The sequence below is a fragment of the Podarcis filfolensis genome (genome assembly GCF_964270895.1).
Source record: "Podarcis filfolensis genome assembly, chromosome: 8".
NCBI lineage: Eukaryota > Metazoa > Chordata > Lepidosauria > Squamata > Lacertidae > Podarcis > Podarcis filfolensis.
The window spans coordinates 83,432,291-83,553,135 of NC_139611.1; the positions used below are offsets into that span (position 1 = coordinate 83,432,291).

General features: G+C 48.0%; 4 protein-coding genes across 10 annotated transcripts in view; 1 reads left to right on the top strand and 3 right to left on the bottom strand.

Annotated features, from left to right (window-relative positions):
- The window catches only part of CCDC61 (coiled-coil domain containing 61), a gene marked incomplete at its 5' end in the record, with an annotated part of 118,010 nt that extends 110,152 nt beyond the window's left edge, over nucleotides 1–7,858 (top strand). For both annotated transcript variants that reach the window (XM_083627366.1, XM_083627365.1), the window contains 4 exons: nucleotides 964–1,042; nucleotides 2,079–2,145; nucleotides 3,224–3,296; nucleotides 6,561–7,858. In XM_083627366.1, the coding sequence (XP_083483492.1) occupies nucleotides 964–1,042; nucleotides 2,079–2,145; nucleotides 3,224–3,296; nucleotides 6,561–6,658 (317 nt within the window). In that variant the 3' untranslated portion in view covers nucleotides 6,659–7,858. The remainder of the gene's footprint in view (nucleotides 1–963; nucleotides 1,043–2,078; nucleotides 2,146–3,223; nucleotides 3,297–6,560) is intronic.
- An 8,363-nt stretch (nucleotides 7,859–16,221) lies between these two features.
- Nucleotides 16,222–34,029, bottom strand: QPCTL (glutaminyl-peptide cyclotransferase like). Its single transcript, XM_083627645.1, has 7 exons — nucleotides 33,750–34,029; nucleotides 29,406–29,552; nucleotides 28,320–28,607; nucleotides 26,892–27,044; nucleotides 24,109–24,208; nucleotides 21,465–21,581; nucleotides 16,222–17,792 (listed from the first exon to the last, which is right to left on the bottom strand). Exons 1-7 carry the CDS (start codon nucleotides 33,993–33,995, stop codon nucleotides 17,647–17,649), a joined length of 1,197 nt encoding a protein of 398 aa, XP_083483771.1. The 5' UTR covers nucleotides 33,996–34,029; the 3' UTR covers nucleotides 16,222–17,646.
- Nucleotides 34,030–43,305: 9,276 nt separating this feature from the next.
- Nucleotides 43,306–69,805, bottom strand: FBXO46 (F-box protein 46). Of its 6 annotated transcripts, none has more exons than XM_083627249.1 (3): nucleotides 69,689–69,804; nucleotides 61,194–61,269; nucleotides 43,306–48,976 (listed from the first exon to the last, which is right to left on the bottom strand). In XM_083627249.1, the coding sequence occupies exon 3, from the start codon at nucleotides 48,885–48,887 to the stop codon at nucleotides 46,875–46,877; it is 2,013 nt and encodes a 670-aa protein (XP_083483375.1). In that variant the 5' UTR covers nucleotides 48,888–48,976; nucleotides 61,194–61,269; nucleotides 69,689–69,804; the 3' UTR covers nucleotides 43,306–46,874. The 6 variants fall into 6 exon arrangements, 5 of the variants coding, with proteins under 5 accessions (XP_083483375.1, XP_083483372.1, XP_083483373.1 ...); XM_083627246.1 differs by having other exon boundaries at nucleotides 61,187–61,269; XM_083627247.1 differs by lacking the exon at nucleotides 61,194–61,269 and having other exon boundaries at nucleotides 69,689–69,805.
- Nucleotides 69,806–74,988: 5,183 nt separating this feature from the next.
- LOC310768740 (glucagon receptor-like) lies at nucleotides 74,989–108,908 on the bottom strand. The gene is made up of 14 exons (XM_083627473.1): nucleotides 108,650–108,908; nucleotides 101,985–102,165; nucleotides 99,273–99,372; nucleotides 97,490–97,597; nucleotides 95,308–95,429; nucleotides 91,708–91,811; nucleotides 88,477–88,633; nucleotides 85,241–85,400; nucleotides 84,964–85,024; nucleotides 80,756–80,825; nucleotides 79,541–79,629; nucleotides 78,227–78,365; nucleotides 77,660–77,701; nucleotides 74,989–76,274 (listed from the first exon to the last, which is right to left on the bottom strand). The coding sequence occupies exons 2-14, from the start codon at nucleotides 102,039–102,041 to the stop codon at nucleotides 75,945–75,947; spliced, it is 1,539 nt and encodes a 512-aa protein (XP_083483599.1). The 5' UTR covers nucleotides 102,042–102,165; nucleotides 108,650–108,908; the 3' UTR covers nucleotides 74,989–75,944.
- Nucleotides 108,909–120,845: the final 11,937 nt, after the last annotated feature.

Below are 120,845 nucleotides of genomic sequence, written 5' to 3' on the forward strand. Positions count from 1 at the left end.
GCATACAGGAAGCCCGTGGAGCGTACAGGAAGCAGGGTGATCATAGGATTAGAGCAACAGGAGGTTGATTTTGGCGACGGAGTGCCCGCTAGATTGGAGGCGATTAAAGGTGAGACAAGGGAAGGCCAGAGAAGAGGGGATTGCAGGAGTGTAGCGGAGAAAGGCCCAGGGCCCAGGCCATAGTCTTTGAGCCTTCCAAGTCCTTTCTGCGGCTGCTTCCCGAATTGAGCAAGCTGGCTTGTGAGCTCTCCTCTTCGATGCCTGGCTGGTGCTAAATGAATACAGCTCAAGCAAAAGTGACAGTGTGTGGAGATGCTTGTTTGTTTGGGGAAATTAGCTTTTTACTCGGTTCTGAACATTCCCCGCACCTCTGTACATGCAAACTTGCTTTATTTCCGCCAACGGCATCCATACCTGCCCTGCCCTCTTTCTGCACGTGCTCACAACAGTTTGAAATCGCAATAAATATTTTGAAATATAAAATAGCAGTTGAAAAAAGAATACATGAGTTGGAGCTGACGTGCAGAGATGTTTCCGTCCATTCTCCTCTTGCTTTCCTAACGGGAAATTCACTTTCCTTGCCATCGCTCCCCCGTCTCTCCTGCCTCCTCTCTGCTCCTTCCTTGTCCGCAGTGCACAGTCCGTCCTGCATCAGGTTCTCTTTGCCTCCCATCTTGCCCTTACAAGAGCTGTGCTCTTTTGCTGTCTGCTTTGCCCTGAACCTTTGAAATGTCTGTGAACATCCCGTGACATTATAGCAGACTTCACAGTAGATCAGCAAGGAGAGATTCTCGCAGGTGCTTTAGTTAACGGTATTTATAGTTTGCTTTCTTTTTCCCCATTATGCCTGGTTTGCATGTTCTGAGAGCCACTTCACACAGACGCGTCGCAGCGTTTGGGTGACTTGCCTGTGCGAAAGGGTCTTCGCCTCACCTGATCTCACCCTACGCTCTTTTCCTGCAGTGGAAAGCTTCCGCAGCCGGCGCTCATCCGCAAGCTCAGGGAGCGAACTGGACGATTACTCTGAGCCTGCGGCCCCAAGGTAAGGAAAATGGGGCAGGGGGAAGCACAGCCTGATGCAAAGCAGGCTACCTTGTATGCTGTGCTGGAATGCCGAGCCGTTTCCTGCCAAAACCCCTTACACTTAGCTTTAAAAAGCAAGCTTTCTATGGGAGCAGAAGTGAATCTGATAAAACTGTGGCAAAAATTCCCATTGCCAAGCAGGTCACACACCCCTCTTCTCACGAGGAAGGTCAGGACTAGGAATCAAGGGCAGCTGTCTACCAGCTCCATCTGGTACGCAGCCTGAGACCCTACCTACTCGCAGACTGTCTTGCCAGAGTGGTGCATGCTCTGGTTATCTCCTGCTTGGACTACTGCAATGCGCTCTATGTGGGGCTACCTTTGAAGGTGACCCGGAAACTACAATTAATCCAGAATGCGGCAGCTAGGCTGGGGACTGGGAGTGGCCGCTGAGACCATATAACACCGGTCCTGAAAGACCTACACTGGCTCCCAGTATGTTTCCAAGCACAATTCAAAGTGTAGGTGCTGACCTTTAAAGCCCTGAACGGCCTTGGCCCAGTATACCTGAAGGAGCGTCTCCACCCCCATCGTTCAGCCAAGACACTGAGGTCCAGCTCCGAGGGCCTTCTGGCGGTTGCCTCCCTGCGAGAAGCCAAGTTACAGGGAACCAAGCTGAGGGGCCTTCTCGGTGGTGGCGCCCGCTCTGTGGAACGCCCTCCCACCAGTTGTCAAGGAAATAAACAACTACAGTATCTGATGTTTAGAAGACATCTGAAGGCAGCCCTGTTTAGGGAAGTTTTTAACGTTTGATGTTTTATTGTGCTTTTAAAATTCTGTTGGGAGCCGCCCAGAGTGGTTGGGGAAACTTAGCCAAATGAGTGGGGTATAAATAATAAATTTATTATTATTATTATTATTATTATTATTATTATTATTATTATTATTATTTATTGGCTTTGCCTGGCTCGGACACAGAGTTTGGGGTTGGGACATGATTGCAATTCGCCCATTGGCCTGATCCAGCCTGATGGGTTGTGTGTGTTGTCCCTTAGGGGGAGGAAGCGAGCGGTGAGGGTCAGGAAGCCTCTGAGCTCCTCATCCTGGAATGGCAGTACCGCGGTAAGTAGCCAGCCGCGTCGAGATTCCTCTTTGGCAGAAAAGTGCTGGGCAAACTGAGCTCGCCGTCTGCTGAGACTCCTGGGCACTGGGGGCGGGTCTTCAGTTTCCTTTAGCTATCAGAGTTGGACTGACCATCTATCTATCTATCTATAGATTTATTGCAGCCATTGGCCCATATCGAAAACAATACATCAAAATTTATCCATAAACAATACAATTTAAACAGTTCCAAGTTAAAACACCCATATAAAACCAATTTTACTTCATTTAAGTAAACACTATACACAATAAGCTCCCTCTATGTAAACCGCAATTCAAATCCATCAGATTTTGGGGGGTATGCGTCTTAGTTCTGGCACTTATTGATGGTTCTTAAGTTTAGCTAAGCTGTCAGAGTCATACAGTGATCCATTTCTCCTCTTTTGAAATAAAACATTAATCAGGTATCTAGCGACTGCAAGGGATCTACTTGTATCTTCGTCGTTTAATAAGTATATTATTTGGGCTTCCTGAGGTCTGTCAGCAATTCTCGATAAATATGGGGCCAGAAACTTGGACCGTGAAGCCGAATATAATGGACAACAGAAGATTATATGATATAACGATTCTATAGATCCACTTTTACAGTCACAGAGGAGTGAGATCTGTCCGTTGGAGAGTCTGTTACCCAACACGTTTGATGGGAAAACATTGAATCTAGCCTTTATAAAGGCATACCTGTGCGTCACCACTGATAAGGTAGTTAAATAAGATGGAAGTTTCGTTGGTGGTGTTAAGCCAAGGTTTATCGGCGAACAGGTGCCACCACCTGTCGCAATATTAAATTGTAAATCCATCTCCTCTAATTTGTGAGTTATAATTCTCTTGGCAGAAATTAAATCCAATTTTAATAGTTCAGATGGAGATAGTCCTAGGGACACAAGTTTCCCATGTATTATTTTTGCCCAGGGGCTAGGGAAGTCATCTCTCCAGAGACACTGTATCAAGTGGAGATTTGGAAGTTTATGCCATAATGCCAACCAGTAACAGAGGATGCATTTCCGGGTGGACTGACCAGTGCCACTCGTTCTCCCTGCAGATTCCCCACACGGATGGTGGCCACGGGAAGCACCTGGCCAGCACGCCCACCACAGGCCCGCGAGTGGACAAAGGTAAATCCCCCGGGGTCTCCAGTGGCCTCTTGAGCTGAGGCGGCACAGAGACTGGAGTGGGTTGACCTCTCCGGGTAACAGTGAAGTGTAATCTCCTCTTGAGAGCCAATGTGCCATAGCAGTTGAGAGTGTTGGGTGACCAGGATCTGACTCTTCTCTTGGCCATGAAGGGTGACCTTGGGCCAGTCCCTGGCTCTTGTCCTAACATCTCACAGGGTGGTTGTGAGAATCAAATAGGAGAACCATGTACAGTGTCACCTCGGGTTACATACGCTTCAGGTTACATACGCTTCAGGTGACAGACTCCACTAACCCAGAAAAAGTGCTTCAGGTTAAGAACTTTGCTTCAGGATGAGAACAGAAATCGTGCTCTGGCGGCGCGGCAGCAGCAGGAGGCCCCATTAGCTAAAGTGGTGCTTCAGGTTAAGAACAGTTTCAGGTTAAGAACGGACCTCCGGAACGAATTAAGTACTTAACCCGAGGTATCACTGTGGTACCTCTGGATGTGAACGGGATCCGTTCTGGAGCCCTGTTTGCATCCTGAAGCAAACGCAAACTGCGTCTGCACGGGTCGCAATTCGCTGCTTCCACGCATGCGCGTGACGTCATTTTGAGTGTGCGTGCATGAGCGGCAAAACCCAGAAGTAATGGGCTCTGTTACTTCCGGGCTGCCGCAGAGCGCAACCCGAAAATGCTCAGCCTGAAGCTACTTTAACCCGAGGTATGACTGTACGTTAGTGCTTGCCAACTGGGCCCCCAGGATATTCTAAGGGGGCCACAGGTGAAAAATGCATAAACGAGAGGCCACAGCATGAGGCTAGGGGGCCACAGAGGGAAGTGAGAAGTGAAGGGGGGAAATCTTTTTTTAAAAATACATCTTGATTGGCTATCTGCTTGGCCGATCACAAGCAGGTAAGGGGGCAGCCGACCAGGGCCCAGCCCTCCTTTTTGCCCTATGCGTTTTCTTGGAGCAGACCTGGGTGTTTTTTTTCCGGCGGGAGAGGGCGATCGCTGAGGCTCCCATTTTGACCAGTAGGGCCCGCGATCTAGAAACCCCAGGTCAGGCAAGTGCGGTGGTGGACTGGCAATGGGTAGGGTTGGGTGAGGTGGAGCTGCTTGTTGCTGCCACCAGTGCTGGGCCTGTTCTTGCTTGCTTGCTTGCTTATTTATTTACCGTATTTTTCGCTCTATAGGACGCACTTTTTCCCTCCTAAAAAGCAAGGGAAAATGTGTGTGCATCCTATGGAGCGAATGCAGGCGGGAGGCAGGCAGGAAAAGCCCCCAAGAGGCTCAACGCGGCTCTTTCGGGCTTTTCCCCAGGAGGGAGAAGGGACTGACTGGCCGCATCAGTCCCTTCTCCCACCTCATAGAACAGCCCACAGGAGCCACGCACCCTTTAAAGAGCGCGTGGCTTCTGCGGGCTTTTGCGGGAGGTGGGGGAATTCCCCCACCTCCTAGAAAAGCCAGCAGAAGCCGCACAGCCCCTTTAAAGAGCGCACCGCTCCTGGGGGCTTTCCCCGAGGAGGGACAAGAGACTGACTGGCCGCATCAGTCCCTTCTCCCTCGTAGAAAAGCCCGCAGGAGCCGTGCGCTCCTTAAAGGGTGCGTGGCTCCTGTGGGTTTTTGCCAGAGATGGGGGAATTCCCCCACCTCCCGCAAAAGCAGGGAGAAGGTCTGGGAGAAGCGCACGGGCTGCCTGCAGCCTGTCCGCTGCTCCCAGAGCTTGGGGGGGGGATAATATTTTTTTCCTTGACTTCCCCCTCTGAAAACTGGGTGTGCCCTATGGTCAGGTGCACCCTATGGAGCGAAAAATACGGTATTTAGGCCAAGCCAACCCATTGGCTCATCTGCATTGTCCACGCTGGCTGGCAGCGGTGACTGTCCAGGGTTTCAGATAAGGGACATTCCCAGTCTTCCCTGGAGATTTGACCTCGTTATTAATTGGGCTCTGACTCCAAGCCATAGGTAGCCCTTCCTCATTAGGCCTTGCCCAGAAAGTTGCGCCCCAATTGGAAGAAGGTTCAAGGAATATTTGAAAAAATATGTTAATATTTCAATTTTAGAATAGCTTTGGAAGTGGATATAAGCTGTAGGGTTAGAAGTAGAAGACAATTGTCAGGGACTCAGGAGCAGGAGCACTGGGGAGAGAGGAAATGGAGAGCGAAGGGGAAGAATCCAAGGGCAGCGTAGGGGAGTATGACAGTGGCCCGAGAGATTCCATGAGCTTCTCCAGCGAATCAGAAGATTCCCAGAAGGGGGCGCCTATGGTCAGGGCAAGGGGGGTCCCAGGGGGGACGCACCAGAAACAAGGAGCCAGAGGGGAACCCCAAAGCAGCAGTGGGGGATTGGGACCAGTTTCCCCACCAGAGCGTAGTGGGGGGGAAGAGTCACATGTGTCAGGGCCAGCGTCTCCTCCAGTGGGGAGAGAGAGTGAGTCAGGGCTGACCACGCCTCCAACGGAGGGGAGGTCAGTTGCAGCTAGCCCCCCCAGAGGGGGAAGCAGTGACAGCAGCAGCAGTGAAACGGTCAGGAGAAAAGTTACCGGCTGGGCGCACGCGCCAAGTTCAAATGTACAGGCGCGGGGAACAGCAGGAGACCCGGATGGGGAACCAGCTCCTAAAGCCCGCCGGAGGGAGGGGGAAGGCTCAGGGGACTCAGCGTCAGAAGAGTCTAGAAAGGGCGAGACCCCAACGGCCAGGCGGAACCAGAGGCGGAAGGAACTGAGGAAGAGGTGGAGTAAGGCTAGAATCTTAAATTGGTGTCAGGGGGGAGGAGACTCAGACGGATCATCAGCGGTCTGACAGTTGAGACGTAGAGCTGCGCGCTGCGGCTCTGGAAGTGAAACTGAACTTCAATAAAGACTTTGTACCTAACAACGAAGCAGCGTTGGTCCTTTGTGAGCAGGGACCTTGGGCAGCTCTGACAACAATGTATTTCAAAATACTATTATTTGTAAGTGATAAAATGTGACGTTGTTTATGGTTAAAGTAAGTGGGATAAAAAAATGGTTAGAAATCATGATACATGTAAACTGCTAAAGATGAAGTAAAATGAAAATCAGATAAGTGGGACTTGGGGAAGCCCTCTTAACAATGTTTAGAAAAATAAGGATAAGACAATAATTTGTTTGTATTGTTTTTTTCTCTGTTTGTGTTCTTTATTTGTGTTATAAAATAAATAAAAAAATTTTGGGGGGGGAATAAAGTTGCGCCCCAGTCTCCCAGTCCTCTCGCATGGCAGTAACCCGGTTGTCTTGTCCCACAGAGAACCTCTACGACGAGCCATCGGCTGACCTCTCAGAGATTGATGCTCGACTGCAGGCGCTGCAGGAATACATGAATAAACTTGAGACCAGAACGTAACCCCTGGAGTAGAACAAATTACGAGGGCCGCTGGGCCAGAATACAGGGAGCCTCCTTCCCCCACCCACCCCGGTTTGAAGTCCTCCTTCGGGCTTCTTTAGACAGAGTCCGGGGCCTGAAAGAGGTGTTGGCGGGAAGCATGGGTTTGTAAACATTCATGTAGAGCAAGCACACACCAAAGTGGGTGCCTTGAGGGACTAGAAGCTTCAGAGCTTTTTTCCCCCTTGCTGCTCTGATGCTGCTTAGGACCTGGTCGATGTGTAGCTTGCTCGAGATACAGGGCACTGAACCCTTTAGCCTTACTTAGCCCTTTTGTACCCAATCTTGCCTTTAAAAACGGGGAGATGGAGCCCCCTTCGGCCATCAGATCATTCTTCTTTAAGACTCCCCTCCTAATTCCACCTGCTCTCTCGCCCCTTTAGTTCCGAGCCTTTAAGAAGGTGTGCAGCCTGAGATCAAAATCAGGCCCTCCCTCGCTCCTTGCTCTCAGGCAGGCCTAGACAAAGATAATGCCTTCCCTTTTACGGAGTCACTCCCTCTCCCTCCAGTTGCTTCCAGGCCCATCTCTGGCCTGGAGGTGCTGGCTGCTTTGGGGGCACAAATTCAGATCTCTTCCTGGTGGTGGGGAGAATAGGAATTTCTTGGCTCAAAAGACTGGCCGAGTGAGAGATTGCAGGCTTAGCCGGAAAATCTTTGGGCTGCCTGTGAAAGATCCTAGTAGGGAATAGTTCCACTCACCAGTTTTACTTCTCAGCTAGGCACCAAAGGGAAGCTGAACTGTCACAGCACTGGTTTTAACATTTTCCTTTTAAAGAACTGCTTTTGCCCAGCCTGTTTAGACCAGGTATCTCTTCTGGGTTAGATGGTGGTGTGTTAAACAGCATCCTTGTTCCCTCGGCTGTGCAGCGGGGAGCCTGTTCCCAGTTGTGACATATCCTTTTGGCCTGTTTTGACTGCTTGCTTGAGCCAGGCTCCTTTGCAAGGGGCAAATACATCTGGGTTGCGTTGGTCTACCCTCTAGCAGGCTGGTTCGTAAACTCATGTGTGGTCTCTTCTAAACATTCCATGAAACTCTCTTGACAGCTTTTAATGGATGATGGTCGTCTGTTTTCCCTGTCTGCCTGTCTCCCAGTGTGTCTCTTGCTGTGTGGTGCTGTGTGCAGTGATCCTATTTTGTAAATAAACACTTCTTTTCTAACACACCGGTCTCTGTCCGATCCACTGGTATCTTGTCACAGCTGTGTTCCCGTGCTAGTTTAAGAAGAACCTAACAGATCGGACAAAACGTCTGTCCAGCCCAGCCCAGTCAAATCACTCTAGGAAATCCAAATCCAAGCTCTCCAGTCACAGGCATGTTTGGGAAGCACAGCTCACATCTCCCAGGCATGGGAGAGCAAGCTGGTGGAGGGTGAAATGCACTTTGCACATGTTCAGAGGGAAACACTCTGAAACTGCTTCCCCCAGGATCAAGCCCCAGCCTTCAAAATAGGTTTGTCCTCTTTCTGTTGCTGCATCAGCTGGCAAAGCGAGGGTTACAGAGCATCCGTTGTTCAAGAAGAGGAGGGGGGAATTGACAGAAAAGGCCAGTCTCCTGAAATTCAGGCTGCGTGTATATCTTGAGGGCTGGAAGGAAGCGAAGTGCAACACGGGAGCAACTTGAAGTGAAAAGCTCTAGACTAGGATGTCTTCAGCTTGAATCTGGCACCCCCAGTGCCTGCAGAAGTTCTCCTAGCCCAGGTAAGCTATATAATGATGACTGGATCCATTATTAAAAAACTTACTGCTGAACAACTAAATCTGCACATCAACTCTTCGGCAGTGCTCATGTACTGATCCACCATCGCATTGTGCCACTATTGATGCTTTCTCTGTGTTTCTGTGATGGTGAGAGCACTAAATGTCCTTTTCAAGATCACAGACGTTGTTGTTTTCCTTCTTATTTTTAACAACAGCTCTGCGGGGTCGGACCAAAGTGGGTCTGCCTCTAGTCAGCTCATACACCCCCAGGAAGTCCTCTCCCAGCTGGTGCCCCACCATCTGACCGGGTTCCCCAGCCACTCTGGGCAGCTTCCAATGTACATAATAATATAACAATACATTTTAAAACTTCCCTATACAGGGCTGCCTTCAGATGTCTTCTAAAGGTTGTAGTGTTACTTACTGTGGGAATGCTCAGGGATGCAGGAGAGGATATATTGTCTGATAATAGCCTTTCCAACTTGTGTTAACAAGTTCACAATTTTAACAGAGTAACATTCCCCTTTTTAAACTTGCAGCGGATGCGTTTGCTCAAGCTCGCTAATAACTTCTGGTATTTTCCGCTTATTCCCCCTCAAAAGATAAGACACGACACAGTCTTCTATAAAAGTAAAAAAGGTTTACTCACACATCATTCTGTTCACAATAGGATCCCAGAAGGCAGACTTAGCTTAGAAAAGTAACATATACCTGGAAACTATCTCATAAGAAGATGGTCCCTTTGTCCTCTCTTGGCTGGAGCCAAGAGAGCATCTTTGGCTAAGCAGATGTTGCTTCTTCGATGCATGTAGTCAAAAGGAGAGAGATAGCTGTCCTGCCTGCTTGTCGTTACCTGCACAGGTGAGGCCACGCCCACCTCTAGTCACATGCAGAGGAAGTCTGTCCCAGCCCAGAAGGAAACAGGAAGTTGACCTGAACAGGAAGTTGACCTGCTGGCTGGAGAAACATTCCTCCCCATGTGTAAACATGTTCACTCTAGGAATGTTGTACTTGACTGCTCTTGTGTTTCACATCCCACACTTATCTCCTTGACATCTGATGGGAGGACGTTCCACAGGGAGCGCACTGCTGCAGAGAAGGAAGATGCTCTCTTACTGAGCCACAGCTCTTGCTCCTCTGGCTGCTTTTTCATATCCTTGCCAACATTAAGGATCTCTCATTGCTCTGCCCTCTTTGGCCTCCTGCGTCCACCAATAGGCGGCCCCTGAAGGGTTCTCCAAGAGGCAACGTGGCCCTCGTCTGGAACAGTTTCCCCATCCCTGTGAAGTGAGGTGCCAAAGGCTACCTAGATGCAGATACCCTGTTTTTACAGCCGCCTCAAGCCCACGTGACAAACAGCCATGGATTTCCTCCCTGCTGCTTCAAGGAGATAAACGGCGCTGGCAATTGAGGGCCCTGCTTCTTGCCTGATATGAGAAAGGCAATTTCTGGCTTGGCTGACTTTGATTGCTGTCTTCCGCGGACCTCCTGAGGGCTGGCTCAAAAGAGGCCTGGCTGAGGAGTCCGTGGAGAAAAAAGAGATGCTGCGTGAGAGAGAAAAATACCAAAATGCCACAATTAAGCTTATTTGCAGAACTGCCGTTGATATGGCAACGGATGTGACAATCAATGGTGCCTATGGCGCGATTCATCCTCCACCACCACCAAGGGACACGGTTGGTGCTGTGGTCTAAACCACGGAGCCTCTTGGCCTTGCTGATCAGAAGGTCGGCGGTTCGAATCCCCGTGATGGGGTAAACTCCCATTGCTCTGTCCTAGCTCCTGCCAACCTAGCAGTTCGAAAGCACGCCAGTGCAAGTAGATAAATAGGTACCACTGCGGCGGGAAGGTAAATGGCATTTCTGTGCGCTCTGGTTTCCGTCACGGTATTCTGTTGCGCCAGAAGCAGTTTAGTCATGCTGGCCACATGACTCAGAAAGCTGACTTGGCCTGAAAGCGAGATGATGATGATGATGATGATTTATTTTATTTATACCCCGCCCATCTGGCTGGGTTTCTCCAGCCACTCTGGGCGGCTTCCAACAAAATATTAAAATACAGTAATCCATCAAACATTAAAAGCTTCCCTGAGATGTCTTCTAAAAGTCTGGTGGTAGTTGTTTTCTTTGACATCTGGTGGGAGGGCGTTCCACAGGCTGGGTGCCACCACCGAGAAGGCCCTCTGCCTGGTTCCCTGTAACTTGGCTTCCCGCAGTGAGGGAACCGCAACCCCATAGTAGCCTTTGACTGGACTTAACCGGCCAGGGGTGCTTTACCTTTACCTTCCTTTTATCCTCCACCCTACCACCCCTACCCTTACTTGCTGGCCTTTTTTGGTCGGGGATGGGCAACATCAAATCTGCCACATGCCCTCCAACTAGCAAGGGCAGCTCAAAGGCCCCAAACTGGTGAAGGCTGCATTAAGGAATGTGGCAGGCGAATCACCTCCTACTGCAACCACAGACTTCCAGTCTGGCATCCTGTTCTCACAGGGGAACCCGCAAGCAGGATTTGAATACAAGACCAACTCTTCCCCTCCTGAGGTTTCCAGCAACTGGGATTCAGAAGCATTGATGTATCTAGCTGTGGGGGCAAAGCGTAGCCATCGTGGCCCCAACCGTCGATGATAATCCAGCAATTACCGTGCTGTGGTTTATGGCTGGGACATCATCATCATTTTATTCAGTTCGTTTTTATACCGCTTTGAAATGTCAAAGTAGTTACCGTATTTTTTGCTCTATAAGACTCACCAGATCACAAGACGCACCTAGTTTTTGGAGGAGGAAAACAAGAAAAAAATTATTCTGAATCTCAGAAGCCAGAACAGCAAGAGGGATCGCTGCGCAGTGAAAGCAGCAATCCCTCTTGCTGTTCTGGCTTCTGGGATAGCTGCGCAGCCTGCATTCAATCCATAAGACACACACGCACATTTCCCCTTACTTTTTAGGAGGGAAAAAGTGAGTCTTATAGAGCAAAAAATACGGTACAGTGGTGCCTCGCAAGACAAAATTAATCCGTTCCACAAGTCTCTTCGTCTTGCGGTTTTTTCGTCTTGCGAAGCACGGCTATTAGCGGCTATTAGCGGCTTAGCGGCTATTAACGGCTTAGCGGCTATTAACAGCTTAGCGGCTATTAACAGCTTAGCGGCTTTAAGAAAACAAGGAAACAAAGGAACAAAGGAAACAAACTCGCAAGAACTCGCAAGACGTTTCGTCTTGCGAAGCAAGCCCATAGGGAAAATCGTCTAGCGAAGCGACGCAAAAACCAAAAAACCCTTTCGTCTTCCGCGTTTTTCGTTTTGCGAGGCATTCGTCTTGCGGGGCACCACTGCATTTAAAATAATAAATGCTGGGAAAGCAAGGTGGGAAGAGCTGTCCGAGGTGCTGAAAATGAGGGTTGCAACCACATTGCCCATCCAAGGGGCCACTTGCAAACCCTGAATTTCACCCTGCTCTCAGCAGAGGAGAGTCTGCCTTCTCATTTCGACCTTCTGTTCCTTCACCCTGTCCCCACCAACAGAGGCGGATGGGGCATTCAGACACAGAGGACATTGCATTAGCTTCCCCGATTATAATGCTGGCGGTTCTGTTGCATTTTCTAATGTACCTTTCTAATATGAGAGCAGCTTTTGCATCTCATTTGGCAACCAAGGACCCAGAGTCTGGAGGAAGAATGGGAAGGCACACAATGCCAGATGCTTAAAGTCCAGTGTGAAGTTTCCGCAGCCTGTGTTGATTTGGGGAGCCATGTCATCAGCTGGTGTTGGTCCACTGTGCTTCATTAAGTCCAGGGTCAACGCAGCCGTCCACCAGGAGATTTTGGAGCACTTCATGCTTCCTTTTAGTGTATTTTTGGTTTCTATGGAAGCCGCCCAGAGTGGCTGGGGAAACCCAGCCAGATGGGCGGGGTACAAATAATAAATTATTATTATTATATTATTATTCCACAGACGAGCTTTATGGGGATGCTGACTTCATTTTCCAGCAGGACTTTGGCACCTGCCCACACTGCCAAAAATACCAAAACCTGGTTCAATGCCCATGGGATTACTGTGCTTGATTGGCCAGCAAACTCACCTGACCTGAACCCCATAGAGAGACATGAGACTGAGCAATGCAGAAGAGCTGAAAGATGCTATTGAAGCTCCCTGGTCTTCCATAAGACCTCAGCAGTGTCACAGGCTGATAGCATCCATGCCATGCCGCACTGAGGCAGGAATTGATGCAAAAGGGGCCCAAACCAAGTACTGAGTACATATGCATGCTTCTATTTCTCAGAGGTCCAATATTGCTCTATTTGGAATCCTTGTTTTGCTGATTTCATTTAATATTCTAATTTTCTGAGATTGTTAATTTGGGTTTTCATCAGCTGTACACCATGATCATCACAATTATAACAAATAAAGGCTTGACGATTACGATTACGATATCTTTGTTGTCATTGTCCCTTGCGGAAGAATGAAATTGAAAAACTACACAAAACTACCACAAAACTACATAAAACTACCACAAAACTACATAAAACTACATAAAAACTACATAAAACATTCAAAACCCCCAAAAACTCTAAAACCCCATTTTAAAATTCATTATGCTACATATCTCGCTTTGCATGTCATGAGTCTATCTCATATATTAGTTTCACCTTTTAAGTTGAATTACTGATATTCTAATTTTCCGAGTTTCACCTGTATGTAGGGTTTGGTGTCAGCGTTGCTTGTGCAGGTTCTTTGCTGTTTGCTTGTGTTCCTTTGGTGGTGAGAGAGGTTGGGGTTGGCCCAGGGTGTGGTTTTTTTTTGTGGTTGGCTGTGGTGGTCTTTGTTTTCATGTGTGAGTAGGGTGGGTGGGTGTTTTGGATCAGGTTAGTCATATTGATTTGTATGCTGTTGGTGGATTTTTGTCGTCTTGTTGGGCTGTGTATGTGATAAAGGGGAGCCATACCAGGGTGAAGGTGTCTTCTTCTATTTGTCCCCGTGTCAGTTTCAGTTCATTGGTTAATTTTTCTAGTAGGGCTGTTTCCCATACTATTTGGTACCATTGGTCCATGCTTACTCCTGACAGGTCTCTCCAGTGTCTGGGTGCAGCTGGTCTTAAAGCAATGGCCAGGAATGGGGACAGACCCAGTTGACTTTGCAACGGAACGAAATTATCCGTATGCAAAAACAGCAGCAAACACCCAAATCCCTGGAGGAAACAGCCTCCAGGATTTTACTGCCTATGCTATGTGCACAAATTCATGGCTTGGGAGAAAGTTGCCAGGACCCATCTGTAGAAACCTGGCAGAGAACTACAGCAGAACATTTTCGCTTCTGGCCTTCCTGGGAAGAATTACTGGGCTGGTGCTGCACCCTTGTGGGAAAAGGACCTTCTGCACATTTTAGCATGCAGTGCAACTGAGATTCAAGCCCCAGCTCTCATTTTCCTCCACTTGATCGTCTTCCATAAAGTGAGTCTGTGACTGTGGAGGCCAATTCTGGATCCACACATCCTTCCACAGTGGGGACATAGGTTACCAGGTGGGAGTTGATCACAGTGTGGATTTGCCAAGTGTGCCTTCCTCTTAGCACGTTTCTCCCTTTTGTCCTGAGTTTGAGCGCCTTCAAAGCCCAGGACACCTTTGGTAAAGGAGTTCTCACAGACCAGTATTTCCCAGTTGTCAGTGCTTATACTACATTTTTAAAGATTTGCCTTGAGATTCTTTAAACATCGTTTGTTTTGGAAGACACAAGAGCTACCCACCCTGGAAGAGTGGCAGATGAAGATGATGGACTATATGGAATTGGCGGAAATGACTGGCAGAATCCGAGACTTGGGAGAAGAGGTGGTGGAGGAAGACTGGAAGAAATTTAAAGACTATCTTCAGAAATATTGTAAAATTAATGAATGTTAAAATTATGTTTGGATTGGCAATAAGTGGTATTTAGCAACAAAAGTTAACAAGAATATGCAAAAATGAATTGATAAATGGATGAAAATATAGTTAAGATAAATGAAAGAGGGTAAGGATTTGCTGAATTGATTATGTAAATGGGAACACAAAAAGGGGAGGTGTGAGGAGGTCAAGGAAACAAGCAAATGAGCTTAAAGATATCAAAAAATGGATCTGTTTTTTAATTTTTTCCTGTCTATTTGCTTTTTGCTTTTTGTATTTTGTATTTTCTTTTGTTTTCTATGAATTTTTGTATTTTTTGTATTTTTTTATTTTTTATTTTTCTCTGTTGTTTTTCTATTCTGTAAATTTGTTTTTTGTAAAACTCTAATAAATATCTTTAAAAAAATAAATAAATGTCGTTTGTTGGCTACCAACATTACGCTTTCCATTTTTAAGTTCGGAATAGAGTAGCTGCTTTGGAAGACAGTCATCAGGCATCTGAACAATATGACCAGTCCAATGAAGTTGAAGAATCATTGCTTCAACACGGGTGATCTTTGCTTCTTCCAGTACACTGGCATTTGTTCACCTGTCTTCCCAAGTGATGTGTAAAAATTTCCAGAAACACCATTGATGGAATCTTTTGAGGTGTTGGAGATGGCGTTTATAAGTGGTCTGTGTTTCAGAAGCATTCAGCAGGGTTGGTAGTACGACAGCTTTGTAAACAAGCATTTTGGTTTCCCTGTGAATGTCCTGGTCCTCAAACACTGCACTTCAATCGGGAGAAAGCCGCACTCCCAGAGCTCAGGCGATGCTGGATTTCGGCATCAGTGTTGGCCCTTGTGGAAAGATAACTGCCCATTGTGCCTCCCATCCCCTTCTCACTACTACTGTAAAACTTTAGGCTATAAGGTCCAAGGTGGAGAGAATTCACTGCTCTCTAGGTCTGATCACAGACACTAGAGGGGAGGAACCCGTTACCTTCGACTCAAACTCCCATTGGCCACAGGCTGCATGGCCAACAGTGACCCCTGACATACGTGTGTACAATTGCTCTTAAAGGAGGAATCTGGAAGGCGAGGTAAGCAAATCGAAGAGAACAGAGAGGGACGCTGAGGGATGGGCAAACTGAGAAGGCTGCTTCAGAGTTTGGAGTCATGAAAGGGCAGCAAACACTGAGGTCCAGCTCCGAGAAGGCCTTCTGGCGGTTCCCTCCCTGCGAGAAGTGAGGTTACAGGGAACCAGGCAGAGGGCCTTCTCGGTGGTGGCGCCTGCCCTGTGGAATGCCCTCCCAGCAGATGTCAAGGAAATAAGCAACTATCTGACTTTTAGAAGACATCTGAAGGCAGCCCTTTTAGGGAAGCTTTTAATGTCTGATGTTTTGTCGCTTTTATTATCATTAATTCTGTTGGGAGCCACCCAGAGTGGCTAGGGAACCTAGCCAGATGAGTGGAGTCTAAATAAAATATTATTACTATTATTATTACTTGTTTCACCCTTTTTTAATACTGTGAAAAGGGGGGGGGAATCTTATGCTGAAGGAACAAATAAAGAAACAAATACTTTTATTATTAATAATATTGGCATCAAAAATAGATTATTATTATTACTTTTACTGCCAGAGAGAGGGGGTTGTAGGATTGCTTTTTTTCCTTTTTTTGCCTCAAGTGCCAAATGTAACTTGGGTGCTGAGCTGCTTTTAAATCTTGCAATTTAAACTGTTGCAACCTGCCCCGGGACCTTAAGGTAAATTCAAATGACGACATTCCGCGCCTTCAATGGGGGCTCCGTTTTCTGCTTCACCTCAAAATGTCTCAGGGAGCCCTTTTGAGAAAACACCTTGAAACAGGTAGGAAAACCAGGTGCCAAAGATCAGGAAGTCCACTGAATTTTATCGCGGCGCTAAGTTTAAATTCTGGTTGTCCTAACAGGCAAAAAACACACACACAAATAGATGAAAGAGCAGAAAGCTGCAAGAAACTTTTATTGTAATACTTGTCAACGAACCATTTGAGGGAGGGGACGTAGTCTGAGATGGAATAATGGACTGTAACACTTCAGACTGTTCCCCAACTTTTACTTTTTTTAAAGTCCTTGCAAGTAGAAAGCTAGAACACCAGGAAGAGGGCTGAACTGGAATCTCTCATTGATTTGCTAGCTTTTTACTTGCAGGTATGCTTTAAAAAAGGTGAGGACGCATTCAGAAGTGGCACCCCACTCTCCTAACTCAGGATTTTGTTGTGTGTCCAAACCAGGCCTCGGAGTCACTTTGGAATAAGGAAGGTGCGTAACCCAGATTTAGCTTGAATGTGACATGAGAATTCCTCCCTCCCACCCAAGCTTTTTCCACATAGCCGAGCTGCCACACCCGAAGTCGCCTTAAGGCTCAACAATAAATATTGAATTACAAACAGAGCAAAAACCCGTTTTTGCTTTGTACAGGGTGGAATAGGTCGGCGGGGGGGCAGAGGTAGGCATCTCTGGGAATCTTGGACATTGTTCTGCACCCCCCAGCACGGACTAAACAGCTGCCTCAGGGGAAAAGAAAATTTCAGTTTAAGTATCTGGGATCAGAGTGCAAACGGTTGTCCCTGAATCGTGTCTCTATCACGTGTCAATAGCCACATTCCGTGGAACCGACAGGAGCCTGGGCACTTCGAAAAACCAGGCCTCGGTTTCCAAAATGGCTCAAGAGCAGAACTTGGATTCAAGACTGTTATTAATAACAAGAGTGCACATTGTAGGGTTGCTGATCAGGGACGGGTCGGGGGGTCCCACCCCCCCCACAAGAAACTACAGTCATACCTTGGGTTACAGACGCTTCGGGTTGTGCGATTTTGGGTTGCGCACCGTGATGAACCCAGAAGTACTGGAACGGTTACTTCCGGGTTTTGGCGCTTGCGCAGAAGCGCTAAATCGCGCTTTGCACATGCTCAGAAGCGCCAAATCACGACACACGCGGGTCGCGGACGTGCCTCCCGCATGGATGTTTGCAACCCGAGCGTCCACTGTACTACAATCCCCTGGGAAGAAAGGAAGCTTATTATTATTATTATTCTCTCTACCGCCACTCCAATTTGGTTTCCCTGATCTGTGCCATCTTGGAGATCAGTCTGGGGTCCTCTTGCCTGGCCAGCCACATTCCCTGAGGGGCCTGAAGGCTTAGTTCCCCAAGACACAAGGTCTGAGACCCTTCCGTTCCCCAGCCTGTCTCTCCCCACATCCCTTTGGGCCACGAGCGCAGCTTCTGCAAGGGCCGCAGACGGAGTCCCTGGCAAGCGATCGTGCTGTTTCTTAAACGTGGCGCATCCTCCAGCCGTTCCACTTCTCGGTTGACCAAAAACCAAAGGCCTCGGGGTCAGCAGGAGAGTCCTTTCCCCCTAAAGCCACAGATATTCCGCCAAGAAAGCTGCCAAGATCTTACAGAGGTTGAGCACCGTAGGCGGGTGCAGGTTCTCTTCTGTGTCCTCGAAGGTGTGCCAGACTGCGGGGAAAGGTGTGGTGATGAGGTGAAGGACTGGAACACCTTCGGCAAAGAAAGAGAGAGAGAAGGAATCAAAAGCTGTCAGCCCAGCGTCGTCTGAAAACCACGCCACGCAGTACATTTTCTACAGAGCACATTGTTCAAATGCAGGTGTTTTTTCTTTCTTTCTTTAAAAGAAGAAGAAGAGGAGGAGTTTGGATTTGATATCCCGCTTTATCACTACCCTAGGGAATCTCAAAGCGGCTAACATTCTCCTTTCCCTTCCTCCCCCACAACAAACACTCTGTGAGGTAAGTGGGGCTGAGAGACTTAAGAGAAGTGTGACTAGCCCAGGGTCACCCAGCAGCTGCATGTGGAGTGTTGAGAGAGTTCTGACTCTCTCAACACCCCCTCTCGCATCACATTCTGAGAGGACTTGTGAGCACACCTTTACAGACCTCTGTGTGTCCCACACCTTCCCACCTGCCTGTTGAGTCTCCTCACAAATCTCTGGTTCGCACTGTGCGAGACCAACCCACGCATTTGTGACTTGAAACCTCTCAGGTGGAATTCCCTTTGTTGCCCGTGAAGACCGCCTGGGCACAAACTGGGGTTCTTCTCCTGACCCACTGGGGCCAGCAAGTGCGTCTTCTTCATCAGAGTCCCCCTCTGACTTGATCCGTCTGTGAGCTTTCTCCATCACTCTAACAGGAGATGAGGGCTCACTCTTGGACACTCCTTTCACAACCTGTGGAAACGCCTCCCCCTGGTCCTGATCCTGATCATCGACCAGATCACCATTATCTGGCTCTCCCTCCTGCTCAGATTCAGATTCAGACAGACAATCTGAGACAGGGGAAGCGAACCCAGTTCACCAGATTACGAGTCCACTGCTCTTAACCACTACACCACACTGGCTCTAAAAAACAAAGAGAGATAGACTCCTAGAGTCAGAAGGGCTCATGGGCAATGCAGGAATCTCAACAAAAGCACCCATGACAGATGGAAAACCCCACCCAGCCCCTGTTTCAAAATCTCGGACAAGAGGTAGGAATAATGGCCATCAGTTTGGAAGGCTATAAAAAGAGGAGACAACAGATTATTGGAGGGATAAGGCTGGCCATGTGGGCTGTGTTCTCTGACAGGGACGCAGTACGGCAGTGTGGCATAATGGGCAAGAGTGCTGGACTGCGACCTGAGAGACCTGGGTTCGAATCCCCACGCAGCCATGGAGCTCACTGGGTGACAGCCTCTTCTCAGCCTATTGTTGTTGTTTAGTCGTGTCTGCCTCTTCGTGACCCCCGGACCAGAGCACGCCAGGCACTCCTGTCTTCCACTGCCTCCCACAGTTTGGTCAAACTCATGCTGGTAGCTTCAAGAACACTGTCCAGCCATCTCATCCTCTGTCGTCCCCTTCTCCTTGTGCCCTCCATCTTTCCCAACATCAGGGTCTTTTCCAGGGAGTCTTCTCTTCTCATGAGGCGGTCAAAGTATTGGAGCCTCAGCTTCAGGATCTGTCCTTCCAGTGAGCACTCAGGGCTGATTTCCTTAGGAATGGATACGTTTGATCTTCTTGCAGTCCATGGGACTCTCAAGAGTCTCCTCCAGCACCGCAATTCAAAAGCATCCATTCTTCAGCCATCAGCCTTCTTTATGGTCCAGCTCTCACTTCCATACATCACTACTGGGAAAACCATAGCTTTAACTATACGGACCTTTCTTGGCAAGGTGATGTCTCTGCTTGATGTTGTCTAGGTTTGTCTCTCAGCCTAATAATAATTTATTATTTATACCCCACCCATTGGGTCGGGCTTCCCCAGCCACTCTGGACAGCTTCCAACAGAATATTAAAATACAATAACCTATCAAACTTTAAAAACTTCCCTAAACAGGGCTGCCTTCAGATGTCTTCTAAAAGTCTAGTAGTTGTTTATAATAGCCATAGTTGTTGAATTCCCACACATATGGGCCAGAATGTGACTAAATTGACCTCATTAAAAGCTACCATCGCTAACGGTGAACACCAGCAGCCAAGAGGATCATGCAGATTAAGTGGGGGTTAGACAACCCAGAAGCTGAGCCTGACCTACTTCACGGGGTTCTTGTGAGGGTAAAATGGGGAGGAGAACCATGTGTACCAACCTGAATTCCCTGGGAGAAAAGGCAGTATATAAATGCAATAAATAATAATCATAATAATCCTCTGAATGACAGCTGCCGAGAATCTCGGGTGGGGGGAGATGGCTGGTGCTGGTATCTACCGTATTTTTCGCCCTATAGGACGCACTTTTTCCCCTCCAAAAATGAAGGGGAAATCTGGGTGCGTCCTATGGGGCAAATGCAGGCTTTCGCTGAAGCTTGGAGAGCGAGAGGGGTCGGTGTGCACCGACCCCTCTCGCTCTCCAGGCTTCAGGAAGACATCCGCAGCCTAGGCAGCCCTGCGGGAGTTCCCGCAGGGCTGTCTAGGCTGCGGATAGCAGCCTGCCGCCCGGCGCGAGGGGCACCCTGAAGCAGAGTGCCCCTCGCGCCGGGCAGACATCCGCATCGTGGGGAGCCCTGCAGGAGTTCCCCGCAGGGCTCCCCACGCTGCAGATAGCAGCCTGCCGCCCGGCAGGCAGGGCACGCTGAAGCAGAGCGCCCCACGCGCCGGGCAGAGATCGGCCAGCCCCACAAGCTCGGGGGACAGCAAGGAGGCGCACCACCGCCATCCCGCTGTTCCTCAACCTGGTTCGGTTTCCCCAATCTGGTTTTGGGGGGGAAATAAAGAAAAATAAATTTTCCTTTATTTCCCCCCCAAAAAACTAGGTGCGTCCTATGGGACGGAGCGTCCTATGGGACGAAAAATACGGTAGTTGCCCACTTTTGAGAACAGGATGTTGTTCTGATGCTTTCCTCTTTTCCAGCACCAGGCAAAAACTTCTGTTATTTCCCCAGGTGGGTGGGGTACAAATAAGAACATTATTATTATTAATATTATTATTATTATTATTATTATTATTATTATTATTATTATTATTACTATTATTTTTATTGTAAAACCAAGGAGACATCGCAACTTATCATTCATTGAAATAGCCATTCTAATTACCACCCAAGACTCACAGAAATCTACTGTTCCAATAGCAATCTGGCACTCTCACGGGTTGCCGTCTCCCACCCAAGAATAGGTGAAGCTGCACACATTTGCTACCTGGTTCTCCTTCTTCTCACCAAGGAGTGCACTCGGACAATTCAACCCACACGAGAGGAACCCCCTCAAAAAACCCTCAACCCAATCCGTCAGCAGTGTTGCTTTTGTAGTTCTCTGGATGGCCATTTACAGACACTAGCTAACAGGACCAGTGGTCAGGGATGATGGGAGTTGTAGTCCCAAAACAGCTGGAGGGCCAGGTTTAGCCATGCCTGGGCCATTAGTACCAGCAGATGGTTTCCCTCACTTCCTCCTTAGATCGGCCCAAACTTGCAGCTGCTTTAGAAATCTGCTCTGTGAGCTTTCGGTCTCTGTTTTCGAGCTTGCAGCACACTGCGAGACTCTCCTCGGCCGTTTTGAAAACTCTTGCTTTCTTCCTCGAGAGGAGCATTTTATAGAATTGTAGAGCTGAAGGGACCACCCCCCCCAGGGTCATCTATCCCAACCCCCGTTTGGTAAGAGAGCAGGCTGCAAAGAGCAAACACCGGATCGAACCAGCAACGAAAAGACCTCAGGGCAACTGGGGGAAAGCGGGAGAGAAGTACCTCTCCGGAGGAAGGGAGCGTGGTCGTCTTCGACGGGGTCATAGTAGGAGCGTTGCTGGAAATAGAGTTGTTCCTTTGCGTGAGACTCCAGAAGGCCGAGCCGGTGCAGCCGCTTCTCTAGAGAACGAAAGGGTGGGATTAGGCGCAGCGTAGAAGCCATGGTCCAACTCTCCTGCAGGCTTGCGCGGTCCAAAATTTCCCCCCTCTTCTCCTGCCTCCAGGGGGGGGTTACTGATTTTAGCCGATGGAAGTTTAACCCTTTACAAAGAACTTTCCAAGACTTTAGCTTGCAGCCTCTTTGCTTCAGTCTATTTACAAAAGGGGGAGGCGGACTTCCTGTTTAGAACCTCCCCGTTTCGGTGCCAAATTAAGACGCTTAAAAATCCAATTTTCCGTTCTACTCACGGGTAGTTGTTTTAAGATCAAATTGCCCGCAGGAAAAAGTCAGCGCTCTCCGGCAACAGCAATGCGGCTTCACTCCGTGAAAAAAGCAGTCGATTCAAAGCACCGCGCCACTCACCCCACGTCGCTCCGGATCCCCAAAACCGGGTTTCCCTGCGAGTAGGGGAGGCGCAAAAGGTGCCAGCAGAATCCCACGTTCACAGGCTTCTCCCGCCTGTGATTTTTGGTGGGTCCCCGCCTTCACCGTGGCGGCCAGACCCTAGTTTCCACGAAGCAAATTCCTCCCAATCAGAGGAATTCTGCCATTGTCCAGAGGCGCCAACCCGGAAGTCCTCTAACTGAGAATCTCCAGGCTCCCTAAGCACTTCCAGTAAATACAGTGATACCTCAGGTTACATACGCTTCAGGTTACATATGCTTCAGGTTACAGACTCCGCTAACCCAGAAATATTTACTCGGGTTAAGAACTTTGCTTCAGGATGAGAAGAGAAATCGTGCTCTGGCGGCACGGCAGCAGCAGGAGGCCCCATTAGCTAAAGTAGTGCTTCAGGTTAAGAACAGTTTCAGGTTAAGAACGGACCTCCGGAACGAATTACCGTATTTTTTGCTCTATAAGACTCACTTTTTCCCTCCATAAAAGTAAGGGGAAATGTGTGTGCGTCTTATGGAGCGAATGCAGGCTGCGCAGCTATCCCAGAAGCCAGAACAGCAAGAGGGATTGCTGCTTTCACTGCGCAGCGATCCCTCTTGCTGTTCTGGCTTCTGAGATTCAGAATGTCTTTTTTCTTGTTTTCTTGTTTTCCTCCTCCAAAAACTAGGTGCGTCTTGTGGTCTGGTGCGTCTTATAGAGCGAAAAATACGGTAAGTGCGTAACCAGAGGTACCACTGTACTGGAGGAAAACACCAGCCCCGATGTAGGAGTCCAAACATCCAGAGTGTGGGGATCACATGGGGTTACTATGACGAATCCTAAAATATGCATCAAGCCATTGTCTCCGCTATGAAAGCATGGCGCTGACCGGGTTCAATTCATTGACAATAATTTCTGATCAAATCCCACAAGCCTCTGCATTTCTGGCCATTTTCTCTACTGCCCATTTCTCTCTGTCTGACAAGCACATATAAGAACCAGAGGACACAGTTGCCAGTTGCTTCGCCAGGCATGCAACCTGGGTCATAAAAGATAGGTAGTTTCTTTGGTGTACCCTTCCTTGATTTTATTCATCTTAGGGCCTGGAAATAGTTTCACAGGAAGGTGATAAAGATCCCTATCTCCTTGCCTTCCTTCCTCTCCTGTTTACCACTTGTTTACGACCTCTGGGTTTTCCTAAAAGCATTGCTTCCTATTTTATTTACCGTGTTTTTCGCTCTATAAGATGCACCAGATCACAAGACGCACCTAGTTTTTGGAGGAGGAAAACAAGAAAAAAAATATTCTGAATCCCAGAAGCCAGAACAGCAAGAGGGATCGCTGCGCAGTGAAAGCAGCAATCCCTCTTGCTGTTCTGGCTTCTGGGATAGCTGCACAGCCTGCATTCACTCCATAAGACGCACACACATTTCCCCTTACTTTTTAGGAGGGAAAAAGTGAGTCTTATAGAGCAAAAAATAAGGTACTTTGAACTGCATATACATGGTCAAGTAGGAAATTAGCTCGCTGTAGTTTTAATCTTTAACTTTGTCCCACGTGGGGTTTTTTGAAATGCTCAGAGGAAATCTGATTGGTTCTTACGGACACTGTGTAAAAAGATCTTTTGTGAATAAAACGACCTGGGCCGAGGGGTGGACAGGAATTATTATTATACGCACCCCTCGCCGAGTCTTACTGGTCAAGCCTCTGTGTGTATCAGAGTCCAATCCTTCCTTTGCTTTGGGAACGCCTCACCCCACATCTGTGGCACAAGTAGAAGAAAGGTCTAAAGCAGGGATGGAAGGGGCACCTGCAGACCCCCCAAAATTGATGGACTTCAACTTAAAGGGACGCAGGAACCTGTCAGATCATGGGTCCATCCACCTCAGTAATGCCAACACTGTGCAGCAGCTGTTCTGTAGGGTTTCAGGACTTGCAGTCCACTTGGAGGGCGCCGGGTTGGCGAAGGTGGATCTATCGGACAGAACTTTACATCCCCAGCCCCACACTTGCTGCTCATCCCTGGGAGGCGGGGTCTGAAATGCCGATCAACCCTGAAGTCCCACCCCCTCCTTTCCTGATTGGCTCCCCGGCGCGAAGAGTGACACTCACCGAGGCCAACGAGCCTTTCGAACCAGAGGGCTGTGTTGCGGAAATGGTTCTGGATGGTTGGCTGGCGGGCGCCCAAAAGGTCCAGCAGAACAAAGAGAGACTGAAACAGGAAAATGCAGAGTCAAAAACACAGGTGCTCCCGTGCCACAACAGCGGCAAGAGTCTTGATTGCACAAGGATGGAAGAATGAGGAAATCCCAACGAAAGAACGGCAAGAAAAATTAATGAACTATGCAGAGTTGGCTAAATTGACACATAAACTGTGGGACAAGGACAACTGTGACTTTAAGGAAGAATGGGAGCTTTTTGTAAATTATCTAAAAAGACAACAAAAAGAGCGGGACTCCTTGGCAGGTTTTGAATAAACATCCACAAATTTATTAGGTGAACATATGTACAACTTTTGGGGATGCGGGTGGCGCTGTGGGTTAAACCACAGAGCCTAAGACTTGCCGATCAGAAGGTCGACGGTTCGAATCCCCGTGACGAGGTGAGCTCCCGTTGCTCGGTCCCTGCTCCTGCCAACCTAGCAGTTTGAAAGCACGTCAAAGTGCAAGTAGATAAATAGGTACCGCTCCGGCAGGAAGGTAAACGGCGTTTCCGTGCGCTGCTCTGGTTCGCCAGAAGCGGCTTAGTCATGCTGGCCACATGACCCGGAAGCTGTACGCCGGCTCCCTCGGCCAATAAAGCGAGATGAGCGCCGCAACCCCAGAGTTGGTCACGACAGAACCTAATGGTCAGGGGTCCCTTTACCTTTACCATGCTACTGGAAGGTATTTTTTATTTATTATTTTATTTTGTATTGACTACGGCAGACCAACACGGCTACCTACCTCATATTAATGTCTGTTTCTGTTTGTTTGTTTGTTTGTTTGTTTGTTTAAGATTGAGGCTTTTATCTGCCGTGTTCACACCCAGGAGAGGACTATAGACGAAGAAATCAGGGGTCCCTTTACCTTTTTATGTACAATTTTATAATATGCAGAGAATATGTGTAAAGAAATCAGAGAGGGGACCTGAGAAAAGTCTTTGGTGGGAGGGAGAGGGAGGGATGGGGGGGAGGGGAAAAAAATATTGTAATTGATTAAATGGAGTGATAATTTTTTATGTTGAAATTGTTTAATTAAAATTTTAAAAACGACACACACAGGTACTCCCAGGTCCCTCTGCTGTCGTTTGAGGCTCAGGTGGGCTCAGGAGTCCCTTGTTTCACAGGGACTTAGAAAGCTGCCTTCTCTAGATTATTGTTCCATGTAGCCCAGTACTGTCTACAGTAACGTTGGAAAATGTCGATCACTTCTCCTACCTGGGCAGTTATTTTTTTCACAAGGGCCGACCGACATTGATGCCGAAATCCAGCATCGCCTGAGCTCTGGGAGTGCGGCTTTCTCCCGATTGAAGTGCAGTGTTTGAGGACCAGGACATTCGCAGGGAAACCAAAATGCTTGTTTGCAAAGCTATTGTACTACCAACCCTACTGCGTGCTTGTGAAACATGGACCACTTATAAACGCCATCTCCAGCACCTCAAAAGATTCCATCAACGGTGTTTCTGGAAATTTTTACACATCACTTGGGAAGACAGGCGAACAAATGCCAGTGTACTGGAAGAAGCAAAGATCACCAGTGTTGAAGCAATGATTCTTCAGCGTCAACTTCATTGGACTGGTCATGTTGTGCGGATGCCTGATTATCGTCTTTCAAAACAATTACTCTATTCCAAACTTAAAAATGGAAAGCGTAATGCTGGTGGTCAACAAGAGAGGTCTAAAGACTCTCTCAAGGCAAGTCTAAAAAAATGTAGTATGAACACCAGCAACTGGGAAACACTGGCCTGCAAGCGCTCCAATTGGAGAACAGCCTTTTCCAAAGCTGTTGTGGGTTTTGAAGACGCTCAAACTCAGGACGCAAGGGGGAAACGTGCTAAGAGGAAGGCACGCTTGGCAAATCCACACCGTGATCAACTCCCGCCCGGAAACCTATGTCCCCCTTGTAGAAGGACGTGTGGATCCAGAATTGGCCTCCACAGTCACTTACGGACTCACTGTTAAAACCGTGTTTATGGAAGACAATCTTACTCGGCTACGAGTCCATAAATAGCAACACCCTCGAGGTCCCGGGCCCTAAGGAAGTTAGATTAGCTTCAACCAGAGCCAGGGCCTTTTCAACTCTGGCTCCAGCCTGGTGGAACGCTCTGCCTCATGAGACAGGGCCCTGCAGGATCTGATTTCTTTCCGCAGGGCCTGTAAGACAGAGCTGTTCTGCCTGGCCTTTGGCTTGGAGCCAATTTGATTCCCTCCCCCTCTTTTTTCTTTTTCCTTTCTCCTCCTGTGATGAGGCTGCATTTTAATGTTTCAATATTTTAATTGTTGTATTTTAACCTTGTTTTTAAGTTGTATTCATTCAACTTGTTTTTATTATTGCTTGTAAGCCGCTCTGAGCCCGGCCTTGGCTGGGGAGGGCGGGGTATAAATAAATAAATTATTATTATTATTATTATTATTAGTGATCACCAAGGAAGAAGAAGACACTGACTGGTAGTGGCTCTCCAGGGCATTCCCAGATCCCACCTGAAGACTGAACCAGGAACCTTCTCGCGCACGAGGCAGCATGCTTTTCCACTGAGCTCTGGCTGCTTCCGTGGCGCTTAATGTGGTTTCAAACCGAACAGGGAGAGATCAGAGAGGAAGCCCCCACCCTTTCAAGGTGGCAAAGGCCTGCACTTCCCTTTTTGCAAGGAAAAGCCAGCCGTTTCTCAGGCGGCTGGCTCAGAGAAGCACTCACGATAGCCTGGATCTGGCTGAGGCCCGGGCGATGTGGCGCCTTCGCCATGCGATCAGCCAAATGTCGCGCGCCGTACAAGGAGTCCTGATCCGTCCACTCCCGGAAGGCCTCCTCCCCGTCGAAGAACAGCAGCTGCAACGTCACCTTGGAGCCCTAAAACACAGAGACGTGATGTTTCAGACCCCCTTCGGTTGTTCAACTTCAAAACAGGTTGCAAAGTTGCCGTTGATACATTAGAAGACGACGGCACCATTGATAACAGACTTGGATAACTTCACACACACACACAAGCTACGCTTCTGTTATAAATTCATAGAAAATCAACCATACATCGGATCTGCACTGTTCCACTTTTATTTTACTCCATGAAGGAAGGACTACAAAATGGGGAAGGTTTGATACAGGGCAGCCATAAGCCCTTGAGCATACCAGCACATACAAAGGAGCCCTGCCCAGTTGGCATGACAACCTTGATGGTCCCAGACAGAAGACCATCAAGGTCACAAAGGACTTGCATATGGGAGTGGATTCAGCACGGACTGGAACAAAGGACAATGATCAGCTCTTCCCTCTGGGGGCAGAAAACTGCAAACTCCCCTCTGTCACCTGGAAAGTACTCATGGGGAGGGGGAAAGGGGGAACCAGCCAGGTGACAAGATACTCAGGTTAACTCCACAACTCCTCCCTCAACCCCTCCTTTTTGTGATGTAGTCTTAGGGGTGTAGTTTGGGGGATTAAAGGTAAAGGTACCCCTGCCCGTACAGGCCAGTCGTGTCCAACTCTAGGGTTGTGCACCCATCTCACTTAAGAGGCCGGGGGCCAGCGCTGTCCGGAGACACTTCCGGGTCACGTGGCCAGCGTGACGAAGCTGCTCTGGCGAGCCAGCACCAGCGCAGCACACGGAAACGCCATTTACCTTCCCGCTATAAAGCGGTACCTATTTATCTATTTGCACTTAGGGGTGCTTTCGAACTGCTAGGTGGGCAGGAGCCGGGACCGAAAGACGGGAGCTCACCCCGCCGCGGGGATTCAAACCGCCGACCATGCGATCGGCAAGTCCTAGGCACTGAGGTTTTACCCACAGCGCCACCCACGTCCCTAGTTTGGGGGATTAGTAACTAATAAAAGTTGGGGTCTTCTTTTGTTCTGGGCTTCCATTTTGCTTCATCTTGTTGCGGGTGGGAGTCCTGTCGCCACAGTTTCCAATAAAGGCCAAGCCTTCAGGCTGCTGTTTTGCTCCAAGTTATCCTGGTTGCTGTCTTTGTTTTTGTCCAAGGGAGCCCTCGGATTTTTCCGTTAACAGAAGCCACGCCGGTAAAAAGGCAGTTGGAAAAATATATACATACAAATAAGCCCTTACTCCCCCTTTCTTCAAGAGACACAAAAGGAAACCCGGGCATTTCTGCCCAGGAAAGGCCACCTGCTCACCCTCTCCTTCGATTTCTTCAGCTCCTCGTCCAGCGCCGTCACCAGCTCCATCAGGATGGCACATGGCACAGCCGAGTCCGTCGCCCCCAGGAAGGCCCGGCCGCGCTTGTCGCGGGGGAAGTACTTGGAGTCGTAGTGGCAGGCAAACACCAGGCACCAGGTGGCTGCGGGGTCCAGCGTAGCCACCACATTGGCGAAGCTGACGACGCCGTGCGGCGCCCGGTCTTTGAAGGCGTCCACCTCTATGTGCCAGGAAGCGCCCAGTTCCCTCAGCTTTTCCACAATGAACTAGGAAGGAAGAAGAGGGGGAAAAGAACTTGAGTCGCTCACGCAAGGTTCTAGTCCTCAGTTTTTCACCCTCTCTCATTAAACTCGAGGACTTCCAAGGAGACGGAGCGCTGGAAGACTCAGGACAGATATCAAATGAATTTATTTTTCGACACAACTACTGCAGCAGCAAGAGCATTCCATGTCCCCCAGCCATAGCTGTCAAGCGTCCCTTATTTGGCGGGACAGTCCCTTATCCTAGCGCCATGTCCCGCTGCTGTCCCTTATTGATGATGTCCCGTAAATTTCCTGGGTTTCAAAGGAAGCAGCTCCTCTCCCTCCCTCCCTGCCGGCCAGGGAGTAAGGAGGCTCCAACTGTGTTGCTTGGCTGAGTTGCTCACCCAATAAGTAGTCTAAGAACGACTCTGGGGTGTGTGGAGCTTGCATGCCTTGTGCCAATCAAATCGGCTGCGTTGCCTGGGGACTTTGCTCAGCGCTTCCCAGCGGAGAGGTGACAGTGGTTTTCCTTTGTCGGGTTGCTGCGCTGTGGGAACCACCGCTTGAGGCTTCGTTTGGCTGCTGGCTGGGCTTTCTGCCTTTGGCTCAGAGGGGCTCAGAAGTCAAACATACCTGTGCTTGGAAAATCCCTTATTTTGGCTCCTTATTTTCAAGGCTGCCAGTCCCTTATTTTCAAATCTGTTAGTTGACAGCTATGCCCCCAACGGTGAGACGATGCAGCGGTTACAAAGGAGGACCGTAACCTGAAGTTTACGGCTCGCTGTGACGTGTTCAGTCAGCAAGATTAGAGTTTGGACTCACCTGCCGCACTTTTTCGTTGCCAGGGCTTCCAGAGTACCTCTCAATCAGGATGGGCTGCAGGTAGCTACGCCAAAGGCGCTGCAGTTGGACCTGCGATGCCAGGTCTTTCAGCTGACCGCTAGTCAGGTTTTGGGGCATGTGCTTCAGCTGCCAAGAAGGCGAGAGAAAAGCTTCGTCAGAAAACAATCCCAGCAGTGCCAGATTTAGGGCGGCGCAGGCAGTTGCGCTGCACAGGGTGCAGAGTCGAGGAGGTGCAAAATAACAACAACATTTATATGGGTATCTACTGAGAAGATACATAAAAAAAGCAACTGTACCAAAATTAATTATTATGAAAATAAGAATTATTATTTTGGGGGATGGGGCAATTTTTGTCCTCGCTCTGGGCACCATATTATCCAAGTCCAGCCTCACTGAAAGAAATCCTGGCAAGCTCAGACCACCTCTCCTGCTCTGTCCCCCTCAACAAAATCTGAATTCCCCATAGCTGAGGCCTTGTGGCAAGGCTCCTTCCAGGTGAATATTTCTCCCACATTTCCAGCTGCTTTGGACTACAATTCCCATCAGCCCCAGCCAGCCCGGCCATCTTGGACTACAACTCCCACCAGCTCCAGCCAGCACGGCCATCTTGGACTACAACTCCCACCAGCCCCAGCCAGCAGGGCCATCTTGGACTACAACTCCCACCAGCCCCAGCCAGCAGGGCCATCTTGGACTACAACTCCCACCAGCCCCAGCCAGCATGGCCATCTTGGACTACAACTCCCACCAGCCCCAGCCAACACGGCCATCTTGGACTACGACTCCCACCAGCCCCAGCCAACACGGCCATCTTGGACTACAACTCCCACCAGCCCCAGCCAGCACAGTCCTGCTTGCATATGGTCTGGACTAATAGGTTCACCTGGTCCTCTCCAGCCTGAATTATATGGCTGAAAAAGGAAGGAAGCTTTGGGTAACCAGGAGAGGATTTTTGTGTGTTGAAGGGGAATGACTAGGTGCCATAGCTGTCAACATTTCCTGTTTTTAAAGGGAAATTCCCTTATTCTGAATTGGATTCCTCGCAAGTAAAGGGAAAAGTTGACTGCTATGCTAGGTGCCCCTTTGAATTCTGCCGGTCATAAGTCTCTGAGGCAGATTATGCGAACAGCCCAGAGACCACCCTGGGGAATAGGGCAGTCCTGAATGGGGTGACTGTGCCCCTGAAGGACCAGGTGTGCAGCCTGGGAGTCATTCTGGACTCACAGCTGTCCATGGAGGCGCAGGTCAATTCTGTGTCCAGGGCGGCTGTCTGCCAGCTCCATCTGGTACGCAGGCTGAGACCCTCCCTGCCCGCAGACTGTCTCGCCAGAGTGGTGCATGCTCTGGTTATCTCCCGCTTGGACTACTGCAATGCGCTCTATGTGGGGCTACCTTTGAAGGTGACCCAGAAACTACAACTAATCCAGAATGCGGCAGCTAGACTGGTGACTGGGAGTGGCCGCTGAGACCACATAACACCGGTCCTGAGAGATCTGCATTGGCTCCCAGGACGTTTCCGAGCACAATTCAAAGTGTTGGTGCTGACCTTTAAAGCCCTAAACGGCCAGTATACCTGAAGGAGCCTCTCCACCCCCATTGTTCTACCCGGACACTGAGGTCCAGCACCAAAGGCCTTCTGGTGGTTCCCTCACTGCGAGAAGCCAAGTTACAGGGAACCAGACAGAGGGCCTTCTCGGTAGTGGCGCCCGCCCTGTGGAACGCCCTCCCTTCAGATGTGAAGGAAATAAGCAGCTATCCTTTCTTTAAAAGACATCTGAAGTTTTTAATATTTAATGCTGTACTGTTTTTAACATTTGATTGGGAGCCGCCCAGAGTGGCTGGGGAAACTCAGCCAGATGGGCGGGGTATAAATAAATCATTATTATTAATTCAATAAATAAAAATAAAAAACAAAAGACTTTCATTGCAAAGCCTTTGCAGCAGGATCCCGTGGTGGGGCCCAGTCTGGCCTGTCTCCAACAAACCACAAACCTGAAAACCCCAAAAGGAGATCATCCACCCCACCGACCTGCAATCTGTCCTGTCTCGATCCGTGTTGCACAGTAGCACGGATGCACTTACTTCGTAAAATTTATATGTACAGCACTGCTCGATGGTAAGGTGGAGGGGAATCTCAGAGCGGTTTGCAAAATAAAATGACAAAGCAGCACAACCAACTTGCAGCCATAATGAAAACGGTGGCACGACTCCTGCAACACGCTGGCGACTAATATCCACACAATAATTACCAAAATGATTATACATTCATTATCAATCGTCTGAGAAAAATACAAAACCCTGAAAATTAATGAATGTTAGAATGATGTTGGATAGAAATTAAGTGGTTTCCAGCTGTAATGCTTTAAGAATATGGAAGAAGGGCATAAAAAGGTAAAAAAAAAATAACTAAAATGGTGTTGGATTGGAAATAAGTGGTATTAGTAACAAAGTTAATAAGAATATGCAAAAATGAATTGATAATGGATGAAAATACTGAGTTATAAAACGTTAAGTTATAGAGATAAGATAAATGAAAGAGGGTAAGGATTTGCTGATTTGATTATTTAAACGGGAATACAAGAAGGGGAGGTGTGAGGAAGTCAAAGAAACAAGCAAATGAGTTTTAAATTATGAAAAAGAATTGTTTTTATTTTTTTGTACTTTTTTGTGTGTGTTTACTCTTATTTTTTTCTTGCTTTTTTATTATGTGTTGTTGTATATTTGTTTTTTGTAAAATCTTAATAAATATTTCTTTAAAAAAAAAGAAAAATACAAAACCCTGTACAAAGCCACATAGACTTGCGAACTACCTAAAATGAGATGAACTTATAATGTCTGATTTCAGTGGCTTTTTCAAGTGCTTAAGTCAGTCCTCTGTTTTCTTTCTTTTTTTACTGTGTGTATATTAGTCGCCAACATGTTGCATGAGTCGTACTACTTTTATGAGCAGCACAGCTGACATTTTTCTAGCATAATTTAAAACGAGCAGGCAGTAGACACCGCAACAGCGCAGAGAAACCCCTCGCAAGCTCTCTAAACCCTTTGCCTAAACAAGAACTAGCAGGCGCCGAAAAGGATCCATGGTGCGCAGCCTGGGAGTCATTTTGGAACCACAGCTGTCCATGGAGGTGCAGGTCAATTCTGTGTCCAGGGTGGCTGTCTACCAGCTCCATCTGGTACACAGGATGAGACCCTGTCTGCCCGCAGACTGTCTCACCAGAGTGGTGCATGCTCTGGTTATCTCCCGCTTGGACTACTGCAATGCGCTCTACGTGGGGCTACCTTTGAAGGTGACCCGGAAACTGCAATTAATCCAGAATGCGGCAGCTAGACTGGTGACTGGGAGTGGCCGCCGGGACCACATAACACCGGTCCTGAGAGATCTGCATTGGCTCCCAGTACTTTTCCGAGCACAATTCAAAGTGTTGGTGCTGACCTTTCAAGCCCTAAACGGCCTCGGTCCTGTATACCTGAAGGAGCGTCTCCACCCCCATCGTTCTGCCCGGACACTGAGGTCCAGCGCCGAGGGCCTTCTGGCGGTTCCCTCATTGGAGAAGTGAGGTTACAGGGAACCAGGCACAGAGCCTTCTCGGTGGTGGCACCCGCCCTGTGGAACGCCCTCCCTTCAGATGTGAAGGAAATAAGCAGCTATCCTATCTTTAAAAGACATCTGAAGGCAGCCCTATTTAGGGAAGTTTTTAATATTTAGTGCTGTACTGTTTTTAACATTTGATTGGGAGTGGCTGGGGAAAGTCAGCCAGATGGGTGGGGTATAAATAATAAATTATTATTATTATTATTATTATTATTATTATTATTATTATTATTACAGTGGTACCTCAGGTTAAGTACTTAATTCGTTCCCGAGGTCCGTTCTTAACCTGAAGCACCACTTTAGCTAATGGGGCCTCCTGCTGCCTCTGCGCCGCCGGAGCCCGATTTCTGTTCTCATCCTGAAGCAAAGCTCTTAACCCGAGGTACTATTTCTGGGTCAGCGGAGTCTGTAACCTGAAGCGTCTGTAACCCGAGGTACCACTGTATATTGCTTGCTTTATGTTGCTATGGCCGTTGTCTAATGCGAAAAAAGTCTAGGAAAAGCTTGCTGGAACAGGCCAGTGGCTTACTAGATCAGCATCCAGTTTGTTTGTTTATAAATTTTGGGAAATCAAGGAAAAAAACGGAAGAAAAAAAGAGAGGAAATGATCCATTGGAAGCGGGGGATGCGCAAGTCAAGAGGCAGGGAGTTCCACAGCGCCTTGAAAGGCGGCGATCTTGAACCGACCGTGCACCAGACCCCCCCACCCCACCCCTACCTGTAGGTACCTGGGCGCCCGGGATCAGCTCCTCCTGCGCCGCCTCCCGGGGCCGGACGGCCGGGTCCTCGCCCAGCTGCCAGAGCAGGTAAAGCCCCGCCAGGGAGCCGGCGGCCAGGGCCAGCAGCCCGGCCAGCCAGAGGCGGCGGCGGCTGCTCGCCAGGCTCCGCTTCCGCGCGGCGGGGAAGCCTCCGGGCTCCAGGCCGCCCTGCGGGACCCCCGTCCCCGCGCGGCCCCGCCGAGGCCCTTTCCGCATGGCGCCTCCGCTCCGAATGGGGACCCCGGGGATCCTGCCGGCCACGCCCCCTCTCGGGGGAGGGCCAATGGGACGCGGCCGCGCCGGGCATGAATGGAAGGAGGCGGAGCCACGCGCTCGACCTTCCGCGTTCGAGCCGCGCCTCCGAGCCCCGAGCCTATCGGACGCGCCGCGCGAAGGGGCGGGGCGCTGTGGGGCCACGCCCTCTCGCTGGTTAAGGACACGCGGCGCTATCGGAAAGGAAAAGAGGGGGAAGAGGGTAGAGGAAGGCGAAGGACACGCGGGAAGGAAAGGGGAAGGTGGCGGGCGGTTCGTTCGTTACGGAAGGAGGTTTGATGCAATAAGTGTAAAACATATATATATATATATCACACAACCGAAATCTGCAGCTGAGCAATGAATGCCTTTATTAGGAACAACCGAAAGGTCCACAATCTATGGGCAAGCGTTAGTAATCATCATCATCATCAGTGCTTTTTTTGTAAAAAAAATAAATGTTTAGGGGTACTTTCATTTTCCTACTCATATTGAAATACTGCCTCTCAATGAGGCGAAACAGATTCAAAAAATGTTTAGGGGGTATGCGAACCTCCGCACCCCCCAGAAAAAGCACTAATTATTATTATTATTATTATTATTATTATTATTATTATTATTAATTTATACCCCAGCCACTCTGGGTGGCTCCCAACAGAATATTACAAACATGATAAAACATCAAATGTTAAAAACTTCCCTGGGCTGCCTTCAGATGTCTTCTAAAAGTCAGATACAGTGGTACCTCTGGATACAAACGGGATATCGTTCCGGAGCCCCGTTCGCATCCTAAAGCGAGCGCAACCCGCGTCTGTGCATGCGCAGGTCACGATTAGCTGCTTCTGGTGTCATTATGACTGTCTGCACATGTGTGAGCGACGAAACCCAGAAGTGACGCGTTCCGTTACTTCTGGGTTGCCGCGGAGGCAACCTGAAAACGCTCAACCTGAAGCAACTTCAACCCAGGGTATGACTGTAGTTGTTTATTTCCTTGACATCTGGTGGGAAGGTGGACGCTACTACCGAGAAGGCCCCCTGCCTGATTCCCTGTAACCTCACTTCTCGCAGTGAGGGAACCGCCAGAAGGCCCTTGGAGCTGGACCTCAGTGTTTGGGCTGAATGATGCGGGTGGAGATGCTCCCTCAGGTATACTGGAATTATGCAGAACTCTTCACCAGTCTAGAAGATGCACAAATGGTGGGGGAGGGGACTACAGAAATTCGCCATGAATACCTTTGTTTTATATTATTCCTTACTCACCTTCATAAGGTCCCAGGTGGGTTATGGCCCAGGTATCTGGTTGGCCGCAATGAGAATAACATTGTTGGACATGGAGAGTCACTGGCCTAGGCCAGCAAGGCTTTATTTATGTTTTCAGTTCTAGTCTTTTTAATACATAAAACGCTCCAAAATGTTCTATTCCAAATGCAGCAGAATTCAGCAAGAGAGGTGGATCCCATAAAACAATACCATTAAGTGCCAAAGACCTTTAAAAACAAATGTGAGCACCTTGAATTTAGGCCTGGGAACAAACGGGCAAGCAGTTTGGTTGCTTCAGAACAGGTTGTGTGAGTTCTAAATGGGACTCCGGCCAGCAGTCTGGCTGCAGCATTTTGGACCAACTGAAGTTCAGACAGTTCCAAGTAGGAGACTGCAGACTGAATTAGTCACTGCTAGGTGAGAGCTGAACCATAAAGAAGGCTGATCGCCGAAGAATTGATGCTTTTGAATTCTGGTGCTGGAGGAGACTCTTGAGAGTCCCATGGACTGCAAGAAGATCAAACCTCTCCATTCTTAGGGAAATCAGCCCTGAGTGCTCATTGGAAGGACAGATCCTGAAGCTGAGGCTCCAATACTTTGGCCACCTCATGAGAAGAGAAGACTCCCTGGAAAAGACCCTGATGCTGGGAAAGATGGAGGGCACAAGGAGAAGGGGACGACAGAGGACGAGATGGTGGGACAGTGTTCTCGAAGCTACCAGCATGAGTTTGACCAAACTGTGGGAGGCAGTGGAAGACGGAAGTGCCTGGCGTGCTCTGGTCCAGGGGGTCACGAAGAGTCGGACATGACTAAACGACTAAACAATAACAACAACAAGGTGCTGGAGGCTGCAACTATCAGGTTGTAGCTTGGCATTTGGGACAGAGAAGGAATCAATGGCTGGCCTCCATTAAAAAAAAAAAATGAAGTCCAGCTGTTACCCAGATCTGTCCCGTTCAACTTTAATTGATTTGTAAGAGACTGTTCATTTTGCATTTCATTGCCAGCCAACCCAAACTTTTACATTCCTCCCCCCCCCCTTCTATATATGGCTGGATAAGACTCTAGTCCACCAATGCTTATATTAGAATGAATTTGTTAAATCTGTAAGGTGCCACAAAAAACTTCTGGAAGTTACCGGCATCAAACTTCTGTTCTAGTTGTTATGAATTCAATTAGCCTCCGCCCACCTGCAGATCTGCTTGCCATCTGGTCGGCTGAACTAGTTCACATGTGCGCCTGGAACATGCACATGTGAACCCACCCCCTGTTAACACTCATATGGAGGGGCAAAGCCATTCGACTGGAACTGAGGGAGATCCAATGTCATGGACTGGTTGGGTGCAGAGGAATGGTGGAAGGAGCCAGCTGGGGAACCAACAAGCGAAGAAGGCTCAGAGCCAAGGGATTGGTAGTGGGATGACCATGAATGGTCAGAGGGAGAAGAGGGAGTAGACTGGGAGGAGGAGGTGTTGGAAGCTGAAGAGGTAACAGGCTTTAGTGAGCTGGGAGAGTCTGTGGCAGAAAGCAGTCCGGAATCAGAGGCAGAAGCTGGCGAGTGGGAGGTTGGTCAAGAGGCAGAGATAAGTAAAGCCCTCTACAGCCTAGGACCCTCGTACCTACGGGACCGCCTCTCCTGGTATGTCCCACAGAGGACCTTACGGTCTTCAAACAAAAACACCTTGGAGGTCCCGGGCCACAGGGAGCTTAGGCTGGCCTCAACCAGAGCCAGGGCTTTTTCGGCTGTGGCCCCGATCTGGTGGAACGCTCTGTCACAAGGGACTAGGGCCCTGCGGGACTCGACATCTTTCCACAGGGCCTGCAAGACAGAGCTGTTCCACCAGGCCTTAGGCCAAGACACAGACTGACCCCCTCCTTTGGTAATCCTCACAGAACTCTAGCCCAATGGTTGCCATTAATTTGATTTTGAATTGATTTTAAAATGAATTGATTTTAGAATGCTGTGTTACTTTTATTGTTGTTAGCGGCTCTTAGCCCGGCTTTGGCCGGGGAGGGCAGGATATAAATTAAAAAAGTAGTAGTAGTAAGGCTGTTGAAGAGATACAGGTCTCTCTCTCTCCTGCTGCAACACGCTCCCCTTTGTTTCCCAGAACCACAAGAGTGATGAAGAAGAAGAAGAGTTTGGACTTGATATCCCGCTTTATCACTACCCGAAGGAGTCTCAAAGCGGCTAACATTCTCCTTTCCCTTCCTCCCCCACAACAAACACTCTGTGAGGTGAGTGAGGCTGAGAGACTTCAGAGAAGTGTGACTAGCCGAAGATCACCCAGCAGCTGCATGTGGAGGAGCGGAGACGCGAACCCGGTTCCCCAGATTACGGGTCTATCGCTCTTAACCACTACACCACGCTGGCTCTGAAAAGGGTGGAGGAGAGATTGGTGACTTGTAGACGCAGTCTCTGCTTGCTTGGGGGGGGGATCCTAGAGAGGAGGGGACTTAGTCAGCTGTGGGGAAGTGAAGAGCTTAAGTCTCAGCAAATGCTTCATGAGGGCAAGATCCACCAGAGATGAGTTGCTGTGCTCATGAGGCCTGACACTCCTGTGCTACTAAAGAGTTAACTCCAACTTGCACGGTGTGATTGACTGCTGGCTTGCTCCTGTCACTCATTTTCCAACAGACTCTGAGCCATTAATGTGAGCCAGTCACTCTCAGTCTAACCTTCCTATTTGTTTTGAGGATAATAATAATAATAATAATAATAATAATAATAATAATAATAAATTTTATTTATATCCCGCCCTCCCCAGCTGAAGCCGGGCTCAGGGCGGCTAACAACACTAAAATAGTGCAACATTATAAAAACATTATAAAAATTAATTAAAATCAAAATTGATGGCAACCATAAACTAAAGTTTTTTAAAGATTGCCAAAGGAGGGAGTCAGGCTGCGCCCTGACCAAAGGCCTGGTGGAACAGCTCTGTCTTGCAGGCCCTGCGGAAAGATGTCAAGTCCTGCAGGGCCCTGGTCTCTTGTGACAGAACGTTCCACCAGGTTGGGGCCACAACCGAAAAAGCCCTGGCTCTAGTTGAGGCCAGCCTAACCTCTCTGTGGCCTGGGACCTTCAAGATGTTTTTATTTGACAAAAGAGAGAACACCTTGGGCTTTGTGGAGGAAAGGTAGGAGAGAAAGGTGACAAATAGCCAGAGCCCGATAAAACCCTTGCAGGCATGAACGACTTCTTCAGGGAAAAAAAGTATTGGGTTGCATCCAATGTAGGGCTAAGTACCTTGTTCTTTCCATGCCAGGATTTCTGCTTGTGCAACAGAACTTTCTCCTTCCCTCCTCCTCCCTGCGTGGCCCCTCTTTTCTGGGGTTCCCCAACTCTCTGGAGCAGATTTGGGGAGGCTGTGGGGTGTGCCTTGAAGCCAGTCGGGGGAGAGACCGTTATAATTGCACGTGCAGCAATCCTTGCACTGGCAGATTTGTTCGATGCTGCCAAGTTAATGGACTATGCAGAACTAGGTAAACTAACAGGAAGGATTCGAAACCGGCGGGACCAGAAATTCACGGAAGACTGGAGTAAATTTACGGACTATTTGAAAAGTATTTGTGAAGATCAGACGACGTTTGTAGGTTTGCAGGAGGTTTTGTGAGGCGTATGATTGGAAGTATTGCAAAAACGGATAAGGGGAAGGATGATTTGTTAAGAGGTGTAAAGGCAATATGAAGTTAAGAAATGCATAAGAAGTGGTTAAAACGGTGGATCATCAGAGGTGCTGACGGAAGTCTAAAAAGATTGTATAAGTGATAGGTTTTGTGGTACATTTTATATGTTAAAATCAATAAAAATTATATATATATAAAAAAGATTTGTTCGATGCTGCCAAAATGGTGTGGGATTGCAAACTTGATTGCCTTACTCATCTTTTGGAAAAGATTTGCATGTGCTTGTTTTTGTAAAGTGCAGAACGTGGTGATGCTCGGCTCCGACAATCCATCAGGTTCTGTTGCAGAAAGAACCTCCTATCTCTCTGGCTCCTGTCCCAAAAAAACTTAACATTGGGCCGGAATGCCCTAGACCTCAGGGAGATGTGTTTTTAGCTGATTCCCGGGAGATGGGATACTCAAGGTAAGCTGTGTTCCAAATGAGCTGAAAGGAGGAGGCTCTCGGATGCACCAGCTGGGCGCCTGCCACGGCTAAAGAGATAATCACAAAGCATAAATGTGGTTATGTAAAAGGCCAGCATTCTGCAGCAGGGGAGGCTGTGCCGAGGGAGGCCAGGATGGGATTGGCGTCGTCTCTCGAACGGTGGGCTTGCTGGCAGGAGGACCAATGGGATCGTCCGAGCCAGAGACTGCCCAGTGCTTTCAAAAACAAATAAATCCGATCTTGTTCCAAAGATGAGTAATGCAACGAAGTTTGTGCACAGTTGCACGTTCTGCACCATCCCTACCCCTTCTGTCGCCAGGAGTGGTGCAGAGCTTGGCAGGAGTAATTAAACCTCCCCTCCCATCAAAAAAGTCTGAAGTTCATGTTGCAAGAGGATGGGAAAATGAGGCCCAAACTGGACTCAAATGTTAAATGTGCATAATGCATTTAACTAAGTTGAGTTTTGTTTTGTTTTTAAGAAATGCTATTATCATCAGCTAGGGAGGGGGATTATTGGGTTTTCAGCAACAGTGGAGGGGGGGGTTACCTATTATTCTTCTTTGGTGATCACTCGTAGCCAAGTAAGATTTTCTTCCATAAACACGGTTTTAACAATGAGTCTGTAAGTGACTGTGGAGGCCAGTTCTGGACCCACACGTCCTTCCATGGTGGGGACATTGGTTCCCAGGCAGGAGTCAGTCACGGTGTGGATTTGCCAAGCATGCCTTCCTCTTAGCGCGTTTCTCCCTTGCGTCCTGAGTTCTAGCGTCTTCAAAGCCCATGACACCTTGGGTAAAGGCTGTTCTCCAACTGGAGCACCCACAGGCCAGTGTTTCCCAGTTGTCGGTGTTTATGCTACATTTTTTTAGATGATACCTAGATAATTTTACCTATTATCTCCTCTGCTGCAGTCCTGAGGAAGACCCAAGTGTTTGTTTGTGCAGAGGGTGGGGGAATTCCCCCCACACAACTGGCACAAATGTGGGAATTTACTCCCAATGCAAAGACTGGCTTCAGAAGTGGGTTTTTCCTCCGACTGCGGGCAGGAGAGGAAAGAGTTAATTTTTCAAAAAAAAACAAACCCCCAATATTTTATTGGTTTTTAAACAAATACATAATTATACAGAAAGAGTTGGTTAAATTTCTCCTCCACACTTGCTGTGATCCAGAAAACCTTCAGAAAAACCACAACTGAACCACACAGATATTTGATATTTTCCTTTGTAAACAATTCAGAGCTCCATCTCACGTCAAGCCTAGTTAGGCCCAAATTCAGCCACCCTCTCTGCTTTATGGACTTATTAAGAGCAGATTGCAGATGGACTTATCAAGAGCAGGTTTATATTTGAAACCGTAAGGCCTAGAAAGTTGTGTGTTGTTTGTTTTTCTCATGAAAACGGATTCTCATACCACGGCATTTAAAAACCTCCCCTTTCTCACATGACCCTTAATGGAGAGGGAATCCTTGTGATGAGGCCCCCATCCGTGGGGAACCCTCCGCTGGCATCGCCCCAACATCTTTTAACCCCCATTTAACACACCTGAGCTGCTCAGAACAATTCCATCTGGCTGTGGCTGCTTTGCAAAAAACACTGCTTGTATTAGGATCGCTGTGTTTTACCTAAGAGAGTTGAAAAGGTGGCCATGTTTACCCGAAAGAAATATGCCAAAGTAGTCCATAATTGGGCGATGCCTTTATTAAGCTGACCAAAACGTCTAGAAAACAAGAGTGCAAGGTTTCGGATCACCCAGACCTCTCCACCAGGCTACATGTTCGAAACATGGGAGTGGGAGGGAGAGAGGTTGGTGTTTGTCAAGGCAACCATGGCTGCTACACCTGTTAAGTTTTAAGATGAAGGCCGGAAGTTGCTAGCAGGCATTCAAATCAGGTACTTTCAGGTGCTCACAGGTTTCGTGTTGCACTGCAGCCGCCTCTGGAGGGGAAACACATAGCGGCTGGACCTCTGTGAAGACAGCTGCCAGCTGTTCCTTCTTCGCACAGAAAGGATGTCTTAATGCAGTGTCGTTAAACGGTGGAACTCGGTGCTGCAGGAGGCATTGACGGCGATCAGCCTTGATGGCTTTAAAGGAGGACTGGGCAAATCAATGGAACGGGATAAGGCTAAGGATGTCTACCAGACCTGAGGCTCTGTCTTCACAATTGGAGGCCATCAGCAATGTCTAGGCAACACGACGACCATGTACATACGCAATAGACAATCTTTTATGGACAACCATAACAAGTCCAAAATGAAATCTTTAGTCTCAAAGCCTCTGGAAATCTTTAAATGAAGCAAGGTACCAGACTTTGAACGATGAAAGACAAGCAAATAGGATGTCCAATGAATGTAAATATGATATCGAATGAATAGATGCGACTACATTATTACATGAGCACTGTTCCGCAGCATTTGATATTTTCATTTACATATATTCACTCGATATAAGATGGGTTTATGAAGCAATTCTGTATCGTCCCACCACGCTGATGAATAATTCTACAAAACAGTAGTCAATATCTGGAATCACTGTTCAGTGTTGGACATGATATTTGCTGAATACACAAAGCTTCACAGCTTGTCTTTCATTGTACAAAGTCTGGTACCTTCCTTCATTTAAAGATTTTCAGAGGCTTTGAGACTAAAGATTTCATTTTGGACTTGTTATGGTTTGAAGGAATTTTATAAAAGATTGTCTTTTGCGTATGTACATGGTCATCGTGTTGCCTAGACATTGCTGACTTTCTCTTTGCAACGCAGGAGTTTGTTTGGCTACTGATTGCTGTACCATGGCCAAATGGGCTCATACCTGAGCCTTCACAGTTGGAGGCAGCAGTGTTTCCGAGTTTCAGATCTCGTCTCTGCCTCCCTCTTTAGATCGTGGAATCATAGAATTGCAGAGTTGGAAGGGACGCTGAGGATCATCTAGACCAACCCCCTGCAATGCAGGAATACGCATTGTCTCCCATGGGGATCAAACCTGCAACCTTGGTGTTATTAGCACCATGCTCTAACCAACTGGGGGCGCGGGTGGCGCTGTGGGTTAAACCACAGAGCCCAGGACTTGCCGATCAGAAGGTCGGCGGTTCGAATCCCCATGACAGGGTGAGCTCCCGTTGCTCGGTCCCAGCTCCTGCCAACCTAGCAGTTTGAAAGCACGTCAAAGTGCAAGTAGATAAATAGGTACCGCTCCGGCGGGAAGGTAAACGGCATTTCCGTGCGCTGCTCTGGTTCGCCAGAAGCGGCTTAGTCATGCTGGCCACATGACCCAGAAGCTGTACGCCGGCTCCCTCGGCCAATAAAGCGAGATGAGCGCCACAACCCCAGAGTCGGTCATGACTGGACCTAATGGTCAGGGGTCCCTTTACGTTTACCTAACCAACTATGTGACCATGAAACAAGAGGTGAGAGGTGCAGAAGAGGAAGAAAAAGAAAGCTAGGAAGATATTGGTTTTAGCTGCTGTGCTAGGTAAAAGGACTACCTAGTTTTCCTTTCATTCCTTGTTCTAGGGACACCAGGTGAAACCAGTTTCAGAGACAATAAAAATCTTTGGGGCTTTTAAGAGCTGTTCTAGTATGGTGGCAAGAGAGGCTGAACTAGGAATCAGGTCCCAGTTTTATTCTCTGCTGCAAACTCACTATGTAGTCTTAGGCGAGCCATGACCCCCTCCGCCTCTATTATCCCATCTGTACAATGGGTGTAATGAAAGCAACCCACTTCATTCTCCATTTTTCTTTTTCAACCAACGCTCAACATTCCGCCGCTCTTGAGCATGCTCAGTCCTTATCGGGCTTTGCAATTTAACTCCGGTTTGTGCAAAGAAAGCCCAAACGACTCGCTTTATGAACCCCTCGGTCAGCAAATAAAAACGAGTGCAGAACCACTGTCAGAAATCAAGGCTTATTTCTTTTCTCTTTTCTTTTTCCTGCTGTTTAATTTTTTTTTTTCTCTCTCTCTCTCCCCCCTCCACTCAAAAGTCATTTTTGAAAATGTCACACATGTACAGAGACAAACAAGCATATAAATATCAGTGTGAACAGGACCGGAGGAGATGAGGAAGGCACTCCACTTCGCCAGCGGAGCAGTGCGGGGGGCAAGACCTTTCGACCGAAGTGTGAGGTTGGGGAAGACTGCGGAGCGAGCCCTGATCGAGTTCTGGTAGGGAGGAGAGAAATGAGCAAGGTTTTTTCGGTGGGCGGCAGGTAGGATGAGATAGATGGCTAAAAACCGCCCATAATTTAGGGGAGGTGTATATTTGGGTTGGGTTGGGTTGTAGTGTGTGTGCACATATTTGGAGGGTGTGTGTGTGTGTACATATTTTAAGAGGGTGACACTCTTAAAAGGCGACATGCGCAAGGACGACTCTTTAGGGCTCCTTAAGGATGGATGTGTCTAGGGAGGGCAGCAAAGTGCTTGCATGGATTCCAGGTTGACACAGAATCCGTAAAGCGGCAGAGCTGCGCAGGAGAATTCTCATAGCTGCACCTTCTCCCTTCTGCCGGGCCAGCCTTGGGGACAAGCGACGGCTCTTGCGACTGCCTCCCCTGCGGAAATATTAAAAGCAGCAAGAACTGCTCTGTATGGAATCTGGGAAGAGGGCAGTCTGGGGAAAATATACGGGAGCCAACAGCCCAGCTGAGACTTTCAAAAGAGGGCTAGGGAGGCGCATGGAGGTCTTTTGTTTTCTGTGGACTGGACATCTAAGGGGAAACCGCCAGCTTTTCTCCAGAAAATCCAAGCTGATCTATTGAACAATGGGATCAGGGTGGGGGTCTCGGGACAATTCTTGATCTCTAGCTGGACAGAGCTGTGGGGTGCAGGACAGAGAGCGCTGCTCCCCAGCAGAGATCAAATTTCCTTGCACGGAGGAGTATAAACTCCTCAATGGGGGTTTGCTGCATTCAGGGAGGATGGAAAAACTCCTTTGCTGCAGAATGGGTTCTCTCCGTCCCATTACGGTGGGTGGGGACGAGGTGAAGGGGCCACGTAAAAAGTCAGGTGGTAGCCCTCTCTTTGGTACGGAAGGGGGTCTGACCTACCTGCCCAGGGCCCTGGCAGAGAACAAGGTCCCCCTAACCCGGTGGAGCCCCAGACGTCACGAACAGAGCCCTTAAGACAACGTGAGAGTTTGTAGCCCTAAGAAGATGCGCAGGGCATCAAAGGCAGACGGAGGTGATATGTCTGGGCGATGAAACCCTCTCCTGATTTTTATTTTTGGGGGGGGCAGAAGCACCCTGCCGTGGGGCCGTCGGACATGCAGCGAATTGCGGGCGAACATAAACCACAGTAGCAAGGTGTGGAGCCCTTCCTCTTCCGTCATCCTTCCCCACTGCTGGGCTTGACTGTTAGGCAAAGCAACACGCCACCCCCTTTGCTTGCTAGTGCAATTCAGCGGGCAGACGGCGATATGTTTTCTCCTAGCGCTAGCAGACCTCACGTTGGAAATTCCAGTTAAAACAAACCCCTATTCTCGGTGCTAACTGTTTTGGTTTTTTTGCAGCTCACAAGCAGGTGTCTGGGACTGGGAACTCCCCTCTGTGTCACAAAGGTAACTCTGTTTTTTAAAGTGGTTCCCTGGCTTTTTTGTGTGTGTGTGTGAAGGGAACCCCCAGATTGGTTCGAACACGGCTGCAGAGGGCTTTCTGGCAGAGACTCCCTTTGCCCTCTTCCTGGAACAATGCGATTTCAGCGCCGTTCCTCTCCAACTCGTAAAAAGGGCTTGGGATTATTTTGTGGCTGTTCCATCCACCTGCCCCGAGGTCCCTTGCAAACAGAGAGAGCAGCCAGGTAGCAGAACGGAGGTCTGATTTGTGGGATCCGAAAGGGTTGCATGCAATCCCAGAGCACAGAGTGTCCGGAAGGGTTTCAAAATGGCGGGGATTTGGGGATAAAGGAGGGTCTCTCTCTAATGGAGCAGGGGTGTGAGGTTCCCCTTGTGAGGTGACAGGTTTGCAGAGGGCACAGGCAGACCCAGTAGAGCTGGTTTGGCTGTAGGAACCGCAGCCAAAGTCAAGAGATCTAAATCAGTGTTTCCCAAAACAGCTTGGGTCTCCAACCTGTTTTGGAACTACAATTCCCATCACCCTTGACCACTGGGTCCTGCTGGCTAGGGATGATGGGAGTTGTAGTCCAAAAACCCAAGATCGTTGGGAAACACTGACCTAAATGACCCTCAAAACAGGGAAGCAGGGTCCTGTTTGCTCTTAACGTGGACTTGGCAAACTTTGGCCCTCCAGATGCTTTGGTCTACAACTCCCATGATCCCTACCTAACAGCACCAGTGGTCAGGGATGATGGGAATCGTAGTCCAAAACATCTGGAGGGCCGAAGTTTGCCTGTGCCTGGACTTGAGGAGCAAAGGGCCCGGATTCGGGGCGTGGAGGAAGGAGGAAGCAAAGCCAAGATTTGCAACTTGGGAAATCAAGGTTTATTCATTGCAAGGAAACAGCTGTGTCTTAAAAGCAGTCTTCCTCCAACAGGGGTCCCCTCCAGCTGTTTTTGGACTACAGAAGCAGCTGATGGGAGTTGTAGTCCAAAATGTCCGGCGGGTACTAGGTTGGGGAAGTATGCTTTAAAGAAACAAGCACGGTTTTCCCGTGGCAATGGGGGAAACCGGACCGATTTTGCTCTCTGGGCTGCCTCAGAATACCCTCCCTAGGAATGAGGTCTTGCAAGGGCACAGAGGAAATCCCTCTGCTGCCCTAAAGGGCTTGAGAATCTGGTTTTTAAAAAGGACAGTGCAGGGATGCCACCAGGAAACCGCAGCACACTTTGCCTCTGGTTCCTACAGTCAGCCGTGAGGCTGCATCCTCGACTGACACAAGGATGGACACAAACGGTTCTGCGAGCCTTGCATGGGTACCACCAGCGATATCACGTCAGGAGAACAAATATCACCAGATATCTGGAAGCTCAGGAAAGGTCCTATTTTTCAAAAACAGGGGTGGGACAGAGGCAACTCGAAGATTTTTCACATCATCTCCCTAACACCAGGGACCAGAAACTTGCTGCCCTCCAGAGGGAGCCAAGAGCATGATGGGAGTTGGAGCTGGACAATGCCTTCAGGTCTGTAGCTTAACCCTTCCCCTCCCTTAAAGCTGGAGATGAGCTGCAATGGCTGGAAGAGAAAACAGGTGCTCATTTTAATCCCCGCCATCCACGATTTCCCTTTACGTTTCTAGGGGCCCTGTGCCTCCTTAGACGTAGATTTTAGTTTCTACTTTTCCATACGTTGGCTTTTTGGCGCCCCCCCCTCCCTCTGTAACTGGGGGCAGGCAAGAAATCAAACCCAAACGGGGAAACGCAACCAAATGCAATTTTTTTTTTTTTTGGAAAAAAACAACCCTCAACACAACAAAAATCCTGTAAAACACAATCACACCACACCCTCTTGCACACCCGAGGAGAGCGGAGAAGAGGGGGAGGCGCTCCTTCTTCTTCGCCTCGTCCCCCGTCCCCGCCGGCTCTCCCCCTCACCTCCCGTCCTCCCTCCGGGCCGCCCTCTCCCTCAGCATGTCGCAAGGCTGCACCCAATTGTTGTCGTGCAGTCCCACCCGGCAGCCCGGCGTGTCCTTGTCCGTCCGCCGGCAGCACATCCAGTAGGAGCGTCCGTAAGGCAGGTCGTGATGGTAGGGCTTGGGGTGCCAGCGGCAGAGGGAGACGTCCCCTTTCTCGTAGTGCTTCTTGCACTGCTTGCAGGGGTCGTCGCGGTACAGGGGGTCCCGGGTCCAGCGCGAGTCCGTGGCCTGCACGCCAAACGTCTCGATGATGTACTTGAAGTAGTGGCAGGAGCACTTTAAGGCGGCCAGAGACTGCGTCGGCAGGTAGCTGAAGATCTTCACCATGATATGGTCCGGGAGGAGCAGCATGTACTGCCGCGGCTCCAGCAGACGCTGGATCTTGAAGCGGATCTCGAGGAAATCGTGCGAGACGTGACGGTAGAGGCGGCAGAGCGAGGTGTCCGCGGACGTCGGCTCCAGGCCGGGCCCGTCGGCTCTCTCTAGGCTGCCCTCGCCACCGCTGGCAGGGTCTAGAAAAGCGCCGTCTACGTCGCGGCCGTCCTCCTGCCGAGGCACCTGGGCGTGCAGGAAGAAGAGCTGGCCTGGCGGCGGGTCGTCGCACGCCGAGCACAGCCCCTCTTGCGTGGGCGAGCCCACCGTCAGGCAGACCGTCTCCTCCTTCATATTCTTGGTGCTGTCCTTGCCGAAGAAGACGCACTGGTCCACCACGCCGGTGACCACCACGTCGACGTGGAAGCCGGAGACGCAGTCGCGAGCCACCGCGGCGGCGGGGCCTCCTGTCTTCTCCCCGCCGCCCCGGCCGCCCTCCGTGATGGCATCCAGCTTGCCGGAGCCGCCGGGGCTCTCCCGGCAAGTCATCTCCACGTCCGGGGACTCGCTGGCGACCCCATCCGCACCTTTCGGGGAGGCGTTGGCCAGCAGGAAGTCCACATTGTTGGGGAGCGTGTCCCGCGAGGGGCTGATGAGCTGGTAGAGGTCGCAGGTGATCTTGTCCTTGGCGCGGGCGGCGCTGCCAGTGGGCGACCCACCGCAGCTCATGAACATGCAGTTGGGGCGGGCACCCTGGCCGCCCTCTGTGGGCGAGCGGGGGTCGCGGCTGCTGGAGATGCGGAAGGCGATGCGCACCTCGCCGGGGCTGTGCTGGGAGTTGGCCACGCATTCGGGAGACTCCCGGCACAGGCCGTTGGGGCGCAGGACGCTCCTCTCCCGCTGCTGCGACTCAAAGTGGGCCACCGCCTCCGCCACCCGGCTGCAGTCCGAGCTGCCGCCCGGAGAAGGCGCCCTCTTCTCCTCGCCCTCCTGCTCTGCCGACACGAAGACCATGGGGGACGGCGGCGCGGCCGGCACGCTCGGCCGGGGGTAGTTCTGCAACGCCAGGGCGGTGCGCTGCTCCACCAAGGCCACCATCTCAGCCACCGAGAGCAGGTCGGTGGAGTCTCCGCCCGCCGGCTCGGCGTGGGACTCCGGGCAAAGGCACACATCTTCCGCTTCCTTGCTGCTGCTGCTGCCAGCGTCCTTCGCCTTGACCGGGCAGGCCTTGCTCTTGCCGGGGTCGTGGGACCGCCGCCGCCGCTTGGCCTTGGAGCTGTCACTCCCCCAGTTGCCCTTGACCTTCATGGCGCTGGCTCGGCTGCCGCTGCTGCACTGATGGGCCACAAAGAAGGCGATCTTCTCCTTGGTGTTTCCCGGTTTGATCACGTACCACGTGTCCAAGAGCACCCGGCCCTCCTCCACCTGGCTGGGGCTGGGGGAGACCGTGGGGGGCGGCGGGGGCGGAGGCGGCGGGGCAGGGGGCGTGTTTTCGGAGCAGGCCTCGCCACCGCCTTCTTCGTCTTCCTTGGCTTTGCAGGCAAAGTCCCCAAAGGTCTTCTTCACCTGGCCTCCAGGGCACTGCTTGTTCTGGGAGTAGGTGCCGAAAGGCCGCGGGCACCATAGCTGGATGTGCGAGAAGGTGTTCTGATCCATCACTGTCTCATGGCAAGGGGGCAGGGGGGAAGGCGGCCCTTCCTTTCCCCTCGCTCATGGATGCGCAGATTGTGGGGCCTCGGAGGTGCCTGGGGGAAGCGGAAAAGACAAGACATCAGCCGGCTTGCAATCGCAACAGGGCAGGACTGGGCGGGGGTTCCCCCCCCCCCCCGCAAGGATGTCACGAGGGGCGCAGAATTCAGCTTTCCGGCAGGCGGGAGAGGAAATAAGTTTTCTGGTTTTGAAAAGGCACCATCAGGTTTCTAGCCCTCATGGTGTAAAAGCAAAAGGGCAACCTTTAGCAGTATGTCAGGAGCCACACAATAGACCACTGCATTCTTTACCTAGTACCAAATTGTGGGACAGCATACTAACAATACATCACGCCTGGATAGCTCAATTGGTAAGAGCGTGGTGCTGATAATGCCAAGGTTGCAGGTTCGATCCCTGTGTGGGATAGCTGCATATGCCTGCCTTTCAGAGGGTTGGACTAGATAATCCTCAGGTCCCTTCCAACTCTGCAATTCTATTATTATTGTTCTACTGTTATTTTAATCACAATTCAGGCCCATAGTATATCTACCTACCTAGCTAGCTACCTAGCTACCCAGATCCATCACAGAACGGGGTGTGGCAGTAGAAATGGTGATTTCTCAAAGGTTATTATTAATAATATTATTATTTTGTTATTTATCATACAGTGGTACCTCAGGTTACATACGCTTCAGATTACAGACTCCGCTAACCCAGAAATATTACCTTGGGTTAAGAACTTTGCTTCAGGATGAGAACAGAAATTGGGCTCCGGCGGCGCGGCAGCAGCAGGAGGCCCCATTAGCTAAAGTGGTGCTTCAGGTTGAGAACAGTTTCAGGTTAAGAACAGACCTCCGGAACAAATTAAGTACTTAACCTGAGGTACCACTGTATTTGCATACCGCCCCATACCCGTACATCTTGGGGCGCTTCATGACACAAAACTGCAATATAAGAAACACAGTGTACGGAATACAAATACCAGCCCCCTTCCACGACACATTTTAAAAGGGCATCGGATCTCAACCAGCCAAAGGCCTGGTTGAAGAGGGCCCTTTTCGATTGGTGCCTAATGAAGGAACCAGGTGAGCATCCCACAAGTGGGGAGCCACTGCAGAAAAGGCCCTGTTCTGCGGGGCCCATAGATACGGGGGCCATTCCCTCAACCCCAGCAAATTGAAAATCAACGCTTTCGTTTCAGGTCTCTGGATCTCATGATTGAAGCAAAGAAAGGCGGCGAACTGGCAATGGTTGCAGAAGCGTTGGGGGGGAGGCATCGGAGGCCTGAATCGTGCTCTCGGACCCCTCCACCCACTGTGTTCATACTCCAGTGACTACCTGCTCTGGTTATCTCCCGCTTGGACTACTGCAATGCGCTCTACGTGGGGCTACCTTGGAAGGTGACCCGGAAACTGCAATTAACCCAGAATGCGGCAGCTAGACTGGTGACTGGGGCTGGCCGCCGAGACCACATAACACCGGTCCTGAGAGATTTGCATTGGCTCCCAGTATGTTTCAGAGCACAATTCAAAGTGTTGGTGCTGACCTTTAAAGCCCTAAACGGCCTCAGTCCAGTATACCTGAAGGAGCGTCTCCACCCCCATCGTTCAGCCCAGACACTGAGGTCCAGCGCCGAGGGCCTTCTGGCAGTTCCCTCATTGCGAGAAGTGAGGTTACAGGGAACCAGCCAGAGGGCCTTCTCGGTAGTGGTGCCCACCCTGTGGAACACCCTCCCTTCAGATGTGAAGGAAATAAGCAGCTATCCTATCTTTAAAAGACATCTGAAGTTTTTAATATTTAATGCTGTACTCTTTTTAACATTTGATTGGGTAGCCGCCCAGAGTGGCTGGGGAAACTCAGCCAGATGGGCAGGGTATAAATAATAAATAATAATAATAATAATAATAATAATAATAATAATAATAATAATAATTATTATTATTATTATTATTATTAAACCTGAGCCCCTCACCCCATGCACACCTTTGTCCCTGGCTTCCTCACCTGCTTCCCCACCCCACAGTCTGACCAGCTGTGGGCAACCAGCGTGGCCTCCTGCTGCATAATTTACTTGAGGCTCGTAAAGGGCAGGACAGAGGCAGCCGCTGCGGCACAGATGGGGCTGGCTGGCTGGGGAGGCAGCTGAAGGGCAGCTGTCTGGGCAGGAGCTATGGGGCAGAGAGGCTCGACAGCAGGGGCAAGGACAGAAGTACAGTGCTTCAGGGAAGGTGCCCGCTGTTACCGCCTGACTTCTTCAGCGGGGCATTTCTAATTTTCGCTTTGCATTTGTACCCTACTTTCCCAACAACGAACGCTGACCTCAGAGCTCACAATCGCGTCGGAAAACAAGCGTTGCAATTCCCGCTATAAGCTTCCGGGGTTCCTCACACAAATGCTTTGAGAAAGCAGTGGGCTGGACCCCAAACAATGAGTCCAAAAAACGATCGTTTATGCTGAATTAAGATAGCCTATCCAAAAAATTAGGGACGCGGGTGGCGCTGTGGGTTAAACCACAGAGCCTAGGACTTGCCGATCAGAAGGTCAGCGGTTCGAATCCCCGTGATGGGGTGAGCTCCCATTGCTCGGTCCCTGCTCCTGCCAACCTAGCAGTTCCAAAGCACGTCAAAGTGCAAGTAGATAAATAGGTACCGCTCTGGCGGGAAGGTAAATGGCGTTTCCGTGCACTGCTCTGGTTCGCCAGAAGCGGCTTAGTCATGCTGGCCACATGACCCAGAAGCTGTACGCCGGCTCCTTTGGCCAATAAAGCGAGATGAGCACCGCAACCCCAGAGTCGGTCACGACTGGACCTAATGGTCAGGGGTCCCTTTACCTTTACTATCCAAAAAATTAAAGAACAAACCAAGGAAAGAATTCATTTCAAAATGGGAAGTATTTAAAATATACTTGAAAATTAATAATACTGACCTAAAATCCGTAGCGGCATTTGAATAACTCCAGCAATATAGTTTACTAGTTATACGATTTAAGATATTTTGAACATGTTTTGAGATGACAGTAATAAAATGTACTGGCAGTAAAGAATGGTAATTTGATTTATGGAGTAGATGGGAAGTCGGGTTTAAAAAGAAGAGACCATGACAGTGTAGGGATTATGAAATTTAAATTAATTCCCTAGGTATGGCGCGACTGGTGGTACTTTCACTTTGGTTAATTTTGTCCTTTTTTGTTTTGTGTTGACCAAATAAATTAAAATAATTAAAATTAAAATAGAGAGAGAGAAAGCAGTGGGCTAGGACAGGGCTCCCCCAAACTTTGGGGGACGTTTGGCACTTTCAGAAATCTGGGTCAAAGGAGGAGGGAGGAAGAACCACACATAGCACCTTGAGCTCACCGGAGGAGAAGATGGGATAGAAATGCAATAGGCAAACAAATAAAAATAAAAATATGTTATCAGTGCCCACCTAGGAAATTTGCATGTGATGGGGGGGTATTTTCCAGCCCCAGGGATGCAAGGCTGCAGACATGGGCTCCTATTAGTTATTTCCTTCTTTCTTTGAAACCTTGCCAGAGCTTTTAAGGAAGGCCCGCAAAGCAAGCTCACCCTGGCCACCCACCTCGTGTGGGTTGGGGCCGCCTCCCAACACCGGAACGATCAGAGGCATGAAACAGGATTAAAGGCCTCTGGGTTCCCGTATTAAAGCTCACAATCATCCCCTTGCCCAGAGAGTCAGGAGCGACAGATTCATTTGCACAGAGGAAAGTACAAAGGTTTGTGCAGAGTGCTGTACAGTGTCCTCCTTCCCCCCCCCCATCTTAATTAACACGGGTGGCACTGTGGTCTAAGCTACAGAGCCTAGGGCTTGCCGATCAGAAGGTCGGCGGTTCAAATCCCCATGACGGGGTGAGCTCCTGTTGCTCGGTCCCTGCTCATGCCAACCTAGCAGTTCGAAAGCACGTCAAAGTGCAAGTAGATAAATAGGTACCGCTCCGGAGGGAAGGTAAATGGCGTTTCCGTGTGCTGCTCCAGTTCACCAGAAGCGGCTTAGTCATGCTGGCCACATGACCCAGAAGCTGTACACCGGCTCCCTCGGCCAGTAAAGCGAGATGGTCAGGGGTCCCTTTACCTTTACACTCTCTCTCTCTCTCTCTCTCTCTGTGTGTGTGTGTGTGTGTGTGTGTGTGTGTGTGTGTGTGTGTGTGTGTAATCGCTCCTCTTCACCCAGTTCACTGAAGGAGAGCAAAAGATGAGAGGAGGGAGAAATTCAAAAAGTAGATCCACTCCTCTTTGCCAATTTGCAAGTGCTTTTTTCGAGAAAAGAGGAGTGGTGCCAGACTAGCATAGGGGCAGATAACTCCAGATGTGTCCCAGTCAGCAGAGCCAATGGTCTGGGGTGATGGGAACTCTAGTCCAAAACATTTGGTAGTCCTGTAACCACAGGACTACCAAACCAACCTGCAAATATCAGGAATGCTTCTGGAGTGGCTGAAATGGCTGTTGCCCTTCTCTGTTATGTTCACATTTAGGGCTGGGCAATATCTGGTTTTCAACATCACAATATATCACCAGCTAAACATCATGATATATATCACGATGTCTGTACAGTAGTACCTCCGTTTACGTAACCCTCTGGTTACGTAAACTTCGGGATGCGCGCGTGGCAAACCCGGAAGTATTTTACTGGGTTTTGATGTGCGCACATGCGCAGAAGCGATCCCCCGGTTGCAAAAACCTCGGGATCCGGCCAGACTTCTGGAACGGATCCCGCCCGCAACCGGAGGTACCACTGTAATAAGCTACGGAGAGGCCTTGGCTGGCTTCACGGCTTTTCCCACATTGTGATTTTTGCATCGCACACACAAACACATCACGATTTGCAATACAATGCCAGGTCAAAAGTTATGAAACCAGTGTCATGATATGGACTTGAAACTGGTTTGGGACGATATATCACCCAGCCCTAACTCACATCCTGATTTGTGATATATTGACAGGTCGAAAGCTATGAAACCATTATCAGAATACAATGGTACCTCGGGATGAGAACGGGATCTGTTCCGGAGCCCCGTTCACATCCTGGACAGAACGTAAGACGCGTCTGCGGGTCGTGTTTCGCCGCTTCCGCGCGTGATGTCATTTGACCGTCTGCACATGCGCGAGCGGCGAAACCCGGAAGTAACGCGCTCTGTTACTTCCAGGTCACCGCAGAGCGCAACCCGAAAATACTTATCCTGAAGCATATATATCCCGAGATATGACTGTATGGACTTCAAACTGGTTTTGGGCAATATATCAATACACTGACCAGCCCTATGCACTTTAACTCTCAATATTTTTTTGCTTCTGAGTTTTTAGCACAAGGAGGTGGTTGCTGCTCATGCAAATAGGTCTGACATGAGGACAGGGATGGGTGCAAATGCCACAGAGGTCAAAAGCAATGATGTTTATCCATGTGAGATCATAGAATCATAGAGTTGGAAGAGACCACAAGGGCCATCGAGTCCAACCCCCTGCCAAGCAGGAAACACCACCAGAGCACTCCTGACATATGGTTGTCAAGCCTCTGCTTAAAGACCTCCAAAGAAGGAGACTCCACCACACTCCTTGGCAGCAAATTCCACTGTCGAACAGCTCTTACTGTCAGGAAGTTCTTCCTAATGTTTAGGTGGAATCTTCTTTCTTGTAGTTTGGATCCATTGCTCCGTGTCCGCTTCTCTGGAGCAGCAGAAAACAACCTTTCTCCCTCCTCTATGTGACATCCTTTTATATATTTGAACATGGCTATCATATCACCCCTTAACCTCTTCTTCTCCAGGCTAAACATGCCCAGCTCCCTTAGCCGTTCCTCATAAGGCATCGTTTCCAGGCCTTTGACCATTTTGGTTGCCCTCCTCTGGACACGTTCCAGTTTGTCAGTGTCCTTCTTGAACTGTGGTGCCCAGAACTGGACACAGTCTGACCAGAGCAGAATACAGTGGCACTATTACTTCCCTTGATCTAGATGCTATACTCCTATTGATGCAGCCCAGAATTGCATTGGCTTTTTTAGCTGCCGCGTCACACTGTTGGCTCATGTCAAGTTTGTGGTCAACCAAGACTCCTAGATCCTTTTCACATGTACTGCTCTCAAGCCAGGTGTCACCCATCTTGTATTTGTGCCTCTCCTTTTTTTTGCCCAAGTGCAATACTTTACATTTCTCCCTGTTAAAATTCATCTTGTTTGTTTTGGCCCAGTTCTCTAATCTGTCAAGTGTGATCCTGTCCTCTGGGGTGTTAGCCACCCCTCCCAGTTTGGTGTCATCTGCAAATTTGATCAGGATGCCCTTGAGTCCATCATCCAAGTCGTTGATAAAGATGTTGAATAAGACCGGGCCCAAGACAGAACCCTGTGGCACCCCACTAGTCACTCTTCTCCAGGATGAAGAGGAACCATTGATGAGCACCCTTTGGGTTCGGTCAGTCAGCCAGTTACAAATCCACTGAGTGGTAGCATAGATGTTTTTCCCCATCCTGGTGCCCTCTGTATGCTTTGGATAAGAACTCCTGCCAGCCTTAGTCAGCGCTGCCCAGGAGAGCCAGGTGGGTGAAGACTGATCTCTGCAGTCCCTAGAGGCACTTTGAGAATAGGAGGGGCATTGTCAGCTCAAAGCCTGCAGGTTCCTCCAAGACCACCTATCACTTTCCCCTTCCTCCTAAGCTTTTTGGTGGCTCCGGACACACTTATGGAGTAACAGCGACTCCAGAGGAGAAAACAGGCAGGCAAAATTGCACCCAAGCAGGATGCTAATAAGAGCGGTGGACTCGTAATCTGGTGAACCGGGTTCGCTTCCCCACTCCTCCACATGCAGCTGCTGGGTGACCCTGGGCCAGTCCCACTTCTCTGAAGTCTCTCAGCCCCACTCACCTCACAGAGTGTTTGTTGTGGGGGAGGAAGGGAAAAGGAGATTGTTAGCCGCTTTGAGACTCCTTCGGGGAGTGATAAAGCGGGATATCAAATCCAAACTCTTCTTCTTCCTCAACCTCGGCCCTCCAGATGTTTTGAGACTACAATTCCCAGCATCCCTGACCACTGGTCCTGCTAGCTAGGGATCATGGGAGTTGTAGGCCAAAAAACATCAGGAGGGCCAAGGTTGAGGAAGCCTGCCCTAGGCCTTAGGTACGTGTAAGGCCAGGCTTGGTGGGAAGCATCGTCAACTGCACATGACTAACAAAATTCTACTTCTTTTTTTTATGTACGCTACAACAGCAGCAAGAATACTTATAGCAAAGTATTGGAAGACACAAGATTTACCCACTTTGGAAGAATGGCAGATGAAGATGATGGGACTATATGGGACTGGCAGAAATGACTGGCAGAATCCGGGACCAGGGAGAAGAGGCGGTGGAAGAAGATTGGAAGAAATTTAAAGACTATCTACAGAAATATTCCAAAATTAATGAATGTTAGAATGATGTTGGATAGAAATTAAGTGGTTTCCAGCTGTAATGCTTTAAGAATATGGAAGAAGGGTATAATTAGGTAATTGGAAATAAGTGGTATTGGCAACAAAGTTAATAAGAATATGCAAAAATGAATTGATAATGGATGAAAATACTGAGTTATAAAATGTTAAGTTATAGAGATAAGATAAATGAAAGAGGGTAAGGATTTGCTGATTTCATTATTTAAATGGGAATACAAGAAGGGGAGGTGTGAGGAAGTCAAAGAAACAAGCAAATGAGTTTTAAGTTATGAAAAAGAATTGTTTTTAATTTTTTGTATTTTTTCTGTGTGTTTATTCGTTTTTTTATTATGTGTTTTTGTATATCTGTTTTTGTAAAATCTTAATAAATATTTCTTAAAAACAAAACAAAAAACAAAAACAAAATTCTACTTCTCAAAGTAGCTGGACCATTCCAGATTGCAGGATTTTTTTGTGGGGGAGGCGTCTCATGGCTGAATGCTTCCCCACAAAAAAAAAAAAAAATTATGTGCACACAGAAAATGGACATATCAGGGAAAGCAAGCAGATGCAAGACTTCTCCAGAGTTTTTGCAGAGGATTTCCCCCTTACCCACACTGCATGAACCGGGGTCCCCCATTGCCAGGGACATTGGATGCCCCCCCAAAAAACACACTCCTATGCAGATTATCTGCAGAAGTCAACTGGCACCGGAGCATTTTCCATTGCCCCTCCATCCAGGGCAAAGGGCACCTTTTCCCACCCGGGGCAGCACACCCTTTGGGGTGGCCTTCCGAGGGTGCAAAGAGGATGCAGGGAAGGGGGCCAGAGGGGGCAGAGCAACCGATGCAAATTTCACCTTCGTAAGGCAAGGTAGAGGGACCCGGGTGGCGCTGTGGGTTCAATCACAGAGCCTAGGGCTTGCCAATCAGAAGGTCGGCAGTTCAAATCGCCGTGACGGGGTGAACTCCTGTTATTCGGTCCCTGCTCCTGCCAACCTAGCAGTTCGAAAGCACGCCAGTGCAAGTAGATAAATAGGTACCACTCCGGCAGGAAGGTAAACGGCATTTCCGTGCGCTGCTCTGGTTCGCCAGAAGCGGCTTAGTCATGCTGGCCACATGACCCGGAAGCTGTACGCCGGCTCCCTTGGCCAATAAAGCAAGATGAGCGCCACAACCCCAGTCGGCCACGACTGGACCTAATGGTCAGGGGTCCCTTTACCTTAAAGCAAGGTAGTTTCTGCAGGTGCTCCCACACCGCTCTCCATCATCATCCCCCCACTTGCAAGCCAGAGGAAAGGTCAGGGTTCAAGGGCAACTTTCTAGCCAAGCAAGAAACACTTGGGGTACAAAGCAAGGCGCTGAGGAATGCTGCCTGGGGAGAGTTCAGAGAGGCGTGGAGGGCCACTTCTGGCCCCTGAGCCACAGGTTCCCTATCCCTACCTTAGAAAGCGATATCATTTTAGCATGCATATTTTATTGGCCAAAGCTAAAAAAATTTGCAGCTCTCAAGTTATTCCAACATTGCTTTTGCACTAGGCATCCACCTGTCGCTTGATTATTATTTGGTTAAAGGTAAAGGGACCCCTGACCATTAGGTATCAGTCATGGCTGACTCTGGGGTTGCGGCGCTCATCTCGCTTTACTGGCAGAGGGAGCCAGTGTACAGCTTCCGGGTCATGTGGCCAGCATGACTAAGCCGCTTCTGGCGTACCAGAGCAGCGCACGGAAACGCCATTTACCTTCCCGCCGGAGTGGTAGCTATTTATCTACTTGCACTTTGTGCTTTTGGACTGCAAGAGCAGGGACCGAGACAGGAGCTCACCCCGTCATGGGGATTCGAACCGCCGACCTTCTGATTGGCAATTCCTAGGCTCTGTGGTTTAACCCACAGCGCCATCGCGTCCCTATATTATTTGCTTACTCGTTGCATTTATCACCCACCTGTTTCGCTCCACGGAGCTCAAGGCGGAGTATGCAGTTCTCCATCTCCACATTTAATCCTTACTACAGCCCTGGAGGAGACCCTTGAGAGTCCCATGGACTGCAAGAAGATCAAACCTCTCCATTCTGAAGGAAATCAGCCCTGAGTGCTCACTGGAAGGACAGATCCTGAAGCTGAGGCTCCAGTACTTTGACCACCTCATGAGAAGCGAAGACTCCTTGGAAAAGACCCTGATGTTGGGAAGGATGGAGGGCACAAGGAGAAGGGGACGACAGAGGACGAGATGGTTGGATAGTGTTCTTGAAGCTCCCAGCATGAGCTTGACCAAACTGCGGGAGGCAGTGGAAGACAGGAGTGCCTGGCGTGCTTTGGTCCAGGGGTCACAAAGAGTCGGACATGACTAAACAACTAAACAACAACAACAACCTTGCGAGGTAGGTGAAGCTGAGAGGTGCCGTGACTGGCCCAAGGTCAGCCGATGAGCTGCATGGCCATGCACGGATTTGAACCCTGGTCTTGCAGGACATTGCCCAACCCTTTCACCACTTGGCTACTGTTGTGTTACTAATATAGGACACATCATTGGCTAAGGCGCACTGTTAATAACAAACTTCTCAAATGGATTTTGTTTCCCCCACATGGGGAAAAAGAGCACCGGCCAGTTATGCAGGAAACTTTTCTGTTTGGGGATATCTCCCGTCACTACAGTTTGACCCCTTGCGAAACAGGCTTCAGAGGGGAGAGTGAATTATGTGCAACACCCAAGCGACATCAGTGTTAGAACGTAGGCGGGAGCCAGGCGCGTTTTGCAACTGACACGGGTCCAACTGCACCCCCATGGAGATCTCGGGATGGCAGGTTGACAAAAGACATCTCTGCTGGCCCCTCCGGCTTTCTTGAGCAGGTAAGCGGCAGAGCCTATTAACTGCATTTACATCGCACCCTTTTCTCCAAGGGGTACATGGTTCCACACCCCCCCCAGTTAGTCCCCACGACAACCCTGTGAGGTAGGCTAAGAGGCTGCGACTGACTCCAAGGTCACCCAGCGAGCTTCCTGAGTGGGGAATTGAACCCTGATTTCCCAGGTCTTAGCCTGACACTCTAACCAATACACCACAGCTCTTCTGCTACGGGGCAGCTATATAAATTAAGTAGGTAAATAAATACAGTGGTACCTCGGTTGCATACGCTTCAGGTTACATACGCTTCAGGTTACAGACTCCGCTAACCCAGAAATAGTACCTCGGGTTAAGAACTTTGCTTCAGGATGAGAACAGACATCGCACAGCGGCGGCGCGGCAGCAGCAGGAGGCCCCATTAGCTAAAGTGGTGCTTCAGGTTAAGAACAGTTTCAGGTTAAGAACGGACCCCCGGAACGAATTAAGTACGTAACCAGAGGTACCACTGTAGGTAAATAAATACAGTGGTACCTCTTGTTGGAAACGGAATCTGTCCGGAGCCCCGTTCGCAACGTGAGCAGAACGCAACCCGCGTCTGCGCGGGTCACAATTCGCCGCTTCTGCGCATGACGTCATTTTGAGTGTCTGCGCATGCGCGAGCGGCGAAACCCGGAAGTAACCCTTCCACGTCGGGATGCAACCTGAAAACACTCAACCTGAAGCAAACGCAACACGAGGTATGACTATATGGGGGAAGCAAAATGTCAGTTAGAGAAGGATCTGAAATATTTTCCTTGAAGCTTGAATTATTATTTTTTTTGTTCTAGGTTGTTTTATATGATGTTTTAATGTTTGGAAACCACTTTAGATAGATAATAGATGATTGATAGATAGATAGATAGATAGAGAAACAGATGAATTAAATGAACAACAACAACAAGAACAAAAACAAACCCCACTGGTGGGGGAGGTAATGGTGCCCAGACATTCTGTTGTGACTCCTGTAACCTAGGTTTAAGGTGCCATTTGTCGATTAGCTGATGCACCTGAATTTCTGACACTGCTTGGGACAATTGCATCCAACGTTCATGAATGAATGGAGTCATGTGAAATAACTACGGACAGGTAGACACAGACACACACTTCCAAGGTTGCCCCCAACCACCAATCGACTTGCCGCCCCACCTGCCCAGAGTCCCCAAACTGGCAATCTGCCCAAGGCTGGCTTCTACTTCTGAAGCGCAAGGGTGCTGCCTCGCTTATAGCCGAAATAGCAGACCGAACCCCCTTTTCTTAAGACAAATGGGGCAAACGGAGGTTATGTTCTATGTCTGCCTCTCCCCACTGCCCTCTTGCAAATCCTAGGGAAGTCCACGTGGGGAGAGGTGGGGGGCAGCAACGCTGGCCAACCCGGGGCTCTCCAGGACCCCAGGGTGGCGAGCGCCGCCTTTGAGGGGTTTGCAAGAGGAAGCCCACCAGAGTCAACAGGTTTGAGGGGGGGCCACCCACTTTCCTGGCCACCCACCCATGCATAAACCCCTGGGGAGTCTTCACACCCACCCTCCACCTCCTGCGCTGACTTGGGCCATGGAGACAAACTTGGGTGCCGTCCCCCTTCTCCTCCCCCCTCCCCTTCTGGGATCTAGCTCTGCCAGGGCCCTGATCCTTTTACTAAAATAATAAGGGAGGGGAGCAAGCACTTGTGGAGCCTACAAAGGGAACAATGTCCTTCCAGGAAAAGGACGCGATGGACCCACGCAAGGTGTCAACTCGCCCGGGCAAGCGCCCAGGGAATAGTTCCGCACCCCTTGCACCCCAGTGCCAAGGCTGCCACCCGCAACACAGCTCTTTGCAAAGAAGAGGGGGGGGGGAAGTCATGCATTTGGGGGGGAAAGGGGGCGGGGAACCCTTGCCAGGCCCAGAGTCCCTCTCCAGGATCTCAGCTCAAGAATCCATCTGCACCCCAAGAGAGGGGGGGGGGGGGAAAGGCAACAACCGCACACCATCTCCCAGGGTTCTTACCTGTTACTCCCAAGCCTGGGGTGGGAGGAGTGGGTGTGATCTGCAGGCGGCCTCCGCTGAAACCTACATCCCTGCTTTGGGGCCTGGAAAAACCAGCATGAAATAAAACAAAACAGATCCACAGGTTGCAAAGGATGTTTTTCCTTCCGTTTTTTTCTTACCCCCCCTTTTGTTTTTTTTTTGCAAACACTGCTTAGAAAAGGGGAGGAGGATCAGTTTGTAAAAAAGAAAAGCAGGGAGAGATATTGGGATTTTGCAAGCAATCAAAGCTTCCCCCCCCCCTTTTGCTCTGTGTGTGTGTGTGTGTGTGTGTGTGTGTGTGTGTGTTACTGCTCCCTTAAAGGGCCAGCAGGCCCATTCCACCGGCCCCTACATGCCCCCCCTTGCAATACAATAGGGACCTTTAATCCATCAGATTGCAACTCTCCCTCCTGCCCCCCCCCTCCGCGCACCATCCGCCAGGCTCAGCCATTTGTTGACAGGCATATGCATGGCGCCCAGCAGCCAATCGGAGGGCCAGGTTTGGGGCATGCCCATATATGGATGACAGCAGAGTCTCAGCCTACCCAGGCTTGTTGTTTTGCGTGTGTGTGTGTGTGTGTGTGTGTGTGTGTGTGTGTGTGTTTTAAATCCCCACTCCCCGCAAGGGACCGTCTACAAAGTGCCGAATGGAAAGCAAGAGGAAGAATAAGGAGGGAACTCTAAGGGAGCAGCGATCTAGGATAAATAAATAAGTTCTGGGGCCCAAAGCTCTCAGGATGTCAGGGAGGGGAATTGTCGCTGATGGGAAACTCTGTATATACTCAGGGGGCTAAATATGCTAAACCCCATATTTAAAAGAAAATAATAATAGAATTAATAATAAATTTTATTTATATCCCACTCTCCCCAGCCGAAGCTGGGCTCAGAATGGCTAACAGCAATAAAAGTCAAAACAAAAAATTTTTTTCCTTCCAGTAGCACCTTAAAGACCAACTAAGTTAGTTCTTGGTATGAGCTTTCGTGTGCATGCACACTTCTTCAGATACACTGAAACAGAAGTTGCCAGATCAGCAATAAAAAGATCAGCAATAAAAGTAACACAGCATTCTAAAATCAATTCATTTTAAAATCAATTCAAAATCAAATTAATGGCAACCATTGGGCTCGTGTTGTTGTTTTTTTAACAGCAGGCAGAACTTTGGCAAGAACTTTTGGCACGCAGAGGCGGAGCTGGTGGGGAACCCTACTCATCATTGACCTATGGAACTCACACCCACAGGAGGCAGTGATGGCCACCAACGTGATAATAATAATAAAATAATTTTATTATATCCCGCCCTCCCCAGATGAAGCCGGGCTCAGAGCGGCTAACAGCAATAAAAGTAACACAGTTTACATAAAATCATAATCATTTACTTGAAATACATTCTAAAATCAATTCATTCTAAAATCAAGAGTCAAATTGATGGCAACCATTGGGCTAGAGTTCTGTGAGGATTACCAAAGGAGGGGGTCAGGCTGTGCCTTGGCCAAAGGCCTGGTGGAACAGCTCTGTCTTGCAGGCCCTGCGGAAAAATGTCAAGTCCCGCAGGGCCCTAGTCTCTTGGGACAGAGCGTTCCACCAGATCGGGGCCACAGCCGAAAAAGCCCTGGCTCTGGTCGAGGCCAGCCTAACCTTCCTGTGGTGCTGAGGGTGTTCTCCTCCTTGCCATTGTAACTGAAAAAATGTTCTCATGTTTTCTTTTAAATGCCAGGTTTGGCAAGGGGCTGCGAAACAACAGCAGGAAGAGTGCCCCTGAGCACATACAGAGTTTCTCAGTGGTGACAAAACAGAGCCTCCCTGGTGTCCTGAGAGCTTTCAAAGCAAGCCTTAGCCCCTCAACTTGTTTATTTATTGTAAGCAATGACAAACCTAGACAGCATCTTAAAAAGCAGAGACATCACCTTGCCAACAAAGGTCCGTATACTGAAAGCTGTGGTTTTCCCAGTAGTGATGTATGGAAGTGAGAGCTGGACCATAAAGAAGGCTAATCGCCAAAGAATGGATGCTTTTGAATTCTGGTGCTGGAGGAGACTCTTGAGAGTCCCATGGACTGCAAGAAGACCAAACCTCTCCATTCTGAAGGAAATCAGCCCTGAGTGCTCCCTGGAAGGACAGATCCTGAAGCTGAGGCTCCAAGACTTTGGCCACCTCAGGAGAAGAGAAGACTCCCTGGAAAAGACCCTGATGTTGGGAAAGATGGAGGGCACAAGAAGAAGGGGACGACAAGAGGACGAGATGGTTGGACAGTGTTCTCGAAGATACGAACATGAGTTTGACCAAACTGCGGGAGGCAGTGGAAGACAGGAGTGCCTGGCGTGCTCTGGTCCAGGGGGTCACGAAGAGTCGGACACGACTAAACAACTAAACAACAACAAGATTTGTATTCCTCCCCACCCACTCCTGGGCAACCTTATCAAATAAAATTAAGACCCTAACAAACAAGAGGCAATCGTGCTTTGAAATATCAAACAAACCAATACAGTTGTTATTGGGTGTCACTTTTAAAGAATGACATCCATAGAATCATAGAACTATAGTGTTGGAAGGGACCCGAGGGTCATCTAGCCCAACCCGCTGCAACGCAGGAATCTTTTTGCCCAACACGGGGATCGAACCCACAGGCCTGAGAGTCACCCACTCCAACAACTTCATGACATTTAAAACACCGTAGTTCTGTGGTTAGAACTTTCCAGGCAGGACTGCAAAAGCAGGAGACCCTGGAGATCTGCTACCAGTCAGGTGGCGACTGAGCTGCACAGACCACGGATCTGATTCAATTATGTTTCCTATATTCCCTTGATCCTCAGCATCATTGCTCCAGGAACACTGAAAAGTCATTGCCCATCTAGTTCAGAACTGTATGCACTGGCAGGCAGCACCTCCCCAGGGTTTCGGTAACGATTGTCTCTCAGCCCTAACTGCAGGGAGCGCCACAATTATGATACAGAACGTTCTACACTGAGGTCCAGCGCCGAGGGCCTTCTGGCGGTTCCCTCACTGCAAGAAGCCAAGTTACAGGGAACCAGACAGAGGGCCTTCTCGGTGGTGGTGCCCGCCCTGTGGAACGCCCTCCCTTCAGATGTCAAAGAGAAGAACAACTACTAAACTTTTAGAAGACATCTGAAGGCAGCCCTGTTTAGGGAAGCTTTTCATGTTTGATGTATTACTGTATTTTAATATTTGGTTAAAAAAAAGCAGAGACATCACCTTGCCAACAAAGGTCCGTATAGTTAAAGCTATGGTTTTCCCGGTAGTGATGTATGGAAGTGAGAGCTGGACCATAAAGAAGGCTGATCGCCGAAGAATTGATGCTTTTGAATTCTGGTGTTGGAGGAGACTCTTGAGAGTCCCATGGACTGCAAGAAGATCAAACCTATCCATTCTGAAGGAAATCAGCCCTGAGTGCTCACTGGAAGGACAGATCCTGAAGCTGAGGCTCCAAGACTTTGGCCACCTCATGAGAAGAGAAGACTCCCTGGAAAAGACCCTGATGTTGGGAAAGATGGAGGGCACAAGGAGAAGGGGACGACGGAGGACGAGATGGTGGGACAGTGTTCTCGAAGCTACGAACATGAGTTTGACCAAACTGCGGGAGGCAGTGGAAGACAGGAGTGCCTGGCGTGCTCTGGCCCAGGGGGTCACGAAGAGGCGGACATGACTAAACGACTAAACAACAACAATATTTGGTTGGAAGCCGCCCAGAGTGGCTGTGGAAACCCAGCCAGATGGGCGGGGTATAAATAATAAATTATTATTATTAGGCGAGAGGCGGCACTGAACTTTGGTGTCGCGGGAATTTGGGACCCTGAGGTCTGCCACTGACTTTGGACGCAGTGGACAGGCAGCTATGTGACAATGATTCCAGCTCCAATGAAGAGGGGGTTGTCTCTCACACACACATCAGTGGGTTATTTATTTATTGCATTTAAATCCCAAATTCTACCCAAGGAGCTCCATGGTTCTCCCCCTCCTCGTTTAATCCCCACAACTCTGTGAGACAGGCTAGGCTGAGAGATGCAGTGACAAAGTCTCTCTCAGTGAGCTTCACACCCAAGCGGGGGATTTGAACCCTGGCTAACCAGGCCACCGTCCGATACTCTAACCACTGTGCTACACTGTCGCTCAGAGGTACTATAATACCAGGTCCATGCACGGTGTGGACAGAGCAAGCCCCTAGTGCATCTCCCAAAACCGACACAATAAATATGGTCCTGTTTTGGATACTGGATATTACACTGAAAAGAACAGTCTGCCAGCTTCTTGGAGGAAGAAGGGCACAAGTTTCTAGCTCTCATGCCCATTTGAAAACCCACAACCCTCCACAAGGTTAAGGCAACCATTAAAGAAATATCCCAATGCCTGAACTTTTTTTGTGTTTTAGCTTTCAAGATTCTAGTGGCTGTATTACGTACAAGATCCAAGGCTCGGTGCCTGTTTAGGATTCAAACAGCAGAAAAAGAATACCTTGTAGTGTTTCAGATGACAAGCGATTACGACTCCACACAAAAATCCTTTATTTCTGGACACTTCCTTTGGTTCCATCTGCTGAATTTTAAACAATTCAATGGACCCCCTGCCCTAGGTAATCATCCCAAAAGCACAAATCCTTTTTGCATAAAAGTGGGGAAGGATTTTATTTTTCTTATTACATTTATATTGCTGCTTTTCTCCATGGACACAAAATATGACATACAGGATTCTCCCCTTATTCCTGTGAATATAATTTGCTTTTAACTGTTTTTAATACTACATTTCCGGCCCTGGGACCTGCTGGTGAAGGGCAGGTGAGAAATTTTGCTATTACTGTTGCTCATATTATTTAACCTCACAACAATCCTGTGAGCTAGGCTTGGCTGAGAGGCAGTGACTGGCCCAAGTCACACAGTGAACTTCGTGGCTGAATGAGGATTTGAATTCTGGTCCCCAAGATCCTAGTCAGATGACGACTGACCTGTTTGTAGCTGAGATACAAAGGTAACTACAACATATGCTCTTAAAATGCCCTCAGCTATTTCGTGGTGGGGAGCATTCAGTTCAAGAATAACAGTACTGAATTGGGGCCACCTACCTCCCTGAACTGGGACACGGGTGGCACTATGGTCTAAACCACAGAGCATAGGGATTGCTGATCAGAAGGTCAGCAGTTCGAATCCCCGCAACGGGGTGAGCTCCCGTTGCTCAGTCCCTGCTCCTGCCAACCTAGCAGTTTGAAAGCACTTCAAAGTGCAAGTAGATAAATAGGTACCACTCTGGCGGGAAGGTAAATGGTGTTTCCGTGCTCTGCTCTGGTTTTGCCAGAAGCGGCTAAGTCATGCTGGCCACAAGGCCCAGAAAAACTGTCTGCGAACAAATGTCAGCTCCTTCGGCCAGTAAAGCAAGATGAGCGTCGCAACCCCAGAGTCGTTCGCAACTGGACTTAACTGTCAGGGGTCCCTTTACCTTCCTGAAAGCTTTGCTGCTGCCTCCTATTGATCCCTTCTCATTTTGCTCACTGAAATGTGATTTGGCGCCTCTGCTCCAATTCACAATACGGTTGCCAAAGTATAAAGGTAAAGGGACCCCTGACCATTAGGTCCAGTTGTGACCAACTCTGGGGTTGCGGCGCTCATCTCGCTTTATTGGCCGAGGGAGCCGGCGTACAGCTTCCGGGTCATGTGGCCAGCATGACTAAGCCGCTTCTGGCGAACCAGAGCAGTGCACGGAAACGCCGTTTACCTTCCCGCCGGAGCGGTACCTATTTATCTACTTGCACTTTGACGTGCTTTCGAGCTCCTAGGTTGGCAGGAGCAGGGACCGAGCAACAGGAGCTCACCCCGTCGCAGGGATTCGAACCGCCAACCTTCTGATCGGCAAGTCCTAGGCTCTGTGGTTTAACCCACAGAGCCACCCGCGTCCCTTCTGCCAAAGTATAACATCTCACTAACTTGGTATTTTTCTGTCTACATGAAGATTTTGCAAGATATACTTCAATATGGTTTCCCGATGTGTCTCATCTTTTTAGCCAACATGCTTTCGCCCCCACCAAATCTCTGTGGCAGTGAGTTCCAAAGATCAATGATGTATTGGGAGAGCAATTTTTTGTTGTTCCTTTCTTAGAACTGTGTCAGTTTCGGTTCCTTTCTTAGAACTGTTTCGGTTTCAGTTGGAGAAGGAAACAAGGGTGTGGAACACACAAAAACGCTGCCGTGAATATTTTTAACGTGTTGATTGAAAAGATATATATCACTGGAATAATCTTTGGAACAGCCATGTAAGATAGGCTGCTCTTATCACATTATGGCAAAAACAGCAGCCTACCTTGAGGAAGCTTTTGCCAACTTAGTCCAGATGTAGTTCGGATGTTTTGAATTACAATTCCTATCGTCCCCATCTAACAGGGAAAGTTGTTTTAAAATTACCTGGGATATTCGTAGCCAAGGTAAGAGTGAAACTGGAGGCATCCCAGTTCACATGCTTACAATTCAGTTTATACATTTCTACCTGGAACGAAGTGAGTATGGGATTGCAACCACAGCAGCAAGGGCATCTGCTGGTCTGCGGCCAACATTTTGCAAAAGGACGGACTGCAGGAGGCTCAGATCCAAGAAAGGCTCACAGCCTCACCAACGCCAAAGGTTAAGCATTTCCCGTCCGTACACAAGGCAGTGCTCTGCTTCTGGCTCCTCGCCAAGCGCAATGCTTGAAATTAAATCTAGCTGTCAAGCGCTTCATCCGCAACCATGTAATTAACCTGTGTAGCTCGCCAACGCAGAAAGAGAGAGGGAGGGAGCAGGGAAAACTTTAGAGGCTGCAAAACTGCTGCAGTTGCGCAAGGGAAGGTGATAACTGCACGGGACGCAGAATTGAACGCTCCGGGGCATTGTCAGACAACCTGACTCACGAGTGCGCCTTTTTAAGTATTTTCAAGGTGCTCTGTTCCGAGGTGCCAATCATCTTTCGCAACGAAGCAGCAGAAAGAGTCTGATAACTCTTTCTGAGCACACCAGGGTGGTTCAGATCCCCTAATAGCCATGTGATGCTCACTTGGGGAGACCTTGTCCCTGCTTCTCTCTGCCAGTCACTGCCCCCCCCCCGCCTAAACCTGCCTCACCAGGTTGTTGTTGCAGGGATTAAACAGGAGGGGTGGGAACCATGCAAGCCATCTTGAATTCCCTGGAAAAGGAAGTGATACAGAAATGCAACAAATAAAGAAATACAGGGGAGGGAAACAAATAAAGCCCAGCGCTCACAACACATCACAGGCAAAAGTGAAGCCCAAAGGCACTAAAGAAGGTTCAAAAGACAAAATTCCTGATATTGTCCTAAACTCCGGAAGGGGAGAAGATGGATTAAGTAGAGTGGATGAGGGGCTGGGATTTTGTTTCCATCTGAGGCAAGGCCAACTAGTTTTTGGCTTAGGGTGGTATTCCACCACTGCCACCTCATATTTCTCTTGTATTCGTGTGGATTAGCTACGGCAACCATTTCTTCCACACGCCTTTCTTGTTATTGGATTGGCAACATGATGGCTCAGTCACTAGAGCACGCAGCTCTCAACCTCAGGGCTGTGGGTTCAAGCCCCACGTTGGGCAAAAAGATTCCTTGCATTGCAGGGGGTTGGACTAGATGACCCTCAGGGGCCCCTCCCAACTCTGCAATTCCGTGGTACCTTTTTTCCCAAGTGTGGCAGATTGGGCCCGCCACCACCTGCTCACTCCTGGCATATAATCTAGTCGAGATCAGAACTGATCTCCTCCAGAAGCTGGGTTATGAGACTTCAGTAGCTTCTGTTCCCAACTGAGCGCGGCCGTTTGTTTCCCTAGCATCAAAGGGTAAGATTGTACCCAAGAGAAACTATCATGCCAACACCTGCGCAGTGTGCCTTCGTGTTTGATTTACAACCAGTGAGAAAACTGATACGCATTCCCTCTGTCTCCTTTCTACTTCCTTGTCCAGAGCTCGCAGCTCTTCCCCCCCCCCTTTCCCTATTCCTTTCTCCCATCAAAAGTCAACCCCCCCCGTTGCAGAAGCCCCACCCCGACCCACACAGAGAAAAGCCCCCTGCTTAAACAACGACCACAACATTGAAACAGCTTAGGCATGTCCCGCATGAACTGGGGGCCGGCTCCCTCTCCTCCCCTCAGGAGGGTTGCCACCTTTCCTCTCCTTTCAGCTCCACCTGCTCCTGTGCCTTTGACACCAGCAACCTGCCCCACACCACGTGGGAGCAGGGCAACATTTCCTCCGTGTCACCCTGCCAGGAAAAGCTGCTCAACTCTGCGTGTCTGGCAGCTTTCTTTAAAAAAAATGAAATAAATAAAAAGCAGAGGCGCAGCACTGGTAAGAAAAATGTGGCAACCCTATTTCTACTCCCCACCCCAAAGATATCTCCCAAATCCCACCAACTCATTTCACCTGGCTTGGTAACCTCTTTCCCCACCGCCCCATTCCTGGCCCTCCACGCTTCCTGCCCCTCCCACCCCTTCCCCGCAACACACCTGGCCAGGTAGACAACCTCAGGTGCCTTCCTTACACCAGCAGCTCCTCTGACTTCCGGGTTGGCCGCCGCGCATGCGTCGAGCGCCAAGCCTATCGCTCCGCCCCTCTCCCCTCCCGCTAATCGCTGCCGCAAAGGGTCCTGGGAAGTGTAGTCTTCTCTAATTGGCCGCCGCCCTTTCCTCGCAGAGCTTGGCGTTCTGCGGAGAGGGGGTGTCTGGGAATTGTAGTCCCTGACCATTATGAAAGACTTTTTTTTTCCTCCCGGGGCTTCAGTTCTGAGTTGCTCTGAGCACGTGGCGCTCTCTTTCCCTCCCAAAATGGGACAAAATTTGGGTTGGTTATTTGATGGTGTTATAAGAATTCTAAAGTCTCAAACATAGAATTTTATAATGAAATATTTTTAGAATGTTGGTTTATTTGATTGTTTATTTGATTGTTGTTAGCCGCCCTGAGCCCGGCTTCGGCTGGGGAGGGCGGGATATAAATAAAATTTATTATTATTATTATTAATATTAATATTCATAAATACAGTGGACGCTCAGGTTGCGAACATGATCTGTGCGGGAAGCACGGTTGCAACCTGCAGCGCTGTGTGCGCGCGCACACAAGTTGTGATTCGGCGCTTCTGCGCATGCGCAAAGCACAATTTAGCCCTTCTGCGCATGCGTATTGTCCAAAACCCCGAAGTGACCCATTCCAGTACTTCCAGGTTTCGACGTGTCCGTAACCCGAAAAAACGCAACCTGAAGCGTCTGTAACCCGAGGTACAGTGGCACCTCGGGTTAAGAACTTAATTTGTTCTGGAGGTCCGTTCTTAACCTGAAACTGTTCTTAACCTGAAGCACCACTTTAGCTAATGGGGCCTCCTGCTGATGCCGCGTCGCCGGAGCACAATTTCTGTTCTCATCCTGAAGCAAAGTTCTTAACCCAAGGTAATATTTCTGGGTTAGCGGAGTCTGTAACCTGAAGCGTATGTAACCCGAGGTACCACTGTATAACTGTACACACACATCTAAATACCGGTATATAAACCGTGCGTTTGAAATAGTACAGGAGAGCAATCCTGAAGCCATTTTGACTCTCCCAATGACCTAAAATATTCCTCTGCAGTAAGGGAGGCAAATGGAGAAAGCCTTCCCATTGCCTTTTCGCTTGCAAATCCTGTTTTCAGGGCATATTTGTGTAAGAACAGGGTGGGCCTGTGACCTGGATTCAGGAAATAAAGTGTTAACCATCACAAAAGAATGGCCAGGCTGCCCAGGTAATGCAATCAGCGACCATTATCAGGTATCCCGGTAGGCAGGATTTCTGCTGTAAACCGCCTCCTATAATGTATGCATGATGATTTTGGGGTGGTCTCTGGCACACTTTTGTTCAGGGTCTCTCCCTCCTTGGAAGGAGGAGGGAACTCTGTTGCAACAAAAAAATAAATATCTGCCTTGCTTTCCACTGGATCCTGCCTCCGTCCATTCTTCTCTGACCGATCATGGACTCAAGAGTCCCCTGGGGAGTTGGGCAAGCAAAACCCAAACCAAACCAATTTTTCTCCCATCAATGGTTCTTGAACTTAATCTGTTCCGGGAGTCCATTCGACTCCCAAAACCGTTCAAAAACCAAGACGCAGCTTCCGATTGGCTGCAGGAGCTTCCTGCACACTCAAGCAGAAGCCGCGTCGGATGTTCGGCTTACAAAAATGTTCGAAAACCGGAACACTTCCAGGTTTTTGGGGAGCCAAAATGTCCAAGTAGCAAGAGATTCGAGAACCAAGTTACGACTGTACCGCTTAATATGTTAAGTCTATCCCTAAGCAGTGTACAGGAAACTGAAGCGACGAGACACAACTTTGGACAAAATAATTGCATAAAGACACAGTTGCGCATAAAAATGGTTACATGAATACAAAGTTACGAATATATAAAAATCGCTATCAATTCTTTTTCTTTCTGACACACTCTTCCTCTCCAGGGTCCAAACAAACTCTCAGCTCACCCACAAAAGTCTCACACCTGGAAATAGTGAAGGTTACCCTAATCTCTCACTCTAGACTTTCTTTTTATTGGGAGGTTGTAGCTGGGGGGGGTTTTAGGAGCCTAAGGACAAAGCATTCGTAACCATGTACAGTGCAGTTTTCCCTTCTGAGAGGAGCAGCTTGGTTTTTTTAAAACTCAGCCCAAGGACAGGGTGCCTTGGAGCACGTGCAAAGTACCCTCTGTCAGAAGAGTACACCATTTATAGACAATGAGAAACAGAGAGGAGATAAATAACGAAAACACAGTGAAACTTAATTGTTGCACATTTCTTCAGTGAGGGGGTTTTTGGGTGTGAGGAATTCAAATCTGCTATTATTTTTGTGATTAGACAGCATTTAGCTTGACATTCGATGAAGAAACACATAAACTGCTTTTGAAAAAACCCCAAATAATTTTAATTGTAACTTCTGAAGTTGTCAGGCAATGCTAAATAATAAATAATGATAAAATATAATATAACTGCAAGTACTTGGCAATCATTTTTAATGACCTCTATGCAGTTTCCACTCATTTTACTTTCCAAGCAAAACTAAAGTATATTTAACCAAATATAAATTTAACCATATTTAATTGGTATATTTACGTTATATTTAACCAAAATATCTTTTGAATTCTCTAGTTATGTTATAACTTTTCAGCACCCCTTTCAAAGTGCCCCACCTCCCCATATTGGAAAGGGAAATGGCAGCGGAAAATGTGAGCCAACAACTTCTCTAACTTCATTAAACAGTTGACACTGTCTAAACTCCCTGTAAATGAATCGGGACAAATGCTTAATAGTGCACAGATTTGCTTGGAATACCAGGAGGGGAAAAGGAAGAAGGAACTGTGATAGGAATTTTATGATCTTAGATATATGGTAATGTTCATAAGGGTACCAACCAAGCACGTACATAGATCTGCACAGGAAGACCAACTTGGAACCATTTTGATTCCTAAACTGAGCAAATGTTTTCTCTGCAAGGTCAAAGAGGGAAACTTCCCATTGTCTCTTTCCTCACAAATCCTGTCTTAAGGGCATATTTAAGATATGAATAGGGTGTGAGCCTGTGACCTGGCCCAGGAACTAAGTATTTATCATTACAAAAGACTGGCCAGGCTACCCAGGAAATCCAATCAAGTAACCTGCCAGACAGGAGATAAACAAGGACAGGAGAAAAACAATATTCAAATTTCTGTTTAGACCACCTATTTTGTGATGTAGGTATGACTTATCTGAGGGGTGGTCTTAGGTTACACCCCTTCTGTGATGTATGTATGATGTTTCTGGGGTTGGTCTTGATCTACAGGGTGGCAATTTCAGAAGTCTTTATAAGGCCTTGTGCGCCATTGTTCTGGGTCCCTCCTCTCTCCTGCAGGTGAGGGGAGCACCCTGTTGCAACAGATCAATAAAGATCAAGCTTACTAGCTGCTTTGCTTCTCAATATTCTCTGGTTGGCCTCTGTTATTCTCTCCTACCAATAGGGAACCTATGTAAGGACTCTATATGGGCTCTTGGATACCCCATAAGGGAAAAGGGTAGAACAAAACTCCAATTCTTACCTTTTTCTAGAGAAAAGCAACTGTCGTGTTAATGAGGTTTCAAGGCAGCATGCAACATGGATTGCAGGGAATACTTCCCAAGTAGTTTTCGAAAAAGGCCTCCAAACAGAGCGGCTGGGTTTGTGGCCCGTCTCAGCTAGCTAAGGCTGAAGAGGTCTAGATTCAGCAGGTATCTGTGACAAGGAGCCGCTTTGAAGAGGAAAAGCATGGAGCACGCAGCAGCCAACTTCTCTCCGAAGGATTGCACTAACCTACAGGACTGGGAGCTGCCCTTTATAGGGCCAGAGCTCCAGAGGGAGGTGGTCTTAGAGACAAAGGATGATGAGATTAAGGACCACGCGGGGCAGAAAAATGATTAAGTAATGAGGGACATTCCTCAACAGAAGGAATTGGGAGGGGGTTTTCTGGGACACCCCAGTTGAGTGAATCAAAGACCATGCTCCCGGTGAAAATGGGATTAGGAAGGGGTTATCTCACTTCAAAGGGACGCGGGTGGCGCTGTGGGTTAAACCAGAGCCTAGGACTTGCCAATCGAATCCCCGCAGCGGGTTGAGCTCCCGTTGCTCGGTCCCTGCTCCTGCCAACCTAGCAGTTTGAAAGCACATCAAAGTGCAAGTAGATAAATAGGTACCACTCCGGCGGGAAGGTAAACGGCGTTTCCGTGCACTGCTCTGGTTCACCAGAAAGGGCTTAGTCATGCTGGCCACATGACCCGGAAGCTGTACGCCGGCTCCCTCGGCCAATAAAGCGAAATGAGCTCCGCAACCCCAGAGTTGGCCACGACTGGACCTAACGGTCAAGGGTCTCTTTACTTTGACCTATCTCACTTCAATAAGGATCACTGTGCCTAAACACAAAAGGAGCTGGATTTGGGATTAACGCAATCTATGAGTAATGGACCTCCGCCCTACAGAAGGACAACATGCTAAGAACTAAAGAACCCTTGATTAATTTAAGGAGGGTGTTGTTTTGTGTCAGCTTTGGTATTGATTTCTGGGATTGATTTGATCAGGCTTTAATTAGATTCTACTTCTGGCTCATCTAATCTGATTTGGACCCAAGATCTGTTGCTGTCACCTCTCACATCTAGCAGTCGGTCCTCTTTGTATCTCACATGCCGTACGTCACAAAGGTGACATCTCAGTTTGAACAATGTACATGGAACTGGTTGTTGTGTTCACCGTTTCAAAACACTGGTTTGCCTTGACACCAATCCTCCCTTGTAGAGGAGCCCAGAGTGCTGTCACCCCTTAGCTAAAGACCCCCAAACACCTGTCGGTCAGCTAAATGTGTACACCTGCCTATACCTGTATTCAAGAGACTTGTGGTTCACAGAAATGACCTTTAGGTCCCTTCCAACTCTACAATTCTATGATTATACGATCTGCCACTAGGCATCTTGCCCAATGTCCACACACAGTGACACAAATCATTTGTGGCGCATTAGAAGCTTGACCAGAAGAAAAACACCATTAGCTCTTTTCCAGTTCATATTTCATTTCAGGTCATTTCACTTTAAATTCGTATTCCGCCTTTCTATATTGCTACACGCAAGGCGGTTGACAGCAACAAAATATACAGCAAAAAACAAACGCCTTATAATAATCTGATCCAATACAAAAAGTTGTAATGAAAACATAGCTTTAAAAGGGAATGGTTTATAACAAATAAAGTAACATTCAATCCATTTGAATATAATACACTGGTACCTCAGGTTAAGAAGGGACGTGGGTGGCGCTGTGGGTTAAACCACAGAGCCTAGGACTTGCCGATCAGAAGGTCAGCGGTTCGAATCCCAGCAACGGGGTGAGCTCCCATTGCTGGGTCCCTGCTCCTGCCAACCTAGCAGTTCGAAAGCACGTCAAAGTGCAAGTAGATAAATAGGTACCGCTCCAGTGGGAAGGTAAACGGTGTTTCCGTGCGCTGCTCCAGTTCATCAGAAGCGGCTTAGTCCTGCTGGCCACATGACCTGGAAGCTGTACGCCAGCTCCCTTGGCCAGTAAAGCGAGATGAGCGCCGCAACCCCAGAGTCGGTCACGACTGGACCTAATGGTCAGGGGTCCCTTTACCTTTACCTCGGGTTAAGAACTTAATTCGTTCTGGAGGTCCGTTCTTAACCTGAAACTGTTATTAACCTGAGGTACCACTTTAGCTAATGGGGCCTCCAGCTGCCGCCGCATGATTTCTGTTCTCATCCTGAAGCAAAGTTCTTAACCCGAGGTACTATTTCTGGGTTAGCGGAGTCTGTAACCTGAAGCGTCTGTAACCTGAAGCATCTGTAACCTGAGGTACCACTGTAGTACCAAAAAAAATTAACTATTGAAAAATATGGTTCTTATACCGGGTCGCCTCGAGGCGATTCTTACACACACTACAGGTGAGTAGGTGAGTGGCGATTGACACGCCTGCAGGGGCACAAACAGTTTCGGAAGCCTCTCCAAAGATGGGCTGCTAACCTTTTTCACCAGCTGGTCCTTCCAGACAGTCAATAAAAACAGCCGCACGCAATGTGCCATTCACATATCTTGTTATACGAGAGTTTTTGCATCTTCCAGGAATCCACAGCTGCACTGGGACGTCTTTTCTGCACTGGGCAGCCCCATATCATGTTTCGGAAAAGCTGACAATCTCCTTCCATATCCTCTCGGATGTCAGAAGACACCGGCAGTGGGGGGGGGGGTGCTCAGCAGCTGACTGGGGGGCAACCAGGGCTCGGAAAAGTCTGCCCGGCGACAGCGGACCCCGCAACCTTGTCCTGGCACTTCATCCTGACAGGGACGTACTGAAAAGATTTGGTGCTGATGTGCGCCTGTGGAGCACCTGCTGTGTTGCCGAGGCCGCTGGGGAGGCCTTTTTCTCCCGGGGGTCTGTGGGGCGCAGGATAAGCGACCTTTTTGCGGCGGCTGCTTCGGCTGTGCCAGGAAGCCCAGTGGCTGAGGCTCTGGCCTTGCTTCTCCAGCAGGCTGCTGCCCAGCTTCCACCTCTGCCATGTCCTTTGGATCTGGAATTGGACCTGGAGCGAGAAGAAAGAAAATTGGGGGTGATTGGGGGTGCCGCGGCAGCCTGCCTAGGACCACCAGAAGCCAATACAGTGGTACCTCGGGTTACAGACGCTTCAGGTTACAGACGCTTCAGGTTACAGACTCCACTAACCCAGAAATAATACCTCGGGATAAGAACTTTGCTTCAGGATGAGAACAGAAATTGTGCTCCGGCGGCACGGTGGCAGCAGCAGGCCCCATTCGCTAAAGTGGTGCTTCAGGTTAAGAACAGTTTCAGGTTAAGAACGGACCTCTGGAAAGAATTAAGTACTTAACCTGAGGTACCACTGTAGAAAAAAGACAGTCACAGAACTGAGAAATTGAATAAAACAAATGAAATACCATGAAAATCCCTGAAACAAGAAGTAATTGACTAGAAATATTATCTTATAGGGGATGCGAGTGGCGCTGTAGGTTAAACCGCAGAGCCTAGCGCTTGCTGATCAGAAGGTCGGTGGTTCGAATCCCCGTGACGGGGTGAGCTCCCATTGTTCGGTCCCAGCTCCTGCCAACCTAGCAGAGAAGAATGGCAGATTCCGAAATGGCAAAAATGATTGGAAGAATTAGAAATGAGGAAGACCAAAACTTTAATAAGGAATGAATGGGGAAAATTTACAATTTATCTTAAAAACCATTGTAAACAGTTAAACAGTTAAACCCGTTAGTAGGAGTGGAATAGCACTTGTAGTTTAATGGTGAATTTTGGATATAACGGAGATGTAAAAGGTTTGGATTATTATAAAAGATGCAGGAGGAAATGACTAACAATAGGACCCACGAAGTGGAGGAGGGAAGTCCAAGAGATTTTTGGGAATCTTATTTCTATGTTGTATGTTGCATATGTGATTGTAAAACTTTAATTTAAAAAAAATACTGTATTTTTCGCTCTATAAGACGCACCAGACCACAAGACACAAAGTTTTTGGAGGAGGAAAACAAGAAAAAAAATATTCTGAATATCAGAAGCCAGAACAGCAAGAGGGATCGCTGCGCAGTGAAAGCAGCAATCCCTCTTGCTGTTCTGGCTTCTGGGATAGTTGCGCAGCCTGCATTTGCTCCATAAGACGCACACACATTTTCCCTTACTTTTTAGGAGGGAAAAAGTGAGTCTTATAGAGCAAAAAATACGGTAAATAATTAATTTTTTTTTAATTAAAGCCATCCAAATTGGTGGACATTACTCTAACCACGACACAGCGCTGCCTTAGAATTCAGGGGAGAGGGTGCCTCTGAGCACATGCTTAGCCCAGGAACAAGCTTAGTAGTCCAAGTTTGCACAAAAAACCACTCCTGGACTTTGAGCCAGCCAGCTCTACACTTGCACAAGGAAGAGCAGAACGCCTTTTCGATGACCTACCTCTTTATTGACAAAGCAGTAGAGGACGCTCACCAGCAGGCCCTGAAAGATTAATAATAATTTTATTATTTTTTAAAAAATGTGACAGGACAGGGGACTGATAACACGCTGCAAACTTATAATTGCAGCAGGCTGAAAAGTCAGGTAAGGTAAAGGTAAAGGGACCTCAGACCATTAGGTCTAGTCGTGGCCGACTCTGGGGTTGCGGCGCTCATCTCGCTTTACTGGCCGAGGGAGCCGGCGTACAGCTTCCGGGTCATGTGGCCAGGATGACTAAGCCGCTTCTGGCAAACCAGAGCAGCGCATGGAAACGCCGTTTACCTTCCCGCTGGAGCGGTACCTATTTATCTACTTGCACTTTGACGTGCTTTCGAACTGCTAGGTTGGCAGGAGCAGGGACCGAGCAACGGGAGCTCACTCCGTCGCGGGGATTCGAACCGCCAACCTTCTGATTGGCAAGTCCTAGGCTCTGTGGTCTAACCCACAGTGCCACCTGCGTCCCATTGAAAAGTCGGGTACACATGCTCTAAATGATAAGAACAAGGATATCAAAGATCTACCCAGTACCTGTAAGGAGTTGAGCAACAACTCAAAGAAGAATTTGACATAGCGCAAGGTGCCCTGGGCGTGTTCCTCAGTGACCAGCACAAATACCACCTCATGAATCCCCAGCAGCGGGATGAGGGTCAGTGTTGACTTGGCCAACCTAAAAAGAAGCGAAGAAATGGAGTGAGTTTCTGGGCATGTGCGAAGCAGAGAACTAAGAGGCTTTGCCACATTGGTCACGCACGCTGTAAATATCCCCTCAAAAATCCACAGTGGATTGTGTTGCGCTGCACACACCTATGGAAGCCATTTTGTGACATGCCTCACCCTCGCGGCAGCCATTTTGTGGCTGGCGCCCATGACACTATCTCATATCCCGAATTTGTGCTCACTAGCCAAAGCAAGCGTTGGGGAAAGAAGCAGGGAAGCTTTGCTCCAAAGGTTGCAAAGTATTTATCTGGATGTAGCTCTCTTGCTTTTGTTCTCTTTTGAAGGAAGTTCTACAAGTAAAGCTTGTATTCAACTTATGGGCCTGGGCAATGTTTTATTCCAAAAGGAGTCATTTTTTTATTCCAGTTGCATCATGCTGTGCATTGTTAATATCAGCAATAAGCCATGGGTGGAATGGGTGCATGCTCTAGTTATCTCTTGCCTGGACTACTGCAATGCGCTCTACGTGGGGCTACCTTTGAAGGTGACCCGGAAACTACAACTAATCCAGAATGCGGCAGCTAGACTGGTGACTGGGAGCGGCCGCCGAGACCACATAACACCGGTCTTGAAAGACCTACATTGGCTCCCAGTATGTTTCCAAGCACAATTCAAAGTGTTGGTGCTGACCTTTAAAGCCCCAAACGGCCTCGGTCCAGTATACCTGAAGGAGCGTCTCCACCCCCATCGTTCTGCCCGGACACTGAGATTCAGCTCCGAGGGCCTTCTGGCGGTTCCCTCATTGTGAGGTTACAGGGAACCAGGCAGAGGGCCTTCTTGGTGGTGGCCCCCGCCCTGTGGAACGCCCTCCCACCAGATGTCAAAGAGAAGAACAACTACCGGACTTTTAGAAGACATCTGAAGGCAGCCCTGTTTAGGGAAGCTTTTAATGTTTAATAGACTATTGTATTTTAGTGTTTTGTTAGAAGCTGCCCAGAGTGGCTGGGGAAACCCAGCCAGATGGGCGGGGTATAAATATTATTATTATTATTATTAATAATAATTATTCTTAATTTATTATCAGATAGTTGCTGTTTTTCAAGAAGTCAACTCTTTCTACAAAATGCCTGATTGGGTGATGGGCAACCTCTTGCCTTTCGACTGCCCTGGCGATTTCTCACCCACCTGAATTTGTAATCTGTGTAACGCATCTGTTGCGCCCGGAGTTTGGAGACCAGGATCTTGATGATGCGTATGAAGATCACAAAGTTGACCTGGAAAATGGGAAAGAAGGAAAGGGGTCTGATTGGCAGTAACCCCTTCAATCCAGCCGTGTCACCCCTCTGATGTCTGCCACCGATGTCATCGATGCCACAGGCACATCGACGTTAGACAATGGGCACGTCCTCAAAAATTGTTTTTTAGCCTGCGTGTTCCTTCATTGGGGCTGGGGGTTTAAGAACCACATAACATTCCCTCTGTTCTGTTCATATATCTGATGTCCCAGGGCAAAAAACCCCAACGTTTCTCCTATGCTAGTACAGTGGTACCTCCAGTTAAGAACTTAATTCATTCTGGAGGTCCGTTCTTAACCTGAAACTGTTCTTAACCTGAGGTACCATTTTAGCTAATGGGGCCTCCCGCTGCCGCCTTGCTGTCGGAGCACAATTTCTGTTCTCATCCTGAAGCAAAGTTCTTAACCCAAGGTAATATTTCTGGGTTAGCGGAGTCTGTAACCTGAAGCGTCTGTACCCCGAGGTACCACTGTAGTGCAAAAAGGATATTTGATACACTCACATGACACTTCCTCCTTAATATGTGTTTGGCTTGCTTGCCTTGTGTCAGATTTCGCCTGCTTTTCCCCCTTGAACAGTGCACAAAATCGGGTGTTTTCAAGGGACGTGTGGACACGCCCAATGGTACCTCAGCAGTGGCGTAGCGTGGGTTGTCAGCACCCGGGGCAAGGCAAGTAATTTGCGCCCCCTAACCCGCGGATTTGCACCCCCTAACCCGTGGATTTGCCCTAACCCCAGATGTTGCGCCCGGTGCGGCCGGCCCCCCCTGCACCCCCCACGCTACGCCACTGTACCTCAGGTTAAGAACTTAATTCATTCTGGAGGTCCGTTCTTAACCTGAAACTGTTCTTAACCTGAAGCACCACTTTAGCTAATGGGGCCTCCCACTGCCGCCGCACCGCCAGAGCACGATTTCTGTTCTCATCCTGAAGCAAAGTTCTTAACCTGAGGTACTATTTCTGGGTTAGCGGAGTCTGTAACCTGAAGCGTCTGTAACCTGAAGCGTCTGTAACCCGAGGTACCACTGTAAATCTTTCTAACCTACTGAGAGGCACCAATGCTCTGAAAGTGTATAAGGCAGTTTCTCTGTTCCTTGGCAACTTACAAAGATTGCTAGCAGAATCGGGCAACGGATGATCCACCAATAGCCCATGTTGTCGTTTCTCTCCCAGCATCTGTGGAAGGAGGTGGGGAACAATTAAAAAGGTGTCAGCAGTTCGAAGGAGGGATGACAACCCCCGTCTACCGTTTACAGTGCTACAATTCCCAGCACCCTTAACAAACTACGTCACCCAGGATTCTTTCGATGAAGCCACGTGCCTTAAATCATAGCCTTGTGAAGTTGGAAAGGGACCGTGAGGGTCATGTTGTCCAACCTCCTGCAATGCCAGAAGCTATTGCCCTAAAAAGGATATACCAAGAGCTCAGGCCACAAGTTTCAATATAAGGAATAATTCCTACTCGAGAGTTGAAAAGAAAAACGTGTATATTCTGCTAAGAATAACAATTTGAAGCTGATAGTAAATTTAAACACAACGTGTAAGTACGATAGTTTTAAGTAAATTTAAACACAACGTGTAAGTACGATAGTTTTAAGGTAAAACGTTTAAAGTACAAGAATAATGTAGTTTCAAATATGCAGTGATATAGTATAGAGGTACATGAAATACCAGTACACAACAATTATTTTGTACAAGTCTCAATGGCAGTCAAAAGGAGTCCATATTATATAGAATCAGAATAAGGAATAAAGAATCAAATAGGGCCGAAAAGGAGTATCCGGAGTGTGAATCAGATGTACGACTCAGTAGTGGTGACCAGCGAGCCCGGGTTGGTTTTGGTCTGATAAATGCACGCATCCCTGGAGGTCAGCGCTCGTTGGCATGTATTAGCTCTAGAATTACCACAGTTATCCAAGGAATGGTGGGAGTGACCAAAGGAACCATAACTGATTTAATGAGCCATTCGCAGTTTCACTGTAACGCCCGTGTGTACTTAGACATGCATGGCTTAATCTTTGAGACAAGCATATGCTACTGGCAGGATCAACCAGGTGCAGCCAGAGAGACAATGGCAGCTGGAACCCTGGTCTAAGAGGGTGGTCTGAAGGCGCCTGGGACCCCCAACTTGCTAAGGCTAAGCAGACTGGGGTTGGGGTCTGTCAGGGGACTGCCATCGGAACAGGGGAGGGAGGCAGGGGGGCTGCTGGGATACAGAGAGCCTCTGAAACTCCTGAGGAGCAGCTCCTCTTCCAGCGGTGGGAAAAGCCACACCTCCAGTGGAGAAGAGAGGGAAGGGGCCAGACAAGCGAGGAAAGGGCTCGAGGAGGCTGCTGAGAGCCCCAGCGCCTCACCTCACCGGGCTGACCAGGAGAGACGCATGCCACGTCTGTCGCCCAGCTTGCGCAGAGAGGTGAAATGCAAGCTGGGGGTTGGGGTGCCGAAGTTCTCATGTTGGGGGAGAAGCCGGAAGGGGCCACTCCCGGATTCTGCAAGTGACTGAGACGGACATGAACTTTGTAGATCTGCTCTATAAATACCGTATTTTTCACTCTTTAAGACACACTTTTTCCCTCCTAAAAAGTAAGGGGAAATGTGTGTGTGTCTTATGGAGCAAATGCAGGCTGCATGGCTATCCCAGTAGCCAGAACAGCAAGAGGGATCGCTGTGCAGCACTCCCTCTTGCTGTTCTAGCTTCTGGCTTAGCCCCTCAGTCCCTTCCCCCACCTACCAGAAAAGCCCCCAAGTGCTGCACACACGCTCCACACGGCTCATGAAAGGGAGCGCTGAGCAGAGTCTGGGATGCATACAGGCTTTGCTCAGTGCTCCCTTTAAAGAATATTTTTTTCCTTGCATTCCCCCTCTAAAAACTAGGTGCGTCTTACGGAGCGAAAAATACGGTAGTTTGCACAATAAAACCTGTAAAAGACAGGTCGGAGTTCTGCCTGGTTACTCACGAGCAACCACCATCAGCATCTGACAGGGTCAGTGCCTGGGTCATAGAATCGTAGAGTTGGAACTGACCCCAAGGGTCATCTAGACCAACCCCCTACAATGAAGGAATCTCAGCTAAAGCATCCCTGACAGTTGGCCCTCCAACCTCTGTTTAGAAGCCTCAAGGGAAGGAGAGTCCACAACTTCCCAAGGGAGTCCATCTCACTGTCTAGATGAGCACCTGTTTGGGAACCAAGTGCAGGAAAAGGATGTACCGTATTTTTCGCCCTATAGGACGCACTTTTTCCCCTCCAAAAATGAAGGGGAAATGTGTGTGCGTCCTATGGGGCGAATGCAGGTTTCGCTGAAGCCTGGAGAGCGAGAGGGGTTGGTGTGCACCGACCCCTCTCGCTCTCCAGGCTTCAGGAGAGCCGCAGCGCCTGCCCCACAAGGTCGGGGGACAGCGGGGAGGCGGAACGCCGCCATCCCGCTGTCTCCCGATGTGGTTTGGAGGCTGACGGCGGGGAGACGCGTGCTTCTCCCTGCCGCCAGCCCCGCAAGCTCCGGGGACAGTGGGGAGGCGCAGCGCGTCTTCCCGCTGTCCCCGGACCTGGTCTGCAGGCAGGTGGCGGGGAGAAGAGCGCTTCTCCCCGCTGCCGGCCCCACAAGCGCCTGGGGGGGAAATAATTTTTTTTTCTTTATTTCCCCCCCCAAAAAACTTGGTGCGTCCTATGGGCCGGTGCGTCCTATGGGGCGAAAAATACGGTAAATGTAAGAATAATAAATAATTTTCTCCTCCTCTTTAAAAAATAATGTGTGGTTTTTTTTGGTATGCATTTATGTGCATTTCGGTGGCTAAAATTCCGTCAACTAATTTGCCCCACACTGGGCAAAAATATTTTTGCATTGCAGGGGGTTGGACGAGATGAACCCTCGTAGTCCCTTCCAACTCTATGATTCTACTTTACAGTGGACGCTCGGGTTGCGAACGTGATCCGTGCAGGATGCACGTTCGCAACCCGCAGTGTTCGCAACCCGCAGCGGCGCGTCTGCGCAAGCGCGGGTTGCGATTCAGCACTTCTGCGCATGTGCAAAGTGTGATTTAGCGCTTCCGCGCATGCACGACCCCCGAAACCCAGAAGTAACCCGTTCCGGTACTTCCGCGTTTCGGCTGGTCCATAACCTGAAAAAACGCAACCTGAAGCGTCTGTAACCCAAGATATGACTGTATTTATTTATAAAAGTTTATACAGTGGAACCTCGGTTGCTGAACGCTTCAGAAGTCGAACGTTTTGGTTTTTGAACGCCAACAAACCGGAAGTGAATCCTTCCGTTTTCGAACACGCCTCGGAAGTCGAACGGCTTCCGAGGTGCGTTTCTCCATTTTTTCCAATTGATTTTGCCGACCGGCAATTGCACCTCGGTTGTCGAACGTTTCGGAAGTCGAACAGGCTTCCGGAACGGATCCACTGTATATAACACCATTCACACACACATGCGGTTTACAACAATTATACGTAAAAGGCAGTGAAAATATATATAAGATGTTAGAATCAGAAATAAGCCAGCTATTATGGAAAGATGCATTCTGACAGAATAGAAAAGTTATCAGGAGGCATTGAAATGTTGAAACAAAAGGCACAGTCCTAGCCATGTTTATTCAAAGGTAAGCCCTGCTGTGTTCAACGGGATTTGCTGCCATGTAAGTCATTGAGAACAATTTTATTTTTTAAAAAGAAATATTTATTGAAGTTTTACAAAAACAAATATGCAAAAACACATAATAAAAGAAAAAATAAAAATAAAAATACAACATACAGAAACACAGAAAAAATAAGAAAAATTAAAAACAATTCCATTTTCATAACTTAAAACTCATTTGCTTGTTTCTTTGACCTCCTCACACCTCCCCTTCTTGTATTCCCATTTAAATAATCAAATCAGCAAATCCTTACCCTCTTTCATTTATCTTAACTCTATATCTTAACATTTTATAACTCTGTATTTTCATCCATTATCAATTCTTTTTTGCATATTCTTATTTACTTTGTTGCTAATACCACTTATTTCCAATCCAACATCATTTTAATTATGTTTTTACCTATTTATAACCCTTTTTTCATATTCTCTTAAATTGAGAACAATTTTATACTACCCTTTCTCCAAGGAGTTTACGGGAACAAGCACAGCTTTCCTCTCCCTGCCCTGATTTTATCCTATGAAAACCCAGTCAACTGGTTTCCGCCGTTGCATTTCCCTGGTCCTAGGCTGGCATGATAAAAAGCCACAACGCTAGAAGTGCAACCTAAGTTCTTTTAGAACCCCAAGAAAAATATACATCAAATGTAAAGTAGAAGATTTTTTTGGCCCAGGTACTTACTCGTTGTTTTCATAGAGGTATCTCACAATCACCCAAGGGATGACAAAAAGGATTGGTGCCCCTGCAAGAGACATAATTAAGAGGACTCAACTAACGTATCTGGATAATGGGTACAATTGCCTTCCCTTTCGTTTCACAGGCAGCGTTGAGCACTGCTGCCTCCATTATTGAGTGTCCCAGCCCCTGAATTAAGCTCTCCCGCAATGTTTGCAACCACCACTGTTCCCCCCCCTTTGTCTCTTTTCTCATCAGGACTTGGTCTGGCCGGCTAACTCACCCCATCCGATGAGCAGGTAGCCTGAGAAATAGCTTTCTTCCGAAAAGGCCATTGGTCCTAGCAGGTTGTGTAGATAGAGGCCTTCTACCAGGAGCCAGTAGTAGTTTGCACAGACGCAGTACTGGGTTAAGATCTGTGCCAGCCGGCAGCCGGCCACAGCCTGAAAAGGAAGAGTTTGGATTTGAAGAGTTTGGATTTGATATCCCGCTTTATCACTACCCTAAGGAGTCTCAAAGCGGCTAACATTCTCCTTTCCCTTCCTCCCCCACAACAAACACTCTGTGAGGTGAGAGGGGCTGAGAGACTTCAGAGAAGTGTGACTAGCCCAAAGTCACCCAGCAGCTGCATGTGGAGGAGCGGAGACGCGAACCCGGTTCCCCAGATTACGAGACTACCGCTCTTAACCACTACACCACACTGGCTACACCACACTGGAAGAGGAGGAGAATCTGGATGCTCATTTTTTTGGTTCCCGAGCTCTCGTGGGAGCCAGCTGATTCGCGCCAGAGCACCAGCCCCCAAAGCTGGACATTTCGGGATGCAATCAGAAGCCCGGAATAGCTTCTGTAATTATCAGGTACTGAGCAGAGGAGGAGAAAAGCAATGACAAACCTAGACAGCATCTTAAAAAGCAGAGACATCACCTTGCCAACAAAGGTACGTATAGTAAAAGCTATGGTTTTCCCAGTAGTGATGTAAGGAAGTGAGAGCTGGACCATAAAGAAGGCTGATCGCCGAAGAATTGATGCTTTTGAATTCTGGTGCTGGAGGAGACTCTTGAGAGTCCCATGGACTGCAAGAAGATCGAACCGATCCATTCTGAAGGAAATCAGCCCTGAGTGCTCACTGGAAGGACAGATCCTGAAGCTGAGGCTCCAAGACTTTGGCCACCTCATGAGAAGAGAAGACTCCCTGGAAAAGACCCTGATGTTGGGAAAGATGGAGGGCACAAGGAGAAGGGGACGACAGAGGACAAGATGGTTGGACAGTGTTCTTGAAGCTACCAGCATGAGTTTGACCAAACTGTGGGAGGCAGTGGAAGACAGGAGTCCCTGGCATGCTCTGGTCCATGGGGTCATGAAGAGTCGGACACGACTAAACAACAACAAGAGCAGAGGAGGAATGGTGGAGACCACATCCTGACCCTTCCAGGGAGAAGGAAGAGGAAGACAGTTTAGATTTACAACAGGGGTTTGAGGAAGGTCACAGCTCAGAGGGAGATGAGGTGGAAAGTTGGGAGATAATGAGAGAGGAGGAAGAGGAAGTGTCTTTAGAAAGCATTCCAGGCCTCCAACCTCTCCCAGAACCCAGCGAGCCTTGAAAGTAGGGGAGCAAAGAGTTCAAAGGCAGAGGGACACTTATCAGCACCCATAGGAGAGACAATGAGATTGACAAATGAGGAAGTGGGAAAGATGGGGGATGGAGATTCACCCGGGACAACGCCATTGTCCAAGGGGCTGGGTTCTATAGCCTCTCTCTGTAAATACTGAATAAAAAGCAGACAGTAAGGAACATGAGACTAGGGCCCTTCAGGATTTGACCTCCTTCCGTCGGGCCTGTAAGACAGAGCTATTCTGCCTGGCCTTTAATTTGAATTCAGCCTGATCTTTTATTTCCCTTCTCTTCCTTCCCCCTCCCCTTTTATGAAGATCACGCGCTCTGAGACCCCATAGCTAATTCTCCCCTGGCCTCCTCACTGGCCCAAGTAGGACCAATTCAGCCAGCTAGCCCTGGGGGATTATCTCATGCTTATTTCCCCTAAATTGATTTTTGAATTTTATTGTTATTCATGTTTTTATACTGTATTTTATGCTGCTTTTATAATTAAGTGTTTTAAATTTGTTGTTAGCTGCCCTGAGCCCGGTTTTTGAACCGGGAAGGGCGGGGTATAAATAAAATTGATTATATTATTATTATTATTATTATTATTATTATTATTATTATTATTAATTTCCTTGTCATTCTGTTCCTGGGCAACTAGCCATTGGAGTCGCTGCTAGCAGACTGACAGTAATTCTGGGATGTCCCACTTAAATTGGGACAGTTGAGCGGCACACAATGGCCCATTTAGTCCAGCATCCAATTCTCACAAACAGATACCCAGGAGAAAACTATCAGCAGGATCTGAGCGCAAAAGCCCTCTCCCCTCCCTCGATTTCCAGCAACCGCCTTCTGCAGGAGTGAGTTCCATAGTTTATGGAACATCTCCACCCCCATCGTTCTACCCGGACACTGAGGTCCAGCTCCGAGGGCCTTCTGGTGGTTCCCTCGCTGTGAGAAGCCAAGTTACAGAGAACCAGGCAGAGGGTCTTGTTGGTAGTGGCGCCCGCCCTGTGGACTTAAGAGCCTCTGATATTAGATTTCCAGATTGAGAGACATCAGGGAATGGACGGAAAGGACAGGCAGTTTTTGGGACCAGGGGGATGCTGAGGGGGAAAATTAGGGAAATTCGAAGTGTATAAAATATATATTAAGCTCAAAGTTTAATGTAAAACAAAGTAAAATATTTGCGAGATTGAACAACGGTGGATAGACACTCCTTGGATTTTGTGTAAATGATGTGAGAGTTTATGTAATTATATGTGGTTCATTTAAAGTTTAAACAAGGTTGAGGAAAGTACGCTAAGTATACAGACAAAATTTCTGGTAAAATGGGAGGGATTTGCTGAAATAATAATCTGAAGCGGAATACAAAAAAGGGAGGTGTGAGGAAGTCAAAGAAACAAGCAAACGAAAGTATGACTATGGATGTTTTAATTTGTTTTTATGTATTGTTTATTGTTGGATTTTTCTTTTTTTTCATTTCTGTGTTTTTATTTGTTGTTATTGTTTGTGTTTTATCTTTTAAAACTTAATAAATATTACTTAAAAAAAAAAAAGAATGGAACGCCCTCCCACCAGATGTCAAAAACAAAAACAACTACCAAACTTTTAGAAGACATCTGAAGGCAGCCCTGTTTAGGGAAGCTTTTAATGTTTAATAGGTTATTGTATTTTAATATTCTGTTGGGAGCCGCCCAGAGTGGCTGGGGAAACCCAGCCAGATGGGGAGGGTATAAATAACAAATTATTATTATTATTATTATTATTATTATTATTATTATTATTATGCCTTCATTGAAGAATTAATTTCTTTTGTCTGTCCAGGATCTCGCAAGACTATGCCCACGCTGTCCCTCTGCTCCCGGCTGGACCCCTCCCACCTACCCTCCCTCAAACTGCAGATGCAACGATACCTGTCCCAAAGGAAGGTGCGAGAGGTCCCCTTCGTCCTGGAAGTCCTTGGGGAAGTGCAGCCGCAGGAAGGTGTCCCGGGTGAGGATGGAGACGGCCCGCAGCATGAAGGACGCGAAGAGATTCATGTGGATGTAATTGCGGATGCAACGGAGTTTCCTGGAAGTGGGCAGAGAACAATGGGCAGGGAGAAGTCAGTTGTGCCCCAAATCTGCACCTTGAGCCAGGATCCAAGACAGCTAGACAGGGTTTTAACGGAAACCAAAGCTCATTCTTGCACTTGCGGCAGCTAGACTGGTGACTGGGAGCGACCGCCGAGACCATATAACATTGGCTCACAGTACATTTCCGAGCACAACACAAAGTGTTGGTGCTGACCTTTAAAGCCCTGAACGGCCTCAGTCCAGTATACCTGAAGGAGCGTCTCCACCTCCATCGTTTGGCCCGGACACTGAGGTCCAGCACCGAGGGCCTTCTGGTGGTTCCCTCCCTGTGAGAAGCCGAGTTACAGGGAACCAGGCAGAGGGCCTTCTCGGTGGTGGCACCCGCCCTGTGGAACGCCCTCCCACCAGATGTCAAAGAGAAAAATAACTACCAAACTTTTAGAAGACATCTGAAGGCAGCCCTTTTTAGGGAAGCTTTTAATGTTTAAAAGGTTATTGTATTTCAGTGTTTTATTAGAAGCCGCCCAGAGTGGCTGGGGAAACCCAGCCAGATGGGTGGGGTGTAAATAATAAATTATTATTATTATTATTGCTTGTTGTTTTTGTTTTATTATTTATTAAACTTCATCGAGAGAGCTCAGGGTGGTTTACAGGGTAAAAATACAGGATAAAAGCATTGCTGTTGTTGTTGGCGCCCGTCTGTCTCAAGAGACAATGGAGTATTCCTCCGGGGGTGAAGTAAAAACACTGCACTAGCAGCATCCATGTGACCCCTCTGAGGCACAAGCCTGGGCAGTGTGTCTGGAGGTCCTGAGCTACCCAGATGACAAGACTCCCCTCTCGGCCTGGCTGATGTGGTCCAAAGGACAGCAGAGCAATATTTTGGCACCAGCTTGGCTGCAGGAGTTACCAAACAAAGCCCTGAGAACGTCAGCAATGTCTAGGCAACACAATGACCATGTACATACACATAGACAATCTTTATAGAATTCCTTCAAACCATAACAAGCACAAAATGAAATCTTTAGTCTCAAAGTCTCTGAAAATCTTTAAAGTCCGGATATTGACTCCTGTTTTGAATGAATGAATGAATGAATGAATGAATGAATGAATGAATGTAAATGAAAATATCAAATGCTGTGGAACAGTGCTCATATAATAATGTAGTCACATAAATTCACTCGATAGAAGATGGGTTTATGAAGCAATTTTATATCGTCCCACCACGCTGGCGAAGAATTCTACGAAACAGTAGTCAATATCCGGAATCACTGTTCAGTGTTGCACATCATATTTGCTGAATACGCAAAGCTTCACAGCTTGTCTTTCATCGTTCAAAGTCTGGTACCTTGCTTCATTTAAAGATTTTCAGAGACTTTGAGACTAAAGATTTCATTTTGGACTTGTTATGGTTTGAAGGAATTCTGTAAATATTGTCTATTGCGTATGTACATGATCACCGTGTTGCCTAGACATTGCTGGCTGCAGGAGTTGCCGGAAGGAGGCGTACAAGGCACCATCAAACCGTCTTAGGGACTCCCCTCCAGAATTGTGTAGGCTTTCCTCCTTTTTCTTCTCCCAAAGATATCCCACATGGCAGCGGAGGTTGAAGACCAGACTTTTCCTTCTCCTATACTGCGCTACCTTCCCAGGTGGACGAGCCCCACCTGCCCCTCACTTCCCTCTCCAACATGTGCAGAAACCGCCTTCTTGACCGTTGGCCCCACAGTGTGGCATAGTGGTTAAGAGCGGTGGACACGTAATCTGGTGAACCGGGTTCGCGTCTCCGCTCCTCCACATGCAGTTGCTGGGTGACCCTGGGCCAGTCACACTTCTCTGAAGTCTCTCAGCCCCACTCACCTCACAGAGTGTTTGTTGTGGGGGAGGAAGGGAAAGGAGAATGTTAGCCGCTTTGAGACTCCTTCGGGTAGTGATAAAGCGGGATATCAAATCCAAACTCTTCTTCTCTTCTCATCCACTCAATCCACCTGAGGAAGTCCCTAACCCACCCAGTCGAAGCTGTTTCCAAGATGTGGCCTGCCGACAGCTTCTAGGAGCCACAGGCAAGAGCCGAGTGCAGGGTAGGGACCAAAGGTGGGCTAACTTACCCCAGAAGGAGCACGATGTGTCTGCACTACGCCTCCTCTAACACCCCACATATCCCATCCTTGCACTAGTGTTTACTGAACAGCACCAAAGTGCATTGATGTGCACTGTGTGGTTAACTCTTTAATAGTCAGCAGGAGGAGCTGTTGCTCTTCTCTGCTCTAAGAGACATGCCTTAGTGCATGGGTAGGCAAACTAAGGCCCGGGGGCCGGATCCAGCCCAATCGTCCTCTAAATCCGGCCCGCAGACGGTCCGGGAATCAGCGTGTTTTTACATGAGTAGAATGTGTCCTTTTCTTTCAAATGCATTTGTGGGTTATTTGTGGGGCCTGCCTGGTGTGCTTTTATTTAAAATGCATCTCTGGGATCAGAAGGTCGGCGGTTCGAATCCCCGCGACAGGGGGAGCTCCCGTTGCTCGGTCCCTGCTCCTGCCAACCTAGCAGTTCGAAAGCACGTCAAAGTGCAAGTAGATAAATAGGTACCACTCCGGCGGGAAGGTAAACGGTGTTTCCGTGCGCTGCTCTGCTTTGCCAGAAGCGGCTTAGTCATGCTGGCCACATGACCTGGAAGCTGTACGCCGGCTCCCTCGGCCAATAAAGCGAGATGAGCGCCGCAACCCCAGAGTCGGTCACAACTGGACCTAATGGTCAGGGGTCCCTTTACCTTTACCTTTTCACCTGGTGTTTTTACGTGAGTAGAATGTGTCCTTTTATTTAAAATGCATCTCTGCATAGGAATTCATTCATTTTTTCCCCTCTTCAAAATATAGTCCGGCCCCCCACAAGGTCTGAGAGACAGTCGACCGGCCCCCTGCTGAAAAAGTTTGCTGACCCCTGCCTTAGTGGAAGCCTCTCTTGGCAGGTGTGATTAATCAAACCACAAAGCCACATCTTTCAATACCTCTCGTTTTTCCTGCGTGCTACCCGGGGGAGGTCAGTGCCCCTTGTCGTCTTTCTCAATACCTGAAAGCTGCCAACAGGACGAAGGCCGCAAGCAGAGCCACCAACGAAAGGGAGTAGCCCACTGTGTACATCAGTCGGAACTGCTCCAGAATCCACAAATGTTTCTGGGGAGAAACAGAAACACAGCTGGAAATACACCTCAGCGGAAAAGGGCGCCTCCACCACAGGTTGCAAGTGACGCAGGAAAAACATCACTATTAATAGGCTCATCAGCAAAAGGTCTGGAAGGAAAGAGTGTTTAAAGTGTTGGTGCTGACCTTGAAAGCCCTAAACAGCCTCAAAGGCCCAGTATACCTGAAGGAGCGTCTCCACCTCCATCGTTCTGCCCGGACACTGAGGTCCAGCTCCGAGGGCCTTCTGGCGGTTCCCTCCCTGTGAGAAGCCAAGTTACAGGGAACCAGGCAGAGGGCCTTCTCGGTGGTGGCACCCGCCCTGTGGAACGCCCTCCCATCAGATGTCAAGGAAATAAACAACTACAGTCATACCTCGGGTTACAGACACTTCAGGTTGCGTTTTTTTGGGGTTACGGACCGCCGAAACCCGGAAGTACTGGAACGAGTTACTTCCAGGTTTCGGCGGTCATGCATAGGCAGAGGCGCCGCATCGCAACCCACGCATGCGCAGATGCACCACTGTGGGTTGCGGACGTGCATCCCGCATGGATCACGTTCGCAACCCGAGCGTCCACTGTATCTGGCCTTTAGAAGACATCTGAAGGTGGCCCTGTTTAGGGAAGTTTCCATGTTTGAGGTTTTATTGTGTTTTTAATATCCTGTTGGAAGCCGCCCAGAGTGGCTGGGGAAACCCAGCCAGATGGCCGGGGTGTAAACAAACAAACAAGCAAACAAACAATTATTATTATTATTATTATTATTATTATTAACCAGAACCAGTGCAGCGCACGGAAACGCCGTTTACCTTCCCGCCGGAGCAGTACCTATTTATCTACTTGCACTCTGATGTGCTTTCGAACTGCTAAGTTGGCAGGAGCAGGGACAGAGCAACGGGAGCTCACCCCGTCGCGGGGATTTGAACCGCCGACCTTCTGATCGGCAAGTCCTAGGCTCTGTGGTTTAACCCACAGAGCCACCCGCGTCCCACAGCGCCACCCGCATCCTTTCCCTTAGGACATCCCTATTTTCATCAGAGGAATGTTGGAGGGTATGAAGTTACGCCACCCTCAAGCCAAGTAGATACAATCTTTAGAAGACATCTGAAGGCAGGCCTGTATAGGGAAGGTTTTAATGTTTAACATTTTATTATGTTGGAAACCACCCAGAGTGGCTGGGGCAACCCAGTCAAATGGGCAGGCTATTACCATTATTATTTTATTATTATTATTATTATTATTGACATCCCTATTTTCAACAGAGAAATATCAGAGGGTATGCTTCTGCATCCAAAAAGCCTCCCTGGGCTTCTTTGCCTAACCTCCAATTTTGATGGCAAAATGATTCTCAAAAATCCTGATATGTGCCATTATTCATTTGCAAAAGGGAAAAAGATCCGTCCAGCGATTCAAGGCTTTTTAGCTAATTGAATATCTGCCTTTTCTCGGTGCAGCAGGTACATGGAAATTTGTTATCGTGTAAATCAAAACCTCAGTGCAGCTGCCTTTTTTTGAGGTGGGGATGAAAGTGGAAGATCACTGAGAGTTTAATGGATGAAAACTGATGCCGTTTGTTAGAAGGAAAGGCACATTTAATTCCTTCTTTCCCCTTCTCCCAATTTTCTACTATGGTCAAACACCAGACCCCCAATAGAATTACATTTTATACTGCAATCTGGAAAAAAACCAGTGGGTTAAATCTTGCCCGCATCACGCATAATTTGATAACTTTAGTCGATTAATCTTTTTAAAGGCTTTAAAAAAAATAACACAGTTTTAAGGGTATAAAACAATCCCTTCCTCACCTCGTACAGGAGACAAGTGAACTCTCAAGTAATATATTATTATATTATATTATTAATAATAATAATAATTTATTTATACCCCGCCCATCTGGCTGGGTCTCCCCAGCCACTCTGGGCAGCTTCCAACAAAGTATTAAAATACAGTGGTCTGTTAAACATTAAAAGCTTCCCTAAACATTATTATATTATATTATATTATATTATATTATATTATATTATATTAATTATATTACACACACACATACCAAAAGCATTAATCAGTCCGTATAACTCATCATCATCAAAATTCAAGTCCACAATATTCACAGCATTCAGAAAGTTTTGTACACTGGTAGGAGATATCTTTAGTTGAGTTTTTGTCGATTAATCTACTCGTGAGATGGATTATGGCTTGCAGCAGCCCTCAGTAGCAATGTTTTGCAAAGACTGAACATTTTTGGACCTGGCCCAATATTATTATATTATATTATTAATAATAATAATAATTTATTTATACCCCGCCCATCTGGCTGGGTCTCCCCAGCCACTCTGGGCAGCTTCCAACAAAGTATTAAAATACAGTGGTCTGTTAAACATTAAAAGCTTCCCTAAACATTATTATATTATATTATATTATATTATATTATATTATATTATATTAATTATATTACACACACACATACCAAAAGCATTAATCAGTCCGTATAACTCATCATCATCAAAATTCAAGTCCACAATATTCACAGCATTCAGAAAGTTTTGTACACTGGTAGGAGATATCTTTAGTTGAGTTTTTGTCGATTAATCTACTCGTGAGATGGATTATGGCTTGCAGCAGCCCTCAGTAGCAATGTTTTGCAAAGACTGAACATTTTTGGACCTGGCCCAAGGTGAAAGACTTCTGGGAAAAGATTTATAATGAATTGAAAAAAATGTTGAAATATACATTTATAAAGAAACCAGAGGCCTTTCTTCTTGGAATAACAGGTTTGGAATTGCCCAAGAAAGATGTTAAATTATTTTTGTATGCCACAACTGCTGCTCGTATTTTGTTAGCTAAAAAGTGGAAAACCCAAGAATTACCAACAATAGAAGAATGGCAGATGAAGATGATGGATTTTTCGGAGCTAGCCGACCTAACTGGAAGAGTCCACGACCAGAAGGAGGAGGAGTATGAGGAAGAGTGGAATAAATTTAATGATTATTTAGTTAAATTTGTTAAGTTAAACTAACTGAAAACAGCTTGCAGATAGTTAATGGGCTTCGGATTTTCTTTATGTTAAGTGATGAATTAATATGTTTAATTCCATAAGGTGAAGATCTAAGGATGTTTAAGTTAAATCTCATAAAAATTGGCATTTGGAAAACCGTTAAAAGGACATGCAATGAAATTCAACCGAGGGGAAGCGAGGAAGTCACTTAACAAAGTTAATAACTGTAATTTTGAATAAGGTTATGATTTATGTTTGTCTGTTTTGTGTGTGTGTGTGTGTGTGTGTGTGTGTGTGTGTGTATGTGTGTGTTTGTTTGTTTATAATATTGTGAAAACTAATAATTTTTTTGGGGGGGGGGACCAAAGACTGAACATTTAAAGCACAAACGCATTAAATATGGATTAAGAATCCGGAGCGACTCTTATTAAGTAAGGTCTCTTCTCTCCCTACTCCCTGCTTTTCAGAGGTGGAGTCTGTGGTGCAATGAGTTTACCTGGAAGGGGAGCTCTTTGTCGACGGCTTCGCACTGAGAGTGATCTCGCCATGGGTGCCCCGACTCATCCACCACCCACTGTCCGTCTGGGCCACATTTCTGGAACACAAAGCCACCTCGAACTGCAGAGGACGTTTTGGGGAAGGAGGGGGATACAGCAAGAGGATAAGGATGGTTTGACTATAATAATAAAAATATGAATAACGTATATCCATGACAATACGATTCGATTTAATAGTTGTATTCCATTCTGCTGTGCTCAGAAGAATCATTGGTGCTGACATTTAAAGCCCTAAATGGCCTCAGCCCAGTATATCTGAAGGAGCGTCTCTACCCCCATCGTTCTGCCCGGACACTGAGGTCCAGTTCCGAGGGCCTTCTGGCGGTTCCCTCCCTGCGAGAAGTGAAGCTACAGGGAACCAGGCAGAGGGCCTTCTCGGTGGTGGCGCCCACCCCGTGGAACACCCTCCCACCAGATGTCAAGGAAATAAACAACTACAGTCGTACCTTGGTTCTCAAACGCCTTGGTACTTGTACGCTTTGGCTCTCGAAAGCCGAAAACCTGGAAGTAACTGTTCCGGTTTTCAAACGTTCTTTGGAAGCCAAATGTCCGAAATGGCTCCTGCGGCTTCTGATTGAGTGCAGGAAGCTCCTGCAGCCAATCCGAAGTCGCACCTAGGTTTTCAAACGGTTCCGGGAGTCAAATACGGAGCCCTCAGCGGCGAAGGCCGAGAAACAAAAGCCAGGAAACGCTTTCTTGATATCGCGGATGGCAACGGATTGCACCGAGGAATCAAATAGACTCCCGGAAGGCATTAAGTTCCATAAGCAAGGTACCACTGTATCTGACTTTTAGAAGACATCTGAAGGCAAACCTGTTTTTAATGTTCAATGTTTCATTGTGTTTTTAATATTCTGTTGGGAGCCGCCCAGAGATGGCCAGGGTATGTATGTACAGTCATACCTCGTGTTGCATTTGCTTCAGGTTGAGCGTTTTCAGGTTGCGTCCCGCAAGTACCGGAAAGGGTTACTTCTGGGTTTCGCCGCTCACACATGCGCAGACACTCAAAATGACGTCACGCGCATGCACAGAAATGGCGAATCAGGACCAGCACATGCGCAGACGCAGGTTGAGTTCTGCTCAGGTTGTGAATGGGGCTCCAAACGGATTCTGTTTGCAACCAGAAGTACCACAGTATGTATGTATGTATGTATGTATGTATGTATGTATGTATGTAAAAGGTAAAGGGACCCCTGACCATTAGGTCCAGTCATGACCAACTCTGAGGTTGTGGCGCTCATCTCGCTTTATTGGCCGAGGGAGCCGGCGTACAGCTTCCGGGTCAGGTGGCCAGCATGACTAAGCCGCTTCTGGCAAACCAGAGCAGTGCACGGAAACGCCGTTTACCTTCCCGCCGGAGCGGTACCTATTTATCCACTTGCACTTTGACGTGCTTTTGAACTGCTAGGTTGGCAGGAGCAGGGAGCGAGCAACGGGAGCTCACCCCGTTCAGGGATTCGAACCACCGACCTTCTGATCGGCAAGTCCGAGGCTCTTTGGTTTAACCCACAGCGCCACCCGTGTATGCATGTACCGTATTTTTCGCCCCATAGGGCGCACCGGCCCATAGGGCGCACTTAGTTTTTTGGGGGGGAAATAAAGAAGAAAAAAATTATTTCCCCCCCCCCAGGCACGGGGCTGGGGCGGGGGAAGCCCGAGCTTCCCCCGACCCCAGCCCCCAGAACAGGCAGCTCTCCGCAAGCCGTGGGAGAGCTGCGCGACTTCGCGCCGGGCTCTGACGGCTTACGGATAGCTTCCTGAAGCCTGGAGAGCGAGAGGTGTCGGTGTGCACCGACCCCTCTCGCTCTCCAGGCTTCAGTGAAAGCCTGCATTCGCCCCATAGGACGCACACACATTTCCCCTTCATTTTTGGAGGGGAAAAAGTGCGTCCTATAGGGCAAAAAATACGGTATGTATAAATAAATAAATGTCATTATTATTATCATTATTATTATTATATAGAATCACAGAATGGTAGAGTTGGAAGGGAACCCTAGAGTCATCTAGACCAACCAATGCAGGTCCAACAGTTCTGAAAGTTAGCAAACATTGCAACCAGTCTGGGGGCCCAGACTTAAGAAATGAACGAACCATACTGGGTGCCTTTGCATCTATGCTTACCTTGCTGGTGCCAAGGCAAGTACCAGGGGCAAGGGACCTTGGCAGAGGTGTTCGGAAGAGCATCGCTCCAGCAGGCATACATGTCAAATGTACGGTTGCACACCAGACCTGGAAGAAGGGCAGAGCAAAGGGGGGAAGAGGTCGTTCAACACTTTTGAAAGGGAAGAGACAGAGCAACAGCAGGAAGAAGGGGATCTCTCAAAGACTGCTGGTCATGGTCGCTTAATAGAGCTTCTGCCTGCAGGAGCAGTCTACCTTCCAAATGACAGTTCTTGGGGAGCCATGTTTGTGAACATTAACAAGTAAATCAGGTATCGGAAAACACCCAACCTATACACTTTAAAATGTGTTTGTGAGAGGGGGTGGGGGGAAAAGGGTTTTTTGTTTGTTTGTTTCTTGTTGTTTTTGGTTTATATTATGTATTCCGTGTTTTTTATTTTGTGTTTTTGTGTCGCGAACCGCCCCGGAATCGACGGATGAAGGGCGTTATGCAAATTTAGTAAGCAAACGAAACAGAAATAAAGCGAAACGCCATTCTTGGGGAAAGTTGGGCAAATTTTGGCGTACCGGCCAAACAGCCTTGCACAAGAAATTTCATTTGCAAGATTACCGCTTCTTGGTGACATTTGAACTTAAAAAATTATGGATTCCTGGAGAAGGCAGGACAAAAGAGTGGGAGGGAGGGTGGGCAAGTTGGGACATTTCAAACCTGTGCCTACTTTTGGAGATTCAATCACATGCTGTCAAATTCAGGTTGCATGATCAGATTGTATCTCATCAGCTTTGATCATGCAACACCTTTCATCAGCAACCTTGGGCAACAGATCCTTTTCTTCCCACCTACATCAGACTTTTTGCAATACGGAAAGTGAATGAACGAGAAAGCGTGGGTATGATAGGAATTTTGAGGTCTTAGATATATGTTAAATGTTCATACATGTACCAACCAAGCACGTACATAGATCAGCACAGGAAGGCCAACCTGGAACCATTTCAATTCTTAAACTGACCAAATGTTTTCTCTGCAAGGTCAAAGTGGGAAACCTCCCCATTGTCTCTTTCCTCACAAATCCTGTCTTAAGGGCACATGTAAGATATGAATAAGGTGTAAGCCTGTGACATGGCCCAGGAACTAAATATTTATCATTACAAAAGACTGGCCAGGCTACCCAGGCAATCCAATCAAGTAACCTGCCAGACAGGAGATAAACAAGGACAGGAGAAAAACAGCATTCAAATTTCTGTTTAGACCACCTATTTTGTGATGTAGGTATGACGTATCTGAGGGGTGCTCTTAGGTTACACCCCTTCTGTGATGTATGTATGATGTTTCTGGGGGTGGTCCTGATCACTGATGGGAATTTCAAAAGTCTTTATAAGGCCTTGCGCGCCATTTTTCTGGGTCCCTCCTCTCTCCTGGGAGTGAGGGGAGCACCCTGTTGCAACAGATCAATAAAGATCAAGCATACTAGCTGCTTTGCTTCTCAATATTCTCTGGTTGGCCTCTGTTATTCTCTCCTACCAATAGGGAACCTATGTAAGGACTCTATATGGGCTCTTGGATGCCCCATAAGGGAAAAGGGCAATTTTTATTTACAACATGGGACAGCAATTACTTGACGCAACGCTGTTTAACCTCTCTGCAGACACTGTGCAAACAAACCAGGATAGATGCTCAATAAAGCAGTGGTTTGGAAGAGACCTCATTATACTGCTAAGAGCATAAGAAAAACTCCGTTGGATCGGGCCAAAGGGGAAGAAGATCCCTTGCACTCTCTCTCACTTGTGGGACGCGGGTCCTCCAGGATCTTGCGATAGCAGGCTGCCTGGTACTGCTGCCACGCCTCAAACATCTCTTTGGCTGAGTTTTCGGTGGAGCTTGCCTGCGACAGGGGAGGGAAATGAAACAACAACAGGTACATATCAGCTAGTCACCTAAAGGTTTTGTCCAGAGGACATAGCTCTTCCAAAAGTTGCCTGATGTCTAGTTAGGTTACTTAAAGGTAAAGGGACCCCTGACCATTAGGTCCAGTCGTGGCCGACTCTGGGGTTGCAGCGCTCATCTCGCTTTATTGGCCGAGGGAGCCGGCGTACAGCTTCCGGGTCATGTGGCCAGCATGACTAAGCTGCTTCTGGCAAACCAGAGCAGCGCACGGAAACGCCATTTACCTTCCCGCTGGAGCGGTAGACCTATTTATCTACTTGCACTTGGACGTGCTTTCAAACTGCTAGGTTGGCAGGAGCAGGGACCGAGCAACAGGAGCTCACCCTGTTGCGGGGATTCGAACCACCGACCTTCTGATTGGCAAGTCCTAGGCTCTGTGGTTTAACCCACAGCGCCACCCGCGTCCCTTGCCAGAGTACATAGCTCTTCCCAAATTTGCCTGATGTTTACTTAGGTTAGTTGCCCACTTATTATTATTATTCTTTTTGCAAGCCTTGCACCTGAGCCTTGAAATTGCAGCCTGGTCCACCTACAGCCTGCAGGTTCATTCCCCCACCTTGCTGCTTTCATTAAAAAAATAAATAAACTGAGGGCTTTGGGGCAGGGGGGGCTGCCTGTGCTTTATTAGGTTTTGTTTGTTTGCTTTACCTGTTGTTTGGGTTGGTTCTGAACACGGCCCAGTGCCCATCTTCCTGCTGTGATTTGGGTGATTCTGTGGTGCCCACATTTATTAGATTCCCAAAGGTGCTCCAAGGCCTGAAAGAATTAGGCAACCCTCCCAACTCTCTGATCAGTGCCGGATTTACGTATAAGCTAAACAAGCTATAGCTTAGGGCCCCACTCTCTTGGGGGCCCCAAAAAAAATTAAAGGGGAAAAAAAACCTGGGTGTACATTTCCAAAATATAAGATAAAAAACAAATAAAATAAAACCTACATACAGCAACGGTGTTTTGCGTTGTGTAGGCTCCTATGATGTAAGTCATGGGCCCCGCCTGCTAGCCTGCTCCCTAAAATATCACGGGTTTGCTCCTTTCTCTATATAGGGTGCCTACATTCTGCATGGACTGGTTGTGTTATGTACTGAAGTTCTCACCCTGGGCCAGCAGGGGGATACTGTAGATAGTTTTCACTCAGGTCCACATATGCAAATAAGGGATTGAAAGTGACGTTCAGTGATTGGATAGTTATAGAAAATGGTTACTGTTGCGTTCTAGTGGAGCTCTGTATAAGCAGGTTGGCTGAACCCTTCAGTTCAGTTCTGTTCTGGCCTGTGAATAAACAAGAGCTGTTTGAAGAATCGCTGAGTCGTCTGATATGTTCACCCACAACTTAATAGGTTGCATGGCAACGTGCGAAAATGGCTTTAGATACCTATTAGGCCCATAAATTACCATATACAGTGGTACGTCTGGTTGCGAACGGGATCTGTTCTGGAGGCCTGTTTGCAACATGAATAGAACGCAACCAATGCCTGCGCGTCTGCGCATGCACGGGTCGTGATTTGCCGCTTCTGCGCATGCGCGTGAAGTCATTTTATGCGCATGCGCAAGCAGCGAAACCCGGGTCACCACGGGATGCAACCTGAAAAAACATATCATAAAGCGAATGTAACATGAGGTATGACTGTACTGTAGCATATATTCAACACAAAAAACAATGGCCATTTGTTGTTGACAAAGGACAGCTGGACATCTAAAGGGCCCCAAGGAAGCCAGACTCCACCAGGGCCAGGGCCTTTTCAGTGATGGCTCCGACCTGGTGGAATGCTTCGTCCTACAAGCCTACGGCCCTGCAGGACTGCCTGGCTTTCAATTTAAATTAGCCTGATCCTCTATTCCCTTTCCCCCTTTCCTCTTCTATGAAGAAACCCTTTCTGGGACCCCACATTTAAATTCTTCCCTGGTCTCCTTGCTGGCCCTAGTAGGAACAACTTGGCCAGTTAGCCCTGGTGATCATTTGATGTCTACCGAGTGGGTTTTTTGTTTTGTCGTCCCCCCCAAAAAATGACCCCTGAATTTTAGAATTTTATTGATATTGATGCTGCATTTTGTGTTGTATTTTATGCTGTTTTATGCTGTTTTTCAGTCACATTTTCATCAATGTTTTATATTTGCTGTTAGCCGCCCTGAGCCCGGTTTTTAAACTGGGAAGGGTGGGGTATAAATAGCAATTTATTATTATTATTATTATTATTATTATTATTATTATTTATTACCTTCAGTAGCTTAGGGCCTCATCAAACCTAAATCTGGCCCTGTCTATGATACAGTCGTACCTTGGGTTACAGATGCTTCAGGTTGCATTTTTCCGGGTTACGGACCCGCCGAAACCCAGAAGTACCGGAACAGGGTTACTTCCGGGTTTCGGTGGTCACGCATGCACAAAAGCGCACTTTGCGCATGCGCAGAAGTGCCGAATTGCAACCCGCGCATGTGCAGACGCGCTGCTGCGGGTTGCAAATGTGCATCCCTGCACAGATCATGTTCGCAACCTGAGTGTCCGCTGTATTAGGATGCGGATGAGACCCTGCTCCTAGCCCCCAGCCTCACCTCCGCGTTCTTTTGGAGCAAGACAAGCAAAAGGAAGAGATCAAGGGATCCCTGCATGCTTCGGGTGAGGAACAGACACGAGGCCAGTGAGGGGCATCCATCTCAGGTTCCTCTGGCTAGCAGCCTTCTGCAGTAGAGGTCCGCCTCCATCCACACTGGACCCACGTTCGGTGGAAGAGTTCTGGGGGTGAAATAATAATAATAATAATAATAATAATAATAATAATAATAATAATAATATAGTATTTATACTCCGCCCATCTGGCTGGGTTTCTCCAGCCACTCTGGGCTGCTTTCAGTATTAAAATACAATAGTCTATTAAACATTTTACGTTCTTCTCTGTGGCACTACTAAGCTCCATGTACCTTGTAAGGGTTTGTTACCTGAAATTAAAAATCAATTAAAAAAACATTTAAAAGAGAAAAACCACAGAGCCTTTCCAGACAGCTCCGATTTCTAGATGAGATTCAACTGCATACTGGCAAATTCGGGATGCTCAATCCACATTGACGTGGAGCTCTTGCTCAACAAATAGACTCCCTCCAAATATTTTTTGTGGTGAGGTAAGCGACAAGGACCCCTTCATGGATCACTGCCTTGCCGTGGTGAAGGGGCTTGAATAACTCAGAGAAGCTATGAGCTATGCCGTGCAGGGCCACCCAAGATGGACAGGTCATAGTGGAGAGTTTTGACCAAACGTGATCCACCTGGAGGAGGAACCAGCAAGCCACTCCAGTATCCCTGCCAAGAAAACTCCATGGACAAAGACAACAGGCATATAAAAGTTATGACGCTGGAAGATGAGCCCCTCAGGTCGGAAGGCGTCCAACATGCTACTGAGGAAGAGCGGAGGACAAGTAGATTCAGAGCTGATGAAGTTGCTGGTCCTGAAGCTGAGGCTCCAGTACTTTGGCCACCTCATGAGAAGAGAAGACTCCCTGGAAAAGACCCTGATGTTGGGAAAGATGGAGGGCACAAGGAGAAGGGGACGACAGAGGACGAGATGGTTGGACAGTGTTCTCGAAGCTACAAACATGAGTCTGACCAAACTGCAGGAGGCAGTGGAAGACAGGAGTGCCTGGCGTGCTCTGGTCCAGGGGGTCACGAAGAGTCGGACACGACTAAACGACTAAACAACAACACAACAAGCGACAAGGAAATGCACCAGAAAGTGTGGGGTGACGCTTGCTTGACTCAGCTTTGCCTAACCTCCCTGCAAACAGATCAGAATAAATGGGTCACCTGGAATTTAACCGACACTCCCCTGTTGGGCAGAGGTTTATGCAGGCTGCTATTGCCAGTTCCCAAAATCTGGGCTCCTTTTGGGTCCTTTTCTGCAGCTAATCCACTTCCCTCCAGCCCGAGTCCCCTTGCCCCTATATTCCTAGGCCACAGAGGGATGTTCAAAACTAAGTGCCCTAAAAATAGGCCCTAGACTTCTCATTCTGTCAGCTGCTGTTCCGGAAGGTTCTCACGGGAACCCGCAAAGAGTGTGTGCTTAGGGAGATGCCTTGAGAGACCAACTCCCTCCAACAAGTTGCCCTCCACCAGCTTTGGATGTGTGCTGTGATCCCAAGCAGCCAAAAGCAGGCTGGCGAAGGCTGCTCTAACCACTGCGCCGCACTCCGCTTCTCCCCCCCCCTTTCGCTTTTCAGGATGCGAAAGAAGCCCTCGGGCATTTATCCACAATCTGTCAGTGTCTTGTTTCCGCGCTCAGCAATGTTTACTTGGCTAAAAGCTGTCAGGAGGAAGTAAAAATTGGAAATCGATGCTCACTTCTCCTCAATGCACTTTAAAACAGGAGGGGACTGGCCTCATCCGGCTGGGCACATTAGGGGCGCAGGAGCAGGACAGAGGAAACAGGGAAGGGACAACAAGGCAAGTAGTGTGTCGTCTTCTCCCCGTAATTCCAAACAGAGCCGGTTCAAGACATTTTGCGCCCTAAAGCAAAGGGCAAGTTGGCATTCCAGTTTCATGTACAGAAGCTGATTTGACCGGAAACTGAATCTTCTTTAGGCACCAATATCAGAGCCATGATCACTGCAGATGGTGACAGCAGCCACGAAATTAAAAGATCCCTGTTTCTTGGAAGAAAAGCAATGACAAACCTAGACAGCATCTTAAAAAGCAGAGACATCACTCTGCCAGCAAAGGTCCGTATAGTTCAAGCTATGGTTTTGCCAGTAGTGATGTATGGAAGTGAGAGCTGGACCATAAAGAAGGCTGATCGCCGAAGAATTGATGCTTTTGAATTCTGGTGCTGGAGGAGACTCTTGAGAGTCCCATGGACTGCAAGAAGATCAAACCTCTCCATTCTGAAGGAAATCAGCCCTGAGTGCTCACTGGAAGGACAATTCCTGAAGCTGAGGCTCCAATACTTTGGCCACGTCATGAGAAGAGAAGACTCCCTGGAAAAGACCCTGATGTTGGGAAAGATGGAGGGCACAAGGAGAAGGGGACGACAGAGGACGAGATGGTGGGACAGTGTTCTTGAAGCTACCAGCATGAGTTTGACCAAACTGTGGGAGGCAGTGGAAGACAGGAGTGCCTGGCATGCTCTGGTCCAGGGGGTCACGAAGAGGCGGGCACGGCTAAACGACTAAACAACAACAACAAATTTCCCATCAGGAAACTTCGGTGGTCAAACTCTCTTGTCCCAAACCAGGACTTTGCCACCAGCCTCCTCAACTTGCTTCCCTCACCCATCTCTCTCCCTTCCAGCTCCCTAGGCTTCTGACGCAGACCTGGTCTGTCTGCTCCTCCTCATGTATAAACTAAATAAAAATACCTTTTTATTTGATTAAAAGAAGGAGAGACGGCCTGGCCAGACACCAGGATATTATAAGGATCAGAAACAGCCCTGTGCCCTTTCTTTTACATGGAGATAATCTGCAGAACCAAATAGAAGGAAGGGAATTGATCCTGCGTGTCCTCAGCAGTTTTACTCAGAAGCAAGCCTTAGCTTGCAAGAAATTTTGGCGTATTTTCAGCCTTAAGGACACACCGCTGCTCCCCTCGCATAGGGTTGCCAACTCTTTTTCCTTATTCCTGCTCCTCTGCCTTTAATAGCAGTTGGCCTCACAAAGATATCCTTTGATGGGAATGCTTTTCTTCGTTCTGTGAAAAACTACTTCTTCTTTCTTCATTTATTCATTGACAGTTATTCAGAGATTCAGTGCAGGTCATATGGAGGGGTGGCTTCTGTTATCCTGAGCACATTGTGGCCCATCTCATAAAAATATAATGAAATGACAACTCCCTCAGAATCTTAAAAAAATATATATATATAAAAATAAAATTATGAATGTAGTGGGTGGAGATATGTGGGTCATTCAAAATGAATGCCCATGACAAAGAATATTTCTATAATATACTGATATAAAACAGCTACTTAATGTTTAAAAAAACAAAACAAAGGCAGAAAAGAGACAAGAAAAAGGAAGACCAAAGGAGAGACAAAGCAAAAGAGGAAAGAGAAAAAAAGAGAAAGAGAAAAAGATTTCCAGCTCTCTGTCCTGCAGCTAAATATAGTACTCAGTCCATAAGATCCATCCATTCTACCTTCTATAAACCAGTATTTTTCTCATCTTCATTTTCTCCTTTACACAAAAAGTCCACAAGAAATTTCCAATCCTTAATAAATGTCAGTAATAATTTTTCTCTAATTAAACACCTCAACTTTGCCATCTCAGCCAAGTCCCTTAGTTTTATATTCTATGAAAAGCTTCCACTGCTCATATACTATCAGAACCAGCTGCTGTTAAGGGCATTTCCCACATATTAATTTTTTAAAAAATAAAATAAAACTTATGTCCTTCCCTTTGACACCCCCACCCAAAACCGCCTTGATTGCCCCTTCAGTATTGAGAAGCCCCACAGAAATCAACAGGACTTATTTCCAAATTCTAGGATCAAAGTCAGGGTCATAGCAAAGATTCCATTATTGTGTTCCAATTGATCCTTGCAGCTTTTTCATCAAATCATAGAATTTCAGGGCTGGAAAGCACCCAAAGGTTGTTATCCAAAGGAGTTTTGAAACTTGTGTCCGTCTGTCAATATCAATACAGTGCCTATTTGAAATCTTCAGGGGCTAGACAACAGTTTGCAACATGAAAGCTGCCCAAAGCACCTTCCGCCTGGCAACCAGTCAGGGGTAGTTTCACACCCTCCTCCCAAAATTGTATTTCCTCTGCCACACAAAATGAAAGTTTGCTCGCCAATCAGGGGAAAAAACCCACCCTCTTCTTTTTCTAATCCAGGCATAGGCAAACTCGGCCCCCCAGATGTTTTGGGACTACAATTCCCATCATCCTTAGCTAACAGGACCAGTGGTCAGGGATGATGGGAGTTGTAGTCCCCAAAAAACATCTGGAGGGCCGAGTTTGCCTATGCTTGCTCTAATTGATCTTCAGAAACCTTTCAGGCCATAAGGTAAAGGTAAAGGGACCCCTGACCATTAGGTCCAGTCGTGGCCGACTCTGGGGTTGCGGCGCTCATCTCGCTTTATTGGCCGAGGGAGCCGGCGTACAGCTTCCGGGTCATGTGGCCAGCATGACTAAACTGCTTCTGGCGAACCAGAGCAGCGCACGGAAATGCCCTTTACCTTCCCGCCAGAGTGGTACCTATTTATCTACTTGCACTTTGACATGCTTTCGAACTGCTAGGTTGGCAGGAGCAGGGACCGAGCAATGGGAGCTCACCCTATTACAGGGATTCGAACTGCCGAACTTCTGATCAGCAAGCCCTAGGCTCTGTGGTTTAGAGAAGAGCAAATCTCTCTTTACCACCTGTAAATGAAGTTGCTCCAGCTCAAGGCATAGGAACAGCTCGTTTCAAGAAAGTTGGCAACCCCACACCGAAAGGGCCTTTCTAAAAACCCCAGTTCCAAGCTGGTCTAGAGCAGACTTGGGTCTCCAGCTGTTTTTGAACTACATTTCCCATCATCCCTGACCGCTGGTCCTGCTAGCTAAAGGTGATGGGAGTTGTGGTCCAAAAACAGTTAGAGATCCAAATTTGGGAAACATTGGTCTACAGCAAAGAACTAACATGAGAACAGAAGGAGGGGATGCTGAATCAGGCCAAGGGCCCATTTAGTCCGGTATCCAAGCAGGATTCAAGCATAAGAGCTCTCTCCCCTCCAGCAACTGGTATTCAGAACTATTTCTGCCTTTGACTGTTAGAGCATCGTCTTTGTAGCTCGTAGCCACTGCTAGCTTTCTCCTCTATGAATTTGTCTAATTCTCTTTTAAAGCCACCCTAGTTAGTGTCCATTGCTCCTTCCTGGGGCAGAGAGTTCCACAGTTTAACTGCACTGAGCGAAGAAGGACTTTCTTTTATTTCTCCTGTTAACGGAGAAATCTGAGGGCTCCCTTGGACAAAAAAACAAGGACACCAGCCAGGAATGCCAGAGCAAAACAGCAGCCAGTAGGCTTGGTCTTGATTGAAGACTGTCCGCAGGACTCCCACCTGCCACCAGGTGGAACAAGATGGAAGCCCAGAACAAAAGAGCCCCCAAATTTTTATTAGCTGCTCATCCCCATGTTAAAGGTAAAGGTACCCCTGCTCGTACGGGCCAGTTGTGTCTGACTCTGGGGTTGCGCGCACATCTCGCTTAAGAGGCCGGGGGCCAGCGCTGTCCGAAGACACTTCCAGGTCACGTGGCCAGCGTGACAAGCTGCATCTGGCGAGCCAGCGCAGCACACGGAAACGCCGTTTACCTTCCCGCTAGTAAGCGGTCCCTATTTATCTACTTGCACCTGGGGGTGCTTTTGAACTGCTAGGTTGGCAGGCGCTGGGACCAAGCAACGGGAGCGCACCCCGCCGTGGGGATTCGAACCGCCGACCATACGATCGGCAAGTCCTAGGCACTGAGGTTTTACCCACAGCGCCACCCGCGTCCCCTCATCCCCATGTTACACCCCCCCAAACTACATCACTCATACATCACAGTTACATCATGAAAGGGGAGGTCTGGTGGCAGTAATCTGAGCATCCTGGACCCTGCCCCATGGTTCTCCTTGCCCTCCACCAAACACCCATCAAGTGTAACAAAAAAGATATTTACATTTCCCTGTTTCCCAGCCAAGTTAATCCCACCCTTTTGTCTTCATCTGGGTTTGTTATTTCTGGAATGGCTACCTGTCTGGCACTCAGGTATCAGGATGCCAGGGATTATCACTCAGGCAGAGGGGCTGCTGAGCGGCTGAGCTCACCTGTCTATATGTATTTCTGAAGTTTTCCCTGTGAGCCAGTACATAGATACATTTATCAGTGAATTCTTACATTTGGTATGGTGCAGCAAAGGCCCTTGGAATAGATAGGAAGAAACTGTGATGGGGTGTTTTGTGGGGACAAATCACAAAAGTCACTAAAGCGATTGTGCTGGTTTGGGTAGTGGGCTGCATGTGCATGATATCTGCTGGAGGGGCAACCCCCCAAAAAACCTATACATCAATTCCTGCAACAGTCCCAAACCTTCCAACATTTAGCCTCCATGCATTCCAGTGTTATTATTCCAGTCGCCTCCTCTCTAAATTAAAGGATCCCAGATGAGCAAATGAGAAAGCAGAAGGGACAGAGTCCCGGGACCCTGTTGCTGGCAGGAGAACCCCAGAGAACCCAAACCGCCTCTCTGTTTACCAGGAGGAAAAGCAGGCAGGCTTACCTGTTAAGGTGAGCGATTGCTTCCTGGCTCCTCTGCCATCCAGCCGCAGCCTAGCGCATCTGGCAGTCCTCTCTGCTGATGCTCTGGAGTTAAAAGGCGCCTTGTCAAGGCAGGAGGAGTGGGTGATTCAAGAGCGGGGAGAGAGAGGAGGCAGCTGCTGGGAGGAAAGGCAAGGGGGCGAAGAAGCATCATTGCAGAAAGGTGGGCTGCTCCTCTCGACTTCTCTTCCTCTCTGGGGACTGTGGGATGTGCTCCATGCCCTCCCAGGGCTTGACTGTGCCCCGCGCCCCTTGGAAGCTGTTCCCACAGCTGCGTTGGATTGAGGAGTGGGGACCTCATCCAGAGATGCACACGCAATCCAGGCCTCGTCCGGCAACTTTGAGGCAGCAGCAGTGGAAGGGGGGGAAAGGGTGGCGTCTAGGGAAAACCTTATTGCTCTCTGTTGTGTTTACCATTGCTGGAGATGCAGGCTGGGGATGTTTGCTTTGCAAAGGGCAGGGGGAGAAAATAAAAAAGAAAGAAAGAAAGAAAGAAAGCAGGGGAAATGGTGACAAAACATTTGGCGCTCTTCAAAGTCCTATGGCGTTTTTTATTTTTATTTTTTGCAGTGTTTCCCTAAGAGCGGTGCACAAAAACGATTTAAATCATGGGTAGGGAAACTAAGGCCCGGGGGCCGGATCCAGCCCAATCGCCTTCTCAATCCGGCCCGTGGATGGTCCAGGAATCAGCGTGTTTTTACACAAGTAGAATGTGTCCTTTTATTTAAAATGCATCTCTGGGTTATTTGTGGGGCATAGGAATTCCTTCATTTATTATTATTTTTCAAAATATTGTCCGGCCCCTCACAAGGTGTGAGGGACAGTGGACCAGCCCCCTGCTGAAAAAGTTTGCTGACCCCTGATTTAAATGATACAATGGCAGGATTTTGGGTTTTATTTTCCCTCCTTTTTTTAAGCTGCAGACAACAATTCAAAGAGAAAACGGTTTTATTAAAGCCACTCGCCATATTATCTTTGTCTTAGAAGAGGTACATCTGTAAGATTATCAGAAGGGTTGTGTGATTATTGCAAGTTACACCGATTTAATGTACAGTGGTACCTCGGGTTACATACGCTTCAGGTTACAGGCACTTCAGGTTACAGACTCCACTAACCCAGAAATAGTACCTCAGGTTAAGAACTTTGCTTCAGGATGAGAACAGAAATCGTGCAGCGGTGGTGCGGCAGCTGCAGGAGGCCCCATTAGCTAAAGTGGTGCTTCAGGTTAAGAACAGTTTCAGGTTAAGAATGGACCTCCAGAACAAATTAAGTACTTAACCTTAGGTACCACTGTACTTATTTTCCACCTTCCTCCAAAGCTTATGATATTTAAAAACATCGTTATAAAATACAGAGCAATGAAAACAAACTAGTTAAAAGCAGTAATTAGAACACATCAGAAGAGATTCAAAACCAGCAATTAAAAAAGAAGTTTCCCCCCCCCCTCAACAGCTGCCCAATGATGAGTGTTGTCTGATTGTGTATAACTGTACTGGGGCATTAAAGGGATGCCCAGCTATAATGACTATGAAAGGACGGCACTTTTTAATTAGGCAGACAGAGTGCTCTCAAAATTAGGATCATTAGCATGGATGGCAGCCTAGGAAGCTGGGCGATACTGGCAAAATTTGGATAAGTAAGGTCTGGCTATGTTTAAATTAATTTTTTTGGCAATGCTATCCAGGACCTAAGCCTTAGCTTTCGAAGTTGGCTAAGGGGTTGACGAAGGGGTTCAAATTAAGCACCTGGCATGATATTATATCTGGGTGACTTAAAAATAATAATAATTTAACTTTTAAATCAGAATTCATCCCTTTCCTAGTAACGACCAGGCTACTCCTGCTGTTAAACTGCAGCGGTGGCAAATGAAAAACCAATCTTGCATTAAATCCTAACCCCTCCCATATACTCCGACTGTGTCTATTTTTCATCAGAAATGGCTAGGACTTTCTGGCAATAACATCCAGAGGAGCCAGCTGTGTTGCCCGTTCGTTGAAAGACTCTTGTGACACCTTATCAAGAAGTTTGATTCTGTTTGCTCAGGCTTGAACCTAGACGATGGTTTCCTTTTCCACTACAAGCGTCAATTAACGTAGCAAAGTTAGGACGATTAGACTTTCACCAATTCCTGCCCTTGTTAATATTTACTGTGCTTTTATTGTATTAATTAAGCTGAACACTGAACAGCAACACAGATCAGTAATTTGGACCCACCGTTTATAGGTTTTTTCTCTTTTTTTAAAAAATAATATTTATTAAAGTTTTAAAGGTTACAGAAAGAAAAAGCAAAAAACACCTTTTTAAACACAAACAATACAACACATCACAATATAAAAAAACAAGAATAAGAAAAAGAAAGAAAAAACAAGAAAAAATAAAATCCATTAAAAAAGAAAAAAAGAAAAATACAACGCATCTTCCCATAACTTGTCTTTCATTAGCCTATTTCCTTGACCTCCTCACACCTCCCTTTTTTGTATTCTAGTTCGATTATCTGTTTCAGCAAATCCTTTCCATCTTTTCAAATTTTTGTCCTGTAATTTATCTTAATATAATGTAACTTTACTTTCCCTCCTTTCACCAATTAACAGTCAGTTTTTCCCAAATTCTTTACAACATTTCTGCTAAAGCCACATAACATCATTCCAACATCCTTCTAACATTCATTAATTTTGCAATGTTTCTGTAAATAGTCTTTAAATTTCTTCCAATCTTCCTCCACCGACTCTTCTCCCTGGTCTCGGATTCTGCCAGTCATTTCCGCCAGTTCCATATAGTCCATCACCTTCATCTGCCATTCTTCCCGGGTGGGTAGATCTTGTGTCTTCCAGTACTTTGCAATAAGTATTCTTGCTGCTGTTGTGGCATACATAAAGAAAGTTCTATCCTTCTTTGGCACCAATTGGCCGACCATGCCCAGGAGAAAGGCCTCTGGTTTCTTCAGAAAGGTATATTTAAATACCTTTTTCATTTCATTATAGATCATCTCCCAGAAAGTCTTAATCCTTGGGCATGTCCACCAAAGGTGAAAGAATGTACCTTCAGTCTCTTTACATTTCCAACATTTATTATCAGGTACATGGTAGATTTTTGCAAGCTTGACTGGTGTCATGTACCACCTGTATATCATTTTCATTATATTCTCTCTTAAGGCATTACATGCCGTGAACTTCATACCTGTGGTCCATAACTGTTCCCAGCAAGCCATCATAATATTATGTCCAACATCTTGTGCCCATTTAATCATAGCAGATTTCACCGTTTCATCCTGAGTATTCCATTTCAACAGCAAGTTATACATTCTTGACAAATTCTTACTTTTAGGATCTAGCAGTTCTGTTTCCAATTTTAATTTTTCCACCTGGAAGCCAATTTTTTTGTCCAAGTTATATGCCTCCATTATCTGGTAATAATGAAGCCAATCTCGCACTCTATTTTTTAATTTGTTTATAGGTTTCTTCTCTCCTTTTTTTCAAACCCACAACTTGTATACTGTCTTACACTTGCTGAGGGTAGCAATCCAGACATCTGTTGGCATGGAGCTCTAGTTCATAAAAGTTTAAACCATAACAGTTGTTGTTGTTTAGTTGTTTAGTCGTGTCCGACTCTTCGTGACCCCCTGGACCAGAGCACGCCAGGCACTCTTGTCTTCCACTGCCTCCCACAGTTTGGTGAAACTCATGCTGGCAGCTTCGAGAACACTGTCCAACCATCTCATCCTCTGTCATCCCCTTCTTCTTGTGCCCTCCATCTTTCCCAACATCAGGGTCTTTTCCAGGGAGTCTTCTCTTCTCCTGAGGTGGCCAAAGTATTGGAGCCTCACCATCACAATCTGTCCTTCCAGTGAGCACTCAGGGCTGATTTCCTTCAGAATGGATAGGTCTGATCTTCTTGCAGTCCATGGGACTCTCAAGAGTCTCCTCCAGCACCAGAATTCAAAAGCATCCATTCTTCGGCGATCAGCCTTCTTTATGGTCCAGCTCTCACTTCCATACATCACTACTGGCAAAACCATAGCTTTAACTATACGGACCTTGGTTGGCAAGGTGATGTCTCTGCTTCTTAAGATGCTGTCTAGGTTTGTCATTGCTTTTCTCCCAAGAAGCAGGCGTCTTTTAATTTCGTGACTGCTGTCACCATCTGCAGTGATCGTGGAGCCCAAGAAAGTAAAATCTCTCACTGCCTCCATTTCTTCCCCTTCTATTTCCCATATATTCTGCCCAGTGTAGTTGTCGAACATCAAAATTAAAAGTCTTTTTGTCTTCAGGACTTAGCTGGCTCATGAGCATATTGACGTTATCTGTGTTTTGGCATGTCCGTCTTAAGCATATCCTGCACCCGGGTGCAAAGATCCGTCCGGTGTGGTGCCCCTCCTTTCCCAGAGTTGCCAACCTTTTTTAGGGAGGACGGCGCTGCCGGGGCTGGAGGAGGCGGGCAGCAGCTGGAGGGCAGCTCCTCCAGTGAGGAAGAGGCGGAGTCTAGACATGGCGGCTCCTGGCTCAGCTGGTTGCTTCGTGCCATGGTGGCCATGGCAAGTGGAGGCTCCGGGCACGGCGCTGATTCGGCCTGGTGGAGGCGGGCAAGGGCGGCAAGCTGATGTCAGGAGGCGCCGCGTCCAGCCTCTGCCTTTTCCCTGGTGCCCTCCAGAATTTGGTGCCCTGGCACCCTGCGCCACTAGCCTCTATGGCTAAGACGGCCCTGTGTTTTCGCCTACAACTCCCATGATCCCTAGCTACCAGAGGGAAGAAGAAGAAGAAGAAGAAGAAGAAGAAGAAGAAGAAGAAGAAGAGGAGGAGGAGGAGGAGGAGTTTGGATTTGATATCCCGCCTTTCACTCCCTTTAAGGAGTCTCAAAGCGGCTAACATTCTCCTTTCCCTTCCTCCCCCACAACAAACACTCTGAGGTGAGTGGGGTTGAGAGCCTTCAGAGAAGTGTGACTGGCCCAAGGTCACCCAGCAGCTGCATGTGGAGGAGCGGAGACGCGAACCCGGTTCACCAGATTACGAGTCTACCGCTCTTAAACACTACACCACACTGGCTCTCAAGCCTGTCTGAAAGGCACTTCCCGGGCCCTTTATCTGTCTAGGAACTGCTGCGGATTAATACCTGGCAACCAACGATGAAAAGGAGCTGGCCCTTCAAAGGGTTTACTGAATGGAGAAACCTCCCTCTCTCGCTTTGGTCTCTAGGGCCGGCAATGTCGCTATTTGCCAGCGAAGATTCAGCACTGCTGCCGAGAGATAAAAACCAAGGCCCACAGAGCCAGAGCCAGTTCTTGTCAGTGAGATCTAAGCTGCAGTTGGATGCAAGAAACAGAAAAGCCCTGAGAAGGGTGGAGTCACTACCCAGAGAGCTTTACTCTAAAGTAATAATGCTGGGCTCTGCACTGGGGCTAGAGTAGTGGAGTGCCTTATACCAGGATGGATCAAGCCTACAAAGTCAGAGTAACAGTTCATGAACAGAACATGTATGCAAGCAAGCAAGCAAGCAAGCAGCAGATCGCAGGGAATTGAGCAGCCTGTGTCAGATAGCAGGAGCTGCAGGACCCTGGAGAGCTCCCAGGGATCACAGATGTTACTCTATAGCAAGCATAGGCAACCTTGACCCTCCAAATGTTTTGGGACTACAATTCCTGTGATCCCTAGCTAACAGGACCAGTGGTCAGGGATGATGGGAATTGTAGTCGAAAACATCTGGAGGGCCGAAGGTTGGGGATGCCTGCTCTACTATGTCAATGGGATGTATAGGGTGTTGGGGGGACACACACGTTGTGCTTCTTTTGGGGTAGCTTCGCCCACCCCGGAATAAAAGATCTTCCGAGGATTCTTTGCGACGATCGAAACAAGTTTCTTAATCATCTTCCAATGTATTCAGCCTATGAATGTTTCCCACCTCCGTGGCATACTAGTCAGAAAATGAGCGTCACGTTTTGCGGAAAGTTTGAGAAGGAAGAAACTCAAAGGAGCAGATCGGGAAGCCTAAAGACTGGCGGAAGAACTGCAGAGTCAGGGAACACTCTTGAGGGAGTAAACGACGTGAAGCACAAGTCGTAAACACATTAATAAAATGGCTGGTTTTTACAGAAAATGACAAAATTGCAGATGCTTTCGCATCTATTTACGGACTCGGGTTTGGAAATGTCAGGAGGGTTGTGGAGTAACAGAAAGGGTCCCAGGAGACAAAACTGGGTTAGAAACACTCAGGGCAATTTCCTCATCAGGGAGAAAAACCAAAATTAAACACTACTTTGTTTTAGCATGATGTTTGTTCCTAGGCTTGCATGTTTCAAATCGGATCGGAAAACCATCAAATCAGATTGGAAAACCATCTTCGGGCAAAGTCCCACGGAACCGTAATCCAAGCTCACACGATAATGTATAAGTGGAATAATTTTTCTCCCCTGTGTCGAATGACGTCTGCACTTTGGGCTTAAATTAAATCATTTCTACCAGACAACCACCAAACTCGCTCCCTTAAACATTTGGCAATTAAGTTTGAGGTTCCGGGTAGAAATAATTCACTTCTATGCAGAACTGAGCCCTCAGCACTTAATTTTTGAGAAACGGGTAAACCCCTCAGGTGGATAATAATAGTAGCAGGAAAAATGGCAAGGGAATGTGTGCGGAAGGTGGTCAGGACCTCTAGTGGATAGTGGGCACTGGGTAAGTTTCTCTCTCATTCTCCCTTGTAAGATAATAATACTGACCTACCGTACAGAGTTGCTGTACAGGCTTGTCTACATTGTAAGGGACGCGGGTGGCGCTGTGGGTTAAACCACAGAGCCTAGGGCTTGCCGATCAGAAGGTCAGCAGTTCGAATCCCCACAACGGGGTGAGCTCCCGTTGCTCGGTCCCTGCTCCTGCCAGCCTAGCAGTTTGAAAGCACGTCAAAGTGCAAGTAGATAAATAGGTACTGTTCCGGTGGGAAGGTAAACGGCGTTTCCATGCGCTGCTCTGGTTCGCCAGAAGCGGCTTAGTCCTGCTGGCCACATGACCCGGAAGCTGTACGCCGGCTCCCTCGGCCAATAAAGCGAGATAAGTGCCGCAACCCCGGAGTCGGCCGCGACTGGACCTAATGGTCAGCGGTCCCTTTACCTTTACCTATCATACAGAGTTGCTGTACAGGTTCATCTACATTGTAGTTTAACACGGATAGGAATAATAATAATAATAATAATAATAATAATAATAATAATAATTTATTACTTATACCCTGCCCAACTGGCTGGGTTTCCCCAGCCACTCCAGGCGGCTTCCAACAAAAAATTAAAAATATATTAAAACATCAGCCATTAAAAACGTCCTTAAACAGGGCTGCCTTCAGATATCTTCTAAACGTCAGATAGTTGTTTATTTCTTTGACATCTGATGGGAGGGCATTCCACAGGGTGGGTGCCACCACCAAGAAGGCCCTCTGCCTGGTTCCCTGCAAACTCACTTCTTGCACGGAGGGAACCGCCAGAAGGCCCTCAGCGCTGGATCTCAGTATCCGGGCTGAACGATGGGGGTAGAGATGCTCCTTCAGGTATTCTGGGCCTTTGAAGCCGTTTAGGGCTTTCAAGGTCAGCAAAAAACACTTTGAATTGTGCTTGGAAACATACTGGGAGCCAATGCGACCGGTGTTATATGGTCTTGGCGGCCGCTCCCAGTCACCAGTCTAGCTGTCGATTCTGGATTAATTGCAGTTTCTGGGTCACCTTCATAGTAACCCCACATAGAGCGCATTGCAGTAGTCCAAGCAAGAGATAACTTGAGCATGCACCACTCTGGTGAGACAGTCTGTGGGCAGGGAGGGTCTCATCCTGCGTACCAGATGGAGCTTGTAGACAGCTGCCCTGGACACAGAATTGACCTGCGCCTCCATGGACAGCTGTGAGTCCAAAATGACTCCCAGGCTGCGCACCTGGTCCTTCAGGGGCACAGTTACCCCATTCAGGACCAGGGAGTCCTCCACACCAGCCCATCCCCTGTCCCCCCCAAACAGCTTTCTGTTCTTCCATTAATCTGTTATCCAAATCCCTGCTTTCCCACATTTTCTCCTCCTTTGATCCATATTTTCTCATACCCTCTCCATTAAAGAGTGCCCCTACGGGGAGGCAAGGATTTAAAGGAACATGTCCTATGGACAAGGGAAAATTAATTGAGTTATAGGAAGCTTACAATTCATGTTAAATGACAGTGTGGGTGAACCCTAAATGTTAGTGGTCACAGGTAGCCTCAAGAGACATTCCCAACTGTATTCCTGAGAATGTGCCATACAGTGGTACCTCGGGTTACATACGCTTCAGGTCACATACGCTTCAGGTTACAGACTCCGCTAACCTAGAAATAGTGCTTCAGGTTAAGAACTTTGCTTCAGGATGGGAACAGAAACCGCGCGGCAGCAGCAGGAGGCCCCATTAGCTAAAGTGGTGCTTCAGGTTAAGAACAGTTTCAGGTTAAGAACGGACCTCCGGAACGAATTAAGTACTTAACCTGAGGTACCACTGTATTTCTGTTTTGCTCAGTGAGGAGTTCTGTGTAACTTGGAAGTCTCCACACCGGCAAAAGCCATTCCAGTAAATGATATTATCTAAATTTACCATATCTTCCTTTCAGGTAGCCTTTAAGTGGAAACCCCACATTGTACATTGTTCTGGGATACTCTTAAGGAATTCTTCAAAGAAAAGAGAGCCACCACATTCCTAGCCCTCTCACCCACCAGTCGCCAGTATATTTGCATCTATCCAGATTTGAAGTGCCTAGGACATCGCTTTATTTGTAGTTCAACGGGGGTCACGTTCTGTGACTTTTGGGATTGGCTGCTTGTGTTTAGTACGAAGAAGTAAAATAAAATACTCACTGGAGTATAGTTTACATTCTTTGCTTTTCCCTGTCTGAACATATCAATCCTTGTCATTGAGGGAGAGAAGCAAAAGTTCGCCAGAAGTCAGAGAGGCCCAACGATGGGGGTAAAAATAAAAGGAGCTAGGTATTGGAAAGGCATGTTTGCAAATACTGCAATTTTAACCCACTGGTTTTTTTATTTCTTTGTATGTACCGTATTTTTCGCTCTATAAGACGCACCAGACCACAAGACGCACCTAGTTTTTGGAGGGCGAAAACAAGAAAAAAAATATTCTGAATCTCAGAAGCCAGAACAGCAAGAGGGATCGCTGCGCAGTGAAAGCTGTAATCCATCTTGCTGTTCTGGCTTCTGGGATAGCTGCGCAGCCTGCATTCACTCCATAAGACGCACACACATTTCCCCTTACTTTTTAGGAGGGGAAAAGTGAGTCTTATAGAGCAAAAAAATATGGTATTTATTTGATTTCTAAGTTTATTTTCCACTACTAAACGCTTGAGTAGCCACTTCAGCTCTGTATTTCCAGGAAGCAGTCTCTGTTCCAAGCTGTTGTGCATACTTTTTAATATTAACTGGAAAGCCATTACCTATGGATACATTGCGTGCAGCGTCAGAGGCGATATTTCTGTGAATCCTAGTTGCTAGGGAACACAAAACAGGACAGGGCAATTGCCTCCATGCTCTGCTTGTCGACTTCCCAGAGGCATCTGGTTGGCTGATGTGGGAACAACATACTGGATTAGGAGAGCCTTTGATCTGATTCAGCAGCCAGCATTTTCTGAAGTTCTTATGTACTAAACACTTCACTTACCTTCAAACAGGGGCAGAGTCTTGTAATACAGCACCCTTTAGAGAGGACAAAATTTGGTGACCCCCCCTTATGTAATGAGTTGAATAGGATCCAAAATGCAGCAGTCTGATTGGTCCTAGAACAATAGGATCCAGAATGCAGCAGTCTGATTGGTCCTAGAACAATGCGGCAGTATGATTGGTCCGCAGGAGCCACCCAATCCAGCTCCAGGTAGAAGTGAATCCGCAACCTGATTGGCCTACAGGAGAATCCCGGAATTAGCCAGTCACGTGGGGCCCATTGTGTAAATAATGTATATAAAGCAGACGTTTTGGGGGAACTTTCATTCCTTGCTACTATGAGCTGAATAAAGAGCATGAAATCCACTCTCGACTCTGAGTATATTTCACCCCCTACATATTTCTTATTTTCACAATTCCTTTTAGTGCTGTTGCTTTTTACAGATCTTCTCAGCAGGTGCCCATATAAATATATGCATTATGTCATTACGTTTTTGGGTCACTTCTGGGTTCAGCACAATGCATGGTCACGGTTGAACAAATATCAGACGTGCCTAAAAGGGCAGACCCTCCAAGTGTTCCTATTTTCCAAGGACATGCCTGACTTAGAGAGGCTGTCCCAGTTTCTGATTTGATCCCGAAATGTCCCACTTTTCCTTATGATGTCCCTATTTTCATTGGAGAAATGTTGAAAGGTATGGGATTATCTGGTCCCCGAGCTGTCTGAAGGCAATCCTGGATAGGGGAGGTTTTTTATGTTTAATATTTTATTATTATTTTTACATATGTTGGAAGCGGCCCAGAGTGGCTGGGGCAACCCCATAAGAAGTGTGGGGTATAAATAGTAAAATTATCATTATGGAATAAAGGTAAAGGTAAAGGTACCCCTGCCCGTACGGGCCAGTCGTGTCCGACTCTAGGGTTGTGTGCCCATCTCACTTAAGAGGCCGGGGGCCAGCGCTGTCCGGAGACACTTCCGGGTCACGTGGCCAGCGTGACAAAGCTGCTCTGGCGAGCCAGCACCAGCGCAGCACACGGAAACGCCGTTTACCTTCCCGCTATAAAGCGGTACCTATTTATCTACTTGCACTTTGATGTGCTTTTGAACTGCCAGGTGGGCAGGAGCTGGGACCGAAAGACGGGAGCTCACCCCACCGCGGGAATTCGAACCACTGACCATGCGATCGGCATGTCCTAGGCACTGAGGTTTTACCCACAGCGCCACCCGCGTCCCTTTCATTATGGAATGGGATGTCCCAATTTTCACCGGAGGAATGTTGGAGGGTATGAAACGGTTGCTGCCTGTACATTTCACCATAGTGCATGAACTGGCTGTGACCAGGTGACCTGTACAGGTACTGCTACCTGCTGATGGGACAATCTCCTCCTTCCCCATTGTAGGATTCCTTATCTTTCATGGGACTTGGCCTGGCAGAGAGCTTTTCGAATACAGTAGAGGAAAAACCTCTGAGGAGTAGGATATCCTATAATGTTGTGGTCATAGGGTGTCCAGCTGATTTGTAATTTTGCATTCATATATTAAATGCAGAATGCCTCAGCAGGTTGATTCTCCGTTAAGTTGTGGGTGAACATATCAGACGACACAGCGATTCTTCAAACAGCTCTTGTTTATTCACAGGCCAGAACAGAACTGAACTGAAGGGTTTAGCCAGCCTGCTTATATAGAGCTCCACTACAACACAACAATAACAACTTTCTGTAACTAGCCAATCACTGAACGTCACTCTCAATTCCTTATTTGCATGTGTGGACCTGAGTGAAAACTATCTACAGTATATCCCTGCTGGCCCAGGGTGAGAACTTCAGTACATAACATTCTCCATTTTAAAAAATTACATAGGTACTGAGAATGACTGTTCCTTGCCTAAGATCTTGGAGAGCTGCTGCCAGTCGAGGTAGACAATACTGGGTTAGACGGACTGGAAGAAAAAAATAATCTGGTCTGGTATAAGGTAGCTTATTGGAACGTTTTATACTATGTGTTTTGTGTCAGACAGGTTGCAGTGTAGATGGGAAGGGGTTAGGAGATGATTCTGTTACAGCAGGCATGTCCAAAGTCTGTTTTGGGGGCCTAATCCAGTCCAGCCTGTCAGTTGGTTTAATCCTAACCTCAACAACTTCAATCCTAAAAAAAAAAAGGTCAACAACTTTGGCCAGCCCTCATGGCCCTTCACTTCATCAAATCTGGCCCTCTCTGAAAAAAGTTTGGACACCAGTGTGCTACAGGATTTATTGTCTAGTGAGGTCCCTGCTCCTAGTGAGATTTGTAGGCCGGGTGCCCAGGGCTGGGCTTTTCTGTGGTGGCCCCTTGCCTTTGGAATAAACCTTCCCTCTGAAATAAAGGCGCACCTCTTTGCCCAGTCTTCTGGGAGGCATATTGGGCATCTGAATTTGTTGATCTTGCTGGTTTTCTTTGTCATTAAAATTTGAATTATGGTATATTTTTTCACTCTTTTGGCTTGGGTCGTCTCGATTTCTACCCT

Bases quoted from the DNA above. Each gene is read 5' to 3' on its own strand.
- FBXO46 (XM_083627247.1), bottom strand. From the start codon at position 48,887: ATGGATCAGAACACCTTCTCGCACATCCAGCTATGGTGCCCGCGGCCT.
- QPCTL (XM_083627645.1), bottom strand. From the start codon at position 33,995: ATGCGGAAAGGGCCTCGGCGGGGCCGCGCGGGGACGGGGGTCCCGCAG. The intron at 28,608-29,405 runs GTGAGTCCAAAC...CTTCCTTCCTAG, and splicing joins GCAACGAAAAAGTGCGGCAG to TTCATTGTGGAAAAGCTGAG. The intron at 21,582-24,108 runs GTGAGTGTCACT...TTCGTTCTCTAG, and splicing joins CGAAAGGCTCGTTGGCCTCG to AGAAGCGGCTGCACCGGCTC.
- LOC310768740 (XM_083627473.1), bottom strand. From the start codon at position 102,041: ATGCAGGGATCCCTTGATCTCTTCCTTTTGCTTGTCTTGCTCCAAAAG. The intron at 78,366-79,540 runs GTGGGTGAGAAA...GCTTCTTTTTAG, and splicing joins TACACAGATTACAAATTCAG to GTTGGCCAAGTCAACACTGA. The intron at 77,702-78,226 runs GTACTGGGTAGA...TTAATCTTTCAG, and splicing joins TGTTGCTCAACTCCTTACAG to GGCCTGCTGGTGAGCGTCCT.